This window comes from Durio zibethinus, chromosome 2 (assembly GCF_047325235.1).
Source record: "Durio zibethinus cultivar Kanyao isolate XHJ-2024 chromosome 2, ASM4732523v1, whole genome shotgun sequence".
NCBI lineage: Eukaryota > Viridiplantae > Streptophyta > Magnoliopsida > Malvales > Malvaceae > Durio > Durio zibethinus.
The window spans coordinates 35,939,081-36,057,839 of record NC_143163.1 but is presented as its reverse complement, the minus strand read 5'-3'; the positions used below and the strand labels follow the sequence as shown (position 1 = coordinate 36,057,839).

General features: G+C 30.8%; 9 protein-coding genes, 1 long non-coding RNA gene and 1 pseudogene across 12 annotated transcripts; 4 read left to right on the top strand and 7 right to left on the bottom strand.

The window, feature by feature from the left end:
• Nucleotides 1-234: 234 nt before the first annotated feature.
• Nucleotides 235-1,757, bottom strand: LOC111317521 (protein PLANT CADMIUM RESISTANCE 2-like). The gene is made up of 4 exons (XM_022919951.2): nucleotides 1,412-1,757; nucleotides 1,187-1,258; nucleotides 770-982; nucleotides 235-639 (listed from the first exon to the last, which is right to left on the bottom strand). Exons 1-4 carry the CDS (start codon nucleotides 1,614-1,616, stop codon nucleotides 554-556), a joined length of 576 nt encoding a protein of 191 aa, XP_022775686.2. The 5' UTR covers nucleotides 1,617-1,757; the 3' UTR covers nucleotides 235-553.
• A 12,725-nt stretch (nucleotides 1,758-14,482) lies between these two features.
• Nucleotides 14,483-15,758, bottom strand: LOC111318076 (protein PLANT CADMIUM RESISTANCE 2-like). Its single transcript, XM_022920712.2, has 4 exons — nucleotides 15,599-15,758; nucleotides 15,399-15,470; nucleotides 14,982-15,194; nucleotides 14,483-14,765 (listed from the first exon to the last, which is right to left on the bottom strand). The coding sequence occupies exons 1-4, from the start codon at nucleotides 15,756-15,758 to the stop codon at nucleotides 14,686-14,688; spliced, it is 525 nt and encodes a 174-aa protein (XP_022776447.1). The 3' UTR covers nucleotides 14,483-14,685.
• Nucleotides 15,759-16,119: 361 nt separating this feature from the next.
• On the top strand, nucleotides 16,120-33,267 carry LOC111318078 (protein PLANT CADMIUM RESISTANCE 2-like). The gene is made up of 5 exons (XM_022920714.2): nucleotides 16,120-16,366; nucleotides 31,923-31,998; nucleotides 32,176-32,247; nucleotides 32,342-32,554; nucleotides 32,982-33,267. The coding sequence occupies exons 1-5, from the start codon at nucleotides 16,316-16,318 to the stop codon at nucleotides 33,053-33,055; spliced, it is 486 nt and encodes a 161-aa protein (XP_022776449.2). The 5' UTR covers nucleotides 16,120-16,315; the 3' UTR covers nucleotides 33,056-33,267.
• A 1,880-nt stretch (nucleotides 33,268-35,147) lies between these two features.
• LOC111318075 (thioredoxin-like protein HCF164, chloroplastic) lies at nucleotides 35,148-38,774 on the top strand. The gene is made up of 5 exons (XM_022920711.2): nucleotides 35,148-35,531; nucleotides 36,476-36,694; nucleotides 37,307-37,410; nucleotides 37,720-38,060; nucleotides 38,487-38,774. The coding sequence occupies exons 1-4, from the start codon at nucleotides 35,355-35,357 to the stop codon at nucleotides 38,000-38,002; spliced, it is 783 nt and encodes a 260-aa protein (XP_022776446.2). The 5' UTR covers nucleotides 35,148-35,354; the 3' UTR covers nucleotides 38,003-38,060; nucleotides 38,487-38,774.
• Nucleotides 38,775-39,529: 755 nt separating this feature from the next.
• On the bottom strand, nucleotides 39,530-41,012 carry LOC111317520 (uncharacterized). The gene is made up of 4 exons (XR_016327319.1): nucleotides 40,597-41,012; nucleotides 40,390-40,461; nucleotides 40,039-40,257; nucleotides 39,530-39,889 (listed from the first exon to the last, which is right to left on the bottom strand). It is a non-coding gene; the product is annotated as an uncharacterized LOC111317520 (long non-coding RNA).
• Nucleotides 41,013-43,873: 2,861 nt separating this feature from the next.
• Nucleotides 43,874-45,212, bottom strand: LOC111318074 (cell number regulator 2-like). Of its 2 annotated transcripts, none has more exons than XM_022920709.2 (5): nucleotides 45,071-45,212; nucleotides 44,779-44,906; nucleotides 44,610-44,681; nucleotides 44,291-44,509; nucleotides 43,874-44,166 (listed from the first exon to the last, which is right to left on the bottom strand). In XM_022920709.2, the coding sequence occupies exons 2-5, from the start codon at nucleotides 44,852-44,854 to the stop codon at nucleotides 44,090-44,092; spliced, it is 444 nt and encodes a 147-aa protein (XP_022776444.2). In that variant the 5' UTR covers nucleotides 44,855-44,906; nucleotides 45,071-45,212; the 3' UTR covers nucleotides 43,874-44,089. The 2 variants fall into 2 exon arrangements, with proteins under 2 accessions (XP_022776444.2, XP_022776445.2); XM_022920710.2 differs by having other exon boundaries at nucleotides 44,779-44,899; nucleotides 45,071-45,097.
• A 4,972-nt stretch (nucleotides 45,213-50,184) lies between these two features.
• LOC111318073 (endoglucanase 8) lies at nucleotides 50,185-54,543 on the bottom strand. The gene is made up of 7 exons (XM_022920708.2): nucleotides 54,260-54,543; nucleotides 53,759-54,166; nucleotides 53,349-53,441; nucleotides 53,052-53,213; nucleotides 51,537-51,648; nucleotides 51,073-51,236; nucleotides 50,185-50,795 (listed from the first exon to the last, which is right to left on the bottom strand). The coding sequence occupies exons 1-7, from the start codon at nucleotides 54,473-54,475 to the stop codon at nucleotides 50,472-50,474; spliced, it is 1,479 nt and encodes a 492-aa protein (XP_022776443.1). The 5' UTR covers nucleotides 54,476-54,543; the 3' UTR covers nucleotides 50,185-50,471.
• An 11,442-nt stretch (nucleotides 54,544-65,985) lies between these two features.
• LOC111318072 (21 kDa protein pseudogene) lies at nucleotides 65,986-66,957 on the top strand (annotated as a pseudogene). Its single transcript, XR_016333558.1, has one exon. The product of XR_016333558.1 is annotated as a 21 kDa protein pseudogene (transcript).
• A 13,865-nt stretch (nucleotides 66,958-80,822) lies between these two features.
• On the top strand, nucleotides 80,823-83,478 carry LOC111318071 (Plant invertase/pectin methylesterase inhibitor superfamily). The gene is made up of 2 exons (XM_022920706.2): nucleotides 80,823-81,996; nucleotides 82,579-83,478. Exons 1-2 carry the CDS (start codon nucleotides 81,096-81,098, stop codon nucleotides 83,265-83,267), a joined length of 1,590 nt encoding a protein of 529 aa, XP_022776441.2. The 5' UTR covers nucleotides 80,823-81,095; the 3' UTR covers nucleotides 83,268-83,478.
• Nucleotides 83,479-86,764: 3,286 nt separating this feature from the next.
• On the bottom strand, nucleotides 86,765-95,083 carry LOC111318069 (phosphoglucomutase, cytoplasmic). Its single transcript, XM_022920703.2, has 19 exons — nucleotides 94,759-95,083; nucleotides 94,557-94,648; nucleotides 93,524-93,605; nucleotides 92,468-92,523; nucleotides 91,489-91,602; nucleotides 91,273-91,335; nucleotides 91,062-91,181; nucleotides 90,881-90,981; nucleotides 90,508-90,567; nucleotides 90,300-90,399; nucleotides 90,034-90,191; nucleotides 89,849-89,944; nucleotides 89,132-89,195; nucleotides 88,961-89,042; nucleotides 88,700-88,875; nucleotides 88,540-88,616; nucleotides 87,448-87,580; nucleotides 87,184-87,300; nucleotides 86,765-87,081 (listed from the first exon to the last, which is right to left on the bottom strand). The coding sequence occupies exons 2-19, from the start codon at nucleotides 94,632-94,634 to the stop codon at nucleotides 87,010-87,012; spliced, it is 1,749 nt and encodes a 582-aa protein (XP_022776438.2). The 5' UTR covers nucleotides 94,635-94,648; nucleotides 94,759-95,083; the 3' UTR covers nucleotides 86,765-87,009.
• A 17,426-nt stretch (nucleotides 95,084-112,509) lies between these two features.
• On the bottom strand, nucleotides 112,510-113,561 carry LOC111317518 (HMG-Y-related protein A-like). The gene is made up of 2 exons (XM_022919948.2): nucleotides 113,379-113,561; nucleotides 112,510-113,294 (listed from the first exon to the last, which is right to left on the bottom strand). Exons 1-2 carry the CDS (start codon nucleotides 113,445-113,447, stop codon nucleotides 112,845-112,847), a joined length of 519 nt encoding a protein of 172 aa, XP_022775683.1. The 5' UTR covers nucleotides 113,448-113,561; the 3' UTR covers nucleotides 112,510-112,844.
• Nucleotides 113,562-118,759: the final 5,198 nt, after the last annotated feature.

Here is a 118,759-nt window from a genome sequence, read left to right as displayed (position 1 = left end):
TTTTTGTCATATGGCACATATTAGCACAAAAAACCCCTTTATTTTTTATAAAAATATTTAAAAATTGTTTAAAATAAAAGAGAATTATTATTTAATTGAAATAAAATATTTTTATACTTATACCTCATCATGCTAGTTCATCATCAAATTCAATTCATACAAAGGCTAAAATTTCCAAATTAAAAAGTAAATTAAGGTATTTAGTTAATATACATACACCTCACAGAAGCAAAATAAAATATAATATTTTGCATCATATGTTTCATTATTAGTATTTTATTATTTTTTGACAGGTCTAAACCAAAGGAATTAATAACTCAAGGTTTTAACATCAGATATTTGACATGATCTTATGATTTATACAATACCAACATCGAAACCTTAAAATTACAACAGTACTATAATAGCTTGTCGAGAGCAGAAGCTAGGAAAATCCAATATAAAAACAATTCAATGACATGACAACCATTTGATATATAATGGCCGGCAGCACTCGGATATTTACTAGTAGTACTTCAACAAGATGTTCCACTGATCTATTGTCTTCTGCGGTTCAACGACTCATGCCATCTTCAACCACAGGTGGGATTGAAGTCATAGCCACTTCACGATTCTGCTTTTCCATATTTCCATGCCATCCTACACAATTTCATATTTGATCAATACAATTACGAGTTCTTCTCTGTTCAACCGCCATACAAGTATAGGTGTCTTTAATTAATTAAAGAAAATTTTAATTAATGGGGAGGAGTTGTATTAATTAATTTACCTATGGATAAGTCGTATCCGCGGGTTCTCAGTTCACGGTACTCTTGACACAAGGCGCAATACTCGCAGAAGCAATGGACAAGGCAATCCCCACAAGGGTGTTTCTTCAGCATGTACTGCTGCCTCATTTTGGACCGGTAAAAGCATGAGTAGCAGCATGCACATCCCGTCACACATGCTATCAGCGTATAAAGTGCTCCATTTACCCCACATGCTGCATCAAAACCCATTAATTAACCCTCCTAAGTTATATAATCATAATTCACCATTAACTATAAATAAAAGAACAAAAAACTTGGGTTGAGTGGTAAGTGACTAAGAGATCACGCCAAAAAACACCACCGGCGGCAGAGGAGGTTGCAGAAAAAAGAAGGCGGCCGCCGTGGATGTTCTCATTTGTGTTTATTGTTTAACTTACATGATGATCCTTTATCTACAATCTCAGCAATTTGGCCAAAAGTGACGCACGGGCACCAACATGTTATGCAACCTGAAAGAAGCCAAAAATAATAAATATATAAAAGCAGAGGAATACCATGAGTTTCGACTTTTCAGGCCAATCCATCCCTGTAGCGCATGCATACCGATACAAGCGCCACCAGAACCCCCCCTCCATTTGGTAGGAAAACTGAATAGCACTTACAATTTCTCCAGTCAGAGAAGCAGTCGCAGAGCCCTGAGGACCAAGGGACTCTGGGTTTAGTCTGAATAACGGTCTTGGTATGAGAACTCTCGGTGTAGTATTGGCTTGAGGAGCTAACTGGAATCCCAGTTGTGGCAGCTTCTTGGCCGAACTTCGGTGGTGAAGCTGAGAATTTTTCATAGCCATTTGGGTTAAGGGAATCCATGGCTATAGCACTACTGTATAAAATACAAAATACAAACTGTTGCAAAAACTATAATAATGCAAAATCAATGGATTAATTGATGCAAAAGACGATCTTTTTTGGGTTGGGATTTAGATGAATATATCTCAAGTAAAAAAGGAAGCATAGTGGCATATACATAAGTCAAGTCAACAGGAATTGGAACCATTAAAGTCTTCGAGCGTGTCTTTCACGTCCTAGAGGTTGCGAGGAAACTACGAATACCGTGTGAACGTTATCCACGCGGCAGTTTTTGATTTGTAGTCAACCTGAACCTATCTACGGTATTTGTTTAGAAAATTATTTGGGCACGCAATATTTGACTAGAAGTCATGACATTGAAAGAGAAAAGTTAACAATTTGTGTACTATTGTGGCATGAAATATTAATAATTTTTATATTTATATTATATTTTATATAAAAATTATATATTATACCTTTATTTTTAAAAAAAATTAAATAAAAACAATAAAAAAAGTTTGAGCTAAGTTATGATATGGTTAAATTATTCATGGCACTTGACGAAGAACAAAATTTTTAGTTATATGATTAATTATTATGTCACTAAATAATTTTATAAATTATTAAATAATTAATTATTAAATTAAAATTTTATAATTAAATCCATATACAGTAAAACTTAAACTTAAGACTTTAAAATTTTAAAATATTTTCTTTATCACAATATCAATGTCTCATTGACGAGAACAAAATTTTTAGTTATGTTGATATTAAAATGTTTTATCAAAGGTAAAAAGAAAACTGAATCATGTCATGCTAAGCTTTGGTTGATAGATGTTTTTATTTATTTTTGTGTCAATCCATTTTTTGCAAACAAAAAAATTAATAGAATTTTAATAAAATCATAAATATTACTGAAAAATCATTATCCAAGTTTACTATAACAAAGGCATGAAATATGCATTTATTAGAGTTTCTCAACTTGATTTCATAATATCCAAGTCGTGGCATTCTTCAAGTTGTAGAACCATCGACAATAAATTTCGGCCAACCCCCTTAATTGCAAAATCTCCCAATTGCACATGCATTGAAACCTTCCAATTGAATGATATTGTACGTACTTTTATGGAATCATTCACAAGCTGCTTAATTAGATCATATATCGAAGTTAAAAATAAATTTGTCACTTTATTATAGATCAATATTGGATTTAGTCACTACACAATTACACATTAATTTTGTTAAAATTTATCCTTGTACGTTTAATTTTAATGATTTTTGAAACATTTTGTTATTTTTTATTCAAAATCAATGTAATTAAAAGTAAGATAATGAAATTTACCAATTGCATTAAATAATATTTTATCAAATATTTTAATTTTGTTAATTTTTATTCAAAAATCACTGAAGTTAAAAACACTATTACAAAATTCAATATTGATCATATTATGGCGTCAAATTTACCCTTATTCCCTTACATATATCTCTGAGCATGACTTGAAGAGGAAAATGCTTGAGTCCTAAAAAAATCAGTTATATTAATACTTCTTTGTTTTTAAAGATTGTATTATAAACATATACAAGTATGTGGTCTCCTCATTGTCTGATTTGAACCAATTGTGTTGTTGCCATACATTATACGTTATTTCCAAGTTTTTAATGTCTTGACCGGTGACTTTGGACGAATGACATTAATATACATATAATTTCAAATTAAGCTTCATTAATTGTAATTATCAATTTTTGGAACTATTAGATGAATTTGAAAACAAATTATGAAATCGTCACCAATTTTTTTTTTGTTAGGTGTGATTGGTCATTTATTACAACTTAACTTCTTAATAAAAATTTAAAATTAATTAAAATTTATTAAGAAAATAATTTTTTGGTCTGCGAAAAAATAATTTCGATTCGAGAGTCGGTTACGTATAAGAAAAGATTAGCACCTCTACAACATCCGTTTAAAATTATACCAATTAATTCTATGTTATCCTTTAATTTTTATTAAAAAATATCTTAATTTTGATATTTAGAAATTTAATTTCCTTAATTTTCTTTAAAAACATATTTTTAATTTTTAGCAAGCTTGAAAAATAAATAAGAACTTTATATTGAAAATTTTCTAAATATATTCTAATACTCTAACAATATTAAAAAGAACTATCTCATCTAAGAAATTTTTAAGAATCATTATTTAAAATTCTTAAAAATTTTATCTTTGGTGGTTTATATTTATTTTCAGTATTTATATTAAAAAAACATAAAATACGATATTTATAATTTTAAAAACAAATAGTATTTTTGAAAACTCATTTCTATACCATTTAAAAAAAGTAAGAAATCTTTATCGAAAAATAATTTAAATGCTCTAATATATTAATAGTATTTTAGATAGATTTTCTTACCTAAGAATTCCTAAAGAATCACTACTCGAATTTCTTTAAGATTTCATCTTCGGAGATTTTTCGTTTGTTTTTAAAAATTATTAAAAGTCACGTAATAATATAATTATTTACAAATACATTTTATTTCCAAAAAAACAAACTCTTATTTATTAAAAAAACTATTCAAATTAAAAAAATAATTATAGAATGGAAATTTTTTGTATTGAAAAGAAATTTCTAAATATTTCAATTCTTTGGTAATTTTTAGAAGACTTTATTCACCTAAAAAATTTTCAGGAATCACTATTCGAATTTTTCAGAATCCCATCATCGGATATTCTCATTACTTAATTTTATTAGTAAAAAAATGCATGCTTTTATAAATATTTATATTTTTTACCTTTTTAAGAGAATTGTTCATATTAATTTAAAAATTTTGTATCGAAAAGAGTTTTTAAATATTTCAATACTTTAGTAATTTTTAGAAATCTTTTCTCACCTAAAGAATTATCGGGAATCACTACTTGAACTTTCCGAAATTTTATCATCAAAGATTTTATTTGCATTTAAAACTATGTAATGCAAACAATAAAGTAGAATATGCATATGAAAAATATAACACTTATTATTATGTTATACATTTTGTTATTCATTTTAATTAGATTTGCTTTAATCTCTTTAATTATTTCACAATTACCATTAAGATTTTTTTAAAAAAAAGAACAAAGTAAATAAAATCTTTTATTGAAAATTTTCTAGATACTCCGATACTTTGATAATATTTTAGACGAATTTTTTCACATATGAATTTTTTAAGAATCTTTACTCGATCTTTCTTATAATCTTATTCTCAAAAATTTCATTGACTTTTTCCTTTCTTAATTAATTAATTTTATTTTTAATCTAATTTTTGAACTTTAATTTTTAGAAAATAGTTAATTATGTAAAATTCATTCCTAAAAAAGTCATTGTACATTATTATTAGCACTATCAAAATTTTATAACAATAGACAAATGAAACTTTTTTGCATTGAATATTTTTCTAAATACTTCATTACTTTAGTAGTATTTTTAGAAAAATATCTTTATCTAGAGATTTTAAGAAATCACTACTCGAACTTCCTTAAAATGTCATCATTGAAATTTTTCATTCATATGATGATATTATTTTGCATATATCTAAAATAAAATGCGTCAAACATAGATTAAAATATAAAAGATTAAATTAAAATAAACATAAAATCCAACTAATAAAGTAATTAAAAATGTATAAAATTAAATTGACAACAACATAAAAAAAAATACATATAAGCATGATTAAACTTAAATATACCTAAAAATGAATCTTTATTAGAAACTAATTTTATGTCTTATAAAAAAAATTTTCATTTAGAGGATTTCAACAAAAACATCCTAGTCTATTCAAACTCAACAACAAAATATATACACAGATGGTCTCCTTTCCCCCACGTCTTAAAGCTTCAATCTTGACAAAATGCTATTAAACTCCAACTACAAGTCTAGACTTACTCCATCAAACAAAAAGAATCCAAGAACATGGTCCCACTCTTTTGTCTTTTATGTTTTATTCTAGTTTTATCATGCACAAACAAGGTAGACAATAGATTATATATCCTAAAACAATCTAACCATCATGGCCTCACACCATGACTCTTTTGCCACCTATACCATGGCTGCCATTGATAGATAATGGTTTTTCCTACAACCTTTATTAAATTTAAAATTAAAAAAATGCATGATAGGGCCTTAGGATAAAGGTTTAGCCTTTAGACTTTCTTTCTCATGAATGATCACTTAGGAACTTGTAGTACTAGGCATGAAGTAAGCACATAGAAAGCAAGACAAGAAAATGCCTTAAAAGCTTTAAACTTTTATGGTAATTCACGATAAAGGTCTTATAATAATAGTAATCTAGCTTGATAACTGATTAATAACCACCATGCAAAAGAGATGAGTGTGCAAAAGATGAATCTTTATTTCTACTTACATGTTATACGCCTAACGAAGTTAGCAAACATAAAAGAAAAAGGAACTTTGTTAATGGAAATGACAACATCCACAAGCATGAAAGCAAACTAAAAAAAAGATAAAAAAAGTTACATTTTCTCTCCTTTTTTTTTTTTGGCAAACTTCTCCCCATCTTTTTTTTTTTTGGTAACCTCTTCTCTCTTTGAAAGAATAAGACCTTTCAAAATATCTCTTTTCTTGGTGAGTATAGACCATTGGATTCAATTTCATTCAAGGGCCAAAATTTTTTTCTTTTTTTTTTTAAGAGGTAACCTTTAGTCATTGGATCAAGATTCAATAGGAGATCTAATGATCCACATTATTCATTACAAAAATTAGATTTTTATAGCCTCTAAATTTATGAAAAGATTATTTTACCCCTAGTGCAAAATTTTTCGGTACATAAGCCATTTTTTTGGAAATAAATGTTTTCATGCTCATTTTTAAGATTTTAAAAAATAAAAAATCATAAATATTATAAAATTAAGATCTGAAAAATTTCATAAAAATTCAAGGTCGAGAAAGCCAAATTATGAAATACTCTTACATGGGTATTTTGGTTATTTCACACTTCTTAGGTACTATTGTGATTTGAAATGCACAAAAAATTATGAAATATTATGAAATATTATGAAATTAAGATATGAAAAATTTTATGAAAATTCAAGCTCGGGAAGTCTAAATTACGAAAATACCCTTTAAAAGATATTTTAGTAATTTTGTACTTCCTTTCAGTGCAATAAAAAATTTAGTGTTTTAAAAATCACCAAATTTAATTTTAAACCACATTGATTCCAATTAGGTTATAAATTTTGAGGATTGACCCCGATTCTATTCATTTTGATCAAGTTTTGTATAATTTTAACCAGAATTGACTTTGAAGTTTACTCGTTTTATTTATTTTTTATTTTTTATGCATCCATGTGAAAAAAGTATCATCCATATAAATCCTATGAGAAAGAGTTTGACAGTAACCATATGGGTCTCATTTTTTTTTTGGCATAAATATCGATGCATTTTATAGGCTCTTAAATAGGTCTTTTTACGGGCTTCAAATGAGTTTTGTTTGGGTTTCTAAATCGGTCGACTTATGGGCCCTTTATGGGTTGTTAATGGGTCTGAGTTAATCATGTTAAAATATTTTTAAAAAATTCGATATCTACAACAATATAATCTTTATAGCTGATTTTTTTTATAATTTTTTTAGTTAAAGATTGAAGAAAAAGTAGTTGTTTCCATGTAGTTTGATATATATTTACAACCTTCAGTTGGACGTACATTATGACTTTTTTTTATTGAAATACATAGAGTTATTCTTATCTAGTGTCCACTAAATAAGCTTAAGGTTAGAGCTTGCTAGGTTAAAATTAATTTTTTTCTCAGCTAATAGTAGAATTTATTTAAACTGAAAAAGTGAATACATAATGCTTAATCCTCCCCTAAAAAAAGGCTTTAGGTACAACATCCCACAATACACCAAAACAAAGCACCTAAAAGTCAATTATAACCATGCATGAAAAAAAACAAAACAATCATCTCCTATTTTTCCAAGAAATGTACGAAACAATTAGCTTCCCTTTAAATGTAAACAAACTCTACCATCCCACCATTCATTGTTTTTAAAGTTAGAAATCCTTATAACACATACAGCTAATAATTACCATTAAAATTGTTGATTGAAATAAATATGTAAGCTATCCATGAAAAACACAAACTGCCTTCCCAAAAATTTACAACAGCTAATATACTCTATTACTAATGACAATAACAATTAATGTGTACATATATATATATAATAACACATGTTCTACCTACGATGGGGAAGTTGGCTACTAGAATGACAAAAGTTAATCCACAATGATATAAGATATGGAGGTGAGAATGAGATAGTGGTCCATTCATTAAAAGACTGCTCTACCCCACGTAAAATATGAACCACGCTATCTAGTATGCAATAGGTGACTCAACTGGTGACTCAACTACAAACCTACAACAATAAGGAATGGATAGAATATGCCATATGTCATGAGTCAACCTTGTATAGGATCATGATCGAGCATAGGATGTTATGAGCCACCTATGTAATAGGCCATAACCGAGTAGAGATGCTAAAAGAGAAGGTAGATCTCATGTGCTAGAAAAAAGTCTTAATTTCAAACATTTTAATGGTTTTTGATAATATATCTATAAAATTTTTTAAGCTCTTTAAAGGAGATGAGTAGTCAACGTGTTATTGGACTACTTCATTGGCTAAGGTACGTACTAAACTACCAATCTAAGGCTACCCCTCTGGCTCCGATGATTGTGGGAAGACTTGATGCTCTTTTTGTACTCGTTATACTATTATCGATATTAACAAAATATTTTTTTTCTTATGAGAACACTAGGGTTGCCTTGGTGTGCTTCCATTACGCCCATGTACATCGTTATGTATTCTTGAGATTAACTTATGACTTGTTAGTTGTCTATTCATATATCGAATTATCCTTAGCTAACTTATGTGGAAACGTCCATCCAAGTGCTGTACAATTTATTGCTTCATTGAAAAAAAGCTTAACTTGTTACATATAATATTATAGCACAGTTGATAAGTGATAAAGAATTGATAAAATGGCTACGAGTGGTGGATTTAATGACCAATAGAGGATTAAGAAGCTTGGGGCCATGGTGGCTGCCATAAAAGCTTATGTGGTAACTTATGATCGATTAAGAAAGATCAAGACATCATAGCGAGAGTTATTCAATGCTTTACATAGCTTGGGTGAGGAGACCAAAAATACCTTGAGTGTCATCCAAAGAGAGTTTGAGAAGCTCAAGGCCTAAGTGAGTGTGCCACAAATGGCTGTGGCTAGGTTAAGTTGTAGTTCAATTGAGAAAGGGAAAATGGCCAAGGTGCTGGAGCCTTGATGTTATAAGAGGGCAAGAGTGCTAAAAAGTTTAAAAACTTCCTGTTTGATATAAAATAATACTTTTAAGCTGTGCAAGGTTACAATAGCTTCAATGTACCTTACAGAGGATGCCAAGTTATGATGGTATTCAAAATTTGTAAATGATGAATGCTTTATTAAAACTTGGGTGAATTTTAAACAATAGTTAAAAAACTAATTTTTTCTTAAAAATGTGGAGTATATGGCCTGAAAAAAGCTTCAAAATTTGGTGTAAATGGAAACGGTGTGAGAGTTTGTAAGGAGTTTTTTTACCATGATATTGGACATTAGAGACATATCTAAAAAAGATAGGATGTTTTATATTTTTGAGGGCCTTAAACTTTGAGCCATGACGAAATTGCAAAGATAAAAGGTGCAAGATGTGGCCACAACCATAACTACCGCTAAATGTCTTAATGACTATAACTATGGTCCCTCGAAATGAAAAAACTTTCCATCATGTGGCAATAACTTCAACTTTGTAAATGGGAGAAAGATGCCTAGAGTGGATCATCCCTTCAGTGAGGGATTAGATAAGAGGTCTTCTGATTAAGATAATAACCAACTCAAGGTAAACAATGCATTTAATTTCAAGTCGAAATAATCGTTAGCTTGCTTCCTATGCTAAGAGTCGTATCAGGTGGCCAAATGCCCACATAGAAATGTTTTGAAAATCATTTCTCAAGAGTCCTCTAAAGTGCCCGAAACTATCAAAACAATTGAGGAAGAGTTAGCAAGGATGGGTTTAATATAGTTTCTTAGTGCCTTTTGTACCCAACTAAACATAATAAAAAAAAAACTTGAAAAAAGTTTGATGTATGTGAATTTAGTACTCAATGTTAAAACCACAAAAGCCATAGTATATACAGGTGTAACCGATACCTTCATCATACCAGAGGAAGTAAAAATGTGTGATCTCAAAATTAATAAGAACTGTAGGTAAATGAAAGCAATTAACTCATCAACCTTTACTACCAGTGAAAGATCCAAAAATGTAATAACCAAGTTAGAGCCATGGGAAAGAAATGTAGATTTCACGATTTTTCCCATGGATAACTTTGTTATTGTCCTAGGATTGGACTTCATGATGTTGGCTCAAGCAATCCCAATCTCCATTACTAATTGTTTATTGTTCTTGAGGGAAATACCCATGTGTTGTGCCGGCACGATCCTCTTCAAAAATGAAAAGAAAGTTATTTTAACATTATAATTCAAAAAAAAGATAAAGAAAAGAGAGCCCTTCTTTATAGCTATACCAATTTACAAAGATGGAATTGAGCTTAAATCGATACCCAATGAGCTACAAAAAGTATTGAAAAAAGTTTAAGAATGTGATGCTAGAGCAATTGCTCAAGGTCTTACCTTTTCAAAGATCGATGGATCATGAGATTGAGCTTTTTTCGAGAGTTAAGCTGTTAGTTAAAAGCTAATATCGCATGGTTCTTATGGAACTAGCTGAATTGAAAAAATAATTAGATGAGCTCTCATAAACCAGATTTATTAGATTATCAAAAGCACCATTTAGGGTACCCATGCTATTTCAAATAAAGCATGATAGGAGTTTATGATTATGTGTGGATTACATAGCATTGAACAAAGTCATTGTGAGAAACAAATATCATATTTCTCTTATTATGGATTTGTTTGATCAACTAAGCCAGGCCAAGTATTTCTCTTAATTGGACTTGAGATCTAGCTATCACCAGGTCAGAATCACTGAAAAAAATGAGCTAAAACCACTTGTGTAATGCGATATAGGGCATTTTAATTTCTTGTTATGCCTTTTGGATTTACTAATGCCCCTACCACATTTTGTACCTTGATGAATTAGGTGTTACATAACTATCTTGATAAGTTTATAATCATTTATTTAGATGACATAATGATCTATAGTTTTACTTTGGAAGAGCACCAATAGCACTTGCATTTTGTGTTTTAAAGACTATAAGACCATCAACTGTATATTAAAAGAGAGAAATATGCATTTACTCAAACACAAATTCATTTTTTATGCCATATTATTGAACAAGGCTATATTCGAATGGACATGAAAAAATTTAAGGCTATCAATGAGTGGGCAATATTGAAGAATGTCAGTAAACTCTACTTATTTTTTGGATTGACCAACTATTATAAGAGATTTATGGAATGGTACTCTCGTAAAATCATGACTCTTACAAAGCTATTGAAACAAGACATAAATGGTGTTGAAGAAGTAAATGTCAAGAAGTTTTTGAGAGCTTGAAATAAGCCATGATGAAAGACCCTATCTTAGCTTTCTCTGACTTTGGGAAACCTTTTCAAGTTCAAACAGATGTATCTGATTTTGCTATTAGGGGAATGCTTGTACAAGAATGGCAACTGATAGCATTTGAAAGTTGAAAGTTGAGCGAAACTGAAAAGGGATATATGGTTTAAAAGAAAGAACTCCTGGTAGTAATCCATTGTTTGAGCGCATAACAACATTATTTATTAGGTTCACAACTTGTAGTTAAGACGAACAATGTGATGGTTAGTCATTTTCTCATCTAGCCGAGGCTCATGGCTAAGCAAGCTAGATGGTATGAGTTTTTAGGTGAATTTAAATTTTGTTTTGAGCACACAGTTAAAAAAAACCAATCAAGTAATAGATGCATTGAGTAGACAGGTAGAGTTGGCTGCCCTTAGGAGAATCATCCCAATGGCAGCTAGTAAAATCACAACAGATATCCATAAGCTAATTGAAGATAATCTGAAAAAAGACTTACAGGCCAATACCATCTTGAAGCTAGTAGAAGAAAAGAAGTCCAAGTACTTTTGACAAAAAAATGAGATCTTATTGATAAAGGGTCATCGGTTGTTTGTGCCAAAAATAAGAGGTTTGAGATAGATGCTAATGAAAGAATGCCATGACACATCATGAGTGGGTCACCTTGGTTGGCAATGTACTTTGACTTTACTGAAACAAGGTTGTTATTGGCCTCATATGCAATAATATGTGATGTACTATATGAAGACTTGTCTTGTTTGCCAATAAGACAAAGTTGAAAAAAAGAAACTGATAGGCATGCTTGAACTATTACTTATGCTTATAAGACCTTGGAAAAGTATCTCTTTTGACCTCATATTAGGCTTTCTTAAGGTTGGTGATCTTAGGTCTATTTTGATGGTGATTGACTGTTTTTCAAAATATGCTACGTTTATTCTCGATCAAAAGTATTGCACAGCAGAGGATACGACCCGGCTAATATTTAAACATGTAATCAAGTATTGGGGCCTTCTTCAAACCTTTGTCGGTGATAGAGATTCGAGATTCACGACTAATATTTAAACATGTAATCAAGTATTAGGGCCTTCCTTAAACTTTTGTCAGTGACAGGGATTCAAGATTTATTAGGTCATTCTAGAGAAAACTTTTCAAGATATTGGAATCTAAGCTCAACATCTCTTCAAGTTATCATTCGTAAATCAATGATCAAACCGAATGATTTAATAAGTTGTTAGAGGAGTATTTAAGACACTTTGTTTAAGCTAATAAGAAGAATTGGCCTTCATTATTAGATGTAGCTCAGCTTCGTTTTAATTTTAACAAGTGTTCTTCCACAAACAAGAGTCCATTTGAAATGGCCACTAGACAACTACCAAGATCACATACATCCTTTCAGCCATATCAAGGGAAGAATCCACAAGTCTTCAACTTTAGTAAGGAATGAAGATAAGATACAATAATTACACAAGCATACTTAGAAAAGGCATCGAAGCACATGAAGAAGTGGACAGATAAGGGCTGAAGGGCACATCAATTCAAAGTTAGTGATCTTGTTCTTGTCAAACTAGTGCTCGAATAAACTAGATTCTTAAAGAAGCAGGATCGTAAGTTGGTGCGTTAGTATAAGGGTCTATTAAAGATCCTTTTTAAAGTGAGAAATGTCTCTTACAAAATCAATCCGTCAAAATGAATAAAGGTGTATCCAGTGTTTCATGTGAGCAACTTAAAACCCTATCATGCAGACCCCGCATATGCAAGTCATAGTGAATCAACTAGGCCTGTCATTACCATGAAGCCACCATTAAAATGTTGAGTTAAAAAGATTTTAGCTAACAAAGAATCTGAAGTATCTTGAAAAATAGTCCATGAATATTTAGTGAAGTGAAAGGGCTTAAGACCAGAAGAAACCAATTGGGAAAAAGACCATGACTTCTGAGCATTCAAGCAAAAGATTGAAAATTTTCAGGCCAACAAGTCGATGCGAGCATCAATAGAATAGGTAAGGGAGGATGTCATGAGCCAACCTTGTATAGGGTTATGACTCAACATGGGATGTCATAAGCCACCCATGTATAGGGCCATGACCAGGTAAAGTTGTCAAGGGGGATGATAGATCTCATGTGTTAAGAATAAATATCCCAATTTCAAATATTATAATGATTCTTGGTAGCATAGTTATAAAATCTTTTAAGTAATTTAGAGATGGTGAACAGTCGATGTGTTGTTGGGTTACCTTAATAGCTAAGATACGTGCTAGACCACTTATTTAGGGCTGTCACTTCAGCTCTAATAACGGTGAAAAGATTTGATGCTCTTTTGTACTTATTATATTATTCTCGACATTAATAAAATATTTTTTTTATGAAAATGTAGAGTTGGCTTGATGTGCTCCATTATACTTCCATATATTATTATGTATTTTTAAAATTAAATTATGACTTGTTAATTACTTATTCAGATATTAAATTATCTTTAATTGACTTAAGTAAAGTCGTCTATTCAAATATCATATGATTTATTATTTTGTTGAGAAAAAACTTAGCGCATAATGTTGAATCAGTCTTGTCTAACGCAGACTTTAAACAATTTGTAATGCTTATCTGGTTGCTGTAGGAGGATAGGAACTTGCACGTCAAGAAGGGCAAACGCATTAAGAGATGGCCATAATTCAAAAAGGACAAAGGCTGCTAGAAGAATTCCAAAGTAAAATTGTGACGCAACAACGAAAAGAAGCGTGGAAAAGACAAAACGGAAGGCCCCACCGGCACCTCGCTACAAAGTTGATGGCGCCTTAAATCCACAAGTAGGAAAGGTGGAGTCGGCATTATAATAGGGGACCAACCAGGGTATAGTTGTGGGAGATGCCACTGTCAGAGTAAACTGGGTAACGGAAGCCAGTGTCATTGAGGCTTCTGCAGCTGCTAAAGCTTTGGCGATTGCGGCACAGATGGGTCTCAGGAGAATTACCTTAGAAGGGGACTCCAGAATTGTTGTTAAAGGCCTACAACAGGAAGCTGAAGATATGTCCAGCATCGCCACACTATTATATGACAGCAAGTTAAATATGGGGAAATTTGACATCTGCCACATACAACACACAAGAAGGGATGGAAATATTGCAGCTCACACGTTAGCACAACATGCCTTACTGATAGAGTCTGATTTGTACTGGATAGATGAAGTCCCAAGTTTTATAAACTCAGTTGCAATGATGGACATCACAAATTTGAAGGAATGAAAAGAGACTTTTAATTTCAAAAAACAATAAATCTTAGCAATAATATTTATCCACAACATTACTTGAAATATAGAGCCACCAAGAGCCAGAGATGTATTATGAACACAAAATGTACTTTATAATAAACAGCGCACAAATGTGAAATTACATTTTCATTATCGCAATGCAATTCAACAATTTTTTTTTTTCCAAATCCCTTTAGGTCCTGACAACTAGAAAGTAAGTAGCTATATCTTCAAGAAGAGATCATCAAAATCATCACTCTTTATCTTTTCATGCCACTTTCCACCACTGGAGCCATTGGCAATCCACGATTTTGCTGCATCTGCATGTTTCCTTGCCATCCTATATTCCAAAAAAAAAAAAAAAGATTAAATTGCGGTTTAAAAGTAAAATCATGCAATTAAGAAACATACATATAAAAATTATTAAATTTTAGTTTATATGCATATCTTTTTAGTTTAAAAGAAGAGATATTCGAATTTTGCTCAAAAGAGCAACTTAAGAATATAAAGATATATGAATTATTGAATCAGAAATTATAATTTCATAATTAATTACCAAGAGACATGTCGAATCCACGGTTTTTGAGCTCGCGGTATTCTTGACACAAGGCGCACGCCTCGCAGCAAAAATGGACACAGCAATCCCCGCAGGGGCTCTCCTCCAACATGTATTGAGTCCTCATTCTAGAGCGATAGGAGCAGGAGTAAATGCAAGCACACCCGGTAAAGCTACCAATTAAAGCATAAAGAGCTCCACTTGCACCGCAAGCTGCACCTCACCGGCACCGGAATTATATTAAACCATAAAAAATATTGGACAAAAACAAAGAATCTACACTATTATATTTATTCTCGCCATTTACTCCCACGCCCGTTATCAACAATTGATTTGTATGAAAGTCATAGTAGCAAGTAACAAGTAACACTCTGTTGTGACAGACACAACTGATAGACAACAAAATGGAAAACTTACAGGTTGATCCTTGGTCGAGGATCTCAGCAATCTGGCCAAAGGTGATGCAAGGACAGCAACATGTGATGCAACCTAATCACATTTCAACAGTGCGAATGAGGAAATATTAGTCCAACTTAAAATCTTCAAATATGGCCATTTTGGGTATACAAACAGAAAAAGAAAAAAGATCAGAGCTTTAGTTGGAAGGAAAAGCTTACAGTTTGGAACATCAGAGCCGCAGTCACAGAGTCCAGTCGACCAAGGGACCTTCCCTGCTGGCTGCGTGTAATTTTGAGCAAAAGGTTGCTGGTTTGTTGAGGTAATCGGGACACCAGCTGCTGGAGCCTGTTGCCCAAACTGAGGCGGTGATGGGTACATGGCTATGTCTAATGTGATATTAAGAGTTACCTATTGATTAAAAAAGGGCCTTGAATGCTTAAAACTTAAGGGAAGAGAGAGATGATGGATTTATATATAATTGTATATTGAAACCACAACAAATTAATGGTTCAAAATTTTGCGAGTTTTATCTACTATGATGACCAAGACGAAGTCCTCGCTTGTCATCGGCTACATTCATCCCATGTATTACGTGGAAGACCAGGGAACCATAAAACGCGTCCGTATAAAATAATTGAAAACCTGGAAATTTTGGAAAACTTTGTCAACGTCATCATCATCTGTAATTTGAATATGATTATATATTTAATTAAGTTATAATTAATGTCTTGATTAATCTACAGCCATCACAACCCAATTGTTAACATGAAAACGTCAAAATCGATCTGTACCATATGCTATATATCCCCAGATATAGTTTCCAAACTAAATCACTTGTTTAATACCATTTCCGCACCAGTTAGCGTGTTGAACAGTCTGCTTTGTTTACCAAACCAAGAAAATTATTCTCCCGTTAAAAAGGAAAAAAAAAATGGATGCTACCTAGTGAAGGTCACCACGTTCTTTTGCAGGGGTTACATGTGCAGGTGAGCTCAGGCACATGATAATTCCCCCAGTTTAGCATATATGATATATGTATCTGTGATTTAAAAAATAGGAATGGCATAAACAAATGAAAATAAACATTAGAAACAAAAAGTAGAAACTGGAAACCATGTGGGGGGTAGTGAAGAGAAAGAGGGGTTAATATTTAATAATTTATGTTGTTAATATTGGTGGCCATTCCCTTATCGGGTAGTGCTACACTTTTAAAAATCCAGTTCCTCAAATTTTTTTAATTTAAGATTATATCCAAATCATTCATCTACTTCTTTTAAAAATTTGAGATTTAATTTTCAATACTTACAAAAAAAAATTTTTATTTCTTTTTGATCTTGGTCTCTTATGTATAAAAAAAATTCCTCAAACTTTTTGTTTTAATTTTATAATATTAATGAATTTTTAATAAAATTTAAAACCTTACTCAGTGGTCTAATTAGTTGAAGGTTTATTCATTTGAGCTATGTCGTCTTGGTACTTATTAATTAAAAAATATTTTGCTTTTAAAAAATGGATTTTTTTTTTGTTTTGACCAAGTAAGAGAAATAATTTCTACTGTTTAAGCTACTAATCTCTTAATTAGAATATATATCAAAATCTACCTACTTTAATTAAGGCGAAGACCAAGAGGAAGAAAAAAAGCAATATTATGGTTGCCCACTATCCACCAGTCGCTAAATTAAAAATGAGATTTACTTTTGAATAATTAACATTAGGTAGGCTCTATATATTACGTGAAAGGTTGAATTTTAGGTTCTATGTGGTTGTAGATCATGAAGGATTTTTTAATGAGATTACATATATGTAATTAATAATTACAATCATACCATATAAAACTAATTAATATATAGTTTACAAATCAACAAATTAATATATATTTAGAGAAAATTGGACAGATAAAACCTATGCATTTAATAAGACTTTAGGATCGCTTTGTTTTTATTGAGACAATGTTTCATTATCGTTCACATATATATAGATTTCATGATTTAATTTTATAATGTATATATCATAAATAAATATACATTATGAACTGTTTAAATTCTTCAACCAGTCCTTGTAGTTTAGACAAATCGATTTAAATTCTTGTTGAAGGACTAAATTGATATTTCTCTTGAGCATAATCGAAGAATTTGATAGGTTTATGGTCATTTTATTCAATTAAAAAGTCAATTAAGAATTAAATTAATTAGTTTTTTTTTTTCAGAAAAAGCAAAAGTTACTTTATTCAATTAAAAAAGACAAATTATTAACTTTCCTAAAAACATGAAAAAAAAAATTTATATAAGGTTCAGAATTAATAACTGAGTTTTACAAATGGGAATAATAATAAAATTGTACCAAGAAAAAAATGAAAAAAAAATTTATAACTTTATATGCAGCGAAGATAATACATAATAATTGTAACAAGTGGCAAACCTTTATTGTTTATTAATTTCTCTTGCAACTTCTAGTTATCTGGCGGCTTGACTTGCTGTTTCCATCCAATACTTATCCTTTCTTCCATCTAATTTTTTATTAAAAAATAAATAGTTAGTATTTTTTTATGATAGTTATAAGCAGCAAACTTTGTCTGTTTGACTTCCTTCCATCTATATAAATAAGCTCGTATAAACATATTTTATTCGGATCTATATTTTTTAATAATAATAATTTTTTTTAAAAAAATAATATTATTAATTTAATTATAATTAAAAAAATAATTAATTAAAAAATAAAGAAAAGAAAAAAAAAAGAAAAAAGACAAACAAAAAATCTAAACAGAAGAAAAAACAAACTGGAAAGGGCTAGTGCCAGCAGGTGCACAGCAGGTGCCGTGCACGGCACCACTGGCCACCCACGCCCTACCACTACCCCAGCCATCATACCACCCCTTCGTCCAGTCCTTTCATTCCATTAGCACACGCTACCACCGTTCCTAACCTTATAAAACATTTGATCTCCCTCCTTTCAGATCTAGCTAAAACTCTCGAATACCCCCTCACCAGATTACCAAAAAAAATGCACCCCTACCAACAACCTTTTAGACGAAAAAAAACCTAAACAACCCCCAAAATACCCAAACAGAAAAACAAATAGATCTACGAAAATCAACACAAAAAAATCATAAAACAGAAACCATAGTCCTCTCCGAATCGATGAGAAATGCAGCGCCAAGAAGATACCTGCAACAAAAAGAAAGGTTATTAGTTTGAGTTTTAAAAAAAAAAAACAAAAAATTTTGAACCCCGATTTACGTCATCAGGGTCGTTTCCGACGAATAGGAGATCGAATTTGAAAAGATCGCGTCGAAAGGACCTTTCAGGAGGATTTCAGAATTTTTGATCACCAACGACCACCATCGACGGTGGCCCAGGCGACGGCCGGTGCAACAGTTCGACGATCGAATTTCGACGGGGGCCAGAGAGAACCCAGAGCTCTGAAAAAAAATTTTTTTTGTGTGAAAATGGTGAAATGAGTTGAAAAAAATTGACTTTTATAGAAAGCATTAAAAGCAAAACAACGTCGTTTTGAGCATAGGGCCAAAACGAGGCCTTTTCAAGCTTAAGAGGATCCGCGCGTGGATCGAACCCGACCCGAGATTTGCGTAAACCGACCCGTCGACCCGCTTTAGCCAACTTTCAGTCGGTTCAAACGAACCGCCAGTGAACCGATCGAACCGATCCGAACCGTTCCTCAATCGGCTCAACCGAACCGCGCGTCAAACTGAACCTTTTTTGATCCAATCGAACCACCGTTGACCGGTTCAATTCAGGTAAAAAAAAAAATTTTTGAATTTTTGAATTTTTTTATATCTTATTATTTTTGTTATTTTAAGTATATTTTTTATATTTATACATGATAAGTTTTAAATTTGTTATGATAAATTTTTTAATTGTTTTAATAATAATAAAAATAAAAATAATAGATAATAATTAAAAATATATATATATTAAAAATGGTTAAGATAATAATAATAATAATAGAATAATTATTATTATTTTTCCTGCCTAGATGTTAGAACGAATAAAAAAAATATTTTTCTAAAGAAATAATTTCGCATAGATGTTGGAGAATTATTATTAATAAATTTTCATAAAAAGAAAATATAAGAATTTTTTAATTAGTTTTTAAAAATTATAAAAAATTGAAAGTCCGCCTAGATGATGAAGATTTTTAGATATGTTCGCGTTTTAATTAAACCCCAAACCCTAGACTTAAACCCTAAACATTTACCCTAAATCTATTTCAAAACTTTAAAGATACGTATGAAAATATCACATGAAATGGTTTATTCCGGAATGCTGCCTAAATGATGGGGTATTTAGGAAACTCCATTTCATTAAGTTATTCACATGAGTTCTTAACTCACATTAATAATAAGATTAATAAGTAAAAAGATTAATGGTAAATTGATATCTTAAATATAAACAGTCGCACTTAAGCTCTGCCTAGATGTTGAAAAGTCGGGGTGGTCTCATTACACTTAAAAATCCAACTTTTAAATTGCATTTCATTTTATATGACATTCATTAGCATACATACATTAGCGTATTATCATGGATAATTGTCTACATTTTCTCTCTTTAATTTTTATTTACTATTTGATGATAAAATATTTTATAATAAAAAAAGAATAATACATTTAAAATTTTTTTTATGATATTATAAAATAAAATAAAAATAACATTCTGAAGGAAATAATTCTTAGTACTCTACCTAGATGTTGGAGAGTCACTAACAATTATCTTCTATAAAGATTGTTATTTCATTTTAAGGATTATCGTGTTAAATCTTGAGCGAAAAGAATTATTTTAAATTCTGTCTAGATGTTGAAGAATTTTAAGATAATTCTTTAACTTAAAGATTTTTTCAATATTTCTAAATAAAAATTCTAACAAAAATATTTTTCCAAATGAAAGGAATTAGTGTTAAATTTTAAATTGAAACTATTTTTATCCAACACCGAAAATAGCACATAATTAAATGGTACCAATTTATAGGCATTGTGGGGGTGCTAATCATTTCCCACACGTAACCGATTCTCGGACCCAACTTGATTTTTTTTTTTACAGATCAAAATTTATCTTTTTGATAAACTTTAAAACTCGCTTTTATAATTTTATTAAAATGATAAAATTTTGGGTGTCCAATCACACCTTAACAAAGATTGGTGGCGACTCCCCTCATTCATTTCGATTTTAAAATTCTTTTTAGTCTGGCGATCTCAGAACCATTACGACAGCTTGGCGACTCCACTGGGAACTTGTTTGAAAGTCAGGCTAAAATTTTAATTATGCGCTATAGACAATGGTTGGATTTAATTAATTTTATTTGATATTTAATTTAATTCCTTTTATTTTATTTTTTGAAAACATTCATGTTAATAAATAAAATAAATTATGTGTTAGTTATTACTTTATTTTGATTTTGTTTTTGGTTATGATTTATTCAAGTTATTTTGATTAATACATTACTTTGCACACACTTTGCATATTTACTCGCATACATGAGCACTAGACTTGGGCTCTTTCCCTTTTAAGAGGAAGTGAAGTAGCTACGCTCTCGTGAGGTGATAACCTTCACATTTGCTATCGAAACACTTCCACTTAGATTGAACCATTTTTGTTAGTAGCCTATAATAGGTGAGGATTGGAGAACCTTACTAGTCTATAATGGACAATAATGTGAGGAATAGTCTGGAAACCGTTAGACGCATAAACCTTAACCTAGCATATCGTGAACCATATGAAGCTAGCCTAGGGTAGAGCCTTGCCAATCTTTTTATATAAATAACCAAAAATGGGTGATAAAAGAAAAGCATTTTCTTGAAAAAAAAATGAAATTTCTCTTTACATGTAGTTCATTCATTTGGTAATTGTTCAAATTTTACAATTTAATAAAATATTTTAGAATAAAGTGATTTTTTTAAGCATTATCCAACAAGCCAAAACAAAAAAACAAAAAAAAAAGGGTTTTCAAAAAAATTAAAGATTTTTCTTAAATTCTTTGTCTATTGGCCCAATCAAAAATCAATTTTCATGTCCTAGTTATTTTGTTTTTTCCTTTAAAATTTTTTTTTTTTATTTTATTTCATCTTTTGTATTTCATACATCATAAAAAATAATACACGTATCCCATCCCATATACATCATAAAAGGTAGTGTCAGTTTCACTAGGTTGGCATAATACAAGCATTGCATCCCATGTAAAAATATAACATGCACTTGGTAGGTTCTTGCATTCCATACAAGTATGCTGTATTAGTCATAGGAATACATCTCATCATTCATGTAAATATGTCATTGCATTTCATGCATATAAATTCATGAATGGTAGGGTCTATGGAACAAACATTGCATTTCATATCCCACTATCCCTGCAACATAACATTCCTTACATACACATTCATGGTTGATAAAAATTTTCATTTGGGTCATTTGTACATATAAAAATTCATTATCATAGGCATATATGCATTTCATGACATTCTTTAGCCATGTATTCATGTATTCATACTTCGTGTGTCATTATTTTTATGATATTCATTCAATAAGGGTAGTAATCTAGAATTTTTTTATCTAAGTCTTGGAATAAAATACCTGTCTTGGTGGAAATCAGAGTCACGAAAATGGGAGATCAATTGGAAGTAAGGATTAGTGCTTTGAAGTTGAATCAAGAGGAATTATGGCTTGAGCTTCGAGAAAAATGACAAATGGCTCAATTGATAAAAATGGTTAAAAATAATGGTATGGTTGAGTTAGTTGCTCCTCAAAGACCGTTGTCACTTCCGTCAAGTCAAGATCAATTGGCTCTTGTTAGTTCCAGCACTCTGCCAGAGCATGCTAAAGTATTGGGTGATTTGAACAGTGACCAAGGTTTGGGCGAACTTAAGAGAGAAATGGGTGAACTAGCCATGCAAATGACTGAGCTTAAAAGTTAGATTTCCAAGAATAAGCCAGCTGGCTTCAAAAAACCTTCATAAACTATCCCAAGTTCAAACTTGCACCCAAATCCTTCTTATGAACATTTTCAACCTCATTTCCAAGCACTTAGGATTAGGCCCCCAATTTTCATGCAACCACCAAGAATTTCACACCTGAACCCATATCCACCATCTCATATTTCACAATTGTCTATTCAGCATACTATCCCATCACTATCTTTTGAACCTAATCTTCGACCCAAAGTTTCTCAATTCACCTCAAGACTAACTAAGCTATCATCTTTTCAGCAAAGCAAACCAATCATAAGATAGAAAAACTCTGGCAACACCAAAGAAAAAATCTCTGTTGATCCAATACCCATGTCCTACACAGAGTTATATCTATTACTTTTAGAAAACTATCTCATTACCCTTATCCTTGCTGAACCTCACAAACCACCTTTTTCCGAATGGTATGACCCCAATGCTCGATGTGAATATCATTTTGGCATCATTGGCCATTTTTTAGAAAATTACACAGCTTTGAAACATATGGTGCAAGGACTGATGAAAGTTGGATATATGAGTTTTGATGCCAAGATAAAGTTAGTTATTCATGAGAACCCTTCTTTGATCCATGCCAAGATGGTAGGCAGTGCTGAAGGTAACAGAAGGGTTGGTCATGATGATGAATAAAAAGTTTTTTAAGCAAAGAGTTATCCTTCTCAGTAATCATAGTCAACTATTTTTAGATTTTTTAGGTGAAACGAATGGGAATAAGAGTAGGCTTAGCACTTTTTGGTCCTAGTCCTAGAATGGTTCATGATGTGTAAACTGGATGCTTTTAGAAATGAATGGAAACTTCTTTTAACCTAGATTTTCTATGAATTGATGCATCTGTTTATTTTATTAGCGTGCCTAAAAAAATGTAAAAAAGAATGATGGTTGCAAGTATATTTTCACCAAACTTTAGAGACAAAGGTATATATCTAGATGACCCATTTTGAATATATGATGGAATTCAAGTTTCCCCTCACCAAAGTAACAAAATTTGACTTACATATCATGCATCATTTGCTTGAATTCATTGCTTTCATGTCAGCTAAAGACAAGGAATGATAATTGTAAATATACTTTCGTCGAACCTTTGAAGTAATTTTTTTTAATAGAATTCATGCCATGCATTTTTGACTTCTGATAATTAATAAAAAGTTCAAGGATAGCACTCGAGTCAATACCAGAATCATGAAAAATGAATATGCCAGTTCAATGGACAGAGTAGAAAAGGTCTAAGGAGAGATAGTGAAACAGTTATAGGAATGCAACAAAACATGAACAGATAATTGACAGAATTAAAATAGATGTTAACAAAGTTGACAAAAGAAAAAAGAATTGTTGAAACACACAGGGCAAGGGAGGAAACAGCTATTGAGACACCATTGTATCTATCTGAGTTCACATATATTCAAGATCCTCATATCCTACAGGCACCTCCAGCAAATCATCAATCTTATATTGGCCTTTCTGCCAAGATGCCATCAATTTAGATAAATGTCAATTTCAAGTGCACTATTAACAACTCCACTGCTATGCCTAATAGGGATGATCCTAAAGAATCAAAAAAATTAAATAATGTGTCAAATCCATCAAGAGATACGATAATGAAAGATAAATTTGATCTGTTGAAAGAGGGATTGAAGGTAATTAAAGGCCATGATGTGTACAAGAATGTTGACGCCAATGAACTTAGTCTAGTGTCTGATCTCGTTATTCTATCAAGATTCAAAGCCCCAGATTTTGAAAAGTATAACGAAACTGAATGTCGTAAAATACATTTGGCTCAAAACTATCATAAAATGGTTGGGTATGCTGGTGATGAAAAGCTGCTTATTCATGTCTTTCAAGAAAGTTTGACTGATGCAGCAGCTAATTGCAATTATAGTCTGAAAAGCAGTCAAATTCATACTTGAAGGGATTTATCACGGGCATTCTTGAAGCAATACCAGTATATGTTGGAGTTGGCTCTAGACCGATTAACTCTTCAAAATATGAGAAAAAACCCCAATGAGAGCTATAACGAATATGCTATTAGATGGAAAAATATGACATCACAAGTACAATCATCTCTTACCAATAGGGAGTTAAATTTTCTATTTGGGGATAACCTTCCTTCTCTTTATTATGATAAGTTAATCAGTAATACTTCATTAGAGTTTACAAATTTATTATTTGCTGTAGGTAGAATTGAGGATGGGATAAGAAGGGAAAGAATTATAGATACTGATGATGAAAAAAAGAGATATTTTTACAAAATAAGCCCAAAAAATAATTGTTAAAGGGTAAAATGAGAGAAATCTCACCATGATGCAGGAAGATCCAACGGATGACTATTCATAATGGCTACCATATTATCCTCAACCAATATTTTTGATCGATGATTTTTCTCAACCACTTCATCTGTGTGCTCAAATTCTTTCACCACGAATAGAACCAATGATCAACTTAAGCCATTCACAGAGTCATAAGAGAAAGAAAGCCAAAGTGTATCATTCACTTTCAATACCTTATGTTGAGCTCTTTACTTTACAGATAGAGAATCATATGATCTTTGTTGTTCCTGCAAGACCTAGAAAGCCTCTGTACTCGAAGTGCTATGATCATAATGCTAAATATGAATTTCATGATGGAGTTAAGGGGCATTCCATAGAAGATTGTACTACCTTTAAGGATAAAGTTCAAGCTTTGATCAATGCAGATACTGTAAAGTTTAAAGAGCTAGTTGGTGATTGATAGTAGTAAAATTACAAGTTAGTGATGCTAAAGTTGAAACATCAAAGGGGGAAACTTTTGTTTATGTAACTTTGAATATCATCTCAAGAGTATGATTAAAATGATAAATTCTTTTTGGTCAAGTCTTAAGGTTTGCATTGCATGAATAAACATTATGCGTCATAGTGTTTTATTTCATGTAAGTTTCGATATATAGTTGATTTTTTTAAAAAAAAAAAGAAGAAAAATGTTAGATATGAATAAAACCCCATGTGGTTAAGTACCGAGGCTAGAGAAATGTCTTAAAAAAAGAAGCAAAAAAAAAAAATGAAGTTTTGAGTCTAAGATGAATTGGCGATCACTATTAAGAATTTTTTAAATACCTAAATGCTAATTTGCTCATTCAGTTGACCCCATTTCATCAGTCATGACCCCTTGATAGCCTTGAATTTGAATTTGTGAACCTTATTTTCACCTGATATTATTGGCAATATTCTTTTCTAAGGCAATGAACAAATGAAACAACCATTAAAAAAATGTGTGGTTCTTAGAAAATCAAGTCTATATGATTTTTTTTTTTTTTTAGAATTCAAATACAATAATTTGATATGACAAGATTATGCTACAGTTCTAAAATTTTCAAATCCAAGTTTTGTAAAATGCACTCAAGCATATTACCCTTTCATCTTTTTATCCTAAAATTAACCTGATCCTTTGACTTGAGGTATATTTGTCAGAAAAGAAATACGTCATTACCTCTAAGGTAACTTGAGTTATGATTAACCCTTTTGTTCTCTTTTTATGGAGTAACTTAGATCATTTGATACCTTAAACATGTTTACCCCACATAATCCTTTTCTTATCCATTTCATATAACCTTTCTCTTATAATTACTTTCATTATGGGTGATTTGCTAAAATGTGGCATCTTTCATGAAACGTGTTACTGGCAAAATGAATCTAGATGTGAACTATGGGGGCATAAAAAAAAGAAAAAAATTGGTTATGACATCATGTACTTAAAAAATTTTCAGCAAATCTAAAAAAGGTCTTGATAAAGTCAAAGTTTTTAAAAAAAAAGATAAAAAAAAATTAAAAAAAAACTAAAAAATTTTTTGAGATAAAAAACTTTTTTCCAAGTTCATTTTCCTAAAGAGTAGTCTTCAATTTAAGTGTTTATGCTTGAAATGAAAAATGGTCATCTTTCGTTATCTCTTCACAAAAATAAAAATTTATCTCTTGTTACCCTTTTGAGTCTGATTGAATTCTTTCAAAATAAACCCTAACTAAGGATCACCTTTCACATTGGGGGTAAAAAAAATACGTTTAAAGGTTAAGAATGAGAATAGAATCTCATGTGATAGGGGTAAAAATCCAATATAAAAGTTCATAAAAGTTTTGAATCCACTCAGTAAAAGGATGCAAAAAAAAAAAAATGAAAGGAAAGGAAGAATAAAAGAAGGAAAAAAGAAAAAATGAATGGGTGGAAAGCATAAAATAGAATATACCTGAGAGTGTATCCTTACAATGAAAAATGATCCTTAGTTTCAAATACCCTTAAATACTTGTTTTGGGCCTTTTTATCACTTTCTTTGGCAACCATGAACCTTAACCTACATTACAACCTTTGAAAAGTTCATATTGGATCAAGTATGAAAGCTTAAACTTGAAGAGTTTCTCTTGAAAAAATGAACATGAATCTTTTGAGTTTTTTTTTTATTACTTAATTTTCTGTTTGAACCATCAAACCTTTTCGAAAAAAAAATTTTTCCTCTTTTGGATTAGATTTGAATTCTCAAGTGCATGGTGTGTAAAAAAAAAAGAGAGAAAAATAAAAATAAAAGTGGCTCTAGGGTAAAAACCCTCAAAAGGGTAATCTAGGGCCAATTCTGAAAGGTCACTCCTGATGCTAAGTATGATGGGTGCTAAACAAAAGTAAAGCCAAACCTTTTTGAAAGATCTGAAATATCAAAGCTATAGAAGTCTGAAATTGGTTGATTATTCTTAAATAACTCTTTAAAATCTCAAGCCCTTACAACTGATCTTGACATACATCAAAATGTCGCATTTAGAGACTAAAAAAAATATTGAATATGTTTTATTTTCAACGCATTCATGCTTTTAGAAAAGCTTATGTTTTATTTGTGAGCTTGCATGCTTTTTTCACTCCCTTCAAGGGTTGAAACCTTTTGACTAAACATCGCCATCTACAGAATTATTACATCTATTTGGAAAGAAAATCTTCACCTTTTTCATTTTTGATAGGGATCGCCAAATTTAAAAAAAAAAAGTTTTAAGCCCAGTTTGTCTGGCCATCAATGAAGTTTTAAGCCTAGTTTATCTGACCTCAAATGAGGTTTTAAGCCTAGTTTAGCTAGCCTTCAATAAAATTTAAGTTCAGTTTATCTGGCATTCAATAAAATTTAAGCTCAGTTTATCTAGCCTCAAATGAAGTTTTAAGCCCAGTTTATCTAGCCATCAATGAAGTTCTAAGCCCAGTTAAGCTCAGTTTATTTGACCTTCAATAAAATTTAAGCCCAGTTTATCTAGCCTCAAATGAAGTTTTAAGCCCAGTTTATCTGACCTTCAATAAAATTTAAGTCCAGTTTATCTAGCCTCAAATGAAGTATTAGCCTAATTTATCTGGCCATCAATGAAGTTTTAAACCCAGTTTATCTAGCCTCAAATGAGGTTTTAAACCCAATTTAGCTGGCCTTCAATAAAATTTAAGCCTAGTTTATTTGGCCCCAAAAGAAGTTTTAGAGTTTCAAGATTTTATCTAGAATAAAAAAATTCTCGGTGCAAAACTTTTTGAAAGATCTTGCATTTGCATTACTTGTATCATGAGAAAGACATTTGACCTACAAAAAAAAAAAGGATACTCAAATTTGCATTACTCATCTGTGCATCATGAAAGGGATATTTGCATTTGCATCACTTACATCTGTACCACAAGAAAGACATTTGCATTTGCATCACTTGCATTTGCACTTGCACAAGATATTTGCATTCGCACCATAAGAAAATTCACATTTGCACCACCATGGCATCTGTATCCTAAGAAAAGGTATTTGTAGGAGCATTTACATGAAAAGAATATTGTCGTTGTCAAATATAGTTGCATCAAGCATTCGGATTTTTGCATTTGCATTGAGATTTGTATTTTTACCAACATTTGCATTAGCATCATTTGATTAAGATAGACATTTGTATCATTGATTGCATTCATTAACTCTGATTGGGTAAAAAAAAATTTTAATTTTTAAAGTTTTATTGCCTCTGATTGAGAGGAGCATTTAAAGATCTTGATTTCTAAGATCTTCAGGTATAATTTTGATTCGCGGTGTTATCTTGATCGATTTATTATTCTCGACTTGCGGTGTTATCCCAGTCGATTTTGTAAGACCTTCGAGCATAATTTTGATTTGCGGTGTTATCCCGATCGATTTATTATTCTCGACTTGCGATGTTGTTCTAGTCGATTCTGTAAGACCTCCGGGCATGATTTTGATTCGTGGTGTTATCTCGATCGATTTTTTAATTTTGACTTGTGGTGTTATCCCAGTCGATTCTGTAAGACTTTTAGACATGATTTCTAAGACCTCCGGGCATAATTTTGATTCGCGGTGTTATCCCGATTGATTCATTATTCTCGACTTGCGGTGTTGTCCAAGTTGATTCTATAAGACCTTCGGACATAATTTCGATTCGCGGTGTTATCTCGATCGATTCATTATTCTCGACTTACGGTGTTGTCTCAGTCGATTTTGTAAAACCTTCGGGCATGATTTTTGTAAGACCTTCGAGCATGATTTCGATTCGTGGTATTGTCTCAATTGATTCTTTATTTCTCAATTCACAGTGTTATCCCGATCGATTTTTTACTTCTCAACTCGCAGTGTTGTCCCGGTTATTTTTATTTATATCTCGACTTGCGGTGTCATCCCGTTCATTTTTTTTTTCATTTAACTTGTAGTTTAAAAAAAAAAGGGAAGAAAAACTTTTGAAAAATTCATGATTTGCTTCTGGACAAAATCGTTGTCTTTATCTTTGCCTTATTACTGATTTTCACTAATGTGCAAAGAGGGTAGCTGTAGACATCAAATTTTATCCAGGTTTATATTTTTTAATAATAATAATTTTTTTTTAAAAAAATAATATTGGTTTAATTATAATTAAAAAAAATTAATTAATTTAAAAATAAAAAAGAGGAAAAAAAGAAAGAAAAAAAAGAAAAAAGAGAAAAAAAAACAAGCAGAAAATCCAAACAGAAAAAGAAACAAACTGGAAAGGGTTGGTGCCAGCGGGTGTCGTGCACGGCACCACTGGCCACCCACGCCCTGCCACTACCCCAGCCATCATACCACCCCCTCGTGCAGTCCCTTCACTCCATTAGCACACGCTACCATCGTTTCTAACCTTATAAAACACTCAATCTCCCTCTTTTTAGATCTAGCTAGAACTTTCGAATACCCCTTCACCAGAATACCAAAAAAAAGGCACCCCTACCAACAACCTCTCAGACGAAAAAAAAAATCCAAACAACCTCCAAAATACCTAAATAGAAAAACAAACAGATCTACGAAAATCAACACAAAAAAAATCAAAAAGCAAAAACCACAGTCGTCGTCGAGTCGGGGAGGAACCCAACGCCCAGGAAATACCTGCAACAAAAAAGAAAGGTTATTAGTTTGAGTTTAAAAAAAAAAAAGAACAAAAAACTTTAAACCTCGATCTACGTAGATCGGGGTCATTTTAGATAAAGAGGAGATCGGATCTGAAAAGATCGCGTCGAAAGGAGCTTTCAAGAGGATTTCAGAATTTTCGGTCACCAGCGACCACCACCGGCGGTGGCCCAGGCTTCGACCGGCACGACAATCCGACGATCAGATTTCGGCGGGGGGCAGAGAAAACCCAAAGCTCTGAAATTTTTTTTTGTGTGAAAATGGTGAAATGAGCTAAAAAAAACCTGACTTTTATAGAAAACATTAAAAGCAAAACGACGTTGTTTTGAGCATAGGGCCAAAACGATGCCGTTTCAAGCGTAGGAGGATCCAAGGTAGGTCGAAGTCGACCCGAGATCCACGTAAACCGACCTGTCGACCCACCTCAGCCAACCTCCAGCAAGTTCAAACGAACCGTCAGTGAACTGATTGAACCGGTCCAAACCGTTCCTCAATCGGCTCAACCAAATCACGCACTGAACTGAACCTTTTTCGATCTAACCAAACTATCATTGATCGGACCGTTGACCGGTCCGGTTCAGGTAAAAAAATTTTTTTTTTTGAATTTTTTATATATTATTATTTTTGTTATTTTAAGTATATTTGTTATATTTATGCATGATAAGTTTTTTAATTATTTTAATAATAATAAAAATAAAAATAATAGATAATAATTAAAAATATACATTAAAAATGCTAAAATAGTAATAATAATAATAGAATAATTATTATTATTTTTCCTGCCTAGATGTTGGAGGGAATAAAAAAAAAATTTTCTAAAGAAATAATTTCGCCTAGATGTTGGAGAATTATTATTAATAAATTTTCATAAAAATAAATATATAAGAAATTTTTAATTAGTTTTCAAAAATTATAAAAAAATTGAATTTACTCCGAAAATCCACCTAGATTATGAAGATTTTTAGAGATGTTCACGTTTTAATTAAACCCCAAACCCTAGACTTAAACCCTAAACTTTTACCCTAAATCTATTTCAAAACTTTAAGAATATGTGAGAAAATCTCACATGAAATGGTTTATTCCCAAATGCTGCCTAAATGATGAGGTATTTAGAAAACTCTATTTCATTAAGTTGTTCACACGAGTTCTTAACTCACATTAATAATAAGATTAATAAGTAAAAAGAATAATGGTAAATTGAGATCTTAAATATAAACAGTCACACCTAAGCTCTGCCTAGATGTTGGAGAGTCGAGGTGATCTCATTATACTTAATAATCCAACTTTTAAATTGCATTTCATTTTATATGACATTCATTAGCATACATACGTTAGCGTATTATCATGAATAATTATCTGTATTATTCTCTCTTTAATTTTTATTTACTATTTGATGATAAAATATTTTATAATAAAAAAAGAATAATACATTTAAAAAAAAATTTGTGATATTATAAAATAAAATAAAAATAACATTTCGAAGGAAATAATTCTTAGTACTCTACCTAGATGTTGGAGAGTCACTAACAATTATCTTTTATAAAGATTATTATTTCATTTTAAGGATTATCGTGTTAAATCTTGAGCGAAAAGAGTTATTTTAAATTTTATCTAGATGTTAGAGAATTTTAAGATAATTCTTTAACTTAAAGATTTTTTCAATATTTCTAAATAAAAATTCTAACAAAAATATTTTTTCAAATGAAGGGAATTAGTGTTAAATTTCAAATTAAAATCATTTTTATCCAACACCGAAAATAATGCATAATTAAATGGTACCAATTTATGGGTATTGTAAGGGTGCTAATCCTTCCCCACACGTAACCGATTCTCAGACCCAACTTGGTTTTTTTTTTCGCATATCAAAATTTATTTTTTGATAAACCTTAAAATTCGTTTTTATAATTTTATTAAAAAGATAAACTTTTAGGTGTCCAATCACACCCTAACAAAGATTGGTAACGACTCCCCTAATTCATTTCGATTTTAAAACTCTTTTACGTCTTACGATCTCAAAACTGTTACGACAGCTCTTAACCAAAATTCCACAGAAAGAAGCCTTTTCCTTCCTTTAATACTTTTTTCTGATTTAGCTTTTCAACACAACGTAGTCTACATCTATAGCGAAATTCCTCCAATCATGCAGTACTCATCAAACCCAAATGCTTATGTTTATGATGAGAAGACCTCATTAGGGCAACCTCAAGATGAAGTTCCTTGGTCTGTCGGATTCTGTGATTGCTTCTCCGACATGAAAACTTGTAAACATTTTTTCCCCCTCGAAATTATTAGTTAATTCAATTATTTGGAATAATGTCGTAGATTAAAATGATGATAAAGTAAATCTCATTGAGTACAACCATGTTAAAAATTAGTGAAATTTATTGTTATTATGCTCTGATCATCATCTAACCATTATATAAAATTTTAAAATTCAGGTTGCATAGCTTTTTGGTGCCCATGCATCACTTTTGGCCAGATTGCTGAGATTGTTTACAAGGGATCAACCTGTAAGATGATCTATAATTTGGGTTTCTTATGATATTAAGTTTGCATAATTAAAGAGGTTTTTTTCTAATATGAAACAACTGTTGGTTGGTGCAGCATGTGGAGCAAGTGGGGCATTATACACATTAATATTGCTGATCACCGGTTGTTCATGCTTGTATTCTTGCTTTTACCGCTCCAAACTGAGGAAGCAATACATGTTGAAGGGAGGAGGATGTGGTTATTGCATGCTTCATTTTTGCTGCGAGTCTTGTGCCTTGACTCAAGAATATCGTGAACTCAAGAGCCGCGGATTCGACATGACCATCGGTATGTAAATTAATTAAACCCTCCTAATTATCAACTGCATATCCTATAATATTGATACTTTCTTCAACTTTAAATATTTGAGTAGTTAGTTAGCTTATGAATTTCTACAAAAACATTTGATGATTAGCAACAAAAATTTTGTATAATGCCACGACTTGTAGCAAATTCCCATTTTACAAAAATATTTATTAAATTGTTGTATGTTGCTGCAAATAGCAGTGTTGTAAAAAAACAGCAACAATTTTGTATATATTTTTGCTGTGGAAACTTATAATTGCACATAGCACTATTTATGCTGCAAAAATAGATATATTTTATAATATTTATATAAATTACTCTAAAGCTTTTGATTGCTTATAAAAATGAAATTTCACGTAATTTCATTGATTGCTTTCATGTTTAATTCATTTTGTGGGGATATATGTAGGTTGGCATGCTAACGTGGAGAGGAATAGAGGATTGGCTATGGCTCCAGTGGTGGAGAAAGGGATGAGCAGATAGATGATGGATATATTATATATGTGTGTGTGCTTATTACATGCTCTTTACTTTTTTTCTTTTTTTTTTAATCTTAATTTATTTTTGTTTCCATTTGGATGCTTGTAGTTTTAATTTGAAAATTATGTATGATTGTGATTATAAAAATGAAAAAAAAAGTTGTACTAGGTTGAAGTTTATATTAATAAATAAGTGAATGTATTGGTTTCTGTCAAGTTAATCTCTTCGAACATTAAAATTATTTAATGTTAGTTCTTCGTGAATATTGAATGAAAGTGAAAATCGAGATTAAACGTCATTCTTATATCTCTCGATTAAATACAGAGCACGCAGCACCGAATTTTGAGGGGCTATGATTTTAATTAATTTTGATATAGAGAAGTTCGAAGCTCATTCAATTGGGATTTTATATATTTCTATTGGAATTCCTCGCATTTTCCTGGATGTTTCAACTTCGGTTAGGGCCACCAATCCTTATCGTGCCACATGGACGGTAAATTTGTTTTGCATATAAATTTATTTTTGTTTTTTAATATAAAATAGGTGCTGCTATGCACCTCAACTTTTTTTTAATAAATCCCAAAAATTCAATTTTTAATGAAATTATTTAAATATTTATTAATTAATTAATTTTTTATCTTTTATACTTTATTGGAATATTTTATTTTCAAAAATTTTTAAAAGGTTTTTACAAATAATATCTGAAAATATTTAAAAATTTTTGAAAATAAATTTTTAAAAGTTTTAAAAGGTTTTTGAATATTTATTTCTAAAAATTTTAAATTTTCGTAAGTGTTAAAATTTTTCAAATATTCATTTCGGAAAATCTTTAAAATTTTTCAAAAACTTATTTATGAAAGTTTCGAATTGTGTTAAAATATTTTAATATAAAATCTTACAAAATAAAATAAAAAATAAAAAAATTATTTGTCTTTAATTTATACTTTTTTAACTTTAGATGAGTAAAATTTTCTTTAAATTTGATTAGACTGAAACTTAAATTTTTCAAATTTTCAAAATGTGAGTTTTTAATAAATTTGTATTTTAAATTTGAAGTATATTAAATAAAAAAAATTAGATATTAATAATTATTGAATTAAAAAAAAAAGGTACAAATAGCACCACTCATGTAAAATTTGTATGGAGCTGGAAATCCACTTAGCAGGAAGGCGTCGTTAGAACTGTGAACTGTCCATGGTCCGGAACTGGAGTGGCTTAGACAATGCATGGGTCTGACATTTGATTGACTTGTATAATTTTTTTTTCACGAAATATGTTCTATTATGATAAAAAATTTAAAATTTAAATATAATTAATGTTATTTTTTAAAAATAATTATATAAATTAATTAATCTAAATTTTTTATTTTTTTCAATTACAACATAGTTTTCATAGAGGATTAAGGAAATGTGGATATAGATAATTTATAATGGAAGGAGTATCACCATTTTTCTGTTCGTGATTCCTTTCCGTTATTAAAAAAAAAAAAAAAAGAAAATTAGCCTAATTATGTTTCATCTTTTTTTTTTTAAATATTTTCACGTATTAAAATTTTAAAACATTAATTTTATAAAAATAAAATATTTAAGCTTTGCGAACACAAATTTTATATACACTTTAAAATTTCCATATTAAATAATATTTTTTTGGTAATACAATAAAATTTATCACATCAATCGTCAATTATTTTATTTAATATTAATTATAAAACATCTTATTATATTTTAAAAAAATTCTACCTGAGTTAGCGTCGGAAGTTAGTGACAATTTAATTGAAAAATTGACAAACAAAACTATCCGATGTAAATATAATATTTAATCTTTCACTTTCGTTGAAAATTTGACTTAAATCCACTTCTTTTAAACTTGCAATTCTAGTTATTTTTTCTTCATTTCAAAACTATACACAAGTTACAATTTTTTTTTTATTTTACATTTTGAAATAACAGTATTTTTGTTTTTTTTTTAATATTTATCAAAGCAATATAATTGATTATTAGTTCATATAAATAACTTTATAAAAAAAATAAGCTTAAAGCACTGGTTAGCAAACCTAAGATAAATTAATTGATACACATATTGGGTTCCCAAAATCATACTTCAAAAATTTGTCATTTCATTGTAGCTTTTACTTGGAAGAAAGGGGTAGCCAACTCAAAGGTCAGAGTCAGACACAAGGACTTGAAATACGTGGCTTCACCAGGAGCAAATAATGGGATGGTAGGATCGGTCAAGTTTCTCAACTCTTTTAAACTGCCAAACCAAAGCCAGAAGCAAAGATTGTGAACTGGAAATATCTCCCATGGCTCGCATGGCCTTAAATCCTCTTACTCTTCCTAGATTCCGGCCTTACTTTCATGTTTTAGACTCCACCCATCTCTTCAAATCTCCTTTACTTTCTCAGAATAGAATTCGCAAGTTCCAAGCCGTTGCTTGTCAAACAAATCCAACACCCACTGACACAGGACACTGCAACAAGGTAACTTTCCCTCATTATGTCTCTGCTTTTAATTTTCCCCTTCTTTCTGCTTAACTATTTTCCTGCTATCTTCGTTTGTATAAGGGTTGCTGTTAATTTTAGCAGTGGTTAAATTGGTATCTGTCAACTACAATAAGCAAGACAGAAATAGGGATTCGAGTTGTAGAAAAAGATAATCTCTTGATTATTATAATTTGTGGACTAATTGCTACCTATATTGTATGTGTTTGTATAGGATTATGATGAGTAACTCAAGGATAAAAAGATACATAGTTAAGGTACTATGTATGGAAATATTTTCATACTAATTGAAATAATTGATGGTTAATCCCATAATTCCCAAAGCATTGAATGAAGATGTTTCCTTTAATAGTAACTTTAAGTAATTCCCTTAGAGCACTCGCCAGCAAACCTATTATTTTAAATGCAAGAAAGAAAATTATGTAAAAGTTACAAAAGTGTTCACTACTAAGGGCGCTGATGGTTGATGGTTGAAATGGCTAATTGATTTGAATATAGATGGGGTTATGAAGGTATCGATAGATTTATATTTATGTTGAAGATTGTTGGTAGCAAAAGATCTATCTCTTCCTCTTCTTTTGGTGTTATATTTGGGCAATCTTCTACTTCAAAAGTGTGAGAATCTAATTGAGCCCATCTGCAAAGTCCAAGTGAGTTTTGCACATAGGAGATCATGTTTTATATTCGTATTATGTTTTTGGATTGTTTGATATGATGTATACTTCTGTGTAGAGTACACTTCAGTGCTAGAACTACATGCAGCAGGCCCAACATAGAAATGTCTTGAAGTCGCTAGTCTTCTAACTTAACACATTACATTTCCTCACTTATTAATATCATGCTTTGGCTGTAGCAAAGGCATTATTCCATTTTTCCTCCCAATTAAACTTTTGGTATGCCTAATTATCTCCTTCTTGGAGCAGGAAAAGGTACTTTCAGAGCCTGATATAGTCAAAGATGGCGCTAGCCAAGCTGCAACTTCGTCTGTTGGAGGTGGATTTTCTGAATTTCCAAACAAAAATATAAATAGGCGAATAGCAGTAGGTTCTACCCTTGCAGCAGTGGGACTTTTCTTGTCGTCACGATTAGATTTTGGTGTTTCTTTGAAGGACTTATCTGCTGCAGCAGTGCCTTATGAAGAGGTTTGATTTTCCTAACTTTTCTACTCAATTGATATAGCATATTTTTAGGATCTGGGTCTCAGGTAAATCCATTTTTGACGGGCTAGGTTAAAGTGGCGATTTCCATATATCTAACACTAAGTTTACATTACCAACGAAGCGTTGTCTCAATGGCAAGGAAGAGGCTCTGGAACCTCTAGGTCCCAGGTTTAAGTCCCAATGTAGGGGTTTGGTCCAACTTTACGTTGGACTTTGTCCAGCTACATGCTCATTTTTTTTTTTTTATTTGTTTCATTGAATTATTATATAGGATGCAATAGTTGCCGGTGATTGTAAATTATAAAATTCATCAAGAAAAAGAAAGTCGACATTATTCTCATTCTTTCTGATAGCAGAGTAGGTTCCTTCTAATTAGAGGGTGAGCTTCCTTTCTATATGACATTTTTTTAGAGAGCCCAGGATTGATTTGTTAAATTTTTATTTTAGTTAAACACTACGGTTTTACTGTGTTTTGGTATTGTGATAAAGTTTAGAACCTTCCAGTCCGTTAAGATACTAGTCTAAGGTGACAAAGATTTGCTGCAATATCGGATTGCAATATCTAACACTTGTCTTTTTTGTATGGTTCTAAAGGCTCTTTCAAATGGAAAGCCAACTGTTGTAGAGTTCTATGCAGATTGGTGTGAAGTATGCCGGGAATTAGCGCCAGATGTTTTTAAAATAGAGCAGCAATACAGGTAATGACTTCACGTTATTACTATTGTCATTTACCTCTCTCAATCCTTCCTCTCTCATTTTTTTGGAAGAGAAATGTATTTTTAGCCCCAAGCCATTAGGCTTGATTGTAATGGATATATATGTTCTCCTTTAAAGGATGTATTTGTTTATGAATAAATTTGTTTTCTGGTTTTTGAAACATATTGATGTGATGTTACTTTGAGCTGTTGATTGATGAATTTAAGGCATTCCTAATCCACGTGGATGTTTTCTTCTTGTTTCATAAATTACTTAAACTTGTTAACACCCATTTACCACCTTTGATTCAGGGATCGTGTGAATTTTGTTATGTTGAATGTTGACAACACAAAGTGGGAACAGGAACTTGATGAATTTGGTGTCGAGGGTATCCCGCATTTTGCATTCCTGGACAAAGATGGGAATGAGGAGGGCAATGTTGTAGGCAGGCTTCCGAGGAAGTACTTCCTTGAGAATGTAGATGCTCTTGCCCGTGGTGAGGCATCAGTTCCTCATGCTCGTGTAGTGGGAGAGTATTCAAGTGCTGAATCCAGGAAGGTGCACCAGGTTGTTGATCCCAGAAGTCATGTCTAGGTGTTACCTTCTCGTGAAATGTGACCCATTAATTCCTCAGTAGAAATACACATACAAGGTAATGGATTTCCAACTTTTCACGCTAGATTTGTTGTGTATCTATCTGTAGTTATGGTTTTAATATATAAAAGTTTTCAACTTGTTTTTTAGTTTTAGGAGGCCTTTGTAGAAGAACCCTAAATAGTCTGAGTTAGCTGCACATGTAACATGTTAAAATTTAGCTATTCAATTGGTTGCTTGCTTCTGAACCAAGAACAACTTCCTACAAAGTTATCTATTCTTTTGGTACAGAAATTTATCTAAACTTTGGTTTGTTCTGGATATTGAATTTCTATGTTGCATATGGAGTTGAGTATTTATATTTAACCTGGCTCTGCACATAGCCAATTTTTACCCGCAAAAATATTCCTCTTTTAGACACCTTCTTCTACTGTTTTTAAGTCCAGGATAATAGGATTTACTTTTTATAGTATTTTACATGCAGGTTCTTTTTCTATGGCCGGTGGCTATACGGTAATTAATTGCAGAATTCAATCCAGAAATAGTTCTTTGCCCTGTAATCAGTGACAATATGTTTCTGAAATCTTTGAATAGTACATCCTGTTATGAATTCTAAACAGGGGAGTTCTTTTTTAGCTCTGAGGTTTGGCATTCTATAAAAGCAGTCCACAATTGCCATGCAAAATAGTATCCTCAGGCATTGTTCAGGTTCAAAGGAGTGACACTTTATATCAATTTGTTTCAGTTATTTTAAGATATTTTTACATGCTTACTCTGACTTGAGAAACTCTGAAGATCAGTATGAAATTGCTAAAACGCGAAGGCAAATCCTATTGCTTAAACTAAGACAATCTTAAAGGATTGTAGTGTGGATCTGACCATTTGGATGGTGCCGGAGTTTTGGCTCTGTCAGTTAATTAGCAGTGAGTGATCCACCAGGAAAAGAATGGCAGATAAGTGATTAGAGAGGATAGGAAGTTCAGGCATAGTCTCTGTTGTGGACTTGTCTGGGGAAGAGGCATAGCTTTATATGTCAGAAAGGAAATGGCCGCATATTGAATAAATTGCTCGTAATCCCTTCTGAATTTATTGATCGTGAGCGTTCCCTTGACTTGTTGATAATCCGATTACCAAAAAAAAAAAAAAACCCATTAACAAGCCTTAAATCTGGTAAGTGATTAGCGGTTAATGTCACCGAAGACTTTTAAATTATAATGAAATTTTCGATGTGGTAATTAAATTTTAAAAATTTTTAGTATAATATTTAAATTAAAAATTTATTAATTAATGTAATATTAAAAAAATTATTTATTTATCGTTATTATTTAAAGGTAATCATGTTAAAAATAATATTATATTAATTAATAGATTTATAATTTAAATATTATATTAAAAATTTTTTAAATTTAAATATCACATTAAATATTATATTATAATTCAGAAGTTATTCATAATATTAACCTTGTGATTAATAAAATGGATTCAAGCCCTGGCTCGGTATGTAATGTATATATCTTGCAGGTAGAATACAATGATCAATAATATTTGCTTGTCATTTGCCAAAAAAATCAGATGCACTAGTAATTAATAAAGCCACTAGATTTTACATTTCAGGTGGGGCCAGCCCAGCACTTTGTTTTTCGTCCTAAAAATGAGAAACACATAACAAAAAAGACACAGATTCAATAGCAAACCAAACAAGAAGAATCAGCAGCACTAGAATTTCATATCCTCAAAGATGAGAGGCAGCAAGACATGGTTCTCCACAAGCATACCATATATAGCACCAAATATTTGAAAATGGAAATATCCTCATCGTTGCATCCCTCCTGCCACTGGAGTCATCATTACCCCGCCGTTTTTGTCTCTGTACGTTTGCTTGCCATCCTAGCAGGCAACAAAATTATCAGTTAATTTTATGAAAACCAAGAAACAACAATGAAGATTTGGAGACATCTATTTGAAATTAATTAGAGAGTGAGAAAGCTTTTCCTTTTAGTTAAGTTTATTTTTTTTCTCTTAATTTCTTCTCGTACCGATTGTCATGTCGAATCCCTGGTTTCTGAGCTCGTGCTGCTCTTGACACAAGGCACAATAGTGGCAGAAGCAGTGAACACAGATATCAGGACAGGGACTTGCTTGCAATCCGTATTGGTGCCTGAATTTTTTACGATGGTAGCATGCGAAAAACAACGAAAGACCACAAACAGCAAAATGATGTACAACCACATAGAGAACAACATTTACAGCACAAGCTGCAACATAAATTTATCAGTACCAACATCAAAATTCAAATAAACCCCTTGTAAAAATAATGTAAAGCGAGAGAGTTAAAGAATCAAGTAAACAATATATACGTGTGCATGTATGCGTATGTATATACTTACAGGATGATCCTTGGTCTATAATCTATGAGTTCTCGCCAAAAATAATACATGGGCAAATACATGTCTTGCAGCCTGTAAAAGTTAAAGAGTATGAAGGATTTAAAACTAAATTAAATATATATTTCCCATGATACCTGAGTATGCCCTGTAAGAAGAATATAATAATGATGTTTAATTTGGAAAAGAAAAGACAGAAAGGGTAATTACAGAGGAAGCAATCGGAGAAGCAGTCACAGAGTCCGGTGGACCAGGGGATTGCTTTGCCGGGATTGGAGTTGATTGAGTTCACTGGAAGGCTGGCCATTGTTGAATCTTTGCAGCAAGAAAAGCTTCAGGGGACGGTAACTGTCTTTGCCAGATACGATGGTAGGATATTTATAGAGAGGTATGCTTCCATTATCCTACTTATCCATTCGTATATATTATCCAATGAATTTGTAAATTGTAAAAATATTATGCCCATAATAAATCAGCTAATTTGTGATCAAGGTTGCATGAATATTTACATTTTGACGTGATCATGACATGGAATAAAACATTGCTTTCAATCTCTGACATGACATGACAGATCCTACCAAAATCTTAAAAGCTAAAACCAAGAAATTAAGTTACTTCTTGTCTTATGTATCCATCTCTTGTCTCTTTAAGAGGAATAGCTTCTTAATTCATCTTTCACTATTAACTTCATAGCAGCACAACCCAAACGGAAAGTTGCTCCAAATTATAGTTCTTGGCTTTGAAGATCGAAAAAATATTTACCATGTCATTACGGATTAAATATGATCTTCTAGGTTGTATGTTTGGCTTTCAGCGCGTACAGCCTAGGCCAGAGTTTGTCCATATTTTTACTTCGCATATACCATTTTTTTTATTACTTGAAACTGTCAGAATTTGAACCATGGTACTTCAAACTAAGATTTTAGCACTCTTCCAAGGATACTTGAAGCTGTTGATATAACCTTTTCACTGTCTGATACTTTGTGCTCATAAATTATGAGCTTTATATCAAACAAGAAACGCATAGGCACAGAAGCCAGCAGCTTCTTTAAGCAGAACAGCACAGAAAACACAAACTTCAAATTGATATCCATATATGTTTCGGCAAGAAAAATATTCCCAGACGAGAAAGAAACAAAACAGGGAAAGCTGACATCAACACCATGCTGGAAAAATATCAGTTATGTCAAGACTTGTATATGCCATATTACCGACTAAACCTTTGCACGATCTGAAGATATTTAAGAATCTCGAGTCACCAATCCTGGTATTTTAGCCTCATTACTCTAATAACGAGACCTTTGATTGGAAATATTTACTGGAAATTGATATATCCAAAGAAGCCAAGTTAGTTCTTTATGAAAGGTTGAGAACCCGAATGAAACTCCGCGGTGGGTTATATGTTTCCTTGCAGTATGGATGGGGTCATCTTGCGATGTGCTCGCCATTGGCGTTTTATGTGCATACAGCCACTCTTTTTCACATGCCTTTTTACCTCCTTTGCAGACAAATGATAGAGCAAGAACAAAAGCATGACCATTATCTATTAGAATTTTACCATAGGAGAACTCAAAATTACTTCTACTTATTTCTTTTCTTTATAATTTATGTAAAATTTTTGGATTAATTGTGTACTTAGTACCCAAACTATAATCAAATGCATGATTTCCTGTCCAAGTTTAAGAATATGTAATTACTACTCTTAACTTTGCTTTTCTTAATTAAATTACATAGTCCACCAACTCTTTTCGGTTATAGTACGTGGTGTTCTGTATATCCAATAAAAACATACCACATGCACATAAAATGTCACGTGGGATTCACTGCCACAGCATGGGTTAAAGAGGGGAAATTTTCATGGCAGTGGAATCCACTAATTCTGACTTAGCACACTGATGTGGACATTTATTGATTATTTAAAAGAGAACGTATACTTTTATAATTATTATAATATAATTAATTTTATAAAAAAATTATGTTAAATATATATTTTTAAATGATAAATTATTACATAATTTTTTATTATAATTGATTAACTATAAATTTATATTAAAAAAATTATAAGTAAAATATTCTTCATTTAAAACACATCATATTTTTGAATAATGAAGTTAATGCAATGTGCATTTCATTTAATTAAAATAAAGTTTGAATACCTAATTATATATTTTTAAAATATTAGTAGCAAATTAAATATATGACTATAATTAAAGCGTTAACTGTTAATCCAATTCATTTGCTGAAGGGAAATTAAAAACAAGCACATGTGGTTCAGTTTCCATTGTAGCCTTAGACGGTGGTAGATTTGTTTGGAGCGAAGGGCAGGAAGGTGGTGAAAAAAATAACGATGGTGAGTTTGATTAGAATGAAGGGATAGGAGTGCAGGCTAATGGTTAATGATCTCTCAAATAAAATTATCATATTATTTTCATCATATTATTTTATTTTTCTAAACCTATAAACGTGAAAGATTATCTTTTTATCATATATTCCAACATCACATATATATTTATATATAAACATAGTAGTTGTTCTTTGAAAAAGAAATATCTTCTTTTATAATTTGGTGCAGCAAAAACAAAAACACATAAACACCGTTCTTTTTTTATATATTTAAAATTGTTAAAAATTAAACTTTGAATATTAAAATTAAGAATCTATCGTTAATTGTTGGCCATGTCGTTCTATGAGTAAACCATCCTTTTTTCTCCATCATTGTATCTATACACGAAAGAAATTCAGCCATAAAGTGCCATAAGATTACGTAGTGCTGATATGTGCAGGTGTTGGCCAAGTGGTGCCCTTTATATTCACACGTAGATTTGGGACGTTTGCGGTGGAATTCGCTTTATACTTGGAAACATTTCACATATTCTTTTTCTTTTTCTTGGCCTTTATCTTGTTCTCGAATTATCACTTTGAAAATAAACAAATTCTTTGTACATTTTATTCTCAAGATTTAAGAAAGTGAAAGTGACACAAATTATCTGGAAACATAATGGAGTCCAGCATTTATTCTTTGTTTAATCAACATATAAACCGTCCCTATTCAATTCTATAAAATAATTGAGTGCCTGAAAGAATATGGAAATTAAGTGGGTTCGGATTCTCCTCAATTATCCTTTGTTTTTTTTTGTTTATTAATTCCTTTATCCTCATCAATGAAAATTAAATGGCAAAATGGAAACCCTAATGTACTGCTTTAAATTACATGGAATGAACTGCCCATTAACTGATAAGTAGGATATATGAAATTCATTTCCTAATGTCACCGTCCTTCAAATCCATCACTGATCACGTCAGGACTCAAGTAAAAACTATAATGTGTTGACACATGTAACTACAATTGCATAAAGGGTTGTTAAAATAATGAAATAATTTGACTTTGATAAAAAAATTAAAACAAAATTGTGTCTTTAACAATGTAATCACTATAAATCAAATAAACTGGAATTATAAGCAATTTTTTTCCATGAAGACGTCATGATTAACCAGCCAAAGCCACAATGCATCACAAATTTTATTCATCCTTAGAGTGAAAAGCCACATATAAAGACAGATCGAGAATGACAAACATACAAATACAGGGGAAAAAAACCAGAATAAACCATGCAAATTAACATCTCCCTGATTCGAAAACAACACTTGGGAAATGGGAACAACCAAAACACAAGAAATTGGCTAACAACAGCCAACGTTGAAGTCACCGTTTCATCCCTGCTTCCGCCACTGGGGCCATTGTTACGCCACGGTTTTGTCTCTCCACATTTCCATTCCATCCTTTCGTTGAATGAAAAAAAAAATCAGATTAATTAAAGAATTCGGGTTATATATATGAAATCAAGATAAATAACAAAAACATCAATTAAACAGAGTTTTAATGCATGAATTAATTTATTTATACCAAGTTTCATGTTGAATCCTTGGTTTCTGAGCTCGCGATACTCCTGACATAAGGCGCAGTAGTGACAGAAACAGTGAACACAGAGATCAGGACAAGGGGATGATTCCAACCCGTATTCATGCCTGAGTTTTCTACGATAGTGGCATCCATACAACATCGAGAGAATACAACCACTTAAATGATGTATTACTGCATAAAGAAGACAGTATGTACCACAAGCTGCAAAACAAATTAAATATCACTACCAAAAATTCAAAACAAATTAAGTACGAATACCAAAAATCAAACTTGAGAAATATATATAGATATATATACTTACAACATGATCCTTTCGTTATAATCTCTGCACTCCTGCCAAAAGTAATACAAGGGCAGAAGGTTGTTTGGCAGCCTGTTAATGGTATAGAAAAATGGAGGGTTTAAATCCCATCAAACAAGAAGTATTGTAATTTGTTTGGAAGAGAAAAGGATGAAAGAATATTACGTACAGAGTGAACAATCAGAGAAGCAGTCGAAAAGTGACGAGGACCAAGGGGATTCTCCGCTGTATTTGGAGTTTGCCATTGTCGTACACCCTCAAGCTAGCAGCAGCAGCAGCAGCAACTGTTCCTGAGGTCTGGTAAACTTGTAGCAATCAATTTTTATTTTTTATTTCATTTTTTAAAAAATTTTACTCAAGAATTAATCATGTCAAAAGTATAAACAAGCATAAAATCAGTTCGTGAGTGAGCGTTTGTGTGCCTGTGTTTACAAATAAAAACTAAAATGGGAAAACCTTACCCTACTATTGTGCTTGAGGGAAAGCCAACAAATAGGGATTAGAAACAGAAAAGAAAGTGTTGTCTAGCCAGAACTAGTTGCTATATATATAGTGAGAAAGGAAAGTAAATCTCACGTTTGCTCTGTATTGGTAGGAGGGAAAGACGAACAAAAAGGAAAGGTACGTAGTCCAAGAAAAATAATTTTTTTCTTTTTATATCCGATTTTTTATTTTGGTAAGAAAAAAAAAAAAAGTAAAAGTACAAATGTAAACAAGTTCAGTTGAATACTGAGTGGATACGGACTTAAGCATCGTTCCTTTTTTTTTTTGGATTTTTTGGTGCTCAAGCCCGACGCAAAAGGTAATCGAATCACTTAAATTCGCCTCCATCGGGTTAATTATCATCAACTGAAATAAGCAGTTCAAAACTTGAGTTAAGTTCAGAATTAAAATTTATTTAAATAAAATTTTTAAAAATATAAATAAAAAATATTTTTATTTACATAAAATATTACATATTATTAAAGAAATTCATAAGCTTGATATAATTGGAGAGATATTAGAGTAAAATATTACAAAGCTCAAACTCAATTTAATTTTTTTTCAAATAGCTTGAACTTAGGTTTATCTAAAAGTCGGATTACTCATTCGCTCTCATTAGACTAACAAAATTTTTTGCTCAATTGGCTCGATATATTATTTAACTAATAAAATTTGATTTTATTTAATTTTAATTTAAAAATATATTCAATATTAATATTTTTAATATTTTAATATTGTTGAATTTTTAAGGCTTGTTAAATTGAGTCGGGCCATGATTTGAGTAGGGAATAGAAAAATGCTAATCGAGCTTAACTCAATCCATGAATATATTTATTTAAACTCGAGTATTTGTAAAATAAATTTAAATTGTTTACGAGTAACTTGACTCTTTTATTTTTTTTTATAAAAAATGGATTTGTGTTTTTTTTTTTCCTTCGAAACTAATCCTCTCAAAAATAAGTGAAATCATTAATTTATTTTTTTATAAAAAATTCATTCAATCTAAATTCATATTTCCTTGATCCTAACTTTTTTTCTCTTTTTTTTTTTATTTTACTTATTAGTTACCAAAAAAGAAAATTTATTTCAATTTTTCCTACCAAACATTGCACTGTTTAAGTGGAATATCATCACATTATCAACACTCTTAGTAATTTATTGATAGAACATTGAATTTTTAGTTTCAGTGATAAAAATTAAATTTTTTATAGCCTCAATATATATAAAAGGGTGATCAACTTATATAGTGTAAAACTAAAAAATATTTACACAATTTTTTAATTATTGGTTTCAATTGATTTAAGATATAAAAGAAACAAATAAAATTAAGAAAAAAAATTTAATCACATCCCTTAAATCTATTAAAATAAATAATTAAAAATATATATAAATTATTTTTAATTTTACATTGTGTAAGTTATATATATATATATATATATATATATTATCAACACATGTGAAGGAGGGAGATACGATATTTTATACACAAGCAGGACCCAACAAGCTTTCAACTTGCAAACAATTTCTGTTCTGATTGGACTTTGGAGGATGCAACAAGCAACGACGGCCGATAGCAATTGCAACTTATCAAAGGACACGCCACCCACCATCTCACTTATGTGAGGTAAAGCCACAGAAACTTTAATTCATTCTGCCGACCTTTTTCTTGGTTATGGTATCATAATCTCCACCGGGTTGTGTTTCTTAACTTTACTTAGAATCCTCGGTGTTATCCACTCCAGCCTAGAAAAAGTATGTTACTTCCGTGCCATGTGAGATGTGTCCCAATGAACTGCAATTATTGTGACCTATAGTGTTGGGAAATTTTTATTGTTTCCTTGAATTGGGACTTCATATAATTCAATCTTTAATCCATTGCGGCTTCAACGTTCATGGACTGATCTTGCTATATATTTTTTCCTTTTTGGTATCGATAAATTAAGATCCAAGTTTGTTCCTTTTGTTGTCATATTTATGAATGAAAGATCAAAGTTACTAGCTGCTAACATGTATTTATTTTGTCTTACTATACAAAAGACATTCCTTTTGTAAAAATATAGAAAAAGGAGCACTATGTAAGAGATTTGCTGATAAGATACACTAGGATTTAGTGATCAACTAGTTCGAAAGTTGGCAATCACTGATGTTTATTTTGTTGATTACTGTGAAATCTCTACTAGTCTCTATTTACAAATGTAACACTAACTGTGGTTGTTCATTAAGCATTCAATTTTAATATAAAGCATAGAATACTAAACACCTATATCAATAGGTCACCATTATATGTATATATAACTATCACATACTCAAAATAATCTCACAAAACAAAACTTGAGTTATGATATCATATTAAGTATTTAACTAAAAATTTACTAGTAATAGGTGAATGCATGTGTCCAACTTAAATTTAAGATCATACTAAACAACTTAAAATTTAATAGATGTAAGATAAAATCATTTTAATGATATTAATTCATATATATATATATATATATATATTAGTAATTATTATACTTGATTCTTGTCCCAACATAGGAGTGAAAGGAATAAGAATATTTCTTCATTAATTTTCACTAGTATGGCAGGAAGGACAACACTTACATTAAGTTTTTTTATGTAAAGTTAATGAAGTTTAAAAAAAAAAAAAAGATTTAATAAAAATTTTATTAAAAAAATTAAAATAATAGATTAATAAAGTTTGGTGTGAAAATCAATACTATGTAAAAAAAAAGTTATTAAAAATATTATTTATAACTCAAATTTGATTAATATTTATTTTACGATAAAATTTCTGTCAATATTTTTATTAAAAATATTTATTTAAAAATTTATATCAAAATTTGTTAAATTTTTTTCAAAATTTTACAGTTAATTTATGTAATAAAATTTTTTAATTTATCATTTTTAATTTTTAATTTTAATTTTTATGTAATCATTTTTAATAAAAAATTTCATGAATTTCACGAAAAAACCTTTATCTAAATCTTTTCCATGGTAGAAATAGGTAAATAGAAACATATCTAATCCAAGCTATCATATGGGTATCTCCTGAGTACCATTACTAGAGAAGTTCACTTATGCTTTCACATGGAATATATATAATAGTGTTAATTGCCAAACTGGCGACACTCAATTATTAAAGATGTGGACTAGTACTGATCTAATCTTGTCGATGAATTGGCCAAAAAAAAATCTTGTCTATGAAGATTAAATTGGGCCCAAAAAAAAAAAAAAAAAGACAAAGATTAGACACCAAAGTCTTTCGTCTATTTAAAAGTGGATACTAAAGCAATACATATTAGAACACTGAAGGTAGCTGTAATGAACTTGTATTTTTGTCTGCACAAATTGATTTGATATAAGGGGCCTGACCTTTTAGTATAAAATCATATGTTCATAGATCGTAAAAAGCAAGCCTTAATTTTTAGGTCTAATTTAACATTTTGATTTATATCTTATTTAGTTTTGCTCTAGAAAGTTTTAATTTCAATTTATATATTATTTAGTATTATATTTGCTATCAATTTTGGATTTTTTTTTTTAAAAAAAAAACATTGAAACTCTGAATTCAAACAAGTTGCCTTTAGATCCTTCGTAATGTCAAAAAGCTAACTCTTAAACTTTTCCACACAGTGAATGGCAGCTTTTAATATTGGCCAAAAATCCTTGTCATTTTTTTAACAAGTAATGATACTAATATTCATAATTGAAGAAGTAAAGGAAACATGTACCAAATTGAAAAACCAAAAAAAAAAGGAAACATGACAGAGAGGTAGGAAGTGAAAAATCCGGCCTGTTACAAGAGTAAAAGCTAGAAAAAAGCATAAAGCAATAGAGTATAAATCAGCAAAACAAGCAACTATTTCCTTTGTCCAAGATTCACGCAATTTGTCTAAAGAATCTGCAAATTAAAATGTCCCCTTCACGCAAAATATGAAAAATGTTATCCTTCTTCAATCTGAAAACAAGTCGGTCAATCTCATTGAAGAAATTGTTGATTTTTGTAATTAATCCAAATAAACATAAAAAGAGGACCAAGCTAATGGAAGAATTATATAGGCCTCCTCATTAACAAAATTATCGAGGTTTGTAATATACGTAGTTATATATATGTAATCACCCTTCCAGCTAGCTTAAAAGAACACAAGCATCCGCCATAGACCAAAACCCTAGTCGTCAACATGGCTATGCATGTTTATGTATAACGAACAACAAAACCTTGCCCAGAAAGAAATTCCCACCATGGTACATGTCAGTTCCTAACAGTGGGAGGATTTTCTTTCCTTTTGGTGGTCACGTCCCAATCTGATATGAAATTAGGCAGAAATCAATAATTTCATTGGACCACATTGCATAACACTTTGAAGTTAATAAAATTCAATAAATAAGCAAAATCCGGGATCATAACATTGTTGAATGACTTAAATATACCCAAAGAGAAGAAAGCCCAATGCAATAATGGCCTTCATTAGTTCATTCTTGGTCATTTAACGTAGATGTAAACATATAAAAACGTGGTATATACGTAGTCGGAATTGGTCCGTTGAACACATTTTTCATGTTTCTCAAGAGTAATGTTCAGTTGCTCTAACTTCCCCTCTTCCATGAGGCATGCCATTAATTCTTTACCATTTGGAGCAGTACACGTTGCCTCTTTCAGAGGTGGGTTGGATTAGCAACTTAAGAATAAAAACATACGTTAATTTTGATATTCCACGGCAGAGAAAATGTCAATTTTGATAAAGGTGATGAATCTGGCCTTTATGGGTTAGGGCCTATGGCCACCTAAATTGGAGGCTCAATGAGAGCAGGGATACTTCTTGGGCCGAGGCTGAGGCTTGCTAAGTACATGATAAAGTTAATGAAAAAGTCAATCATGTGGAATGTATTTGGTTAGAAGAAAAAGGAAGACGTTTTATCCTAAGGGCAACAGAGAGCTGAACCCATCATAGAAACAAATCCAATGTAGCTTGGATATCATAATTCTTGTAGCATTAATACAGTTTATTTGGAGGACAGGGTGATTGGCCTAGTTAGATTTTTTTTAATGAAAAAGATCGTAGCTTGTGAATAGAAAAAAAAATGAAAATACTGAAATTTAAAACTTTAAATTTATTGAATGTTCATCTCTTAAAAATAATTATATAAATCTAACAAGTGAAGTTAATAATTAGACTCTTTTGGATATCTTAACCATACTTGACAATGATCTTAAAACTTTGTCCAACAAAGAAAAGGATGCTCTCTTTTTAGTGTACAAATGCAACTTTCTTCGTTAATTGGTAACCACTGGAATCTTTTTCATTTCACAATAATGGGGCAGGGTGACCATTTTGCACACCTCTTAGAAATATCATCATCCTTTACATTTCGAGGAAATCAAGGGTGGGCTGAAAAGAATGCGAGGAGGCCCACAAGAGGAGCATTGATGTAAGTTGTGGGCTCAGACTCTTGAAAATAAGGCCGTGAATCTGGAAAAGCATCAGACACATTGGGTCCACCAACCACTGCTCCCACCAATAAATTGGGGTTGGGGTTTGGGCTTAGGTAATAGCGAGACCCCTCTTTGCAGCGGATGGGGGCCGGGTGGGCCTCCACCGATGGCAGTGAGCTGCCCCTATGATGAATCCTCTGAGGAAAGCGTGCACCGTAGCCAACCATGTAGGACATCCCTAGAGGATTGTCTCCCAGAATATAGTCCACCTAAAATTCCCACAAATATCAAAACATATTAATTTTGTGGGCCTTGTTCTATATATATATATAAATGCCTAAAATCACGTGAGGTCTTTTGATGATCATGCAAAACAAAAACTCCTAATAAAAGATAGTTACTTATTCATCATAAAGACAAAATCTAACCGTTGATATTGTCTGATTTTGGATATGGTCCCCTGATTTAACGGTGATGTGTTCTATTTCATTTCTCTACATTTTTCAATAGAAACAAGAATGTGAAAAAGAATAAATTATATATTACCTGGCGTTTAGCCAACAGTTTGAGAAGGGCAGGGGAAGCTGATCTTTCACCACATGGCACCACCTTGTTAGCGTGGCTTAGATAATTAGAATAGGCTAGAAGTAGGAAAGACAATGACGTCACGTGCTGCATGTTGCTCCCTCCAGCTTTGAAGATCAACCCACCTTTTTTATTTCCATGACAAGACGAGAGAGATGAGAGAAAGAGGTAAGTTTTTTAATTAGCAGAAGCCACCAGGATCAAGCAATCGCTTAGCCACAAAAAAGCACATACAAACTGATTATTTTTGCAAACACAGCTGGCCCAGCCTTATAACACATGTGACAAACTTAATCATTTGCTTTTCTATTTATAATAAGGTACTTACTTTTTTCTACAGAGATCCTGTGATTTGTTATTATCTTCACTATCAATATTCAATGTGCACAATGAAAAGGATAAAAGAAAAATAGAAAACCATTTACCAGGAGAGTATTGAACTTGAGGATGAGAAATTCCAGGCAATAAAGAACAAATAAAGCCATCAGCATTTTGCTTGAAAGACTCGAAATAGTCAGCTTTTCCCATCAGCACTTCCTGCGCCAGAAATTTCACATATATTAATAATATATTAAACAACTTGTATCGTTTGTTATATATATCAGCTACAATGTATAATACTTCATAGCCTGATGAATATTAGTGCAAAAACCCAGAAATTCAATCTTCATGCACATAGACATAGATATAGAGTTGATCATATATAGAATAATAGAAAGCATATTAAATGCATGAATTTGACGAAATCATGTTAGCGATACATACATATATATATATCAGAATATTGTTAAGAGAGAAAGGTCCTTAACAAAGGAGTCGTCATCACCTTTCAAGAAAAGTTAATGTGGAAAGATAATGAGTAAGCACGGGAGGGAACCATCGCCCCAGCCTTTAGGCACATGCATGTAACAACAACTCACTGATAGGGGACCCACGAGAAAAACCAGATCTCTAACGAGACGCTTAGACTTTGATGCCACCTCCAGTTCAGCAGAAACTTTGGTTTATGATTGAGGAGACAAGACACCACTAAATCCACTATATCAAAAGACAGTTTTAGCCTCTTTGGCTACAAATATTTAGCATATTTTTAAAATTTTTGAATGTCCAAACTCCAGGTTGTCACAGCAAAAATTGTGGTCACATGAAAGCCAAATTCTATACTTACATACATCATCATGTGCAATCATCATAGACCCTTTACCCGTCACATGATTAGTTTATTTAGAACTTTAAACTATTCCCCCATCTTATCTAAGTAGTACGGTCACTTTTACAGACCCACAGTAAGGGACCTTCTAAATAAAATCCTGGTACGTTTTCACTTTTTCATTTTTGTTCCCTTATTTTTCATGTTAGAAACTAGAATAGCAGTATATAAAAAAGAAAAGGACAAGAAACAAAGAGAGATGAGAAAGTTAGGAATAGCCTAGAAAGTATGGCAATCTAACAAGTAAATTCCCTTTGGTTTAAAATCAGACGAAATAAAATCCAACTTTTTCTCGTGAACTTGACAATAAGTCCAAGACTTCACACCTTGGCCCTTGCAAACTGTTTTCAGTTGCTCTGAAAGTCTAAAAAAGGCATCAGAAATGGGGTTCGAAAATATGAAGGAAGACCCCACAAATTGTGAGATCCACCGAAAACCATGATCTAAGTTATTCCCTAGCCACGTGACACAGACACATTTTCTTTCTATTTTCTAATAGCAGAGAAAAAAATTTCCTACATGAAAACAATCCTACATACCCCAACAAAGAACACAGGACAAGAAGAAAAAAAACACTGCACTAGACAAATAATAATAAACAAATAAAACTACCGATAAGCACACACGCATGTCATAAAAACATCCGTATCATTATAATGATTATACATAAACACATATAATCCAGGGATTAATAAAAGGATTGGGTGTTTTTCTTTTTTTAATTTTGTACCTTGGAAATCAGGACGTTAATTCCAGCATGCTTGTTATCCCAACCAAATTCATTGATGGTATCTCCAGCCCTCAAGATGACCTCGTTTTTCACTATATACTCTCTATATACGCGCTTTCTTGAGGCTCTGTGCAACCAAGCGGCACCCCAAAGTAGCTCATCCTGGAAATATTAATTTTTTTTATTTTATTTCAATACCAATGAATATTCATATGATCATACAGTCAAAATTGTAGACTTTTATGTCATAATCAACGGTTCATATTAATTGTAATAAAGAAAGAAAATCTATCTGACCTGATAGCCATTCACGTCGCAGTAAAAAGGGCAAACTGCAGGGTGCAGGCTGCTGCTATAGGCACCCCTGTGCTTGTCAGCATAGTTGAACACCTACGGCACAATTCCATTTTCCCCCAACGGTCATTTTTTCGCGACATTTTTCCCATAAACCACGATAAATTAATTCTATATATATAATCCTTTATGGAAAGCTATATGTTATTCTTTTCTTACCTTAAATTGTACTTCAATATTAGTATAGTAAAAAATATATTTAGCTACAATCTAATTATTGTCTCATTTAGGACGGTAACGAGGTTAAAAAACATACTTTTTACTACCGAATCCTTATAAAGTTAAAATTTATAGTAAAAATGTAATTAGAAATAAAAATATAATTGAGGTGGTGAGTGGTGACGGTGACGTACCCTGACGGCTCGATTGAGGAGCAAGCTCGAGTAAACAGGATCACGTGACCTAAACACAATTGAAGCAGCGGCCAATGCAGCGGCGGTTTCACCTGCCACGTCAGAGCCAGGATGCGCATTATCGATTTTGTACACCGAACGAAGCGTGTCCATATCCTCCGGCCTTTCCCAGCAGCTATGATCAGAGTATGCATCTCCCACTTGCACGTACACCACTCCAGGCTTTGCCGTTGCTTTCAACAGATAATCCGTCGACCACTTAACGGCTTTAACGGCGTTCTTTAACTCCGGCCCCATGTTTCTTCCGAAATCTATGATACTCCAAGCTAATAAAGTCGTCGTAAATGCCATTGGGAACCCGAACTTCACGTTATCTCCAGCGTCGTAGTAACCTCCCGTTAAGTCCACCTGAAACAGAAACACCAAAGTCCGTCAATGACTTATCTAGCCTTTCTATTTTGGTGAAAGAGGAAATGTAGGTTGACGGGAATGAGTAGGTACGCCGGCAGTGGAGCCGTCGTGCAATGCGGAGTCGCGTCGCCATTTGACGCGTTGGTCAGGGGGAAGTCTGCCTGATCGTTGGCCTTCGAAAAAGAGAATGCTCTTCCGGAGAGCATCGCGGTAGTCGTGGCCGCCGCCTATGATTGGACGAGGAAAGAGGAGTAAAGAAAAAGAAAAGGCGAGAACTGCCGATAATGAGAGGGATTTTCTCGCCATCTTTTTTCGGGGTTGGGAACTGGGCTGGTTGTTACTTGTTACTACTTAACTACACTCTGCTAACTGATGAGAAAACAGCAGAGCCAACGTGGTTCTTTATACTAAAAATGTGTCATCGGATTCCAGAGATTGAACCAATGGGGATGTGCCACGTTGAGAAACATGACTGGGCAATGGGGATTTGCCACGTGGAGAGACATGACTGGGCAATGGGATGTGCCACGTGGAGAGACATGACTGGGAGGTTGGGATTCCAATGCAGGACGTGCTTGACCGGGTAAATTGCTGGTTTTCATTATTTGGGTCGGGTTGGGTCCGACTTTGGCCCATTCTTGTTCGGATTACGATATTTGATGACTGGCGGTGTGCAAGTGGTAGTAGTAGTCAAAATGTAATGGAGGGCACATGGGACACCGCCCTATTAATGATTGACACGTGGAGAGAGGTAAGCTTTGTGGGGCCTATTAATGGAGAGATCAAAGATGAAAGAGGAAAAAAGGAATGAGCATTGCGCAGAATCTGATGTATTGACTAATTTGGAGAAATGTTTTGTTGAGGAATTGGGCATGTGACTTTCTGTTGGCTGCTGGCTAGGCAGTTGCGAAAGGTAGAAGATCAAAATGATAAAAAAAAAAAAAAAATGATTGGTTTTTAGGGGATTGGATTGTGAGAATTAAGTCTCATTTATTTGAGTCAAAAAGAAAAAGAAAAATTAGAACCTCATTTTCTCGAATAAGAGATACATTTACATGTTATTGAATCGAGTCTGTGGACAACACCATAATCTTTATTACACACAAATTGAGATTGTTTAAAGAGAGAAATAATTGTAATCTATACTTAAATCTTCTAAGAATGGTAACAAACCAACAATCCATAAGCAATCCTTTATTGAAATTTTAGATACAAGACATAAAGGCAGAATCTTGCAACCAGTATTAATGTGACTCTGTGTTTTTTTTTTTTTCTTACATTAAATGCATATATAAGCGATAAAGGAAACAAAAAGTCATGGATAAGGAACCAGAAAAACACAGAATGTCGGTGATGGAAAATGTTTATCCATCTAGAGTGACAGAGTTAAATAAAGGGAAAAAAACAAAATAGAAAAGAAAATAGAACTTTATTTCATTTCACTATTACATTAGTTTTTTGTTAAAATTAATTTGATCAAGTATTTATAAGTTTTGTTTAAAATAAGGATACAAACATATTAAATTATTCATATGTTATTTGAATTCGAATTGAACTCAATTTATTTGTTATCAAGTCATGTTAGAGTTTGAACGAGTTTTAACAATTCAAATAACAAATCAAACTGAATTTGAGTTACTTAATACACAATTTAATAAGTTCGTTAGTTTAATTGAGTTTAATTAAATTATTTTATAAATATATTTAATATATGCATATATAAGTAAATAAATAACATATCATATTTAATGTCAATAATTATAATTTTATCGAGTTTATCAAATGGAACTCAAACAATTTAATTAAATTATAAATTAAGCTTGAACATGAAAAGATAAAACCCAATCTAGCTAAAAAAAAAAATCAAGTTTCTAATTTTCAATTTTTGAATCAAGCTGAATTGAGCTTAAACCTAATAATATATTGACTGAATTACATCCCTAGTCTAAATCATCACTTTTTGTATATATTATGATCAAATTATTTTCTTGAATAATGAATCAAATTATTTTTCTTTTGTTCAACAAATAGTCCCTGATTCAAGCAAAAGACAAGCATGGAAACCAAGGAGGCCGTACTGAAATTATATCAACCTTGGTTCTAATTAAAGATCTGCAATCTTAATGAAATTATGTCGCAATCTTTTTGCCAATAGTTGTTCATCCGCGGTAATTCGGAAGCAATCTTTTCACTATGAATTTTGAGCAATGATTAATTTTGGGTATCAGAGTAGACCAAATGCTGTGATAAAGGGTGGCAAAGTGCGAATAATAGCAAAACTTTTGAAAAAAAAGCCACTAATGAAGGCACCTAAACTCGAAAAAGAAAAGAAAGGGCAAGAGTTTGCTAATCAGTGAGGCCATGTGCCCGTCTTTCCTCTTTCAACAATGGGCAATGTCTTTGGCTCAGGTTCGAGTTATCCAAATCCAAACATGGAGTGGGGGACCTGTCTTTTTCTCGATAAGGTTTTCCACCTTTTGAGTTTTGTTTTCCTTCCGATGAAGATAAGAAGGGGAGGGAAGATATAGGGTCGTTCTGGACTATCAGAAGAAAGGCAAAAACGTGCCTCGAGCCTCATGGGAAGGTCCATTTCTACTTTCTAGTGTGTGTGTGGAACGTGGGAGTGTTTAATGAATTCGGCTGCATTGTTTTGTTTTGTTTCGTTTCGTTTCGATTCGTTTTGTTTTTTTTTTTTTAAAGTTTGGTTGTTTAATTATATTATAATTTATTAAATGATTATTAATAATATTAATTTGATTATAATTTAATAGTTTTTAATCTAAAAAAATTATTATAAATATTAATATTTAAATTTCAAATCCAACAAACTTTATTGATTGTGACATTAAATTGTATATATATCTATATATATAGTTAGGTTGTCAATGAAAAATCGTTTTTGAAAAATGTTTATCTTTTTTGAATCGAAAGAAATTTTCTGTTGTTTAAATAAATTAATGAAAAATATTTTTTGTTGTTTGGTTGTTTTTTGAAAAATCTATTCTTTAAAAATGATATTAATATAACTATTAAAATATTAAAATTTATTTATTATTAAAATATAGTGAAATTATTTGTTATTAAAATTATTTATATTAAAAAATAATTATATTTTAATAATAATATTTAATATTAAAATATTATGTTAATATAAAAAATACTTAAAACAAAACTATTTATTATTCTTTATATTATTTATTAATATATTATAATATTATTAATATATTATTATAATATTTATTAATTAAATTAAAAGTATTTAATATATTGTTATTTATTAATGTAATATTATTTATTAATATATTATAATATTGTTTATGCATATAATATTATTTATTAAGATATTATATTAATAGTATATTATTTATTAATAAAATATTATTTATAAGTAAAATTATACTAAAAATATTGATAAATAATTTTACTTATAGACAATTTTTTAAAATGTTTTTCCTTTTTCAAATCTATATAATAATTTTCAAAAAAATAAATTTATTTTTCATTAATTAAAAAATTATTTTTCATTCACCAACTAATTTTTTGTCAAACAAATACTTGCAAATGCAAAAATTGATTATGAAAAGTTATTTTTTGTAAAATAAAAGAGCGTAAAATTTTATTGTGTGTAATTTTGATTGTTTAATTATATTATAATTTATTAATTAATTATTAATAATATTAACTTGATTATTAATAATATTAACTTGATTATAATGTAATAATTAATTATTTCATTAATTATATAAATATAATATCTGATTAAATTTGTGACTTTTTTTCAAAAACATATAGTTAGGTTGTCCATGGTAAAGAAGCGGAAATCTCTGATCTTGATTTTTCAAAAAAGGGTAATTCGAAAGTTTGATTTGATGGATAAATTCCATTTTCCATTTAAAGTTGAACTCAAATGTGGCAATAATTGTAGCTATACCAAATGATTTGACGTTTCGATTCTTATCAACTAAAAAGAACAACCTTGATTCTCTTGGTTCTCTTCTTTGATTCCTTTGAGCTTGTATGAAAGGTTAAATCAGAAGTGGAATTGGATCTGCATGGCAAGTGATCTGCTTAAATGTTCCCTCAATCAAGCCCATTAAAGAATATATACATACATCTTTCTTATGGGCTAACACTTAACTTTTTTGGGCTTCTCAATTTGGATTTCCGACCAGCTATTAGTTTTGGGATTATAAAAGGAAACATGAAGTACTGACATGTTAGATTTTTAATTTATTGATCAGAATTTAATTTTTTTCAGTTTTAAATTTAAAAAAATAATAAAAGTTTGCTAGCATGGAAATCAGGTTTTACGTCACACGATTGAAATAACAATTTTCTTTAATCGTGAATAAGGGGGAAAAGAAAATTAAAAACAACAATTTCAATCAATATTGACTTGACCTATCGAGTTAGGATCTTGCAAAATGATTTATTAATTCATCAAACTGAATTTGAAGTACAGCAGCTGCAACTACAGTTGATATGACAGCAAAATTTGGAAAGCAATATCATTTTATACATGGAAAGATGCAATGCTGGCTGCTGCTGTAGAATAAGCAGTGAATGATGCTTAAGGTTAGTTTAATCAGAGTTAGGCATCCCAAAAAAAAAACAAGAGGCTGGCTTCAGGAGTGAAGAGGAAATGGCCTGATTAATTCACTTGATTAGCAAATTATTATGCATCAGTGTAAACAAAATGATAAATAAAGGTACATATGTACCCCTCTTATAGAATCTTGATTTTACTTGTTCTAAGGTGATTAAAGGAGAAAATTTTCATGCTTTGCTTCACAATAATAAGAATTACAACTGAAAAAGGGGAAACAAGAAAATCTACCCATGGATTTACCTTTCTAACAAAATGTTAAGATCAACTTGTAGACATCAGTTTTGTTCGGATTACTAATAATAATAAATATATATTTTTTTAAAATAATTATTAATTTTATAAAAAAAAAAATAAACAAAATAAAAAAGAGAAACAAAAAATGACAAAAAGTAGGGTGGTTGATGCCCGGCACCAATCACCATACAGCCACCACTAGCTACTCACACTCACTAGCCTACAGCCTCCTTACAGCCACCACTTGTTTCCCTTTTGAACTCCTAACCCCCAACTCCTTTTCCTTGGCTCTATCAGACCCTTCGTTTTAGAAAGCTCTCTCGAACGCTTAGGAACCTATTTTTTTCACCCCTACTAGAAATTACCAAGCTCCGATGAATTACCCCCTTAAAAAACTTTCAACAGTCCCAGACAAAACCTCCATCCTCACACATAGGGGTGTAAACGAGTCGAGCCGAGCCGAATAGTGAAAAGTTCGAGCTCGAGCTCGACTCACAACTCGGGGCTCGATACTCGGCTCGCGCTCAATCGAATTTTATTTTTCAAGCTCGAGCTCGATTCGTGATCAAATTCAAGCTACTCGAGTTCATTCGATTAAGCTCGATTAATATGTAAAAATAAGCTCGATTCGTATACTCGACAAGAGTTCAATTATTCATGCTCGAATTCGAACTCGAACTCGAAATATTTTATTAATTAAAATAATAAAAATATATTTAAATATAAAAGCTCGATTAGGCTCGCAAGCTACTCGAGTCAGATATAAGAATATTCGAATTCGACTCGATCGATAAGTCGAGCTACTCGAGCTCGAGCTCGACTCGACAATAATCGAACCGAATTCGAGTTTTTTTTTAATAGAACCCGAGTAGCTTGCAAGTACTAATGTATCATTTACACCCCTACTCACGCATAAAAAAAAACCCAAATTTTAAACCCACACCACCGAAATTTATCTTTTTGATAAACTTTAAACTTGTTTTTATAGTTTTATTAAAAGGATAAACTTTTGGATGATCAATCACACTCTAATAAAGATTGGTGGTGATTTCTTTTTATTTTTTTCGATTTTAAAATACATTTACATCTGACGATTCCAAAACCGTTACGACACAACCAGAGGTGAAGCTAGACAATAATTAAAAAGAGGTCAAATAACGAATTGAATGAAAAAATGGGAGACACATATTTGTTATAATAGGTTTCGATCTAGAATGGTATAAAATTTTTTTTGAGAGGTCTTGACCCTTGCCTGCCCTCTTGGTTCCGACCCTTGATTAGAGCTTGAAATTTAATTTAGTTGATAGGGTAAATTTAAATTTAAAATCTTAGTATTTGCAACTCAACAAAAAATTTAAAATTTTTAAATTGTTCACTTATAATATTTTAAAAAGTTGTAAACAAAAATTTAAAATAATATATTGGTATATTATTGTAATAATCCATGACAAACTCTTTCATCATAAAAAAAGATATAATAATATCATTGTTTATACTATCAAATACAGCATTCTTAATATATATATAACTAAACGAGCATTCAATTAAGAATTATCTACAGATTTACTAATTCTATCAATAGAAAGGATATTCAAGAAAAAAATTTTAGTGTTTAAAATAAAATTTTTTTCAAATTTTTTTGTTTTTCAGTATTAATGAGGGTTTACAGACACTGTACTTTAAACCTTGCATTCGTCTCTGCTGCAACTTCTTTTTTCTTTTTTTTTTCAAGTGTCAACCTCTTACTCTATTCTCATGTTGCATCCTTTTTGCAAAACAAAGTTAAGAATCAAATATTCAACACTTACATATCCAAATAAATACATAAAAAGTTACCAACGGGGCCTATTCCCCTCATTCACGGAGAAGAATTCGCCTGGTTCTTTTTCTAGACAAGGAAAGGGTGGGCCAGTTTTTTTAGAGATTGCCAATGGGACAGCTTTTTGTGATAACATCGATCAGCATGGATGACATTTATCCTTTACCATAAAACAAACCGAAGCTTTGGGTTCAATGATTGTCAAGTTGTCCTCTCTTTTGAAACTAAATAAATTTAAACCACTAGATCATGAAGTATTATGGCCTCGAAGTTCCTATCTGTTTAGATTCATTACAAGCTTTAAATCAAGATTATGTTCCCCATTCGTGTCCACAAATCATTAACTTGGAAAAAAATAGAGTCAATTACGCCGATCAGTCCGTGAAACTGTGATGTGCTTTGGGCTGGCTTTTGTCAAATGATTTGAAAATTTTTATCCTTTACCTTTACCTTAACAACTAACTGTTTTTCATTTTTGTTTAATTAATTGCTCTTCTTTTGTTGATTTATTGTTCTTTGAATATTTGCAAAGCATACTTCATGTCCGACCTGATTATAATTTTTATAAATACAGTAATGAATTTAAAAAAAATTTTAAGTGTCTATTTATAATATATAAAAAATTAAAATATATTGCTGTATTATTATAATTATTTATAACAAGTTCTCGTATTTAAAAAAAAAAACATAATTGCATCATTACTAGTACTATTAAATACATTATTATTTAAACAATCAGTCAATTAAAAATTATCGATTGATTTATCAATTCTGTTGACAAAAAATGTTCAAAAAAATTTTTGAAGTGTTCAAACAAATTTTTTTTTTGTTTTTCAAATTTTGAGATGTGCGTAAATACTCTACCTTAAAGTATGGGTCCGCCTACTGCCTATTCATAAATACAAAATGTTTCCTCTTTGCATGCGTTTAAGCGTATGATACTTACATTCTATTTTTCTCAAACAAAAGAATGAATTCACATGTGCTTGCATTCTATCTCATGCTTGAAATAGTTGAGATCATTTCCTTTGCCTTTTTGATGTGTGCAGAGCTAGCTATAGGAAAATGATGAAAATTTTCACATGTATACTCTAGCATGGTCATACAAATGATTTTGACAATTCACATTATTTTCAAAGAAACCCTAAGCACATGAGGCGAGTCTAAATGCTTATAGCACCAGCAACCAACCCAAGCAGCGGAGTCCACTCTCCAATCTCCAGGTCAGCAGAGTGCTGAAAAAAGATGTTTAAACCAAGGGAATCACGCAGGACAAAATGGCTGAGGGACCCTACAGTCGGTTAAAGCTACAGAAAAAGTTGCACGCTTCAGTATAGTTGGGGAAATGGGCAAGTGTGTAAAATCTTTAACCTCCCAACTCACCTCCTAAAACCGACTACAATCAAAGTGTGGTGGGCTAAAATCAGTTAGTGCCCCCATTTTCCCACTATGGAAAAAGTATTGGAAGTCACTACTTTCCAATTTTTCAATTTTAAAAAAAGTCCCCGCTAGAATATTTAATTATGTTTTTTACACTCCATGTACATATTATTTTTATGTGATAATATTCCAATAAATTTTTGAAATTTCACCAAAAATAAAATTAACAATTTTATTTTTTTATTTCATGAAATTAACATTATAAATTTTTATTTTATTTTTTAAAATTTAATTTAATTCTATAAGCTTATATGTATACCATTATTGAGCTAAATGCTTGGATAACAAAGTAGTGTTACGTTTTCATAGTTTGGAAATTACATATCTATACTTACTATTAATAAAGTGGCTGATTAAGTTTGATATCGCTAAACTCATTTAATGAATGGAAACCATAACCCGAATGACATCATAATAAACAAATATATGAAATAAAAGATATAAATATCATTTAATATAAAATTTAAATATTTTTAACTTTCTAAAATGTTTCAAAAACTATTTTTATTTTTTATTTTTTGAAAATATTCAAACATTCAGTTGAAAAACAATCCAATAGTTTTGTAATTATTGCAACTTTTTTTCCTTCACCTGTATAATAGGTGTGCCAAAATCCAATTAAGAACAATGAAAGATAAGAGCAATGTGCGTTGTACTTTTAACTACTTCAATTAAATGTGTACAATTTGCCTTAACAATTAGGCAGCAAGCCACAATTTGTTATTGTCCATCCATAAGTGCCGTAGTTGCCTTGTGATTGATCTCACTTGCATCAATCATTGTCGAGGATGGTGAATCATTGCTCGGCAGCTCCTTATTGGGAGCCGTTGATTGAGGCTTAGGCCAATGTCGACTGATCATTAATTGCTTGGTGGATGCACCACCTACAGGCTACAGCCAACCGCAATTCAAAAGCCATTGCGAATAATATTTTTTTCATTTGAAGCAATTTCACACTTGCACGAGCGACTTCTCCTTTTCAAATTGTTAATTATACATTATTTATTATTGCAAACTACCCTCTTTTCTAACTAAAATTACAAGCACATTATTAATTATTTTTTAAGTGCATTTGGTTCAAAAAAATCCACAAATTTTTTCTCGAAATTTTAATGATAGATATTTATTTTTCATGTTTGATTAAGAGTAATTAGATTATTAAAAAAAATATCATATTTCTAACAATACTCAAAGTTTCAAAAACAAAAACTCATATCTCCCAGTAATAACTTCAAATTTTGAAAGTTATTTTATTTTTAAATTTGATCTAAATAAAAATTTTATTATATATCTTTTACTCTTTTGAAAAGTAAGTATGAAATTCAGTTTTAATTTTTTTTAATTTATCTTATTTTTAATTCAATTTTAATATGTGATAATTAAAACATTTTAAGGAAAAAATGTATTAATTAATAATCAATTAAGGTATTTCAAGGTTCATGAATGATTAATTGAATACGTTTATGTTTTTAAATTTTCTCAATTATGACGTTTGTTGCGTTTGTGTAAAACAATCGCCTTAATTGAATAATTAAAATTTTTTTTATTTGACATCAATTACAGTATTTATACTAATAAACGTTAAAATTGAGAAAAAAAATCAATCAAGGTGATTTCTTCGAAAAAAAGTCTTATTTAATACTTTTTTCATAATATTTGTAAAAGTATCAAATAAAACGTTTCTTTGAACATATACCTTATTTGACACATTCAAATAAGGCATTTTCTTTTTTTACAAATGCTTTATTTAATTTTTTTTTCAAAATTTTTATAAAAATATCAAATAAGTTGTTTGTAAAAAAGAAATATCTTATTTAAATATGTCAAATAAGACGTTTGTTTAAAGAAATAAGGTATTTTTTTGAACAAACATCTTATTTGATAAACATTCTTTCAAAATCTTTATAAAAGAAAATAAGGCGTTTTTTTGAAAAACGTTTTGTTTGATGATATTTTCAACGTATTTATAAAGCACATTCAAATAAGGCTTTTTTTTTTTTTTTACAAACATTTTATTTTATAGATGATTTTTTAAAATTTTTACAAATTCAAATAAGGCATTGTTTTTTGAATAAATGGCTTATGTGATATTTTTTTTAACATATTTACAAAAACAAATAATGCATTAAACTCTTCAAAACATCATAATTGATTTTTTTTTATATTTTAATACAACAACTGCGGCTTGATATCTAGTTAAACGTCATAATTGAGTATATTTAATTTAAAAAAAAATTTTTTACTATTAAAAACATTATTTGTTGTTTGGATTTTTTTTATTAAAACAATAAAAATGATTGTCTATAGTTTATCAAAGAGATTATGGTAATTATATATGAATTAATAAATTAAAATTCTCTCAATTAAACAAGTGAATCTAATTATAAAATACTTTAAAAATTAAACAAAATTTCAAATATTAAACTTTTTTATATATCATATTTTCTTTTAAAATTTAAGATTTTATGAACCAAACTTTCCTTAGCATGTTTTTTTCCCTAGATGGGTAGAAGAGAGCTAACTTTGTCTTGTTTGCTCTTTAAAATTTGTGGCTTAGAAGCTTTACAGACCCACATTGATTAATTTTCATACAGTTCAATTTAATTATGGGGATAGTATACAATTTCGAAAGATGCGATGTTCAAATCAAGCTCTTTCAACTAAAAGTACGTGTATTCGATATTGAATCAAACACTAAAATATTGATAGATTTTAATTAATATCAATTAAATGAGAGTTAAGAGTGATCGGTCCATTTAGTTCATGGTAAATTTTTAAATTCTAATGTTAATCCGTGAGTGAAATTTTGTCTAGAAGTAATATTTGATGGTAAAATTGAAAATTTTTAATATAATTTCACTTGATTGATTTTTTTTATATATAATTGAAATCATTAAAAGTTGAATTTTAGTTAATGAAATTAAAAATATATTATTCTACCAATAGTTTAACCAAATGTTGCTTATTGGCACTTTGTTCAAATCGTGATCATGAGTAATTGCACATTATTCCAATTTTTTTGGGTTAATTGAGGATGAAAAATTCATATAATGTAACCAAAAAAGAAAAAGAAAGATAGAAGAGCATTGACCCGATTCGAAAAAATAGGCATTGACTGGACCTAGTGTTAATATGGAGAACCATCATGATTTTATCAGATGTAGATTTCATTTCTCCCTTAGATCTTCCTTTGTTTTCGTCATACATATCCCAAGTACATATAAAGATTTCCTCATGATAATCAAATCTAAATTTTATAATCCAAAGCCTGTCAAGAAACTGAGTTTATGTCAATTTTGAAAATCTAAATTAAATGTCTGTTAGCACTTTTTAAAATGATGTGTATTGAAATTAATCTTGTAATTCTATGGAGTTTGGTAAGTATAATCCAGAAATTGAAATAAAAAAATCTTTTATGTAATAATAATATTGTAAACACAATGTACAGACACTGGTTATTAGTTATTACATCCCTTTGCACTGTTGGTATCTTATTTTATTATAAAACGACCTTTATTTATTTATTTATTTTTACCTTTTTGGTTTTCCGGCATAATTCCATGCATAATTTCCTGGCGTGCCTGGCACACACCGATATAATTAGCAAACTACGAAAACAGAAAAGTGGCATTCCTGTAAATCGACAAAATATCAAGGTTACAAAAGTAATTTAAGTTCCGGTCAAGAGGCTACAAAAGCCATTCCAACGGCCTTCACCCCCACCAAAGCAACCACCTTGCGGCTTTTTTTACTGAAAGACGTTTAAACCTTAGCCATGAAACCCCTCCTCTTCCTAACCTTCCTCTTCGTCTATATCCACCCAATCCCAACCCTCAGTTCCGCCGACTACGACTCTAGGACCACCAATGCCACGGATTTCATCCGTATAAGCTGCTCCGCCACCATGTACCCTGACCTTTGCTACACTTCCCTTTCTGGCTATGCCAACGCCGTCCAACAAGACCCAGCTCGTCTAGCTCGTGTCGCCATTGTTGTCAGCCTCTCTAAAGCCCGTCACTTGGCAGCCTACGTCTCTAACCTATCCCGTGAAGCCGACTACGGGGCCGACCAACGGGCCAGCGCCGCCTTACACGACTGTTTCTCCAACATGGATGATGCGGTGGATGAAATCCGTGGCTCCTTGAAGCAAATGCGACAGCTGGTGGCTCCGGGTTCGGAGTCTTTCAGGTTCCAAATGGGGAACGTTCAGACGTGGATGAGCGCGGCTTTGACGGACGAGGACACGTGTACGGATGGGTTCGAGGATGTGGCGGAGGGACCAATGAAGACGGAAGTGTGCGAGAGGGCGCTGAAAGTGAAGAAGTTTACAAGCAATGCTTTGGCGTTGGTTAATAGTTATGCAGAAAAGGGTACGAATTAATCAGTGAATGAAAAAAAAATGTATAATTTTTTATTAGCTGGTGATTAATGTTGAATGCTTTGTTTGATTTTGACTTTTTTGTACAGTTCTTGTGGAAAGTCTGATTTTTTTCTTTTTTGTAGTGTTTTTTTGGTCTGGGTAGTTTTGAATTTTTCGGTTTTCTTTTCGTGACTGAGAGAAGGTAAGCTGTATCTTTTTGGTTTGTAACTGAAACCGAGTTTATTTAGTTAAACTCTGAGTTTACTTATTACAACTTTACATTTGTTTCAATTATAATAAAAATTATTAAGGAGTTCACAGCTTATAACCTTGTGTTTTGTATTAAATTTTAATGAATTTTATATAATTTTAAATTATAATTGATTAATTATAATGTGACGAAGATAAATTCTCAAATAAATTCAAGAATGACAACAAAACTCTCAATTATGTTCGATTTAAATATAATTCAACCTTTCAAGCTAGAATTTATAATTAGAATTGATTCAAATTGGAAATGATTCAATTCATGTATTAATTTGTTTTCTTTTTTACAAAATTTCTACCATTCCTCTGGATTCGCTCTTGCTTTTGATGACAATTGGTTACCTATTCTCATGATTTCACTTGGCTAATATTGCACGTCATATGTTTTTATATATAATCTAATTATAAGTACACGTTAATTTGTTAGTTAATTAATTTTTTAAATTAATTTTATTAAATTTTTATACACAATATCTAATAATTCGATTGTAGAAATATTTATATGGATTAAATATTCAGGCTCGATTTCCACCTTTAAAACTTAAAGAGTGTTCCATTGGAAAGAGAGTTCCAATAAACAAAAATTAACCTGGCCAACAGTAACAAGGAAGGCAAATTAAGCTAGCTAGCAATAATTGGCTGCTCACCATGCGGCGTAAATTAAGGTCATTACTTAAACTTGTTTATATATTAAATACTAGCTTGCATACCATTCAATGCATGAATTATTTTTATTTTATTTAAATTTAAATAAAAACATAAATTAATAATATTGAATTATTTATATATTTAAAATACATGTAACATATAAATAATATAATAAAACATCAAATTATAATAAAAATAAAGTTTTTTTTTTTTTAATTCTGATGAAGACTAGGAGGAGTTTTCTAATTTATAATTGCAAAGTTATAATAGGATTCATATCTCTTTTTTTTTCCACAAATCTTAGTGAAATTTTTTATGGTTTTGAGTTTTTTTAAGTTAATATATAAATAAATTTGAAATTAATACTACTGATGAGATTATCTTTAAATTATTTCTTTTCAATTTTATTTTTTTATAAAAGATAATCTCTTGATTTGAAATTATGTTTTATATTTCATAATGAAGATATGAGTTGAGAAATTATTCACTAATATATAGCCGATACATAAGGTTATGTTTAGGGCACATAGCTCTATTACATTAATTAATCAAAGTTTCGTTTTTATTTTATACGAATAAATAATATTGAATAAATAATCAATTAAAAGATAAAATATATTATCTAATTTAGTGAATAATCAATAAAAAAATAAAACGTCTGCAGACAACATCGGTAAAAATATAAAAATATATGTGTTTTTATAGTTTTGTAGTTTTTTCTAAAAATATTACAACTAAAAAAATATTATAGTTGATTTGAAAAAAAAAAAATCTTACATGATGAAGTGAATAGTATGATTACTGAAATAGTGCCTCATTCCTATATAGTGAATAGTATGTTGAGTGAAATAGTATCTATTATCACAAAAAGTATGTTAGTTCCTATAGCAAGAATAGACTAATAAAAAGAAAGATTAAATTAATAGTAAAAAAAATATGTTTAGCTTAATGAGACATTGAAAAAACTATATAACTAATAACTACTAACAATAAGGACTATCCTAAAGTTGTTCTAGTTTTTATATATTTTTGTTCACATTTCCTTTGTGAAATATATTTAAAAATTAAAGATAATGCAATAATTATTTATAAAAGATATTAAAGATATTAAATAATATTTTTAAAAGTTGTGATAAATTTAAATATTCATATTAACTGCAAATAAATTAGAAAAGATAAATTACTTTAAAATTGATTTTAAATTGAGATAAGGTGATGTATAGGAGAAACTTGATGTATAAAAAAAACTTTTTTGAAGTTGTTTTGGCATTTATTTATTTTTTCTCATTTCCTTTGTGAAATATATTTAAAAACGAAAGATAATGTAAGGATTATTTATAAAAAATATTAAAGATATTAAATAAAATTTTTAAAAGTCGTGATAAATTAAAATGTTCATGTTAACTATAGATAAATTAAAAAAAGATAAATTACTTTAAAATTAATTTTAAATTGAGATGAGGTGATGTATAAGAGAAACTTTCATAAAGTTGTTCTAGTATTTATATATTTGTTTCACATTTCCTTTGTGTAATACATTTAAAAATTAAAGATAATGTAGAGATTATTTACAAAAAATATTAAAGATATTAAATAATATTTTTAAAAGTTGTGATAAATTTAAATATTCATATTAACTCCAAATAAGTTAAAAAAGATCAATTGGTTTAAAATTAGTTTTAAATTGAGATGAGGTAACGTACAGAAAAAAGAAATTTTATTAAAATTTAAATTAGTTTTTGAATTAATTTTAAAATTTTAGATAATTTACTAATTTTTAAAATATATTTTTTATAAATAATTTAAAATTAATAAATATCTTACATGTCATCATAATAAAAAATTTTAAGAATTATTTTACGTGTTGAAAAAAAAAAATTCACCTAAGTGTCCACATCAGTTATTACTATCTTATAATTATGTATGTTATAATAATAATAATAATAATAATAATAATAATAATAATAATCATATAAGTGTAGTTGAAGCGGTGAATATTTTTGGTATTGCAAATGCAATTCAACCTCGAACAAATTAAAATATTTTATCACTAAATATTGGCAATTTCGATCACGTTTCTTTAGAGCTTCAGCACAATTGGGGGCCACCAACGAACAAAGATATAGAGAAAAATAAAACCACCTAGTGTTCGTTTATGGTATATAGAAAAATAACAGTCGCCAAGGCCTGGAGAACATTTATTGTTAAACACTTGAATTGTAGAGTATGAGAGGATATCTTTTATATTATTTTATATATAATTTATAATAATAATTCCGAAGATTGAACTCTACAATTCATATACATATGTATAAGAAGTCACATGCATAGAATTGCATGCACGAGAAAGAAATGTCTTGGCAACATATATATATATATATATATATATAATATGAGAAGTATCTATGCATTATATATCAGCAACTAACCAAAAAAGTACTGCGACAAAAAAGAAGAAGAAGAAGAAAAAGAAGGCTTAACGTATGAAGAACAGATCCCATGACATAAATTATTAAACAGCTGCAAAAGAGGGTAATGATGAAGAGGGACGGCAACAAATGTTAGGTCTGTTTTGGAAGATGGATAGGCTGGATTTATTATCTGACTGGAAGCTTTGGAATTTTGTAAAGGGACATGAGCAGACCCGTGAATTATGAATAGACTAGAAGATCTGGTTGTTGCTTGTTAAAGGACAAAATAGAAAGACTTGGTTCTTGTTCATGTCTTAGCAATTAGCTGGGACCAGCTTGCTCCTGGGTTCACGAGATTCAAACCTTTATTTTGCATTCTTCCATTTAAATCCACCATTGGGTCCCAAACAAAATCGATAAACGGCTTCTTCCACAAACATACGTATTTCTACTTTCAAGGACTGGAAGCTGTCATTAGTGTTACTTTCTTTCTTTTTGTTTATTTATTTATTTTTTTATGTACGAAATTATGAACCCAAAATATTACTGGGGTGAGTCTATTTTCAACGTGGATTGAGTTTTTTTTTTTTTTTTTTTTTTTTAAAGTAAATTTTAGTTATTAGAATTGGCCACACCCACTATTTGGGTTGGGTAAAAAAGAAAAATATTTCCGAAGTAAAAAAAGGAAGTGGTGGGCAGTGCTTTTAGCTGTCAAAAAATGTTTTTAATACAAATAAAAATACGTTCAAAAGCATTTACGCCCAAAGCTATATTTTGAAACCCAAACGCAAAAACGATGTATTAACAGATTCACATTTATATATATATATATATATATATATAAAAGGAGTATTAAACCCTAAATTTAAGACAATTTAAGAAGTGGATTTCATATAAGATTGTAGATTTATTCTTTAACACTTGTAATCCTGGCTTTGGCTCTTTTTGTCCCCGCCCCCCTCTCCCACAAAAAAAAAAAAAAAAAAAAAAACCAGCCAACCTTGTGCTGGTAGCCGATTAACCTTGATCTTAGTGGTCTACTAACTCATTAATTTCCAATTCAATGCAAAGCCCATCTATGTGCAGGCTAATGAGCTCATTATAAAATATATATTAAAAAAAAGAACACTGACAAAGAAAATAATTGGCTATAAAAATAAAATAGAAAAATAAATTTGAATTTCTTTCCAATTTTCTTTTATTTAGGGAGAAAAAATGCAAAAAAAAATAATTTTGACTATTTGTTGTTAAGGAATTGGTGTCGTAAATTGATGGCTTGGGAATTGTTATAGAAGTTGGATTGGATCTATCTCCTTGACGATCTCACCCAGACAAATGTCAGCCCATAGTGCAAGGAAATTGGTTTGCCTTGTGGCCCAGTACTAATATTGGGCTTTTGATTTCCATCTCTTCTCTTTCTGCCCAGCAACATGTTTTTGCTCTTCATAACTTTTGGTTTATCTTTTTCTTTTCTTTTCTTTCAATATAAAAATATGGTTGCTCTTCATATTTGGTTGTTGGTGAAAACAAGATTTGGCAGGTAGGATTTCCATTTTTGTTTTAAAATTTAAATATATATTTTGATTTTGTTTGGAAGTTGGATTTGGATATGAATCAAATTGGGGAGACCCACTTGAAATTTTATAAGGTACAAATCTAATTAAGATTTTAAATTATTTTTTGAAGTTCGTATTTTGTCAAATTCAATCTAATTAAAAAAATCTCTACTTAAGTCTCAAATTGATTATTTTTAAATCTACATCTTCAATCTAAAATTTTTATATTTATTCGATTTGAAAAAAAAAATCTATTATTTTTGGGATGGGATGCGAAACTTTTATCTTTTTCTAAACTTCATTCAATAACGACACTTAGGCTTCTGATTTCTAAGCTTATATGAAGGCCCCCAAAGAAAAAATAAAAGGAGAAGGAGATGGAAATATACTAATAATTTTGGAGATTATTATCTCTTAGGCCTACCGATTAGTCTAACCTCTCCTAGGCCTACCGGAGACGTTTGATAATTGATAGTACCAACCTATAAGAGGATTAAGTTATATCACGGTAAAACTAGTTAGTTATATATATTTTAAATTTCATTAGTTTTACATATTTTTATAAATTTTATGTATGAATAATATTTTAATAAATCAATAATAGATTTAACAACGTAATCATATTCATCGTGTATATAAAATATTCAAATTAATATGATATTTTTATCATATTGATGAAGAATTTTTTTTAATATATATATATATGTATATTGAAATTTTTATTATATAAAAATAATAAAATGTTTTTAATTAATTCAAAATTTAACGTGAATAATCCACATGCAAATAACATGAAATATAACAATCTGATTAAACAAATATAAATTGTTTAAAAAATTATGAAAGAGTGTAAAACTAATTTAATTTTACATCGATATAATTGCATCCCTCTTTTTCTCTTAATATATATATATATATATATATATATATAAATAAATAATGATATTAACTTGTTCGACAAACTAAAAAACAATATTCCATGGACTTTTTTTTTTTTTTTTGAAAGGCATGAGGTTTTATTAGATACTAGGGAAAGAATTCGTTTAGAACAGTGGACATCCCACAACAATTGGAAAAGAAAAGCCAGTCAACCAAAAGAAAAGAAGTTACAACTAGACAACAAAGTCTTGAGATCGGGATATCACTGCTTTAGCAAGCCCGTCGACAGCGATGGAATTTGCTTCTTTGATTGCCACAAACTGAGCAAACTTATAATCCTCAATGGCAATGTGTTTGGGAAAAAAAAACCCTTTAAATGTCCCTGAATGGTCGCGTAACACTCCCTCTTTTTTTTTTTTTTTTTGCTAAATCAGTAAGATTTTTATTAATCGATCAAAACATAGTTCGGATGAGATTAAGATACTCTCATCCAATGCAAAACACCAGTACAGCAGATATGGCCATATCATGTAGATACATCAAAGCAATTCTTTAGCACAATTATAGAAAACTGATCCTCTAAAAAAATATCTGATTATAATTTGTGACTATAAACGAATTAAATATAAATGAATGAATATGTATTTATAGTTTGTTTATTTATTTTTATAGGTGTTCAGATTTAATTTGTGTTTGACAAAAAATTACTTCAATCAATAAAACTCAATTCGTTTAAATAATAAAATAATCACATTCGATTTGTGTTTAATTTGATTAAATTAAATAAATTGTTTATAAATATTAAATAAATATATTTAGGAACATATATAAATGAACTTATTTATGAATAATAAACAAATTTTAAACAAATATAAATAAATCTTAAAATAAAAGTTAAAAATATAATTTGTTATTATTATTATTATTATTATAAACCAACAATAAATGAACAATAAATGATAAGATTTTAAATGAATTTTAAACGAATTTATTTACAAACATAAATAATCAAACAAATTTTTGTTTGTGTACGAATTTTATAATAACCAAATATAAAAATACTACTTAAAATTATTTGTTAAATTTAATAAACAAATATAATATTTACGAACGATTTATCAAAAATTTTATTCGTTTACAACTTTAATTATCACCAAGTAATAAACATGTCAGATCGATCCATCCCAGCCTTTTGCAGTTTTGCTAAAGCGTCTGTCATCCCATTAGCCTCACGAAGTACATTTGTCAAACTTACATTTGCTGCCTCTGCAAGCAGAGAATCAATGGCTGAAAATATCTCCCATAGTCTCCATGGTCGAATTTCTTCTTTCAGACACCAACTAACAGCATTTGCTTTACCAAAGGAGCATGACCAAGAAGCTGATACTCGACTTTTAACAGAGGTATTGGAACTTGGGAATTTGAACACCTGAAGGATTAAGGAAGAAATCATTAAGAGAAGCAGCCATTGAGGGTCATTTACCTTTGCACGAGCGAGCTAAACAAACTTCTATGACATCTACAAGCTGCTAAATGTATTGTCAAAATGTAGGGCTTTTTTTTTTACTAGCTAGTAATTTCATTTATCCAAAGAAGCATGATAAAACCTGTTACAAAAGTCACAAACTGCGAAAAGAAGTACGATGATTTTTGTGAGTTTGTCAAACTGATCAGACGGTCAGAGTTTCAAAAAATTTATCAATTTTCTCTCTTTCCAATACGAGTGTAAAACACAATTTTAATGATGGTAATCAGTGGATATTAATATCTTTATAGAATGACAGCATCAATTGCAACTATAAAACCCTTTGGCATTTAAGACAAACTTCATGTTCAAATCCCCTTCTGGTCTTCCATTCCAAAGAAAATAGTAATGATTCTTATAGGACTTATTTCCTATCCTTAGCATTTTGATCAGTTGAACGAAGAAAGTGACTTAATTTTCCCTTTTGGTTTCCTATTCCAGCTAGAAATATATATATTATATATATGTATGTATATATATCTGTTAAAAGCGATAACCTTATTTCTACCTTCCAACTTCATGCGTGAATGGATCTTTTGTTAGGCCTTCTTATCATCAAATATGAATAAAAATAGAAAAAAAAAACCTATTCTAAATGTAATAAATATACATATTCCCTAAAATAATACACGTGTCAGTGTCACACCGATGTGAAATCCACTATATAGTTGAATAATTTTGATAAGTTGATGAGGTTCATCACAATTGTACTCTTTAAGAACAGCCATGATATAGATGTCAAATCTTACACTGATATGCATTGTTGGAGAAGCTTGATTTTAATATTGGAAATGTTGTTGAATAGATTGGAACAACGGGAAAAGAAAAAAAAAAGTGCAGTAGATATATACCAGATAAAAAAAAAAAGTGAAATAGATACTTCGTTTTTTCTTCCTTTGTTTGCAGTAAGGAAGCAAAAGAAATATCTGAGCTTATGCCAAAAATTTTCAGCCTCCAATTTTTCAATGTACTTTCATATCCTAGACTTGTTTTAACAATAAGTCCCACTCCCACGTTAGGCTACATTATTTTTTCTTCATCTGGGCCATATAAAGATGTTCTTAAATTGGTTACTTCTTGGTCCATCAGAACATATAAATAAATCCAATTAATTATATTGTTTGGGGGAATTTAATTGATTAATTAACAGTTTCAACCTACAATTTTAAAAATCATTTGTAGAGGCTTTAGTGGTTGAAAAAAGCATGATCACAAACTTGATTTATTTCATTTGATTCATACATTAAAAAATTATATTTAATATGTTTAATATTCAAATTTCAATATTTATAATTTTTTTTTATATTCAAACTATGATCATTTTGTTAAAAAAAAAAGAAAGAAGCATGGTTTTCGAATAGAAGATTACGAGCTAAAACCAATTTTTTTGTAGAAAGAAAGTAATTATTAATACTTTTGAAGAACTTTCCAAATGATTATTGGAAAGATGAATTCAAACAAAGGGAAAAGATTGGCCAAAAAAAAAAAACAAAGGGAAAAGGGTTTCTGCTAAAACGTCTCGAGGGTACTTTCACCACTAACTTTAGCCTGACTTTGACAAAGCATCACAGCCAAGAAAAAAATGGCGACTATCTTCCATCGAACGTATGGAAATTACCAACTCCTGGTGATATATACAACTGATTCTGACTAATGATGGCATTGAGTTACACAAAATGTGTCATTAAAAGCAAAGCAATGGGAATAATTAAAGAGAAATTATATGACTAATTATTGCACAGTAATTAATTAACATTATTAAGTTGAACTAGTCTAATTATGCCAGCCAGATACACAAGACAAAGGAAAGAAAAAAAAAATGGAGAATGCTTGGTAAATGGTAACCTTCAACACTTGATGGAATTTTAGTTTTCGATAGCTTTTAAGCAAATGATCACTAATGTATCTTGTTATTGACTTTTGAAGTTTTGAGTATTAATTATCTTAATGTTAATTAGGATAAGGTTCATATTTAAACAAAAATATCATCAATGGAATATTATGATTCTCTCAACAGTTAAAACTTAAGATCACGTTTATAATTATAAAAAAAAATGAGATCTTAATTTGAAAGTTTCTTATTCAAAACTTAAAATAGAAGAAGTAGAGTTATTCATAAGGATTAGCTTAAAAGAATATAAAATAAAATAATTAAACAAGAAATTTGCATGACCCTTCTTTTTATTCATTATCATATGAGAAAGGTTTTATACACGTAAAAAAATATAGCATTATTTTGCATATAGTATTATCTTATCAATACTCAAGAAAATGTAGTAGAAACAATCAAGTTTATGATTATTATCCAATTTGAGAAATATTAAAAATGCAAGATAAAGTAAAGAAGTTGTCGTATAAAGGAATCGAAAGGTCTCGAATTATAACTTAATCATAAGGAATACAATCAAGCTTTTTGAGCCAAATTGTTGCTTAAAAGAATTGAATTGCAAACATCATCAAACTATAAACCCCTTAAAAGATAAAACAGTGAGACATTAATAATGTCATTTTCATGCAGAAACTATTTTGGCTAAGGATGATTAAGTACAAAGAGAAAAAGGACAATAAGGTTTTGAAAGCTTAAGAGTCAATTTGCTGAAAGCTTATTTCCCGTCGTTTTGTTATAATTATGGAGAAAGATTATAACAAGTCCATTTGGGCGTACGGTCTGCTTGGACGCAACTGCGAGGAATAATGAGTAGCTTTCAATTATACTTTTGAATTATATTCTGTGAGCTATATTTCCTACATGCGAAAGACAAAGTCATTGAAGCTCTTCTTAGTTGAGTAATTATGGTATTATTTTCTTTCTATCTAAACTTTTATGTACAGATGTGTTCATTCTGTACGTAAATATTAAATTAAGAATTCTACTAACTAAATTACTCAAAAAAAAAAAAAAAACACTAATGGTTAATATCCTATTTCGATCAAAGTCGGCCAATTGCTATTTTTATTTGATGGATAATTAAGTAGGTGGATATTTTTGGCCAACTCAAAGATCTTAAGGCCAATTAATGGAAGACATGTTACAAATTTTATCCAAATCAGTTACTAAAAATCTATAAAGATGATTCAAAGGGGATTAAATCCAAGTCAGCCAAGAAAAGCGATCAATCAAGCCAATGGTGATCAAACTCCTAATATCTAGCAAAATATCAAGGGAGAAGATGAGATGGTCAGCGTGTTATGTGTAAAAGACCTCCACTAGTCATTACTTCGGCCTTCGTCAGTGGCAGAAGTTGCAAAGATCATGGAAGCGGCCGTTGGAAAAGCCCTATAAAAGGAAGAAACCACCGTTAGCTTAAGACACACACAACTCAATAGCTTTATTTGAACATTTGATTTAACAGTAAGTACTACATTGATTCCTACTTAAATAATTTGGTTCAAGTTTCTCTCTCCTTAAACAAAAACAAAAAGTTACGTTAGATTTTCATAAATATATATATATATATATATAATTTTGATAACTAATATTATAACCATCACTTGAGTATTTCAACCCAAGGTTCCCGTGGACCTATAGAAAATAAAAAACGCCCACTTGAATTGCCTTGCAACATTAGTTGACCCAAAACAGTACTAAACTAACTTGTAACCATTTTCAATATTTAAACTAAAAACATCTCCGCTTTGGTTATTAATCTCAAATTCTTGACGTTAAAATGACGCTTTCAAGCAAATTAAATTATTACTAATTTTCCACAATATACATGAAAGTGGGCAGAATTTCAAGTTGATGATTTTTTTTAATGAAAGTTGATGAATTATTAGATGATTAAAATGAAAGAACACGAGCTTAATTAATTGAAATTGACGGGCAAGTTGGGCTAATTTAATTACGTTTCAAATATCTTTTCATTAATTACATCATTCCATCGATTGGTTTTTCGTCCCCAAAACAAAATTGTACTTATCTGATTTACTGTGCTCTTTTTAGATTGATTTAACCATTATTTTACTTTATTCAACAAAGACAAAGAAGGAATTAAAATCAAATAGACAGAAGGATGTAAACTAATTAATTAAATTGTTTAAATAATTTAATTTAATTTTATAATTTTGGTGGACAATGTGGTTGCGCCGGTCTATTTGTAAGTTGGGACGTCCTTCGAACAAAGCTTTATATTTGTGGATTATAATGTTAGCAACGTCTAATATCGTCTTATCAGTACTTGATAACCCCATCCATTATCTTTTCCCTTGGCGAAAATAAAAAAAGAAAAGAAAAAGCAATCCGTAGAAAAAATTAATCTAATTGTCTCTTCTATTGCCTGTCATAACAAACACAGCCTTCCATTAAAAAACAGAAAAATAAAAACCCAATTGATGGTGATAAAGGGAAAGTTCATTATTTTATAATTTCAAGCAATTTATTTTGAACAAAAAAAAATTTTACTCAAAACCAATAACAATTATGTCATTGTTTTGTTTGTTCCACGTCAGAAATATTAAATTAGTTGTTACGTCTTGCATCTAATCTATATAACGCAATGCATAGACATTAATGACTCATACAATAATAGTAATTATAACAATTTTATAAGATTAATTATAAAGAACAGATACGGTCGCATAAGAATTTTACTATTTTTGAATAAATCAATTCTAATTTGTTAATTTTATAGCTAATATATTAGGCTAATGTCTCATTTATTAGAACAACAATTAAGGATTTGTTAGTTGTTACAAATGTTTTAACTTATAAATGAAACCAAATTAAATCAATTATATATAGCAATATTTACCAAGGAATTTGTAATTAATTAGTAGGTAGATGACTTTTCTTTTCTAGGATGGAGGCAGTGGCCGACATGCTGAATTAATGTAATCATGAGTTAATCATGAAAAAACCTAAATCTTCAACATTTGTAAATTTTTTATTTTTATATTACGATCTTTTCGTAAAAAAAAATAATAATTACGTAATGGGAACTGATTCTTTCAAGTATAAACCAAAAGATTTGAACAAAACAAACAATAAAAAAGAAAGGACAATGAAAGTTAGAAGCATTCAAAGATACATGAAGATAGTATATATGCGGTTGAAGGCATGACGAGTGTATTGATATAAAACAGTAACCCAAAAAAAAGCCGAGTGGCATTGAGATAAGTTTTGACAATAAAAAGGCCTCCCAACAACCACTTCTAAATCAAATCTATTTCACCCAAACCAAGAGATGAGAAGAAAATCTGAAATTTCCCAATCAGGAACCCAAATTTTCACGAGTTTTTTCGTATGAGTTTGGTAATCTATATGTGGTGGTTTTGGACTAATTTTTTAATATCGAAACTTCTATATCTAATGACAATTAATGCCGATAGTGATAAGTGATTTAGGCCTAAATATTAAGAGATTCGGAACCTCTCAAATTTCGTTTCGTTCACGTTATAATTTATATGGTTGTTGCCATTGAAAAAATTTTTGGTCCATATGTATCTTTTCATGTGCTTCTAATAAAATTGAAGAAATATTACGGCTTAAAAGGTTTTCAGACACAAATAAAATGATGTTTGGCATTATATTGGCTACCAAATATTATTATTATTATTGTATTTTCCTATAATAAGATGATAAAGCTAAAAGATAAGCCAATTATAAATAGAAGAGAGATTAATTTATACAGTATAAAATTTTTTTAATTTTATTTATTTTTTAACTCATAATTTTAATAAATTTAAAAAATAAAAAAATATTTAATCTCATCCATTAAATTTATTAAAATCAACGATTAAAAAATATGTAAAATTAAAAAAATTTTATATTGTATAAATTGATTCTTCATCAAATATAAAAACTTATTTACTTTTTAAGTGCTTCAAGGGGGCAATAGAGTCAATAAGTGAATATGTGTCCTTATTTGTTGACCAAAGCTACCAAATTTCGAATTAATGATTTGATGTTTAAAAAAAATTAAGTTTGCTTTTATATAGTTAGTAACATGACAATTTTTTTAATTGTATAAGTGGGATTAAGATATTATCACATATTTAATTTTTTTACTTATTGTTTATTTTTTATTAGATCTTAGTTAGAGATATATATCATTTTATTAATTCTGACAATAAAATTTAAAAATTTCACTGTCAATAAATATGATAATTTCTATAAATAATATAATACAATTATCCAATATATATCTAGAATTTTCTTAAGTAATAAGAAAGACTTCTCCTCTCGAGAAAAAATTATCAAAGACACATTTGATTATGACTATAAGGAACTTTTATACAATAATGTAAGAAAAAGTTATGGTCCAATTAAAATAATTTAATTCTTCCAAGAAAACCCTGAAAGAAGCTTTGACATGTTGTAAAAGGAAAAAAACAAAAACAAAAACGAAAGGAACACATAATAATGTAAGAAAAGGTTGTGGTCTAATTAAATTGCTTGGAAAATTCGTCCATTTGTCCCTTATAGCTGACCAATTACTAAAGTTAATAGGGATGCAAAGACTAATGACTTAAGACTCAATGTTTTCACCATCTTATTATTTGTTATTATCTCCATTACTTTAGTAAAGTAATAAAATAAAACAAGAAGAAAATAAATTATGAAAATAAAAATAACAATGGTATATGCATTCATCTCATATAAAAGTTATGTGAACGTATACAATGAATGTACATGCTATCTCATTAATGAGTAAATATCAGTTTTTAAAATAAATATACAAAAATTAATATTTTTTAAAAAATTTACTATTAATAAAATGATATCATCTGATTTATTTCATTAATAAAATGTCATCATCTTATTCACTGATAGTGTATAAAATCTATAAATTGATAGTGTATCGAATATAAATCTTTAAAAATGTATATAATATTTAAAAAATGAAAATGATAAAAATGGCAGAACCAAATGGCCTAATTTAGTCTTACTGAAATGAAAACCCTTAGGTGGCATTGAAAAACAACCATAAATTCTGAACCACAAAGCAAGTCGCATAGATTCTGTTTTCAAGTAAACATCATGCACGGCCCCAATTCCCATTTTGATTTTGAACAAACCCTAAACCCCATTCACAATTTCATATTTTGTCCTACCAAATTAAGCCCTTTCTAGCCCTATATAAACCCCTCTGCACTCCCTCTCTTCTGATCAATTCAAACTTGGAAAACTTTAGAAATTTCTATATAGCTCCTCTCTAGGCAAAACTTGAGTAATATTCATGGATAAGCTTGTCCTCCGAGCATTTCTCCTAGCCCATTTCTTCATCTTTCCACTAGGGAACTTTGTGAATGGTGCTAGTAGTGCTACCATAACATCATGTAGCCAAACCCCGTACCCTGAAGTCTGCAACTATTTCATGGGAAATAGTATTAATGTTGCAGCAAGCCTTGATCAAACCAAATTCTCTTTCCGTGACCTTGCCATTCAGGTGACCCTGAACCAAGCAGTTCGAGCTCACCAGCTTGTCTCAGAGATGGACTTGAGTTCATTCGATGGACGAGCCAAGTTGGCTTGGAATGATTGCTTGGAACTCTATGAAGACACCGTTAAGCATCTTAATAAATCAATGAGCACTAACAATCCAATAGATGCTCAAACCTGGTTAAGTGCTGCAATTGCCAACCAACAAACCTGCCAAAACGGCTTCATTGACTTCAACTTGGCCACTCATTTACAAACCTTACCATCCATGTTAGGCAACTTTTCAAAGTTGATTAGCAATTCCCTGGCCATAAATAAGGCCACTGTTACATCCTCTTCTACCCATAGTAACTTTGCTAAACAAGTTGGCAATCGCCGCCTGCTTGCCCATGGCTTTCCATCTTGGCTTTCGGCTGCTGATCGAAAGCTCTTGCAAAAAACCGGTGCAGCACCAAAAGCTGATATTGTGGTGGCTCAAGACGGTTCTGGTAACTTTAAGACCATATCCGAGGCAGTGGCAGCAGCTGGTGGGGGCAAAAGAACTGTTATATACGTAAAAGCTGGAGTTTACAGGGAAAATGTGGTTATTAAGAGGTCAGCTAAAAATATAATGTTAATTGGGGATGGAATTGAAGCCACTGTTATTACTGGTAACGAGAATGCTCAAACTACTACAACTTTTCGTTCAGCAACTTTTGGTAAGCTCTTTAATGAAACATGCATATTTAAATTTTATTGTGTACATTTGTTTTACAATTAACTTTTATTTATATATTTATCTATGAAATTAAAAAAAAAATACTGCTAAATAAAAACTTACAAGAATCTTGGTTTTGATGGGATACATCCTGCTTGGCAAAACGACAAAGACACATGTTTGTCAAAACAAAAAAACATGTTTATTAAAAACAGAGCAAATTTTACAAGACAATAATTATCATTATCGTGTTTATTATCCTAACTTAAATAAAATGACAAAGAGAGAGAGAGAAAGAGAATTAAGGAACAATGTTAAAATTTTAAATAACAAATTAAAACACACTCATGCAAATTTATCTCAAGTCAAAATTTTTGCAATATATTCCATATTAATTCTTATGCATGTCTCCTATTTCACCAACAACCCCCCACAGTACCATACAACATATGTAAAAATAATAGTAAAAGGTAAATAAACGTCTTTTTCTTTCTTTTTGACAAACATCTGTTCTTTTCCACACATAATTAATCGATAATCCATGTCATTTGGTTTACTCACTGAATTTTGTTTCTTCTCTCAGGTGTTGCGGGTGAAGGCTTCATAGCTCGAGACATGACCTTTGAAAACACGGCCGGACCCCAAAAACACCAAGCGGTAGCCGTCCGGTCCGGCTCCGATTTCTCAGTCTTCTACCGCTGCAGCTTCAAAGGTTACCAGGATACCTTATATGTCTACTCTCAACGCCAATTCTATCGTGACTGTGACATATATGGAACCATAGACTTCATATTTGGTGACGCTGTTGCTGTTTTTCAAAACTGTAACATCTACATCCGTAGACCAATGAGCGGCCAAAAGAACACCGTGACAGCACAAGCAAGAAGCGATCCCAATGAGAATACGGGCACAATCATCCACAACTCACGCGTCATGGCGTCGTCAGATATGAGGGCTGTTCAAGGTTCGTTCAAGAGTTATTTGGGGAGACCATGGCAGAAATATTCAAGAACTGTGTTCATGAAGTGTGTTTTGGATGGATTGATAGATGCGGAAGGTTGGTTACCATGGAGTGGAGGTTTTGCTTTAAGTACTCTTTACTATGCTGAGTATATGAACACCGGTGCCGGTGCAAGTACTAGTGGGAGGGTGAAATGGGGTGGATATCATGTCATAGCAGCCGCCGAAGCCGGAAAATTCACTGTTGGGAATTTTCTGGCCGGAAATGCTTGGATTCCAGGCACCGGAGTACCATTTGATGCTGGACTATGATATATTTTTGATGGGGTTGAGGTTGATTCCAGCATTTTGAAAATATGAATAGGAAAGTGACCCAAATGTTGAAGAAATTGTCGTATAGTTTGTGTTAATTAATTACTTGACTTTTATATTAAAATGGAATTGGCTTTGTATCAATGGAATCTCATCCTCTGTTCATAACGAATTGCTGCTGTATATTCACATCGTATCATAACATATGAACAGTAATAATTAGCATTTTTATTGATATTTTTTCTTACAGAGAAAAAATAAATTTATGGATGAAATTAAATATACAATAGTTACAGACAAAATAACTCAATTATTGGTGAAAAATCAATATACTTATAATATCGAATTAGGATAAACTAGGACAAAAATAAAATATTAGGTCGAATTGTCTTATTCTATTAAGCACAGTACATTTTATTTTAATCTATGATTAAGTGAAGCAATCTATCTGCTCTTTTTTTTTGGAAAAAAAAAAGTAAGATACGCTACATGAATTTATCAAAGTGAAGAAAAAGAAAAGTTGTAGAATTGGAATTAATTAATGCTGAATTTCATGAAACATGTACTATTACTGCTAGTATTTATGAAGAAATGAAATAATAAATACGATGGCTTGTATAACAACTTCATCTTTTGTATTTTAATCAAGTGATTGGCTTTTTTGATGAATATTGCGTACAAATTAGAAATACAATTAAGGTAGAAGTCAATTGCGTTAGATGATATTGAAACATGTTGCAGCTAGCTGCTCCCTTTCACTATTTTTATTGTTCACGTGTATTGGCTTGCTTTCTAATGACTTTTTTTTTTAATCACTCGTGACCATAATTTCAGTCATATGTGGATAATCACGAGTCATCCTTTTTCAGATTTTCCCAAGAAAAAGTTCCCTGAGAAGAAAGTCCTCAACGTGATGGTCTATACTGCATTGACTCGTTATTTTTTTAATATAAACACGAATTTTATGGATGTAGGTATGAAATTTCTACTCTCTAAATTATATATGAAAAAATAATTAAAACATTGAGCGTATACTTATGTCATTGTCCGACAACCCGAATCCAATAACATAAATGATACAAGGGATCGATTTATATAATATAAAATTAAAAAAATTTATACATTTTTTTAATCTTTGATTTTAATAAATATAAGAAATGAGAAAGATAAGTAAAAATAAAAAAATTTATTTTTTGAATCTATTAAAATTAATAATTAAAAAATATGTAAAACTAAAAATGTTTTACATCATGTAAGTTGATCCCTATGAGTAGAAATCAACTTACATGATATAATTTTTTTTTAATTTTACACATTTTTTTAATTATTAAATTTAATAGATCCAAAATATGAGAAAAATAAAATAAAATAAAATTAATCTCATCTTTTATTGAAATCAATAGTTAAAAAATATATAAAATTAAAAAAATTTTATACCATATAAGTTGATCTCTCCTATATATATAATATGAGGAGAGATCAACTTACACAATATAAAAATTTTTTAATTTTGTATATTTTTCTAACTTTTAATTTTTAATATATAGATATAAAATATGAGAGAGATAAGTAAAAAAAAAAAAAAAAAACTCATCTTTTAGATTTATTAAAATCAATGATTAAAAAATATATAAAACTAAAAAATTTTACATTATATAAATTTATCATTCTTTTATATATATATATGTGTGTGTGTGTGTGTGTGTAGCTAATGACAGATCAAGGGAGGTCAACTTATTTGTTTAATGGATTTTTAAATTCTTTATTTTTTTTTTCAAGAATGAAAACATTAATATAAACACAGTAATATAATAAGGAATTTGAAATTAAATAAAGAACTGTAGATAATGAAGCCTCACAATACATAGATTATGTCAATCATGTTGTCGTGCATACAGTCCATATAATAATGTTTTGAGAATCAGTCTCAAAATTAAATTACAAATTAGATATAGCTTTCATGAACATGCTTAACTTAAGTCTTGTTGGTCATTCGTCAATAATCCTTTTGCTTTTTACACTTTTTCTCCTTTTTGACAAAAAAGGGTATCCATTAGGCAGATAGTCTCATCATCAACAATTGAAGGTTTGATACGTCGTTTTAAGAATCAAAATAACTAGTTGAATTGATTAGGTTTTATACAGCACTTGGAAAGCAGAGTTGCCCACTCCACAAACATTTGGCTGCCTTAACTTTTCTTATCCTTATCTCTTAATCCTCTTATATTTATAATTATTCACAATCTTAAGCCCCATTCAAAGAAACATAAGTCTTTGATTTAAATCCTGATCATTAAAATAAAAAAAATATATATTTTATTAACAAATTATATAATTATTGATAATTTATATTTTTATGGTTTTGAACTCTACTTTTATTATTTCATGATAAACACGTCAATTAGAAGCCTGCCATGTCGTATGTTGATTAATTAATTAAAAAAAGGCTCGATTATTTGATAATCTAATGTTCCAAATAAATACTTACAAATTTATTATTTATGACTTCCGTATCAAGATGAGATTATAGACTTGTCAAATGTTGACTAATTTAAGTGTTGTAATCTCTGCATTAGGATGAGACTTGAGACTTATCGAAGGATTGTATTAAATTTGCAAATAGATAGGGACAATAATAATAATAATAATAATAATAATATAGTATTTTATAAATATTTATAAATTAGTTATTGCGAGCTTGGATAAACAACTTACTAAATCTGACTTAGATTAAGATGTAAATGAGTTAAGATACTGTCAATTGCTGAAACTCCAACTTATACCATTTCGATGACAAATCAATCTATTTTCCAGTTTTGTAATACTCGATTTATGTAATTTTCAAGCTTTATAAAGATTTTGAATTTTGTAATTATCGATTTAAATAGCTCTCAAGCTTTATCAAGATTTCAAATTTTTTAGTATTTTTAAGTACTCTTTCCTATCGAAAATAAATGTACACCTTAATTTCTTTTCTGAGTTATTCTAATACTATATTATTTTTTCCAACACCTACAACTTTTACTTTTTATATATTTCATATTAATAATTATTTTTTGGCATTAAAAGCTATAAAAATCAATTTTGTAATTTTTTATTTAAAATTATAAAACCACTAAAGTCAACACGGTTTTCTTAATCTTCATGCCAAATAAAAATTGAACATTCAATCTGAAATGAATGGTGAATTATTTAGTATAATCCAGTTTGAGTCTCAAAGGATCCTTAATTAAGTTAATGACATTTGAATCAAATCAACGCAAGCTCAAACAGCTCGATTATGTTTTTAGATCGGGTTCAAGCAAGTAAAGCTGAAGCAAAGCTCAAGCAAGCTCGTACTTCACGTATTTTACTCTAGCCGAGCTTGTACCTAAAACTTTATTAGCCAGGCTTGATTACACTTCTAATTTACATGTACGATCTTGAACCGCCAAACATATAGAAACGAAATTTTGGAGACAATTCAACCAAAAAGAAAATTGGAGACGGGATACGAGTATCAGGAAGGCATCGATGCCAAGTAATGCTAGAACATTCAAATTATTTTATGAACCCTGTCAAAAATTTTGATGAGTATTATCTGTCATTTATGATACTCATGGTACGGATGCATAATGACAAATATATATATATATATATATGTAGGTTATCTAGCCAGGATTTGAACAGTGTATTTATGTTTATTTTCCTCAAAGTAGTACTTTGTCTTATCAGACAATCCTTAACTTGTAGCAGTAGGAGTCTATGTGATAACGGTGGGTGCAGATCGGCCAGTGAACTCCTGCATCTTAGAAAGTTTTAGAGCAACCTCCACCTGATATCAAAAGCAAGAGTCAGTCTAAATATATCATATATACATACAAGTTATCTAAAGTGGAACTATGACCGATTTAGACAGAAGTTTAAGGATGCTCACAAGAGGAGCAAGTGCTTCTTGGGAATCTCTTCCAGTTTTTGATGGATCCTTTTCATATTGCTCAATGTAAAGACGGATAGTTGCACCTTCTGAGCCAGTTCCAGAGAGACGGAAAACCTATGGACAGGGAGTAAAATCAAATAAATAATGTTTCAATTAAAGTTACTTCATATAAACTCTAGAAATATTTTTCACTGCACTAGAGAATGACACGGTTCGCTCAGATAAATTTTTGTTAGTAAAAACAGGAGGATAATGACTTACCAATCGTGATCCATCCTCAAACAAAAACCGGATACCCTGGTGCTTTGAAACAGAGCCATCGACAGGATCCTTGTATTCAAATTCATCAGCATTGACAACATTTGACACATCTGATCGAGCCCCCTTCACAATACTGTATGATAAAAAGAATAAGATCATCAAAGGAAACTAAAATAATTAACCAAGAAAAATCTTTAGGCTTAACCATTTTAACAGATGCACTGCCAAAGTAACAAATTCACTAATGTCATTCCGAAAATTTAACAGTAGGCATTGATTCCTAATAAGATCTTCAAAATTAAGTCCAAAAAATAGCAAGTCTATAAGTTGTATGAGACATGACTCCAATTGAGCATCAGCACAGGCGCAGAGCTTCTAGACTATACCCCAATGACCCGGTAATATAGTAGCATTTAGTAAAATCAGAGAAGAATGCAGAAAGGCACCATTTGTAAGACAAACATAACAGTGTCATGAGAGTGCCATCATTTTCTTATGAACTATAATTGGACCAATAATTTTTCTGCAGAGAAATGGACTAGGAAGTATCATAACAACTCTGGGCAAAGCAATCTAAACTTAGAATATAAAGCTGGATTCAAAGGTACTCTAGAAACAAACAAAATTTATACAAAATTAAAGCAAGACCAACTTAGCCCAGCAACCTAAGTAATGTTGGAAAGACCAACTAAATAAGATGATTATAAACTTTTTAAACCTATAAGTTAACCTATGTTTTTGGAAAAAAAAAATATTTACAAATAATTTGAAGTAAAACCAAACACTGAAATGAAAGCCTTTAGCCAGTTCAAGAGCCCATCAAACTAGCAGGAATAACTACAGCACTGTCAGCAACCCCGTAAATCAGATAAAGGAACAAGGTTTATTCGGTTTCCAGCACTTAGCCACTAGTTAGAAGATAACACCATTTACAGCAATTACTCTCACTTAAAGTTGTATGGCTTTAATATGTTCAAGCAATCAAAAAAATACAACGCAAGAAGACCATGACATTAGTCCAGAAAAAACTACAAAACAGTAGCATAATTCCAGGAAGTGGTTGAGTGGTTCTAAAATATTTTATATACATACATATTGATTTCATTAAGGGATGATTGCATTTTGACCAGATATGCCATTAAATCCTTTGCTGCACCAGCATCCACATTCTTCATGAAAGAAAATGAATTAGTTAGATACTCTCAATATTTTTTATGGCCAAACACAGAAATGAACCACAAAAATGTTATACCTCATAGTCATATCGAGTATAATAGTGTCGACCATAGGTAGCCCAATGCTTACGAACTATATCCTCAACAGTCACAAGCTTATCCCCACCAAGATTTTCCTTGTTTTTATATGCAAGTATTGAAAGCCAAGCCAAAACAGCCCAGATTCCATCTTTCTCACGTATATGGTCAGAGCCTGTCCACAAATAGAATGTTTTGTAAGTTTCTCATAGTTCCAAGTAAAACAGTTATGCTTCATATTTGGAACATCAAACATTTACCAGTTCCAAAACTTTCTTCTCCACAAATTGAACATAAACCAGCATCCATTAAATTGCCAAAAAATTTCCAGCCAGTGGGTACCTAGCAGAGGATAGATAAATAGCTACCTTATAACAATAAAAACAGTAGCCATCTGGAAAAATTATCAAAAATCCTTTTCCTTGGAATACCTCAAAAAATTTCAGGTTCAAGTGCTTGGCCACAACATCTAGGGCAGCTGATGTGGGCATACTCCTACAACCGGCAAATCCAGAACATAAATCTTAAATTTCAATTTCACTGGAGATGATTATAAATTAAAACAATTAGAATATCAGAGTTTTAATTGCGCAATAGATGTAAATACATTGGCAATTTTATATCTTAATTAGATCCAAAATATCACATTAAAATTGTATTCGGGATTAAGTTGTTTCTAGATGCTTGAAGAAGCACATTGTGCAGGCTTGAACACAAACCACCTTTTTTTGACATTCGCAATTTCACATTTTAAACCTATGCAACATGACTAACCATTTTTATGATAGGACATGAGATGTCATAAAAGGAGAAAGAGCTGGATGTAACAGGTGTGTATTATTCTCTCCTCACAGGTATGTGGATCCACCTGAGCATGTCAAAGAGAAGGGATACGGATATATTTCACCTATTCATTTCACCTTGTATTGGTTTCAAATGTAGCATCACCTTTTTGGTTAAGCTTTAGAGACAATGAGCATGTTAGTCGTTTTAAGTTTATAATCTTTATACTTGTGAGTCCAACATAGTTGATAGTTTTGAAAGGATCAGCTGGACACTTGCACTAGTTGAAATTTAATGTTCCAATAGGAGGCAGGTTAAAAACAGTTTATGCAAAAAAAAAAAAGCTAAACAGTACAATAAAAAACCTGGCAACTCCCTTCAAACCAGAAGAAAAGTAAGGAATTGCATCAACGGCGTTGGCAGCAATGATGGCAACTGAATCTGATGGAGTGACAAAGAAACTGAAAAAGAAAAATAGTTGTAAGACCAAATCCTAGGAGGTGTAGTTATTATTAAGATGTTATGTAGATTTCCTGGACAGCAACAGTACCTTTTTCCCAGGATCATGTTCCGATCAGCATCACCATCAGCAGCAGCACCAAACTCTGGAGGGTCAACTTCAGAGTTTGATTTGCCCAATCCCATGCGGGCAACCAACTCCTTTGCATAAGTCAGATTGGGATCGGGATGCCCTCCTCCGAAGTCCTCCTGGTGGGTATCAAGTCAAAGCATTAATATGACAAGTATAATCTATTCAGCTAAACAGGGATGCAGCATATCATCAATCTCTAAAATTCTTCAAGAACTTAAAAAGACCTTGGGTATGCAGTTCAACAGTGAGCTTTCTTGTGCCCCAAGCTCTTCCACAAAGATGCGATTTGCATAAGCTCCAGCAACTCCATGCAGTGCATCATAGCTTCAATACAAAGGGAAAGAGTTACACCTTTCAACCAAGAACTAAAGTCTATGTCAGAAAAATCAAAATAATGTTTCTGTGAGTAAAGGCAAAAGGCTTTCCACATACCAGAACGTAAACTTTGGAGAAGAAAGTAGCTTGCGTATAAGCTCAAAGTCAAAAATTGACCTGGGCAATAGAGGCAAAAGGATTTAGTATTTAGACTGCTTCCATATGTGCCAAAATTAAAACCCTGACATTCTCAGAATGAATCAATCAGGCTATGAATAATAGGAAGAGGAATTATGTCACAATTTTGGCCCATTCAAATGATTTACTTGGGGAGCTTAATTTTGATTTTAAATTGTAATAATAATAAAAATTTCCCATCAAAGGAGATAGAGAAGGATGGGAGAGTAGAAGAACAAAGATCACTATTGAAAAGATGTTGCCAGTCCATAAACAGTAGGCAAAAACATATTCACTTGAAGAAATAACTTACTTCATCAATTTCACGTAGTCACTCGCTGAATCAAAAACCTCAACATCAAACTGTCCCTCAGGCCCCCCAATGCTTGTGACACCAATTGCACTAATGTCTACCTGGATTATGCAATAGATTGACAGCATTAAGATATAAGGAACAAAGAAGAAAAATATTGTTCTAGGGATGCAAGACAAACATTTGGTAGATCTTCAGCAATCAAGTATTCAGTTATTGTTTTCGTGTTCTCAAACATCTCATCGGTGATAGCCTCTGGAGCAGGTCCACCATTTTCCATGTTGTATTTAATTCCAAAATCCTGAGATTAATAAACAAAAGCCAAAGTAATCATACATCTTTGAAATGTTGCATACATTTTTAGAAAATAGACAAAATCAGTTAGGCCCTACCTCATGAGGACCACCTGGATTATGACTAGCTGTCAAAATAAAGGCGCCAGTTGCTTTGGATCCCTGAATTGAAGTTTGGAAGTAGAACATTAACTTTGTCAAAAACTAAATGTCAAAACTAAACATATTGACCAGCTTCTCACTATAACACAATACTGGAGAAGAAAACAAACATAATAGCATCTAGATTTATGCAACTGGAGCAATATTACTCACGTCCACACCAACCCTTTCACGTATTACAGCTGATACAGCTGGAGTTGAAAGCAATCCATTCTGACCAACCCATACACGCCTTACTCCATTTGCAGCTGACATCTTAATTATTATCTGTCAATTTAACAAAACACATTACCTCACTGAGCAATTTCACACGATGGTTAAGGACACCAAATGATAGCATCATTTTCAAAAGGAACATGTCATAATACAAGCAACCACTCAAGAAGCTCAATTGCATCTATTATGAACATATGATTTAGAATTTGGGCACCAAAATTACATCATAATAATTGGAAAACCAGTGAAGGTTTAAACAAGCTAAAACTAGCCAAGCCTAAAACCACTAAAACAAAGCCACCACAAATACATTGGTAAGCTTGAAGCCTGGATCTCTTAAAACCAACCAAAGTTCAGTAGGAAAGTCAAGATAAAGATTAATTACTTGCCATTGACAGAAGAATCATTTTGAAGAGCACTCCTTTAACGAAATAACAAGAAAGATTTTTTCCCATTCTTAATATGATATATTTATGTATGAGTGAATGTGTATGCATGTGTGTCTGTCATTAGATTCTGTTAAGCATATACTTGGAGAAACTTATTAATCATAAGTACTGACTTGATCATAAAATGCAGTATTTCAAGAGAAAAAGGTAGGGGGTTGAATAGAATTCACAGAAAATCACTGATTAATGATTCAAACAAAATTATCAGGGGCTTCGAACATGATACATTTGAATTGAACAGAGATTATTTTCACACATGTTTTTATGATGGTTAGAAGGTTCCCAGAGAAAATGTATCTGGTTTGAACATTAACAGACTACTTCACCCATGTGAGCAGTATCAATTAATATTAATATGTCATGCAAGTAGAAAATGCAACAAAGAAGTAGTGGAAACATCATGTGATAGTTTAAGAAAATTTATTTAAAAATACATAACTATCCATTTAGATTCAAAGTTGCAGTACCTGAATAGCATCTTTTGAGAAATAACGACCATCACCAGAAACAACAAGTGTGGCACCTAACCATGAACAGAAATAAGAGAAAGCCATTGCAATCCACTGAATGAATGTGATCAAGGAAAAGAAGAAATATCTAAGACAGTGACATGTAACAAAAAAAATACTAATTGTTATATCATCGTTTTTTTTGTGATTCAAAATCGCTCTTTCAAGATAAGAAATGGATTTATTCCAAAATAAAGTAACAAACTACCAAAAGAGCTGGTGAAAAACTAAAGAAGTTGAGCTGAATATGCTCTACAATCATTATTCCAACAAATTAAAACTGCATGTTGTCAGGGCATAGGGTGAAGCCCCTGATGCTAGAGATTAAATTAGCACGCGATATAGAAATGTACCACGTGTCTGTAAACACTTTGGTAAAAATAGCAATACTCTTGTCATTCTTAGCTGGGTTTAGGATAAAGATCTCAAATTTGAACCATGGTGCTCTTCTCGTGTACGTACACAAAAAAAAAAAAAAAAATCATAAACAAGAAGTAGGCATCTTTCAAGGTTGGTATAACTCTACTATGAGTATGGTAGAGCCACCTAAGGTCCTAAATAAATGTAGTCCAGGGGCATGAGGTTAAGGGGAAATCTGGCAAAAGCCCTGCACCAAACAAGATGAGGCAGCTTTATCAAGGCACACAAAGGCAAGATCCCTTTGTTTTCTTCACTAGAAAAACTAAATTAAAAAAATAAAATTGTCTCTGCCTGACATGAGTTAAATATCTTTCAAGATAAAACTTTAACATTTTGTCGAACTACCCAAAGAATTGTGCATATACCCCAAGTATATTTAGCACACAAACATCGATTTCATAAGAGTATCCCTAATATTGCAAAGCTTATATTGCATGCAAGCCTCACATAAGCTGATGTACCCCAAATCAATTCTCAATTCCAAGCTTCTAAGAGCATATTTAAAGAATCACATTATGCCTCAAAAGATAAAAAATAAATAAGACCAAGTACATTTAGCATACAAAAAGGCGTAGCATAAATAGAAACCCCTACCTCTAACTTTCTCTGGTGTAAGGGCATTGAATGTTGACTGGACGAAATTTTGCAAGTAATGAGGTTGAATAAAAACCTTCACCTGGAAAGGTCAAAAAAACACAGTATTCAATTAAACAAACAAGTAAAGCAATAAGCAGAGGAATATTGTAAGAAAAATATAGAAAATTGTTTACATTCCATATGTCACTCAAGGTCCATATAACCTAAACTTTGATATAATTTTAAGTAAAGAAAATGGAATAGAATTCCTCTAACAACTATAAAATGGACTTCAATGATGAAGACAACTTTTCAAGAGACCTCTCAAGCATAAGAAGACTGTATGGACTACTGGCAACCAATATAAGTAATATCGTAAGAACTATTAAGTAGTATTATTTTTTGTCGTCAGTTCCAGAGTATTAAAACAGAAAATCGTACTGGTCAATGTGAATCCATTACATAAACAATTATAGAATCATTCAAACATAGAAAAATAATACTACTATAAAACAAACTACCTGAAACCATATTTCATATAGTTATTAAAATCACAAACAGAAACTATGATCTGAATAAGATAGAACTAAAAAGAATCAAGCATTAAATTTTTAGGCATTACTTCAACATGTAAAGTAGGAGAAAATCTGACTTGACATTCAAGCCCCTCATGACCAAGGAACAAAATTTTGTCAATCAAGAAAACCAAATACTACATAAATTTAAATAATAGAGGAACTTCATTCAGATCTGAAATAGAAAAGAAAAGGATTAATTAAAACTTCAAACACAGCAAATAAATCAGGACCGAAAATGATATAATTCCTGTCTTTTTTCTGTTATATATTTTAGAATTACATCTCAATCTATGAAAATGAAGTTTATTTTAATTTATAAGATCCGATTCAATGAGGAGCACTCGCATGCATCAATCAAACGGATCAAATTGATCAAACATTTCAGATCAGAGTGATCTAACACGAGAGACCACGGTATCGGACATCGATCAAATTAATCGAAATGAAGAAAGAGAAACAAGAAAAAAAAAAACCTTCTTACGGAGGCCAGAAGTTCCAGGCTTCTGGCCATCAAACGGCGTGGTTGGCACTTTCGAGACCTTGAACACCATCTTTGTTTCTTTCTCTGCCAAACATACAACTCCGATCAATCAATCTATCAGTCTACCTAAGAATCTCTTAAATCTGAATAAAAAGAATTACAGAAAGTGAGAGGGAGATGGCGATGGAGCTCACTCGTTGGAGAGATCAAAGTAAAATGCGTTACTATTGAGAACACAAAGCTGGCAAAATGAGGAAGTGACCAGTGTCTCGCTTTTTTTATAGTTTTATTCCTTTTTTTCTGTCTTTTGTTTTGTTTTTTCTAGAGAGTGTAAAGTGAAAGGAAGGGGAAAGGAGAGAAGGTACAATGGCAATGGGGGAGAGATGGGAGGGTGCGATTGGATAGGGGAGAATTTAAAACCTCACGTATTTTCTTTTGTTTGTTTGGGGACGAACGAGTCCTTCGCTTCGCTATCCATAAACAATCGATCCACTTCAAGCTTTTTACTGCGCATACGGCATTTCTCTTTGTGTAATCCTCGTCTTGTTTATATAGATAAAGAATTTTTAAGATGAGTAATTATTTTTCAAAATTAAAAGATATATATCTTTAATTTTATATTTTTAAATAATTTTGTTTAGTCTTTCGTATTTCATCAAATTGAATTAATGTATTTTAACTTGTAATATCAAATTCAATCAAAACTATTAGCCGCACATAATGAATTTATTCAAGGTACATTGACCTGCATATGATAAACATTCAAATTTAAAGAAAAAAAAAACACTAAAAAAAATGGTGGTAAACGTAGAGCTCTCATCGGGGGGCCACATCACTAGCTAATGAATAATGCCAAAATCAAAAGACGATAGTAAAGCTCTTTCTTACAACTTTTTTGTTACTTACTAATTTTCGTTAAGTGTTTAATTTTTTATTACCCATTTATATAATAATTTAAGTGATAAATAATAATAAAATATGTAATTTAAACAAAAGTGATAAAATTTCTTGTTATAATTTTTTACATTTATTTTTATAAGAAATTCATTAATTAAATAATAAAATTACAAAATTTGAAATAAAAGTGATAAAAAATTTTATTTTAACATTTTGCTATATATCCTTGTAATAATTTAAGTAGTCCCAATTCACATCCGGATTTCCTTTTACCTGATTAATTGGGTTTTAATTATTTTCTTGTTCTCTCCGTGAACTGCTTGATTTATATCTTCTTTTAATCTTTTTTTCGTAGTCTTTCAAATTGCCCTCACTTGCAGTTGCTTAGGTAACAAATTTCACACACCTCACCTTTCTGCAGAGAAAAACTTAGTTGGGTTTTTGGTGGCTAAACTAGATTCTTTTTGGCACCATTGTTTGAAACCTGTGTGTGTCTTCCATATCCGTATCGTCTTTCTGAAAATTGCTTGTCTGCAACTGTTGTTTTCCATTCTCTCCGAGCCTTGAAATTCCGTCTCCAACTTCAGCCATTTCGATCTTTCTTGATTCAAAAAGCTGATATTTCTTTAATAGCCTTTATGATGTTCCCCACAAAGCTCATCTTTTTTTTTTTTTTTTTTTTTTGCGCTTGCAACTCCTCAATAGTTGTTGCAGCAGCTCCAACATTGGAATCAATTACTTGTGGGAAGCCACACGAACGCATGATTCTTACATTGTACGATTACAAGATCAAAACATTCAGCGTATTTATGGAGCCACCCAGCCAAACCATGCAGCACATGAAAAGGTACAAACTAATTCTTATATATAAGGATCAACATCTTTGCAACTCAAGATCCCCTCACCAATTTTCAGCTTTGCTTTCGTTTTCACGAGAAAAAGAAAAAGGGGTTTGATTTGTTTAACAAAATTATGATAAGGTACTATATATGCCCGGTGAAGTTAGTAATTTAGCACTAACATAAAAAATGTTAAATTATTTATTTATTTATTTTGATCATGCCTTCGTGAGTACAACTAGAATAATTCTTTGTGTGGGTAATACATTCATATTTATACAACACAATGTCCATGTAATTTCAATATTCTCCATTGATAGTGTCATAACGTCTAGATTCGGAGATTCATCGTTAGATATTATTTTTAAGAGTCATCATCAATCTTTTTTATTTATGTGCGATTGACCACCTAAAAAATTTATTCTTTTAAGGAACACCTAAACCTAAGAGTCTCTAAAAGAATAAGTTCAGGTCTACTACTAACCAGAATAAAGTTTGAGAGCACGGTTATGTGTAACGAATGTTATAGCACCCTTACAACGCTCATCTAAAGATAGTACCAGTTTAATTTTGTGTTATCCAATAAGCCTTAAAAATTTACCAAGTAATTAATTATTAAAAATTATTCTCAATTTACTCTAATACTTTTAGCAGAAAATTGAAAACATTTTCTCACCTAAAGAGTATGCAAGGAAACTACTGTTTCACTTGTAGAGGCTCTATCGTCAGATTATTTAATATTAAAGAAAATTCAAAAAGAAAAAGAAATAAAATGGAAAAAAAAAGAATAATGATTTAGCTTTAGATATATATCTTTTTCTCTTCAAAAACTCATTGCTTTTGTAAAAAAAAAAATTTATACTTTCAACTTTTTCTCAAAAGCATTTGAGAGTTTCTATTTTAAGAAAAATTAATACTTTCAATTTTTCCTTAAAACTTTTTTTTTTTAAGAAAATTGGTACTTTTAACTTTTTTTCAAAATGTTTTTCTGAAACTTTAATTTCGAGAAAAATTGATATTTTTAACTTTTTCTCAAAAATAATTTTTAAAAAAATTTATTTTTAAAGAAAATTGATATTTTCAACTTTTCTTCAAAAATATTTTTTTAAAAAAATTATTTTTAAGAAAAATTGATACTTTCAATTTTTTCTCAAAAATATTTTTTAAAAATTTTATTTTCAAGAAAAATTGATACTTTTACCTTTTCTTCAAAAATATTTTTTAGAAAATTATTTTCAAGGAAAATTAATACTTTCAACTTTTTCTCGAAAATATTTTTTAAAAAACTTATTTTCAAGAAAAATTGATGCTTTTAACTTTTTCTCAAAAATATATTTTTTAGAATTTTATTTTAACAAAATCATTAAAAAAATAAAATAAAATAAAAATAAAATAAGAAATACCAAATTATTCTAATCTAATCAATAAAAAATAAAAATAATAATAATAAAATAAATAATAATAATAAATAAAAATAAAAACTTTTGGAACGGCTCGACTCGGTTTAATACGGCTCGATTCCAGGAAGAACGACTGCCCGGATGTGCGGCTCGACTCAGCTTGAACCCAGGCGAAGAAACGGGTCGTTGGATCGAGTGCGCTACGGGTCGGATCGGATTTTGACAAAACGTGCGTATCCTGTAAGTTTATTAACGCAAATAATGATGTCATTTGGAGAGGGTATATAAGACTGAAACTCGATTTTTATTCAAATTTTCCTTCTCATTTCCTTTTTCTTCCATTCTTTTCTTCTCCTTCTCTCTAAACAATCCTAGATTCTGGTTGAATGTTCTACCAGAATCTAGAAAAAGACGTCAAAAACTTCAAAGTTGATCGTTAAAAAATTCAAAGTTCGCTAAAAAATTTTTGGAAAAGCCGAAAAATTTCATCGGATTCTGAAAAATTTCTGAAAATTTTTCAAAAAACAAACTCCAAAAATTTTGAAAAACTTTTTAAAAAAATTCTAAACACAATCTTGCTTCTGTTGTGTTTTTTCGTGTCATGTGGGTTTTGTTTCAATACCTATTTATAGGGATTGATCATAATAGTTTCTGATCAATTCCAATTCCCTCTGAGATTTGGATTTAATTTTTAAATCCAATCTCACCTCTGCCAACCTTCAAATTCACAGTAAAATACACTCTAATTTTTTTTATCATAATCACAGTCGAAAATCCATCAAAAAAAGGATAAAGTCAAAATAATAATAATAATAATAGAAAAAAATATATTAATAAATAAATAAATGTATTAATTGATAAATAATAATAATAAAATATATTAAAAAATACATTTATAAATAAATAAATACAAATATAAATACAAATGGGCTTACCCATTTGGACCAAGCTCAATTGATCCAGGGTCTGGATCAAATTGGGTGTCTACAGTTGTCCCTCTTTGCACATTTTATGTGAAACAAGAACTGTACAAAGTCGTAGACACCCATTCAAGGTTTCACTCGACTTTTTTTTTGTTGAAATTTTGATTAAGTTCTTCTAAACAGAAGCTCAACGACTTTGAAAAAATAAACAAAGCTCGTCTAATCAGAGGCTCACAACTTTGGAAAATAACTAAAGCTCCTCTAATCAGAAGCTCAACGACTTTGAAAAAATAAACAAAGCTCATCTAAACAAAGGCTCAATGACTTTTGGTAAAATAAACAAAGCTCCTCTAAGCAAAAGCTCAACGACTTTGAAAAAATAAATTGCTCCTTGACAATCATGTCCAAAAGAGTCAAAGATCATGTTTGAAGGAATTTTAGGATATTATACCCAAAGGTCTTACAAATCGATCCTAATGCCAAGAGATATTCTTTTTCAAGGATTAGACACTTACCTCACAAGCTTTTTTCTCAAACAAGAATTGGAAAATCAAAAAGTCTTTACATTTATCTTCTTTATGTGAGATCTTGGAATACCCCTACTTCTTGAATTTATGCACTATACTTTCTTGAATGCAGTATACGCTATGCAAAATTCAATGCATGCTATGCAAATGCTAGCTAATTAATTCTTATTCTATTGTGGTACTCAAGTTTTTCAAGCTCTTTTCTTGTGCCCTGAACCGTTTGTTCTTCAAAGACCAAGTCAGTGTAACTCTTAATCATCTTTTTCATTTAATTCTCGTATCCTTTCTGCAGGCAATCTCTTTCTAAATTCAATGTCCTTATTAGGAACTGAATATCTCAAATTTGCCTTTATTACTCTTGACTTCTTCAATATAATATAGAAATCTTCCATGCCATTATTCATTTATCAATCATTATTTCAAACTCAAAAAGTAAGAATGCATTTACACATTTATTCCATTATAAGGTATTAAGAAGAAAATAATAAGAATGTTTGGGAAACAGTCAATAAAAGAGGCACAAAAAGAGTGAAATGGAATGTCTTTTATTAGCAAAAATATTGGTAAACTTTAGCCAAGAAAGATTACAAAAATAGGCATAGGGAGACAATGCCCAAAAATGAACAATCAGACAATCATGATAACATATCTCAAGGTTCTTCTGAAAATCCAATCATCTAATGCACTTAACAACTTAGAGCTCTTCTGAATTTGCTAGCTTTCATACTAATGAATTTTTAAATTTGATGTTGTGTTCTTCTTATCTAAGCTACCTTTTCCAGTTTTCAACTTAGATAAACCCATTATGACTCAAACTGTCTTTTTAGAGTTTTCGTCTTGAGTTCTCCTTTTTCATTCCATTTTTTTCATTTTATTTTTTTTCATTTTTTTCATTTCTTTCATTTTTTTAAGCATAATACTTCTTCATAGCATCAAAATTTATAGGATGGGATAAATCATTTCCATCCATCTCAGCCAGTATCAATGTTTCACCCGAGAAAACTCGTTTTACCACATATGGTCCTTCCTAATTCGGGATCCATTTCTCTCTATTATCGTGTTGATTTGGAAGAATTCTTTTTAAAATCAACTTGTCTTCTCGAAAGCAATGAGATCGAACCTTTTTATCATGGGCTTTCATCATTCTTCTTTGATATAACAGACCAAGGCATAACGCTATCAATCTTTTTTTCTCAATGAGATTCAATTGCTCATAGCACTCTCGAATCCATTCAGCCTCTTCTAGTTCAACTTTTTTCAAAGCCTTTAAAGATGAGATTTCTATCTCCACTTATAGTATAACTTTCATCCTATAAACCAAAAAAAAATAAAGTTACCCCAGTAGAGGTATGCACTAACATTCGATATACATATAGTGTAAATGGCAACTTTTCATGCCAATTTTTATAGGTCTCGATCATCTTCTCAAGAATTCTTTTTATATTCTTGTTTGTCACCTCAACTGCTCCATTCATTTTTGGACGGTATGATGTTGAATTGTGATGCTTGATCTCATACTGGGCACATATTTTCTGCATCATTCTATTATTCATATTCTTGGCATTATCTAAAATGATTCTTTTTGGCATATATCTAGCATTTATAGCATTTACGAGCATAGTTAATGCAATCACTCTCCATTGTCAACTAGTAGTATCTTGCTCTCATGATCTATCTCGCCATCATATATCCACTGGCATATGCCTTACATATTTCATCATGCACCTTTTCAATGATTTTTTTTGCTTCAATCTTACTTACGCATTTTAGCAATACTTGATCATGGCTTTTTTTGTACAAAACATTTCTATCTAGGAAAAAGCTCATAGTTAATCTTTGGATGACCCTTTTATCATTCTCTATTACTTGAACTAGGTATTGTTGATTCTTAATATACTGTAAGATATCATAATACCAAGGCTTCCCATCATTCTCTTATTCTATATTAGAGCAATGAGTTGTTATATCTTTAACATCTAGCCTGATAAGTTGAATGTCAGTGTTATCATTAATTCGAATCATTACAGCCAGAATAGCCAAGACATCGGTAATCAGATTCTTCTCTCGAGGTAAATAATCAAACTAGATACTGTAAACGATTTTATCAACTCTAAAAATACTTATGATGTGTAACAAGTTTTGAATCTCTCGTCTCTCATTCTTCTTTCAATTGATATATAACTAGAGCCGAGTCTCTAAACACTTTTAATGCTTTCACTCTTTATCTATAGTAACTTGTAAACCCATGACACATGTCTCATATTCAGCAATGTTATTTGTGCAATTAAAATTTAACATCGCTGTTACAGGATAGTATTATTTTTTTTTGGAAAGATCAGAATTACCCCAATTCCATGTCCCAAGGCATTGGTAGCTCCATCAAATTACATCTTTCAACACCTTTCTTCATGCTTCCCTTTCTCTAATTGGAAAATAGTCATTAGATCTTCATCGAAAAATTCTAATCTCATTAGTTCATATTCTTCAGTAACATGATCTGTAAGAAACTTAGCTATAGCACTTTTTTTTACTGCCTTTTGGCTTACATATATAATATCATATTTCGAGAGCATTACTTGCCACCTAGCAATTTTTTCAAACAAAAAAAGCTTTTAAAAAATATATTTGATTGGATCCAGTTTGGCTATAAGCCAAGTAATGTGATAGAGCATGTATTATCCGAATCTTTTAGCAGTCCAAGCTAATGCACAAAACATTTTTTTCAAAAGAGAATACTTGGACTTATATTCAGTGAATTTTTTACTCAAATAATAAATAGCTCTCTTTTCGATCATACTCATCTTACTGCCCTAACACACATCTTATTGAATTTTCACACACTGTCGATATAAAATTAAGGGTTTTTTTGAAATAGGTGACACCAACATGGGAGGACTTGACAAGTATTACTTAATTTTATCAAAAGGTACTTAACATTTCTTGTTCTATTCTCCAAGATTATTCTTATAGAGAAACTTAAAAATGGGATCACATTTATAAGTAAGCTAAGATATGAATCGTGAAATGTAGTTTAACCTTCCCAAAAAACTTTAAACTTTTTTTGATGTACTCGAAGGTGAAAAACTTTGAATGACCTGTATTTTATCTGGATCAACTTCAATTCCTCTTTCACTGATCACAAAGCATAGTAACTTCTCCGACTTTACCTCAAATGTGCACTTGACTAGGTTTAACTTGAGCTAAAATTTTTTCAGTGTCTTAAATAACTTTTTAAGGTTGGTGATATGATCTTCATTTTCATGAGATTTTATAATTATATCACCACGTACACCTCAATCTCTTTGTGCATCATGTCATAGAAAAGCGTCACCATGGTCTTTTGGTATGTTATCCTAGTATTCTTTAACCCAAAAGGTATGACTTTGTAACAAAATGTTCCTTACATAGTCACAAAAATAGTCTGTTCTATATTATCTACAGTTATTTTTATCTGATTATACCCTGAGAATCCATCCATAAAAGAAAAAATTAAATGTTTAGCCATGCTATCTACCAGTGTGTCGATATGAGGTAAAAGAAAGTTAACCTTTGGGCTAGCCCTATTCAAATCACGATAGTCTACACACATTCATACTTTTTCATCTTTCTTAAAAATTGATACTATATTGGCCACCCACTCTGAATACTTAGCTACTTGTAAAAAGCTTGCATCAAACTATTTTTTCACCTCTTTTTTAATTTTTAGTAGCATTTCAGGCTTCATTTGCCTCAATTTCTGCTGGACTGACTTACATTTCAGCTTTAGGGGCAGTCTATGCTCTACTATCTCCATACTTAGCCCTGGTATATCCTGGTAAGACCAAGCAAATACATCTATGAATTCCCAAAATAGATCTTCCAAACGTTGCCTATCCTTCGATAAAAGTGAAGTGTCAATTTTGACATCTTTCTTATTCTCTTCATCTCTCAGATTCACTAAGTCAATTATCTTCTATGAGGCTTAATTGGCTTATTTTTTTATTTAATCAATCTCATTAGGTCTGAAGGCATAACATATTCCTCAAAATTCTCTTCATTGTTAAGTTCATTAGTGTTAATTGAATTCTCAAAACTAACCTCTTGATTGTTATTATAATTATCTTCATGTTCATTTAAAGACCTGAAATTGAATGAAATGGGATATGTTGACAAGATGTATTTGAAAAAAATGGTAATAATGAAGACACAAGAAGAAATGAATGAAAATGCATCCTTCTTAATCTTTATTAGAATAATAAAAGATAAATGGCCCAAACAAGAAAAATTACCCCAATGCCTTGGGCAATAACTATTGGGATGTACAATTACATTGAATTAGTTTTAAAGGTCAAAACATTTCAATGGCACTCCAATGGTTTAGCTCATAATCTGATAGACAAAGGTAAACCCACCCTTCTTGCTTAAGCCCCATTCCATCTTCAATAGCATGGATGGTTAATTGGGTGAAAGCTTCTTCCATACTTTTTTTTGCATCTAGGTATATAAATCCTTCAGGTCTGAAAGTTTGTACAAGTGTGAGATAATGTTTTACCTATTGGCCTTCTCTTGATCTTTTATTCTGCTATTCATAGCCTAGGCCTAACCTTTCACTATTATTTACCACTGTTGGGGGTTTCTTTATTCCCTGCAAGTTCTTGCCAGTCTTATTCCTAGATATCAGTCCTTATTGATGACTTGACTCGTTATTATCTTTGAAAAAGGTAAATTTTTAAATCTTTCACCCACAGAGTTGACTAGTTTAAAAGATCGATAGTAACATTCCTCCACTTCTTCAACAGTTTCTATATATGGGGTATTCAAAGGTTGGGTCACTAACATGTCTTCCTTTCTAAACACTACCACGAATTGGCCTTTCATGTTGAACTTAATTTTTTGGTGAATAGTAAAAGGAATAGCCCCTACCATGTGAATCCATGGCCTTCTTAGTAAACAGCTATAAGATAAAAAGATATCCATTACTTGAAATTTCACATTAAAAGTGCACGGCCCAATTTGTAAGGGCATCTCTATATCTCTCAAAACTTCTTTTTTGGTCTCATTAAAAGCTCGCACTATCATTTGACTATCTTTCATATGAGAGTAGTCGATAGATAGCCTTACCAAAGTTGACATAGGCCTGACATTGATAGTAGAGCCATTATCAATAAGAACTTTAGCCATGATATGGCTTTTGTATTTCACTGTGATATGTAGAGCCTTGGTACTTCCTTTTTCTTATGGAGAAATCTCATTATCACTTAATGAAATATAACTTGACATGACTAAATTTTCAGTCAGATGGTTCATATATTCAACAGATACATTATGTGTCACAAATGCCTAGTTTAATACTTTCAGCAAGGTATTTCGATGTGATTATGAATTCAATAACAGTGATAATAATGAGATTCGTGCTGGCATTTTGTTCAACAATTCAACAACTGAATATTTACTATGTTTTATCGACTTTAAAAATTTATAAGCCTATTTTTTTTACACCAGCTTCGGACGATCCTCTTCAGGTTTCACTTCAAAGTTATTTCGTTCTTCTCATATCTTAGCTTTCTCTTTTTTAACCTTCTTCAATATTTTTAGAGTGTAGCATCTTTCATTTTGAGTAATACCTCCTACACCAGTTATATTGGAGGTATTAGTTTTAGAGGCATTCTCTTCTTGTTTTTAAACCACTGTATCATAACCATATTTTTAAGGTACAACTTTATCATCTTTATATGAAAAAAGAGTCAGAACTTTAAAAGTTATCGATTGAGAAATGAGTTTGTCTATAACTGACTTTGGCTTATTCTCACAGTGAATCGTCATTGATTTTAAAAATAGTTTTACGGGCTTGTCAGTCATGGATACTTTAACACTCTCTAAGTCTTCTTTCTTTTCATAAACTTCCATCTGGTATGAATCCAAGTGCTTTTATATCTCTTAGTGCAACTACTCATAAGTTTCGATAAAGTGACCCATTGCCTCACTATGATATTTACAACTAGTACCTGCTATATATGTTCTATGATAACAGTGTGGACTCACTTATGTATCATGTCAACTTTTTTCAAAGCATCAAATAGCTGACTAAGAGATGTTCTAATATCTGTAACTTTTCTCTTCAAATAATGCTTCTGTTCATTACTCAGAGCATTCACATTGTGATTAAACAAAGGATTACCACTAACATTTGATGCCATTACCCCTCTTGTATCAAAACTAATCATTTTATCCTTGATTAGCCATTGCACTTTGTGTTTTAAGGTAGTGTAATTTTTAGTAGAGTGACCAGCAATCCGTTAGTGATAGTCACAATAGGCTGTAGGAACATACCACTTAGGGTAAGGTGGCTTAAGTAGCTCTTACTTAGAGTAATCAGATAACTATTGTAAAACTCATGATATAACTCCGTATAGGTCATAGAGATTGGGTCAAATACAAGTTTTTCACGAGTGATTCGTTGTTCTCGAGAACCTTTCATTAGGCCTGCTGGACGAGTCTAGGGTCTTGGGGTACTAAGACTATATATGGTATTCTGAGGCCTAAAAAGAGGTTAATAAGTTTAGAGATAAGATAACTATGTGAATGGTTGGTATGAGTAAGAAGAAGTGTTATTTATAGTAAGATAATATGAAAGGTATCCTTATGGTGAGTAAGGTTGATAATCTTCGAATTACTATTTATCAAAGCTCACAGCCTGAGCTTCAGTCTCTTTTTTCTTGGGGACTCTTTTGTTGGATGCTTCACCTTCTTTCAACTTGTCATTCTTGATGACATTCTCAATAATTTCTCCTAAAATCATCATGTCAACAAAGTTTTTGGTTGCATTCTTTATCATCTTTTCATAATAGAAAGATTTCAAAATGCTGACAAACAGTACTATAATCTCTTTCTCAGTCAGAGAGGTTACACTTGAAAAGCTACATCTCTCCATCTTTGGACATATTTTTTAAAAGACTCATTTATCTTTTTTTTTTTTAGGTTCTCTAAAGATAAACGATCAGAAACAAGATCTATAATATATCGATATTGATTGATGAAATCATGAGCTATATCACTCTAAGAACGGATACGAGTTTTATCCAACTGGACATACCACCTAGCAACAGAGCCTGTAAGGCTATCTTGAAAGATATGCATTAATAGTTTTTTATTATGGGCATGGGCTACCATCTTTCGATAATATATACTAATGTGAGTCTTCGAACACTTTGTACCATCATATTTCTCTAACTCTGACACTTTAAACTTTGGTGAAATGACTACATCTGGGACTAAGCAAAGCCCAGCAGCATCGACAGAATCATAAAATCCAATTCTTTTTACAGCCTGTAACCTTTGTTCAAGCATACTAATCTTTGAATCTTCCTAAGATTCCACCACATTTGCCTTTTCTTTCTTATTTTCTTTCAAGTCATCTAGATCAAAAACTTGGATCAATTCTACTACTTTTTCAGTAAAGACAAGATTTACATAGCTATGGCAATACTTTGAGTTTGAAACTGATGGCATTTTAGGGTATACAAGATATGTAAACTACTATGGTGGTATATCTTCTGTAGACTGAGCTTGTTATGGACCAAAACCTGAAAGATATAGAAGCTTCACCACTTTTTGTGATGGGGGCCTTGTTGGCTTATATTTTTTTCTATTCTTTTTTCCTTGTTTAGCTTGCTGAGAGCATCCAAAATCTTGTTCAACTCATTTTTAATTTTTTTTATGCTTTTTCTAGTTTTTCAAATTGATGAGAGTTTTTTTGCTCTATTTGTCTAGCTCTAGCTCTTGTGTTATATCGATAGATAAAGTTCTTGCTAGATGGAGCTATTATTGAATCTTAAATACCATATCTTAGAATTAGCAAGTTTATATGACTAACTCATAGTTACTTTGTTAAATGTATTGAATGAGAATGTAATGAATGAAAATACATGCATAAAGAGAACATTTACCTTAAGACAGTGTTCAACCAAAAGATTTCATTTATTCTAAAAACTTTCATTTACATAGAATCTATCATTCTAGAGTTATAACTATAAAATCATTTAATCTGCTCATACTAGGTTCTAGCTTTCTCGATGAAGTTCAAGAGACGTTACCTATGTTCTCTTACTGGGCTATCATTTTTTTCAATGCTTTTACTTCTTCTATCATCTCCTTACCTTGCATAACCCTTTGTAAATTTGGGTCATTAAGTGCTTAATGTACTTCTATCTTTCTAGGTTCTCTCTTTTATCACACCAAACTTGGTATGATAACTCTCTATACTCTCTAACCAATGTAGCAATGTAGTCTTCTTATTCATTCCACCTCTGTCTCAACCTGTTTAGGTAACTATTCAACATGTTATTTTCTATCTATACTTAGGTACTTTCTTCCTCTAATTCAGTAAATTCTTGCTTCAATCGCTTATTCTCTTCAGTGAGCTCAATAATTATTATCTTATTGGCCCTTTCACTTACACATAACCTCTTATGTTCTTAGTGTAGCTCTACTAGGTCTTTAACAGCTGTATCACATTCTCTAGTAGTCTTACAAACTCTAGCTTCATGTCTTTAAGCTCTATCTTTCACTGATTTTTTTTTTCTCGAAGCTTTTAGATTTTTTACCTTAACTTATCCTTTTTAGACTCAAATTCTTTTGTCGTAAGCTCTAATTTTGATGGTGTCTCTTCAAGCTTTCCTTCTATTGACGATTGAAAGTTTTCATAAATGAATACCATTTTTTTATCTTCATCTTGCTCTCCAAAGTAAATACCCTAGAGTGACTTTATCAGTGAATGATCCAAGACTCACTCTACGAGGATTTTTTCATGCTTTAATCACCTTATTCATCCTCTGAAATGCTTTAGACTCGCTGTAAGAAAAATCTAATTGATGAAGCCTATGTGTCATAGGAATGAACTATTTTACCCCAAACTGTCTTCTTGCTAGAAGTGGTCCATAACTTGTTGCTCCTCATAAATCTAGAAGTGGGACCACAGTGTTTCTTCACACTAATATAACATAGGCTCACGATTCATCCATGTGACCAACCATTTTACCTTGGCACTTGTCAGTTCTTGTAAGAAAGCTATCCATTTTTTTTTTTTACTTTTATTCTAACCACTCATTTTCACAGAATTCTTTGATCGGAGCTCAATTACGGACATAAAGCTTTGAGAAAGCATATTTTTTTCACTCAAAATGGCTTTTCATCCATACGAACAATAACTGTATACAACCTATAAAACGTTTTCTCTTTCGATAACAGTGACTTAAAGATCTAACAGTCTCTGCTAATATTACTGTTTAAGGGTTACAGCCGTTGATCACACTTTCAAAGAAGTCAACCACTGTTATTTCAATATGACCCAAAACCTTTGGAAATATCATCATTCCGTATATGGTTAAGGTAAATACATCTAATCATCGTTCCTCGTCAGCATGTTGCACTAAAAAATCATGAAAAAATTTCCAAGGTAGGCAAACCTATTCTTGTTTCTTCTTTATGTGAAAATCCATAATCTCCTTGTCTATCCCCATGAGATGGGCCAAATCCTTACGAAATCTTGACTTATTTTTTTTAACATATATATTGTCAGGAGCCTTGAGTTGTAAGCCCAACAAGGTCGAATATTTTTTGATGGTTGGTGTCAGATCCACTTCATTAAAGATGAAACACTTGTATGTAGGATCTCAAAATTACACTGTAGCTCTAACTAGTTGATTATCGATATTTACTGCAAGAAGGTGTGCTATATACCCATGTCTCTAGCAAAATCGCTCTTGTCTTGACGAATTCATTTTCTTCCATATATCAAACAAATCTTCTAGATTATTTTGTTTGAGGATGATAAATGTTTCTTGAGATAAAGTAAAATCATAACTGATTGGTAAACAATCCCTCATCTTTAGTTGAATCTTTTCTGACTGAACCTTTATTTCGTTGGGTGACTTACAAAGAGCTAGTACAGATGAAGAGCAAACTAATCGTTCTGTGGAGTCCATAAAAAACCTTTTGTTAAAGATCGTCTTTCAAGCAAATGTTCTTTATGTAACTTTATGATATGAGTATGGATCATGCAAACATGAATAAGAAAAGAGGTTAGTATACCAAATAATAAGGAATAAATAAATAACTAAGTAAATTAAAACATCACACAGAATAAGAAGAATGAACCATATGCTTTTGATCAATTCTAAAAGGGAAGAAAAATGGCTCTATCTATAGGTTAGGCATTCTTAAGGTTCACTATATGTGGTTTGAGATTAAAGTCTAAAAGTTTCCAAATTGCTCCTTACATCATTGTCCATCACAGACTAGTAAGCACCCAATCCTCACTTATTACAGGCTATAAGTGAAAAAGGTTCAATTTGAGTGAGAGTATTTCGTTAGCCACTGCGGAGGCATTAAACCTCATGAAAGCAATAGGTACTTTATTTTCTCCTAGAGGAACGGAGCTCAGATATAGAACTTATGTTATGCACATGCATATGAATGACATAATTAACAAAGTAAATAAAAATGAATGAATAAAAAAATCTATACAAAAGGTTCAATTTTATTAGGCTTTTGGATAATACAAATTTATTTACTGACCTGACTCTCGACTTTTTTCAACTGAGTCACCAAATTGTCATAACGTCTAAATCTGGGGATCCATCGCTCGACATTATCTTTAGGAGTCACTACCAATCTTTTTTATCTATGTGCAATTGACTACCTAAAGAATTTATCCTTTTAAGGAACATCTAAGCTTAAGGGTCCCAAAAAGAATAGGTTCAGGTCTACTAACCGGAACAGGGTTTAAGAGCACGATTAAGTGTGAGAAAGGTTATAGCACCCTCACAACGCCCATCAAAAGATGGTACTAGCTTAATTTTGTGTTATGCAATAAGCCTTAAAAGTTTACCAAGTAATTAATTATTGAAAATTATTCTCAATTAACTCTAATACTTTTAGTAAAAAATTAAAAAAATTCTCTCACCTCAAGAGTATGCAAGAAAACTATTGTTTCACTTGCAGAGGTTCTATCGTCAGATTATTTAACATTAAAGAAAATTCAAAAAGAAAAAGAAATAAAATGAAAAAAAAAAAGAATAATGATTCAGCATTAAATATAAATCATTTTCTCTTTAAAAACTCATTGCTTTTGTACAGAAAAAATTGATACTTTCAACTTTTCCTTAAAACGTTTTTTTTTTTTTAAGAAAAATTGGTACTTCTAACTTTTCCCCAAAATATTTTTCTTAAACTTTAATTTCAAGAAAAATTGATACTTTCAACTTTTCCTCAAAAATATTTTTTAAAAATTTTATTTTCAATGAAAATTGATACTTTTACCTTTTCCTCAAAAATATTTTTTAAAAATTTATTTTCAAGAAAAATTGATACTTTCAACTTTTTCTCAAAAATATTTTTTAGAAAACTTATTTTCAAAGAAAATTGATGCTATTAACTTTTACTCAAAAATATTTTTTTTAAAATTTTATTTTAAGAAAATCATTAAAAAAATAAAATAAAATAAAAAATATCAAATTATTCTAATATAATCAATAAATAATAATAATAATAATAAATAAATAAATAAGAAAAAAAAACCTTTGCAATGGCTCAATTTGACTTAACACGACTCAGCTCCAGGAAGAACGACAGCTCGGATGTGCAGCTCAACAGGAAAACGCTTGGCTCGGCTTGAACCTAAGAGGAGAAGCGAGTCACTGGATCGGATGCGCTACGGGTCGGGTCGGATCTTAACAAAACACGCAGATCATGTGGATTTACTAACGCAAAAACGACGTCATTTTGGGGAAGATATATAAGGCTGAAACTCGATTTTTCTTCATATTTCCCTTCTCTTTTCCTCTATTTTCCCTTCTTTTCTCCTCTTTCTTTCTAAACAATCTTAGATTCTGATTGAATGTTCTACCGAAATCTGAAAAAAGACATCGAAAACTTTAAAGTTGGTCAAAAAACTTGTCAAAAAATTCAAAGTTCACCGAAAAATTTCGTTGAATTCTAAAAAATTTCTAGAAATTTTTTAGAAAAAAAAACTCTAAAAAATTCAAAAAAAAATTTAAAAATTCTAAACACAATTTTGCTTCTGTTTCCTCTCTCTGTTGTGTTTTTTTGTGCCATGTGGGTTATGTTTCAACACTTATTTATAGAGATTGATCAGAAGAGTTTTTGATTAATCTTAATTCTTTTTAGAATTTAGATTCAATCTTTGAATCCAATCACACATCTGCCAACCTCCAAATTCACGGTAGAATACACTCTAATTTTTTTATCTTAATCTCAGCCGAAAATCCATCAAGAAAAAGTAAAGTTAAAAAAATAATAATAATAATAATAGAAAATATATATTAATAAATAAATAAAAATACAAATAAACTTATTCATTTGGATCAGATCTAATTAATCTGAACCTGAATCAAATTGTATATCTACATATATAGAGTGAGTGAGTAACTATGTTATAAAATAATTCTTCTTTCTCAAAGTTAAAAATTTTTTTTTATATAGCAATCCAAATATTAATTTGAGGCAACACCTTGACTTTGCTTAAAGATGGAGAAAGGTATATCGGTTCTTTTCCCTACTTTATTAAAATAATTGCCTCTTTACTTAGGTGAGATCAAAACAAAATGATTTTGCTAATTTTTATACTCTATCCTCCCTTGTATAAAAAATAAAAATATCTTGTTCTAAATTGAGTGGAGTCCAACCAAAGAAAACAAAGGAAGAAGCAAAGTCCAACTGACAAACTTTTGTCAGCTACTGTTGCTTGCACAAATTATGAAGGAAAATTCTGCAAATTGGGTACCAAAAACACTATTTCAAATACCCCTTGAAAAAATAAATTAAAAAAAAAAACGTAAACCCGCCCAAATTATTTTCAAATTTGAGTACTTTTTCATTGCTTTGCCTTTGGCTCCCATGTGCAAAACAACCAATTCACCAAATAAAAATTCACAAAATATTCCTTCCCTTTTTTTCCATCTTTTAAATTATGATGATTCTCATAACCAAATTTCAAGCGTGCTCCCAAAAAGGAAACATGTTGTCACATATTTTTACACAATATTATCTGTAAAGTTTCTTCACAACTCATTAAATCAAAAGAAAGAAAAAATATATATATATTATCAATATATAAAATTTTTATACCATTAATAAATTAAATAATATTATCCTAATAATAAAATAAATCAAATAATAACATTTTATTAACAAATAATTTTTTTAAATATAAATTTTTATATATTAATTTTAAAAATTAATATTTACTAATTAATAAAATAACGTATTTTGATAATATTTTAAATATAAACTCATTTAAATTACCTTAGTTCAAATTATTCATCATCATTAAAGCAATTCACAAAAAGGTAACAAGCAAAATATTGATAGTAGAAGTAGTATTTTCTTTACAGAGGAAAAAAGCAAAAGCACTGAGAGATGTGGTAGGTGAAAATGACTACATAATTCAACAAATTTACATGCAAATTACAGAGAGTCGCACTAAAATCTAAATCCCCTCCACTAATAACATTACAACACTTTCCCCCAAAAATAATTAAAATTGAAATTAAAAAAGCTAAAACATCGATTAGTAGAGAATTAAAACAACGCCTAAAAATTAAAGTTAAAAAGGGGAAAAAAAAGAAAAAACCTAGCTAACTCCCTCTTTTTCTCTCTTTGTTTAAGCTTCACTATAGTTGAAAACCCACCGACGGTTACACTTTCGGCGGCCGACCTCGACCTCGCTTAACGCCGGTAGGTGAAGGAGCAGTGATGGAACCAGTCTTTGCCTTCTTAGGGGGGCGTCCACGTGGCCTTCCAGTACCGATGGAGGTTTTAGGCTTAGGTGGAGCAAATGGATCTTTGGGCTTAGGCGGACGACCACGAGGCCTAGGTGGGGAGACGACGGTACCAGGTGGAAGAGGAACCTTGGGTTTAGGTGGACGCCCTCGTCCACGCTTGGGTGGAGCATTGGGGTCGGGTTTCGAGTAATTGTTCTTCAACATAACAATTTGACCGCTTTGTTTCATCTTGTTGAGGTGGTGGGAAAGCAGAGTGGACTGAGCCGCTGGGAGATCTGAGTGAGTCGACTCGATGTGCTTCGCGATTGCTGACTTATTCGACCCCGCTTTCTCGTTCAATGCCTCTATCGCTTCCAAAATCATCTACACAGTAAAATCAGAAAGAAAATTAAGCACACATGAAATGACCAAAGAACCCAACAAAACATTAGGACAAAATTCAACTACCTGAGGGTAGTCTGGAAGAGAAGATTGTTGAGGAAGGCCCTGTGTATTATTAGTTTCTTCAGTCGCCATTAAAACTTGAAACTCTTTTATCTTCTGTCTGACTCTGACAGCGAAAGAAATAGAGAGAGGAAGGAAACTGTTGTTGTTGTTGTGAAGATGGTGGGAAAGGAGAAGGGTTGGATTTAAAAGGGAAAGGCTTTGGGATAGAAGGAGAGGAAGAGGGTAGGAGAAATAATCCAACGGCTGGGGATGGCTAACTTTCGGTTTTTATCAAACGGCTGTGGTTTATCTCATAGGAGATTACGAGGATCGATGACGTGGAAGGGAGCTCAACTAGGATTGGAAGGATTCTGAAATCTGGATCTACAAATTTCCTTCGTTCTCTTTTCTTTTAATTCATCGGTTACAAAAAAAAAAAAAAAGGCATTTTAAATTTTTTGGCGTCAACGTTGTATTGGCTGCGTAGAAAGCCAAAATATAAAAAGCGCTTTTAGATTTATCCGGACGAATGAAAAAAGGGCACGTAGTCGATCACGAGATATTGAATTTGGAAGAGGCGGGGGGTTGGCGGATAAATTGAGTGCAAGTGAGTAGTATGGTAAAGTTTCGGAAGTGGAGTTGAAAATGAATGGGTGGTCAGAGACGAGTTGACTATCGAGAGATGAACATAAGCACGACAGCACAGCATCATGGCCCCGCGACTGTCTCGCTCTCGCACTCTCTCATCAGTGTCCAGATTTCCAAGGTTATCCACACCGTACAATTATTTCAAATCAGAGACTTTGGATTGCTGTGTTTATGCAACAGAGACATCTGATCAGATCAGACGCCTCACCAACTCCTTCCCTTTGTTTGCCTCTTGTGTTCCCCCCTCTCCCTCATTCATTTTGGCCTTCGTTTTCCGCCTTTGCTTCGTACCACAATCTAAATTATTTTTTTTAGAGTAAGATTTAATTTCATCAGCGTAAAACTAATTTAATTTTATATTATTTCATACTTTTTATACTATTTATGTTATTTAAATCAATTATTGTATTTTATATTTTATTGTATAAATCATGCATGTTAAATTTTAAATTAATAAAAAATATTTAATTATTTGTTTGATATAAAAAATTTTAATTATTAAATATATATTGAAAAAACAGTATTTTCGATTAATATGATATAAATATCATATAGATTTGAAACTTTCCAGTGCGTAATATTTATGATTATGTTGTTAAATCCAAATTTGACTTGTTAAAATATTAATCATACATGAAATTATAAAAATATTAATTTTATGTCGATATAATTTGACTTTGTTTTATACTAAGATATAAACATGCGCTATATTGCAAGATAATAAAATACACATTAAATAATATAGTTTAACTTGAAGATAGGCATCATTCCATGGGCCTTACTTAGATTAAACTCATATCAAACTTGTATGTAAACAAAAATCAACGAACTATAAGTTTCTTTTATTATTGGTTTTCCTAGTTCTGCATTTGGGGTCTCCAAATGATCAAATTCAAGTTCCTAGTTTTTTCTGTTACTGGTTTTACATGCTCTATCGTAAACAGATTTTTGTTACATATTAAAATTAAATTAAAATCAATCCAAATTAAACATGAAATAATTAATATATAAATCTAAATAATTTGAATTAATTACAACAAAAGGAGCTACGTAAATAAAAATTACAAAATTTACTAAACCACTAAGAAGTAAGTAAAAAATTACCTTATGAAACTTTGGAACTTTAAAGGATGGTGAAACGCTAAAGCTTGAAAAAGCACAAGAAAATCTTGATAACAAAAAATAGTTTTATTGAAGAATTCTTAAAATATAAAAATATTTAAATGACAATATCATCTTTAATGAAAATATTTATGCTAATGCATATGATGGCATAAGCCTTAGTCATGACTAAATAGAATGTTATACTGACTTATCTCATTATCTCATAGACTTTTCTCACTGCATTTAATAAATGTTTCCTAACAAAAAATTATTTTATTCATCGCTACAATTGCCTAAATGTGAAGCACACCAACTACGGTTTGAAAAGGATTTATTAACGCCAATTTCATTAAAAATTTTTCTTTAGCTTTAGATTGAAAGGTAAGAATTAGGCTTCATTAACAACTAAAAACACCTAATCCCACTATTAAATGAAGAAAAGTAATATTACTTACTTTAATTTTAATATTTTACTTTATGTTTCCTTTTAATAATTCTAATAATCCAAGCTGTGAATTAAATCACAAACTAACCAAACCAAAAAACATTAAGAGATTCCAAAAAAAAAAAAATCATATTTACATAAAATACTTAAGTAATTACCTATTTCTCATAGCACAAACTAATTTTTGTATCTATGTTTGAAATAAGAAGAATCCAATTTTTTATTTTGAAAATTATGCTTTTATTCATATTAAAATGAACTGGTACAATCTCATTCAATTGTTTCTTTGAAGAACACTGGACACTCATCTACCTATACCACATTATCCTCAACTTGTTCTGTATGCTTAGTTAAAAAGTGTGCAGCCATATTGATGTCGAGAATTGATGGTTGAGATGTTAAAGAAAAATTGCAAATAAAAACAGCTCACAAAAAAAATAACTCACCAAAATTTGAATAATGACAAAATATGATTATTGGATTGAAATGAATAAAAATTCATCACCAAGACTAGACACTAAGAGATACAAAAATACCACCTTAAGAATTCTAATTAAGGATATAGAATAATAGAAGTTTACAACTTTAGGAAATCCACCTAAGAGATACAAAACTTGAAGAATAATCTAAAAGATTAATTAAAGATAAAGAAAACTATCTACCAAAGAATAATAAAAAATAAATTTGCTAGGAACATCCTTCAAAGCATGAAAACTTTCATATTGAATTACTAGAATCTTGCTTAAAATCAAGAAATTTACATGTTAACCCATTTACTATTGCAGTTTACATAATAATGAATTTGACCATAATCACATCTATCTTCATACTCTTCTTTTTAAGCTAGTATGAACACAATCTTCTTATTCTAACCCACTTTATTTCTGTATTTGTTTAGTATATTTGGACCAAGGATAGGCCCATCTTATTTTTGAATAACCCTTAATCTCAGTCCAAGTTGTAAGATATGTTGACACTTTGATATCAATCTTCTCTGGTTGGAAAAGACTTGTCATCAAGTCTGAATTAGTCTTCTCGCCATGGTAGGGTCATAAATCAACAACACTGAAGTTGGAAGATACTTTATAAGTGTCGAAAATCTCTATCTTGTAGGCATTCTTCTTAATGCATTAAAAAATTTTAAATGGACCATTTGCCTTAAGTTATAATTTGCCAAATTTCTTGGAGAACTTTTTCTTTCTGCAAGTTAATTCGTACCAAATCACCTTTTTTAAACTTTATATATTTTCAATGCTTGTTTGTTGCCTTTTTATATTTTTTATTTTACTGTAAAATCTTAACTCTCACTTGTTCACACAATTGTTTGATACCTTTAGCCATTTATTCTGCATCTTCATATACACCACTTCAAAAAAATTGCAACCAATGGTTTGGCTTAGTGAGCAGTTATAAGTAAACTCTACTTAAGTTAAAACAAGATCTCACTGCTTGATTTTGTTTTCACATAACTTCTTAGAAGATTAGCTAAGCTGCGATTGGTTATTTTCATTTGACCATCTATTTAAGGATGATGATAAAAAATATACTTGAGATTGGTGCCAAGCTTTCTCTAAAAAGTGTGCCAAAATGATTAAGAAACTTGAAATCCTGATCAGACACCATAGATCTAGAAACTCCATGTAGCCTTACAATTTTCTTGAAATACAAATTAGAAACTTGAGAAGCATATATAATTTTGGTACAAGGAACGAAATGGGCCATCTTGAAAAAATGATCCATAACACCATGATGGAGTTTTTGTTCTTTTGAGTTCTAGGCAATCTAACTACAAAGTCCAAACTAACATCTTCCCAAGGAACATTAGGCACGGGTAGTGGAGTATACAATCCAGTATTTTGAGCATGACTCTTGGCAATGTGGCACATTCTATAACGTTCAAGGTGTTTCATCACATCTTTTTTTCATTCTCGACCAATAAAACCTATACTGTAAAAGAACAAGTATCTTATCCTCTTTCAAAATGTCCACTTAGTGCACCATCATGAGCTTATTTGATTGAGGCCTGTCTTAAAAAACATAAAGGAATGGAAAAGCTATTAGCCTTAAAGAGATATCCATCATGCAACAAAATTTGGTTTGTGTGGTCTTTGCTTGCATTTTTCTTAAATTTCAACAAAGTAAGGATTTGTCTAATAGAGCCCTTTGACCACATCAAATCCAATAACTTCAACAGCTATAATCCCTAATAAAGAGTTTTTTTGACTCAAAGCATCTATCACCATATTTTGAGTTTTTGATTTATGTTTGATAGTGAAGTTGTAGGCTTGAAGGAACTCCACCCAAGCTGTATGCTTTTGGTTGAGCTTGTGCTAACTATTGATAAACTTCAAAGCCTCATGGTCTGAATATAGGATAAATGGCTTGGGAAAGAGATACTGACTCTAATGGAAAAAAGCTTTACATGTGGCGTAGAACTCTTTGTCATAGGTTAAATACTTTCTCTTGACTTCATTGAGCTTCTCACTAAAAAATGCAATCGGTTTTCCTCCTTAACTTAAAATAGCACTTATTTCAGAATTAGATGCATCACATTCTACTTTGAACACTATATCAAAGTCTAGTATGGACAAGATGAGAGCTTCAATGATCTTAGTATTGATAAGCTCAAAGCTGTGTTAAGCTTCTTTAGTCCATTTAAAAGTTTCATTCTTCAAACATTCGATGATAAAAGCCACAATGGAGCTAAAACTCCTAATGAAGCTCCTATAAAAAGATGCAAGGTCATGGAAGCTTTGGATATCATGCAAAGATGCTGGTGTTGACCAATTTAAAATTGCCTCAACCTTGTTGGGATCCATATTTATTCCTTTATTTGACACCACAAACCCCATAAACACGAGGCTATAAGTAAATAAACTGCACTTTTAAAGGTTAATATAAAGTTTTTGTTCCCTCAATATGCAAACAAGGTGGTGTAATGATTCAAGTATTGGTCCTTATCTTTGTTGTACACCAGAATATCATCAAAATATACCACTACATATTTGCCAATACAAGGTTTAAAGATATGATTCATAAATCTCATGAAAGTACTAAGAGCATTGGATCAACCAAAAGTAACTAACATTCATCTTTACCATAAAGTAACTAACAAAAAAAATATAAAATACATGCAACTTGAAGAGCGAAAAAAGATGTGAACCTAATTATCCAAAAAAAGTCATAAGTAAAACCAAATGAAAAT

Coding starts and splice junctions, on each gene's coding strand:
- LOC111317521 (XM_022919951.2), bottom strand. CDS start 1,616: ATGGATTCCCTTAACCCAAATGGCTATGAAAAATTCTCAGCTTCACCA. Junction 1,259..1,411: donor CTTCTCTGACTGGAGAAATT/GTAAGTGCTATT, acceptor GGCTTCTTTCAG/GTTGCATAACATGTTGGTGC. Junction 983..1,186: donor TGTAGATAAAGGATCATCAT/GTAAGTTAAACA, acceptor GTTTTGATGCAG/CATGTGGGGTAAATGGAGCA.
- LOC111318076 (XM_022920712.2), bottom strand. CDS start 15,758: ATGTACCCATCACCGCCTCAGTTTGGGCAACAGGCTCCAGCAGCTGGT. Junction 15,195..15,398: donor CCTCGACCAAGGATCAACCT/GTAAGTTTTCCA, acceptor GGTGAGGTGCAG/CTTGCGGTGCAAGTGGAGCT. Junction 14,766..14,981: donor TGGATTCGACATGTCTCTTG/GTAATTAATTAT, acceptor TTTGGAATATAG/GATGGCAAGGAAACATGCAG.
- LOC111318078 (XM_022920714.2), top strand. CDS start 16,316: ATGCTACCTAGTGAAGGTCACCACGTTCTTTTGCAGGGGTTACATGTG. Junction 31,999..32,175: donor CTTCTCCGACATGAAAACTT/GTAAACATTTTT, acceptor TTTAAAATTCAG/GTTGCATAGCTTTTTGGTGC. Junction 32,248..32,341: donor TGTTTACAAGGGATCAACCT/GTAAGATGATCT, acceptor TGGTTGGTGCAG/CATGTGGAGCAAGTGGGGCA.
- LOC111318075 (XM_022920711.2), top strand. CDS start 35,355: ATGGCTCGCATGGCCTTAAATCCTCTTACTCTTCCTAGATTCCGGCCT. Junction 35,532..36,475: donor ACACAGGACACTGCAACAAG/GTAACTTTCCCT, acceptor TTCTTGGAGCAG/GAAAAGGTACTTTCAGAGCC. Junction 36,695..37,306: donor CAGCAGTGCCTTATGAAGAG/GTTTGATTTTCC, acceptor ATGGTTCTAAAG/GCTCTTTCAAATGGAAAGCC.
- LOC111318074 (XM_022920709.2), bottom strand. CDS start 44,854: ATGGCAAACTCCAAATACAGCGGAGAATCCCCTTGGTCCTCGTCACTT. Junction 44,682..44,778: donor CTTCTCTGATTGTTCACTCT/GTACGTAATATT, acceptor TACCATTAACAG/GCTGCCAAACAACCTTCTGC. Junction 44,510..44,609: donor TATAACGAAAGGATCATGTT/GTAAGTATATAT, acceptor TTTGTTTTGCAG/CTTGTGGTACATACTGTCTT.
- LOC111318073 (XM_022920708.2), bottom strand. CDS start 54,475: ATGGCGAGAAAATCCCTCTCATTATCGGCAGTTCTCGCCTTTTCTTTT. Junction 54,167..54,259: donor ACGACGGCTCCACTGCCGGC/GTACCTACTCAT, acceptor TTTCTGTTTCAG/GTGGACTTAACGGGAGGTTA. Junction 53,442..53,758: donor TCCTCAATCGAGCCGTCAGG/GTACGTCACCGT, acceptor ATTGTGCCGTAG/GTGTTCAACTATGCTGACAA.
- LOC111318071 (XM_022920706.2), top strand. CDS start 81,096: ATGGATAAGCTTGTCCTCCGAGCATTTCTCCTAGCCCATTTCTTCATC. Junction 81,997..82,578: donor TTTTCGTTCAGCAACTTTTG/GTAAGCTCTTTA, acceptor TTCTTCTCTCAG/GTGTTGCGGGTGAAGGCTTC.
- LOC111318069 (XM_022920703.2), bottom strand. CDS start 94,634: ATGGTGTTCAAGGTCTCGAAAGTGCCAACCACGCCGTTTGATGGCCAG. Junction 90,568..90,880: donor GACTACGTGAAATTGATGAA/GTAAGTTATTTC, acceptor TCTATTGCCCAG/GTCAATTTTTGACTTTGAGC. Junction 88,617..88,699: donor ATACTCGATATGACTATGAG/GTATAACATTTT, acceptor TCTTTCATGAAG/AATGTGGATGCTGGTGCAGC.
- LOC111317518 (XM_022919948.2), bottom strand. CDS start 113,447: ATGGCGACTGAAGAAACTAATAATACACAGGGCCTTCCTCAACAATCT. Junction 113,295..113,378: donor CTCTTCCAGACTACCCTCAG/GTAGTTGAATTT, acceptor TTTACTGTGTAG/ATGATTTTGGAAGCGATAGA.